Below are 108365 nucleotides of genomic sequence, written 5' to 3'. Positions count from 1 at the left end.
GAACAATAAATTAGATATAATATATTTACTATTTACTATCAATTCAAAGTGTTCTTTTCACAGCGGCACGTCATGTAATATATAAAAATTTTATTGATGGTGTTAAAAAATAATCCTGTCCCCAAATACAAATTAAATGCACCCATGTTAATCAATATACGGAAATAGTGAAATTCGAAGCAAGACGAAATATCAAACATTTGTGTTGCCTATACGTTTTCACTTAGGACAGATCAGTCAGCTGAAACACGCGATAAGTGATTTTAAGGTGTTTTTTTTCTTCAAAATACTGTTGCCGTGGAGAGATATATGCAAGTTAATAACTGAAAAAATATGGTTTATGCATCTTCAAGATCTAAATGTACTTTCAAAAAAGAACCAAATACCGAATGAAAGTCCCAACTATGTATTGGCTTCCGAAGCTACACAAAACACCTTACAAACATACAAATATAGATTTATTTCGTCTTCAAGCCATTGTTCCACAACTAAATTGTCTATTCTTCTAACCAGTTCACTTGGTACAATCAAAAACCTGATAATAAATTGTTCAAATAAGGCCTTCGAAAATAGTGGAATTAATTACTCTTGGAGTGTCAAGAACTCGTTGGAAGTACTTGATAAAGTGCATGCTTATATTGGTGATTTTGAATCTGTTCAAAGTTTTGATTCCCCAGTCTACCCTTTATACCACATTGCCTCACATTCACATTAGGAAAAAATTCAACACCTAATTAAATGGGCATTTAAAAAGTCAGAATGTGAATATATATGTTCAAACTCTTTTAGGTCATTGTTTAGTAGCAATAAACAAAAAAAACTATGTCAATTGGACATGCTTTGATCTATATATGCCCTTGAATTTTTACTAGATAACATTTTTGTTCGGTTGCGAGATTCCGTATATCGTCAGGTTATCGGAATTCCAATGGAGAACTTAATTAATTTTGAATGTCAAGAACTCGTTGGAAGTACTTGATAAATTGCATGCTTATATTGGTGATTTTGAAAAAATTCACACACCCAAGTAAATGGGCATTTAAAAAGTCAGAATGTGAATATATATGTTCAAACTCTTTCAGGTCATTTTTTAGTAGCAATAAACAAAAAAACTATGTCAATTGGACATGCTTTGATACTATATATGCCCTTGAATTTTTACTAGATAAAATTTTTGTTCGCTTGCGAGATTCCGGATATCGTCAGGTTATCGGAATTCCAATGGGGACAACTGTGCACCACTTATTGCTGACCGGTTTTTGTTTTGCTATGGGTTACAATTTATGACAAAAATCAGCAAAGACCCATCGAAACAACATCTGATAGACAAATTTAATAATACTTTTAGATATTTGGATGATATTTTTGCTCTCGATAATGACGACTTCAGTATGTATACTAAAGAAATGTATCCTGTTGAACTTACTTTAAATAAAGCTAATACTAACAATGACCACTGCCCTTTCCTCGATCTTGATATCTATATCATTAACGGAAAGCTTAATACTAAAATTTATAATAAAAGAGATGATTTTTTATTTCCTATCGTTAATTATCCATTCTTAGATGGTGACGTTCCCTTGTCACCTTCTTACGGTGTTTATATATCTCAACTTGTACGATTCGCTCGTGTATGTAACAAGGTTTTAGGCTTTAACGAGAGAGATTTATGTATTACTGAAAAATTATTACACCAGGGTTTTCAATATCACAAACTAGTCAAAACATTTACTAAATTTTATCGGTATAAGACCATCATTCGTAAATATAGCTCAACATGCAGACGTTCAGGTATTTCACATCCAATTTTGTATGGAAATATTCTTTATAAAGCACAAAAATGTCAGTATTCACCTCAGAAGCTAACAAAACCTTTAAATAGACTTATTAAGAAGGGATATAGTTACGATACTGTTGTCAGGTCATTAAAGATTGCATATTTTGGCGTTAATATTGATTCACTTATGTATTCTTTGCATCGGAAATAAACACATTCATTTAAAAACCAGCTGTTGGCATGACACGGGTTATGTTCTTCTCATATATGTTATGATGGTTTAATACTAAACCCCTAACGGGAAGGATTGTACCTGATATTCATATGATGAAGACATAATCTTTCAATTAGTTTAATTGAAGTCTGGAGCTGGCATGTCAGTTAACTGTTAGTAATTTGTTGTTATTTATGTATCATTGTCATTCTGACATCAGACTCGGACTTCTCTTGAACTGAATTTTAATGTGCTTATTGTTATGCGTTTTACTTTTCTACATTGGTTAGAGGTATAGGGGGAGGGTTGAGATCTCATAAACATGTTATTCCCGCCGCATTTTTGCGCCTGTCCCAAGTCAGGAGCCTCTCGCCTTTGTTAGTCTTGTATCATTATTCTTTAATTTCATCATTGTCAGTATCATTATGATGAGGTTCTTTATCAACACTTTCATAGTATACTAGGTCATGATCCGATTCAATGTTGTTCTTGTAGGTTGAAGCTTGTGACTTACTCAAACGGGTTGATACGCTGTAGGTTCATGCAAAAACTTTTGTTTTCTTTCAACACCAATCTCTCTTTTAATTATACTTTCAAGTAAACGTCAACCTTATTTCTTTAGAACCGGTCTACAATTACTTTGGAATCATTCCTTTTGATGATTGCAGTTGCACTTAGTCGAATGAATAAGTAAATTTTATGTAGAAAATAAAGTTGTGATCAATTTCATGATGGGCCATTGCCATTATTTGATTGAGATCATTTGCATGTGAAAAGGCAACCACTGGTTTGGCTTTTGGATGTTTCGTAACTTGTGGCATATTAAGCACTTTAGGCAGATATCTTTAGGAATTGTATTTGTTTCAGAATGAACAGAACCAGCACTTTAATTCCAAAAGGGATAAAAGTTTATCTGATTATGCATTTTCAAACTGCTTGTACAACTTCAATAGAATCTCCTTTTTCTTCTTAAAAGATAATTTGTATCAATGAACAAAATCTCCTCACTCTCATTTTTGTTTTTGTTTGTAAATTTCTAGTCTAAACTGATTTACAAACTTTGATTTTTTTCGAAAAACTAAGGCTTTTCTTATCCCAGGAATATATTACCTTAGCCGTATTTGTCACAATTTTTAAGGAATTTTTAGTCCTCAATGCTCAACTGTTTACTTGTTTGGCTTTATAACTATTTTAATCTGAGCGTCCCTGTCTTATGTAGACGAAACGCGCGTCTGACGTATAAAATTATAAGCCTGGTGGTACCTTTGAAACATCTTTACAGTAATGACCACTTGAAAATATGTTCACCTTTTCACTATACTGACAAAACATGGTAACCTTGCTGAGATCCAGAATAGTGCTTGCTCGCTTAAGAGAGGATTTACTTAATAGTAACGGTATTTCGCAATCGACTTCTTCTGTTTCAGTTAAACCCTGAACTGACCAAATTATTGCTTGGATTTTCATCTTCTGATATGAGCTATAGACAATCTAAACAGTGGCAAATCACCTGATGAGTACGGACTATGTGCAGAACATCTAAAACTTGCTAAAGAAACAGTCACACCGACGCTTACAAAGATATTTAACAACATACTAATTAACAGAACTGTCCCAATCGAATTCAAGTCCGGAATTCTAACTCCAGTACTTAAAAAGGAAAAAAATCAATGCCTAGTCTCCAGCTATAGAGGAATCACTGTAACCCCTGTAATATCTAAACTCCATGAACTCTGTATCCTTGGCAAACTCAGTATTACTCCTAACACTGATCTACAATTTGGATTTACAGAAGGGCTATGTCCTCTAATAGCTAGTCTCATTATATCAGAATGCAAATGTGAACGGAAAAACAACACTCTCTATCTGGCTACTGTTGATGTCCAATCTGCCTTTGATGTAGTCCAGCATCTGATACTCCATGACAAAACGCTAGATAGGAATATACACCCAGATCTATGGTTTGTCATCAAAGATCTATACTATGGCCTTACTTCCAAAGTCAAATGGCAAGGAGAACTTAGTGACAGTTTTAATATACTCCAAGGAGTCAGGCAGGGTGGAATATTGTCAACTCATCTGTATAAAATATTTGTAGAGGATCTCCTTGTAGAATTAGAGAAAAACGCAACAGGATTCAGTCTGGGAGATATATACTGTGGAACGCCTACCTGTGCTGACGACATCGCTCTGATAAGCTCTGATCCAGCAGAACTACAAATAATGCTAAACACCATTGGAAGATATGCAAATCAACATCATTACAATATCCACCCAACAAAATCTAAAGTCATCTGCTACGGATCTGCAAAGAATCTCAGAACAAACACCTGGAACTTATCAGATAATGTAATTGAACTCTCCAATGAAACTACTCATTTAGGCCTAAAAAGATCAAGCAAAAAAGAAAATGAAGTAAATATAGAAGACCGTGTAAAATCTGCTCGAAGAACAAAATATGCCCTTATGAATTCAGGACTGCATGGTACAAATGGATTAAGCCCTAAAATCTCCTACACAATATATAGGACATATGTGCTACCAAGACTTCTATATGGTCTTGAAATCCTTTCTTTAACAAAAACTCAGATTCAGATCCTGGAGAGGTTCCATATTGGGACACTGCGTGCAATACAAGCTCTTGCCACAAGAACAGCAAAACCTGCGGTATACTTACTTCTCGGAGTTCTCCCTGTAGAAGCAGAAATTCACAAGAGAAAATTGACATTTTTACATTCCCTTACAACCTGCTCCAACAATAAAATAAAAGAAATCATCAACAGACAAATTGCAGTGAACTTTGACAACAACAATAGCTTCTTCTTCCAATCTGCCTTATTACTAGCAAAATATAATCTACCGGATATCTTTGACAAAAACATTCCAATTCCATCAAAACTATCCTGGAAGAAATTAGTAAAAACAGAAATCTCATCCTTCTGGACCCTCAGACTTAAAGAGGAAGCTCACCAAATGTCATCTTTAAAATTCTTAAACCTCAACTTTGGCAATGCAAACTCAACTCATCCTGTATGGGACTCAGTAGAGCAGAATCTGATAGAGATTCGAAAAGCCTCGACTAAAGTAAGGATGCTGACAGGGACTTACATGATGCAAGCCGACAAACACAAGTTCAGCCAATACACGATTGACCCCACATGCCTGCTATGCCACAGGGAAATAGAGGATATCTTGCATGTTCTTACACAGTGTCCTGTTCTATGCAATGAGAGAAAAGAATACTTCACACCCATTAAACAACTTGTGACTGAAAACTCTCCTCCTGGAACATGGGAACTGCTATTTAACAATAAACTAGCAGTTACGCAACTTGTATTGGACTGTACAAAATATATGAAACAACTTGGATTCAAAGAAGAGTTAATTCTTAAGCTAGAAACGTTTACCAGACACTTTTGTTTCAAGCTTCATTACAAAAGAATATCTCTACTGAAAAAGTTAGACGGCTGACAGTTATCATTAAGATATGGATGCTGAAACATAGACAATGAAAAAGTGAAACAGTAGTTAAACTTTTATAAATTATCATTAATGTTACTGTACATATAGATCACTATGTTTTGTAGCAAATATTTATTGTTATAAAGCTCTTAAGAAAGCTATTTGCTGGTAATATGATTGACTAATTATCTGAGTTATATGACTTCTGTAGATCGGTTTATCATTTTTATGTACATAATTTTATATTTTATATGCTATGATTCGGTTTTTTCTTTTTCTACAATTCACCGTCTATGTATAGCGCACCACCACTGGATTTTACCTTGATGTAATATATTTTATCCCTGTTTCTTCCCCCTTTTTTTAATATTTTAATATTACCCGTTAAGGGGTGTTCCTTATAATAGGAAGCTTATACGAAGAAAAGAAAGTAGACTGTTTGTCAATCACCAAACTTGAATGGTACATGACTTTCATAGCAAGTTATTTGATCAAGTCCTGAATCAAGTGATTCTACAAATTCATACAACCGTTTTGAACCACACACTGTCTTAGAACATGACGTATCTAGAGCTGTTGCATTCTAGGCATCTACGTCAAACACTCTTAGAGGCATAAATTAATGTGCTGAGGTAAGTTATGTTATATTTAGTTTCATTTACTAGTAATTCATAACTCATATGTTCTGTTAAAGTCGCATTAAACTACTTGGAAAGACAATCCTTGACCCAAATGAAATTTGGAATCGCTTTTCATCTTGAGACATTTCCATTAAAAAGTGGATTCATGTTAGCCGTAAGTCTACTAAAGTTGGTAGATCTATCAGCTCAATTACGCGGATAATTTCTTCTAGAACTGCGACCTCTCTTATAACAGCTGACAAAAGCTGATTCTTCTTTTACAGTTACAAAGAGCCTCGTTCTCCAGGAGCATTTTGAGATCATGATGCATATGTTCTATTCAAAGCGGACTTCAATGTGTAGAATTTAGAAGTCAGGACATGCAGTTAATACCAACTGAAGATTACTTTATCTTAAACCAGAAGTTAAGAGGGACATAATCATGTTTCTCACATTTATTATATCTCTTCTAAAACATTAACAATGATATGATCAGACATGCTTACATCTTCTACTCTGTGTAACTGATCCAATACAGTATAAGAAGCATAAGCCTGAACTAATTTACCCTTCTCAAAAACCACGTCCAACCCAGATATCAGCTTATCTACTCCTTTATCAATATTCAAATCACTGGGATCTACCTCTGGAGCATTTGCCCTTTGTTTCCCTGTAGCGACAAAGCTAAATCTAGACCTCTCTTTTTATTGTCGAGATCATTTTTTCCTCATGTTTCCATTGTTAATAAGTTTTTATCTTTGGTTAACCCTGGTGGGTTCTTGTAACTATGTGCTGTTGCCATCTCTATTAGCTCTGCTACCACTGTTAGTTAACTAAGTATGGTTCCAATATAAAGTCTGTTGCCGAATATAATATCTTTACTGTCTGTAAACAAAACCCACTAAGTAACATGTACATGAAAATAATATAAACAAAATAATAGAAAACAATATGTCTGTTTGAAAATTATCATCTGACCATGACCTCATTTTTATGTTTCATTGGCCAATCTGAAGTTTGTTCCTTAAATACTATATGCAATAGGTGAACTATATTTAAAGCATGTGATGATTGTAGAGTGTACACGTCGATCTGGCAGGGTTCATCTGACCATGACCTCATTTTCATGGTTTATTGATTATTTTTTTTTCTGGTTAGTTTTGTTTCAAAGATACTATGTTCAATAGATCAACTATATTAAATCATATTTGGTGAATGAAATTATTGTTAGGTGTACATTTATTTCCAGTTTGGTTGATCTGACCCTGACCCCATTTTCATGGTTCATTGATGAATGTTAAATTTTTCTGGTTAGGTTTGTTTCAAAGATAATATGTGCAATAGATCAAATATATTAAACGCATATTTGGTGAATGGAATGATTGTTAGGTGTATATGTATTTCCAGTTTGGCTTATCTGACCTTGACCTCATTTTCATGGTTCATTGATCATGCTAAATTTGTCTGGTTAGGTTTGTTTCAAAGATACTATGTACATTTGATCGACTATATTAAAAGCATATTTGGTGAATAAAATGATTGTTAGGTGTACATGTATTTCTTATCTGACCTTGACCTCATTTTCGTGGTTCATTGATCAATGTTAAATTTTTCTGGTTAGGTTTGCTTCAAAGATACTATGTGCAATAGATCAACTATATTAAAAGCACATTTAATGACTGGAATGATTGTTAAGTGTACATGTATTTCCAGTTTGGCTTATCTGACCTTGACTTCATATTCTTGAATCGTTTTAAGTTTATGTGAATGTGGAAGTAAAGCTTTTATATATTTAAAGCTTTTATATATTTAGGACTATCAACTAAAAATCAAAAGTGAGTAAATAATGCAGACATTTCAGCTTGTGCACGCTTGTCTATATTCATAGCAGCTTTCAAGTAAATAGTAAATTTACCCCTTTGACCTATTTTTAGCCATGTCAGCCATGTCTTTTAAACACAATACCCCAATAATGATTATGACCAAGTTGGGTTAAATTTGGCCCATAGACGAAGACTAGTGTGAAAATAAATGAGTACTACACATGCCAAGTCATGAGAAGAGCTCACTTGTCCTTTCAGCCAGGTCATCTAAAAATGTTAAAATTTTCGTCAGGTGACAGAATGCTATAGTGAAACACCATCAAGAAAAAAAGTGTTTTCAGCAAACATACATGATTTAAAATTTAAAATAGGCTGAGATGATTTATTTAGTATTAGCCCTATGATGATTGCAGATTAAACCATAACAGAAAATTAGTGTGGATGACAAATACCAAGTCGCAACGGTTCACACAATGTCAATTTGAGTCAGCTGAGCTAAACATTGGTTGAAATGAGCTCTACTCATAAAATCAGAATCTGACATAATAAAATGTAACATATTAACAAAATAGTTGAAGTGGTGACTAGAGAGTACTTGCACTTACTGAAAACTAGATGTTAATCCACATGCAACTGACAAACAGTTCATGTATTTCAAAGGATGAACAAATGCATTTTTGTGTAGTTTATAATTTCAATAGATCTCAAAATAATTAGTCATCTGCTTTATATCTTTTATGCAATCTATTTTACAACAGTTTTGAAAACAATTGAGTAATTCATAATTTCTCAAAAAAATGTTTAACAGAATACTTTAGGTTTGACATATGAGTTCTATTTCTAGTCACACTATTTCTAACAAATTTCTTGATGGAACAAAACCTAAAATACAATTTTGATCAAAAAAAAAATTAGCACAAAAAATACAGAGAAAAGTTTAAGACTTTTGAATGGCAACCAGAAGACAACAGATAACTGAGATTACATGGTCCAAATGACATTGAAATTCTGTGGTTGTCGAGTTTGATCATATAAATAAGCATAAGTTGATCCTTCTCTTTAAATTCAGAACATAAAATGGAGTTAAGAACAACTGAATAATAAATATATGTAATAATTTTTATTCAACAATTATAAAAATATATAATTTGATTGATAATTCAACAAATAAATAATTTAAGTATCTATAGTATATAATAAGGATGTATTGCATACATGTTTGTACTCTACAAATTTAACCACCTATAAAATAAGAAGATGTGGTATGATTGCCAATAGGACAACTCTCTACCAGAAACCAAATGACATAGAAGTTAACAACTAATGGTCACTGTACTGCCTTTGACAATGAGCAAAACTCTTACACTAGTCTTGTTACATACAATACAAAATTAAAACACCATACAATACACAAATAATACTAAAAATTTAATACTTATCAATAATGATACTTAAATATTAAGCAACAACAAGGAATGTTAAATGGTCCGAGTACACAGTTATTTCGTAGTGCATTTCTTTTAGACAATAAATGGAAATAAAAAAAATCCAACCTGCACTTTCTAAATAATATTTGTACAGTGTTATGTATTACTTTAGGGACAAATTATATCAAAATTATAGAAAACTTCATCAGCTCTAACTCTAAATATGGACAATTTAATGTTCAGGGGGTCTTTAAATCTTTTGACAACTTCCGAAATACTTATTTTTAAACCTTTTTCAGCTGGACCAAATCACTGCTTTATCTTAAAATTCATGAATCAAATTTTTTCACAGTGTAGTTTTATCCCCCTACTTGCTATTTGAAGCATAAAACATGAAGAAATAAATTGGAAGGGATGTAAAAAAGATTGTTAAGTAACACACTATCCACACTAGCAACTATATTCGTGGACAACGAAAATCAAGGGATGATAACTGTACTCGGACCAAATGTAGAACATAAACTCTTTTGCTTTTTTACAAAATTTTTACGCAACTATTTAATTTGACAAAGGATTAAAAAAACTAGAGGCTCTTAAGAGCCTGTGTCACTCACCTTGGTCTATGTGCATATTAAACAAAGGACACAGATGGATTCATGACAAAATTGTGTTTTGGTGATGTGATGTGTTTGTAGATCTTACTTTACTGAACATTCTTGCTTCTTACAATTATCTCAGTTTATAATGAACTTGCCCCATTAGTTACAGAGGAAAATATTTTGTTAAAATTTACAAAAATTTACAAAATTTACAAAAATTTACAAAATTTACAAAATTATTAAAAATTGTCTATAAAGGGCAATAACTCCTTAAGGGGTCAACTGACCTTTTTGGTCATGTTGACTTATTTGTGGATCTTACTTTGCTGAACATTATTGCTGTTTACGGTTTATCTCCATCTATAATAATATTCAAGATAATAACCAAAAACAGCAAAATTTCCTTAAAAATTTCCAATTTAGGGGCAGCAACCCAACAACCAGTTGTCGGATTCATCTGAAAATTTCAGGGCAGATAGATCTTGACTTGCAAAATAATTTAACCCCCATGTCTGATTTGCTCTTAATGCTTTGGTTTCAGAGTTATAAGACAAAATCTACATTTTACCCCTATGTTCTATTTTTAGCCATGGTGGCCATCTTGGTTGGTTGGCAGGGTCACCGCACACATTTGTTAAACTACGGTTTAAGCAATGATGATTACGGCCAAGTATGGTTAAATTTGGACCAGTAGTTTTAGAAGAGAAGATTTTTGTAAAGGACTAGAAAAAATTATGAAAAATTGGTAAATAAATGACTATAAAGGGCAATAACACCTTAAGAGGGTCAACTGACCATTTTAGTCATATATATACTTATTTGTAGATCTTACTTAAAAATGTCTTTTCTGAACATTATTGCTGTTTACAGTTTATCTCTATCTATAATAATATTCAAGATAATAGCCAAAAAACGGTCTAATTTCCTTAAAATTGCCAATTCAGGGGCAGCAACCAAACAACCAGTTGTCCGATTCGTCTGAAAATTTCAGGACAGATAGATCTTTACCTGATAAACAATTTTAGCCTGTCAGATTTTCTCTAAATGCTTTGGTTTCAGAGTTATAAGCCAAAATCTACATTTTACCCCTATGTTCTATTTTTAGCCATGGCGGCCATCTTTGTTGGTTGGCCTGGTCATGCCAGACATTTTTTAGACTAGATACCCCAATGATGATTTTGGCCAAGTTTGGTTTAATTTAGCCCAATAGTTTCGGAGGAGAAGATTTTTGTAAAAGCTAAGGACGAATGAAAACGACGACGACGACAGACGACGACGGACGACGATTGACGATGGACACAAAGTGATGAGAAAACCTGACTTGGCCCTTTGGCCATGTGAGCTAAAAAGTGCAAAACACTACAGTATTTTTCCTTCAAAATCCATAACTTATGGGAATGTTTTATCTACTTTACTGTTACCACCTAAACTACTTTTTATCCCTAATATGGTATGTGTATTATGAAACCATTCATGGTGCTTTAAAGTATGAGCTGACTTTTAACCACTTGATCAGTATGAAAAGATGAAAAGATGAATTTGAGCTGCAAATTGAAACAGCATTTTGACCCTTTGCCATGGTGAAAGGTCTGGTCTTAAGGATCCTGTACTGGAAACCATCATTAACTATATAAAGAATGTAAACATCTTAAAGACTAGGTAATAAAATAATCACAAATCTTGTTTCAGAATTAAAAAATATTAGTTATAAACTTGGAATATTAATTTACATTCATATATTTTTTTTAATTATCAAAATAAATATTTACCCTACTGATTTTCAAACAACAATACAATGTACACTGTTACCCTGCTACATTCTTTATGTGCCTGCATATCACAAGTCAATTATGAATATGTGAATAATTTGTTGATTTCAATGCATAAACTTAACATGCAGGATTTAAATTTCCACATCAAACAATAGGTGTTCTATTCATAACAAAAAAACAACAATTTCCACATTGAATTTGTTCCTTTAAAGAGACCTTTTTTCACACTTTACCAGCAAAGCATGTATAACTGTACAGAATTGAAAAACAAATGAATTTACTGTATAATTTCTATTTAAAATTAAGTCTGGATTTGATATAGAATTTTCACATCATGATCATTAGTTTATCATTCAAACTGAATACTGTAAACCAACTTATTTTCGCGAGCAATTTTTTTTTTTGCAATTTTCGTGTTTAGAAAAATAACACGAATATATATCGTCGCGAATATTTTTTATTTGTATCTTTCCTTATTAAAATACATCAAGTAAATTAGAAAATCGCGAAAATAAATAGCAGCAAAGAAGACTAGAGAGAATAAAACCCGAAATAAAATATTTGCGAAAATAAGTTGGTTTGCAGTACTTTATACTGTAACAATAAAATAATCAAAAGTAAATATCCATTAATGATTTGACATTCAAGATGGCCTTTAGGTTAGCAGCACTTATGTCATTCCAGGCATAGAATGTTACTACTTTCTGGGTCTGTACCATTAAGAATCCATTATCACTAAATCTTCCCATTGTTTTGTAGGCATCCAACCATACAAATGGGGCTACAGCTTTACTGTGTAGTGTGATGTTAAATTCTTTCATAGGAACTGTTTCTTTTACATCAATTATCTGAAAAAATTTGTTAACAGCAGTTTTTCGGTAAATATGTGTTTCTTGAATATTTATCAATAATAAAAAGCAAACAATTATGGTGATTATCATATTACAGATTTCTTTACAAAAAAATAAATTCTGAATTTTCTTACTTTGGTCAATTTTTGAGTTTGGATTTTTGTATGATACGTGTCTATTGTTGATTACCTCATGCTGACATCTGATTGTCTCCTGGTGTTTTGTGTTGTTAAGTTGCTGTCTCATTGAAGGAAATCTTGAAGTCCTTATACTCATAATTTTATAAATGAAAATATCTACTGTGGATTCGTTAATATTCGTTGAAAACAATTTTCAGGTACAGGGGAACCACTAATTTAAAAGTTCAACGAATAACAAATTTTCTTAAGGAACACATGAGAAATGTATGCAGACTTTGCCAAATCAACAAAATTAAATATCCACAAATATGCAATTTTTCCTAAATCCACGAAAATTGGTATCCACAAAAAATAAATGAATCCACAGTATTTAGAACTTAAAACTATATGTCATATATGAATAGAATATTTCAAACTAATGGGGAATGTATCCATGGGACCATATGGTGCCCCCATTTGCTTATAGTTATAAAAAGACATAACTGGAGACCGATAAAAGTGCACTTCCAAAATTTGTACTTGATCTGAGGTAATAAGCATTGTATATGCAGTATGGGCTTTGCTCATTGTTGAAGGCCGTACGGTGACCTATAGTTGTTAATTTATGTGTCATTTGGTCTCTTGTGGAGAGTTGTCTCATTGGCAATCATACCACATCTTCTTTTTTATATTGTGTATAAGTTTGATAACAGTTGGTTGAGGCAATCTTAGTTTAAAAACAGAAACAAAAACAAAAGGGTAAATTTTCCAGTTGTAAAGGAATGGTAAAAATGATTCAACCAAAATTCTAACTTAATTTTGGTTTTGTGTTAATAAGCATTGTATATAAAATAATAACATTTGGTTGAGGCAATTTTTTGCTTAAACTGGGTCATTGACTCACAATCTTTACATCAAAGTACTCTGAAGTTTTTCAAGTTTCTGAGTTAATGGCCCCATGACCAGTTTACACATCAATAAACTCTATGAAAATGTGTTTAATCCTCTATGAATCCCTCAACCATAAACATAGTCAGAGGACCCCTACACATGAACGTAGAATCAAATCACCCATTTTAAAAAGACATTTACTTCTGAATGTAGAACTTTCTCAAATGACACGTTGACAATCACAAATCTGACTCAGAAATAATTTTTATACACATTAATGAAGATTCATTCATTTTCAGTGGGTACCAATTTTCATTGCCTGTTGATTTTACTGTTCTATCAAATTCAGTGTTTATAGTAAATTTGCAATCAGTTAAACATTTAAAATAGTGCTTTACACAAGAAATTGACATAATTTAGTAACTCATGAATAATAATGAACGCACAGTATATATATATATATATATATATATATCATCACATTTAACAAACCTGTATTGATGCATTTTGTAAACCAATTGCATCTTTAAAAGTTGAAAGTGAAAACCAGTTGGTTGGACCATTAACTGGATCCCCTAAGTGGAAATAAAGAAAACAATTTTTTGTTCTGATACATCCAGCTGTAGACATCATGGCATCAACATCAGCTTGAAATACCATGTCAGTTGTCTTCTGTAACTGTAAATAAAGAAAACAACAATACACTAACACACCCACTGATTATTCAAATAAATTGATGAAATAGATTTGAAAGCAAAGATCACTGTAAAGTCATTGAAACAGACATGATTGTGAGTTTAAGACAGGTTAACGTGCAATAATATGTATGAGAAATCATACTCATTGTAAGCTTTAAACTTATTAATATGTTGTAGAAGTCTCAAAATGATCTTTTACAATTATCAAAATTTGATGAAATACATAACTATTAAGGTGGTACCTAACACTATAGGGAGATAACTCTTTAAAATCAGCTAAATGTTTTAATAATGTTGTATGGTTAAGGAAATATTGAGCTTTTCAATGATCAAAACTGGTGTTAGTCAAACTGCTATTTTTCCAACCAATTTTTTCCCATAATGTGTCTGGTTCAAATCTTTTGAAATTTTCATATTTATGTCAAAGGGTCAAAGAAAATGTTTTGTCAAAATTTTATGAAAATTAAACGAGTCAAATTAATTTTAGTCAAGGTGTTAGCAAGGAGGTTATATGAGAAGGAGAGAGGACGAAAGACGATAATTACACATAAAATGTTACTGACTTTTCTGTAAGTGGGTGTTAATTAGTCGAGATAGATTCTGTCACAGAGGCCAACTTTGTCCTAATTACATACCCGAGTAAGAATGGAAACACCCGAGGTGTCATAAACTGACTGGATATACAATTATTAACATGTTAAAAAGATTTCTTGGGATATTTATTATTAAATACTTGACATCGCCCTCTGATGTACCGGGCTATTACCGCGAACAGTTCGGACTTATAAATAAATCGCATATGTCATGTGATTGTTATCAGTGACCGGGTCATTAAAGTTCAGGTGTATTTTTGTTACAATGCAGTGTATAGGTGTTAATGATATGGATAAAAAATTTGACACGCAATTTCAAAATCTGGACCTTAATTACTTATTAAGTAATTAAAAATTAAAATCTTATGTTATAAGTAAACTTATTATCAGTAGAAATGAAATGAATATCCATCTCATTGCTGTCAATGTTAATATCAACAGAAAGTCACTTTTACCTTGTTCCTGATAAATTTCTTTATGTTTCAATTGCAAATATTCTTTCCAGTCGTTACCGGTCACCGTAACTAAAGTACTTTGCATATAGGTATATTTTCTATGATTATTACCTGCCAATTCTCATAAACAGAAATTGAAAGGCGTAGCACATTTCTTTGTTTAAAGCAATGTAGTGCTAAATAAAATTCACACACTAACTTTACTTTAAACCCTCATAACTTTGTCATTTCTTTATCTTTTTTCACCTTAGACAGACAATTAATTTTGAAATTGTGTGTCAAATCTTTTATCCATATCATTAACATCTATACACTGCATTGTAACAAAAATACACCTGAACTTTAATGACCCAGTCACTGATAACAATCACGTGACATATGCGATTTATCTATAAGTCCGAACTGTTCGCTGTAATAGCCCGGTACATCAGAGGGCGATGTCAAGTGGGTGATAAACTTGTCCGTTTCTTTATATTTTTATCCTTTTTCTCTGATCGAACTGCTATTCTGGGGATGCTAATTTTGTATCAAGCAGAGTGTTCACTCTCTTCATATAACCTTCTTGGTGTTAGGTACCACCTTAAACATAGAATTCTATTCCAGTTCTTTACCAAAACAAAATATTGAACAAATTTAGAAGAAACCAGACATCAAGGGATGGGAGCCAGCTCTGTGGGCCCAGTTGTGAATAGCATGTGGTAAAAAAATTGCATCTTTACCATAGGACATGGGGTAATAAACTGAAACCAGTTTTTGATCTGGACCTTTGACCTAGGCCATTGTACATACATTATGAGACACCCTCTGGTGTTGTTTAACATACAAGTCAAGCATTAACTTTGAAATCATAACAGTTCTCTAGATATTGAGCAGATACAATTTGTAATGGACGGACAGGTGAACGGACTTTCAGACTGATCACAATAAGGCAACCCACCATTTGGCGGTAATAATAATGATCATTAATATATTAAGTAGCATTAAACTTACATTATAATTTTGTGTCCAAGTATGAAGTGGTGTTAAACTATCCCATGAGTACATCTGTATGTACAAGGTACCAGATGTCACATTTGACTGTTGTTTATTATGTGACTGAGGATGTGGATTCCATGGTGCAAATAAGTTAGTGATTGGTTGGAAGTGAACCTGGCCTGTCTGTGGATGTCTGTGTACAGAAGATGGGATCTGGTCTACTATGATGTAAACCTCTATATTGTTCCCTTCTTGTGTTGGTGAAATTAAAAGCGGAGCAAAAAAGTTTTTGGCAAAGTAATGCAGCATCTTCCATTTTCCTGAGTACTCTGAAAAAAAAATATAGCAGGATTTACATATAGGCAAACTCATCACTGAAGTTTTTGTGCTAAGTTGTTAGTCAACATGGATTTTGAAGAAATTGCCTTTTTAATATTGAAATCTTGAGGATAAAAATTGTCCCCCTCAAATTTTAAAAAATTTTTATATAAATTTTGCTTTCAGGGGAAACGTGGAAAATTTGGGGTAAAGTTTTAGTTTTACTAAAATGCTAAAATAATCACACCAAAGTCATTTAAATACTTTCCACTTTTTTCATATGAAATATATTTAATATATAAACTATATTATAAGTAATGTATTCACCACCAACTAAGAATGTAAAAATTTTATTTTTCATGTTAAAGATTTCCCATACAATACAGTATCTGAGGGTGCTCCAGATCTGTAAAAACACAAAATTTAGAAAATTGTGACCATGGGAAATTACAACTACAATCATGATTGTTAAATATAGTGATTTTCCTATACTTTGCAATAAATATTAGCTTTGTGTTATCCAATAACTTAAATTCATCACTGAGCACCCTACTATTTAGCATCCACAACATTCGAACTGAATGTAAACTTACCAAGTGAAGACCATGTGGGAGCTTGCCAAATATCATTAAGCATCCAGTACATAGCTCCCATGGTAAGGCCTCTGCCTTTATCATCAAGTTTATTCTGCCATCTTCTATAGTGTTCAGTTTCTGTCTTCATACCTATTGCCTGGTCAATCTGAAAAAATATTTCAGTTTTTTTCTGTCAATGCTATGAAACTGCAACTGTTTATCAAAATCACTTAATTAAGAGGTTCTCATTGGGGGGTTCTGATCCTTGATCCTGCTTACTGTTTTATCAGATTCCTGTATCTTGCTTACACTATGTATATAAACAATTCTCATTTTTTTGGTAATTTCCTGTGTCCTGCTAGACTTCATTTCCTGTTTTCACGGTACAATAATTTGACTTTCATGTGTCATGCTTACAAAAAAATCGACAATCCCTCGTCACACTTAGACCCCAATGAGACCCACAATTAACTTACCTGTGTCACATAAATCTGGTCCATAAATAACTTCTGTTTATCAGGGTTGTTTGGTAAACGTAAGTACATGATAACTTCTGCCATCATCTCAACCATACCTAATAATAGAAACAAAATCAAAAGTATTTTGTTGATGTACTGTGGATTCATTAATATTCGTTGGATAACAATTTTCGTGGATTTCGTGGGTACAGGTTCACCACAAATTCAAATACTTAACAAACTGTAAATTTTTCACTGGCTTGTATGCAGACTTTAGCAAAACCCCGAAAAGAAATATCCACAAAAGTGTCAGTTTTCCTCATTAAATGATCATTGGTACTCACGAAAAATATATGAATCCACAGTGTTAGTATTTCTGCAGAAGGCTTATCATACACTTCATCTCTGATGCATTTGACCCTATCAACTGACTCAACATGGCTAGCCTACCCCTGTCCGATCAACGTTAAGCTGAGATTTTGCAAACAAAATATTAAATACAAGAACTTCTTTCATTTTTCAAAGAAATTGACCAAGTCTTAATGGAAATGACATGCATAATTCATACAATAAAAGTACACAATGTAACCAAAGTTTCATTTAGATATACTGTAGTTTCATTATTATTTGTTGGATACCAATTTTCGTAGATTTCATGGATACAGATTTTAACCGAATAACAAATTTTCTATAGGCTTGTATGCAGACTTCAGAATAACCAAGAAATCAAATATCCATGAATATGTAAGTTTAATTTTCGAAAATTGCTATCCACGAAAAATAGACGGATCCACAAATCTGTCTTCTTTAGTTCAAACATTACACCACACAATTTGCACTGACATGAGCAAAACTAAGTTTTCTATGTTGTGTTTTGTAGATTGTGGTCTTTTCATTGCTTTATATTTTTTTTGCCATGGTATTTTTCAGTTTGTCTTCAAGTTATGAGATGGGATGTGCCTTTGGTATCTTTTTCCCTTCTATCGCAACTCTCTCAGGCAAAGTTGACATCAGATGAATTTAACTTTTTATTTTAGAACTTTTGGTCATATGGCACTTCTTATGTTTAGGTCTTTTATAACATCCTTGATTTTCAAATTTTTGGATATATGCATAATCTTTAGTCCATTGTTCAAGTGAAAGTTGTTAGAATGAAGCAAGGACTCTTTACAGTCACTTCCTGTTAATTACTGGAACATTGGATCATCAGGATCACTGGTTTAAATAAATTTGATTTGGATTTGAAAAGTTCCATTATTATGACAGTTATTGAGTTATTTGTTCTAAACAAGGTTTCAAATCAAAAGTTATTCAATTATTGTTAGGGCTATTAAAGAAAAAAATGTAGGGGGAGTTGGAAGGCACATTATATTGATAATACATGGGTAATGGGTATCAGAGCAACTTTTCACACTATAATGCACTATAATTCTCAATTACAATTGTCTGGGTGGCGGGTGCTGACAAAAACTGCCTTCCAACCCCCCCATACATTTTTTTTTCTGGAATAGCCCTTATGTTTTTTGAAAAGAAAGCTGAAGATTAAATGTAAGATGAGTAAAAATTAAGTAAAATGTTGGAAAAGAGAAATAATCTTCGTTAAGCTAAAAATCACAATTACATATTATTGATTTGGCTGTAAAACTATCTCTTTTTGATATTAGTAATACAGTAATTAATAGAGTTTTTTTTCAAATTACATATAAAATCATTCAGCCCTCATAGTGTATCTTAAATAGTTCCACTATGAAGATCTAAAGATTTTTAACAATTAAAAAAAAGTGATGCTGCTATATAATACTCAAGGAAAACTAACATGTTCATTTACTGAAAGAAACGAGGTATAATTTGATGTCATATAAAAAAGAAGATGTGGTATGATTGCCAATGAGACAACTATCCACAAAAGTCCAAAATAACACAGAAATTAACAACTATAGGTCACCGTACCGCCTTCAACAATGAGCAAAGCCCATAACGCATAGTCAGCTATAAAAGGCCCCAATAAGACAATGTAAACAATGCATGCTTTATATCCACAAAATTTTTAGTTGAATTGTTGTACAATAGATGAGAGTATTGTTCATCAATTATGCATCAGTTATTCTTTTTCAGTCATCAATAATCACTAAAAATAAATATATACTATTGGTTGCTTTATGAAAAATATGGGAATACGCTTATAATTAGATATTGTATGGAAATTAAAAAACAAATGTAATACCAAAAGGATGATGTTGCCTGTGTTCTAGCATATCAGACCAGTAATACATATCTGAATCTTTTAGGACAGCATTCAGAGACTCATATGATGGTAGTGACTGCAGACCATATTCTGACGAAAACCGTGGTATTCTATACGAGGACGGCATGAAGAATGGATCCATGTATTTGTATTCATGTACTACAATAGAAAAGTAAACATGTTAAAGTTAATGTTTTTTAAAGGAAAATTACTACTAGCATATTTTTTTTTTTATTGTGTTTTGTATACCATGTATTGTTATTTGTCATTTTAAGTTTTCATGGTGTTGCCAGTATGTTTTGACTCATAAATTTGAATAAGATTAAAAACGAAAATAGGGAATATGTCAAAGAAACAACAACCTGACCAATGAGCAGACACCAGCTGAAAACCACCAATGGGTCTCTTTGGTGTCTTCCTTCTTTCTTTCAGTGTGATATACTTATATTAAATAATGCATATTCAGAATAACATACTTATCTGTTGACACTTATGGAGCAGGATGTTTACCCTTCAAGATCACTTGAGACCAGCCCCAGATTTTGATGGGGTTCTTGTTGCTCAGTCTTAAGTTTTCTATGTTGTGTCATGTTTACTGTTGTTTGCCTGTCTGTTTGCTCTTTTTCCTTTTTTAACCATGGGATTGTAAGTTTATTTTTGACTTACAAGTTTCAATGTCCCTTTGGTATCTTTAACTTTTCTTAAACATATCAATACAATGTAGCACTACTAATCAGCTACTAATTTTTCAAAGGCTTATGATAAATCTATATGTTCGTTATTTGATTCTTGAAACATTGTTGCGTAGCTATCTTATAAATATTGATCTCAAATCTATTTTCAAATAAAATAACTTACTATCTCCATAATGTTCATCCCAAGGCATTTTGGCAACCCATCCTTCAGCCATACTCTCCTTGCCATTAGCTGGACTAGAGGCTATAAATGGACGATTTGGGTCTTCCTTTTGTACAACTTTATAAATCACATCTTTATATAACTTGATGTAGTCATTATAGTATAGTGTAAAATTCACATCAGTGTTATACCTAAAAAAAAAACACTCAAAATATATAATTATATGTAGTTATAAAATTGCAACTACTGTCCTTTATTTAACCTCTTTAGTGGAATGACTTTGTTTTAAAAAATACCTTAACTGATTTAATTCAAATACCATTTGGATATTATAACAAATCGGTCATACTCAAATAAAGACATTACTTAAATTTATTGATTCCTGTTTTTTTCCTGAATTCAAAACAGTTCAATGCTAGAGGGAGATAGCTCTTTCATCAACTTAACACTTATATTTATGATTCACCTATAAATGCCAAAACTGGCAACTTGCTTAGAATAATGAAGCCACAACATTCAAAAAGAGAGACAAAAGATACCAAAGGGACATTCAAACTCATAAATCGAAAATAAACTGACAACACCATGGATAAAAAAGAAAAAGACCAACAGACAAACAATTGTACACAAAACACAAGATGGAAAACTAAAGACTGAGCAACTTGAACCCCACCATAAGCTGGAGGTAATATCAGGTGCACCATGCCCCAGAACCTGATGTCTGAAGTCTTGAAATAAAGCATAATATATGTTATACATGAGGAATTGCAAAATATTTATATCTTATCAGGCAGTTCCAGATGACTGAGGAACTGACAAAAAGCACAGTGGCAAAACTCCATTACATAAGATGAGGTTTTAAGATAGAAGACAGTTCAATCTCGATTTAATTGTAGAGTATTGAAATAAATAGGTCTGAGGGGGAACAACAATCTTCTAGGGACTTTACCTTAGTTTATATGAGTTCCACCTGAGACATGGAGGTTTCATGTAAACACTGTTCTTGAAAATAATTCAAAAAAGAACTGACATCTTGCAGGAATATTGGTTAACATGTACCAATAAATAAACTACAGGCTTTTTTCTTTGTCTTTGTCCCTGCTTGTTATACTCAGGTGCGCTTTATGTATGTATGTTTTCTGTGTTTTAAGGCAAGCATCAAAAAAATATATAACTGATTTTTTATTGATGTCAAATGCTTGCAGTAACTTGATATATTATTTGTTGCATATTTTGTTAAGAATAAAAATATTTACTTGATCATCTATTATTTGTTTCACTGTTGGTTGTTGTTTAATGGTTTCAGTTGTAAAAGCTGACTTAATCTGCTTTCTTTTTATTCATTGAACGATCCTCAAGATAATGTTAATTGTATATGAACTATTAGAGAGATGAACAAGATATATTTTTTTGTACTACCAAGAGCCAGAAGGGTTCACCTTGTAAATATATTTGCCATTTTGATATTAGTTATGTTTGCTTAATTGAAGATGTTATTTACTGGGGTAGGAGCTTTTTTGTAGGTCTTGTATTCATGATAATTTTTGCTGTTTACAGTTTATATCTATCTCTTAAAAGTTTTTGAGATTAATAAAAATCATTTAATTGCAATAAAGCTATGTTGACTTACTTGCCAATCTTATTATGCTTTTTAAAGTTTCTCTCTATAACTCATGTAGTTTTTGACAAAAAGGCAAACAAATACATGTAGTTAAAAATCATCATTCTGAAGAAATAATAAGGAGTTGGTTGAAAAATTTTGTCCATAATGACTGATTTTAAGATTGTATCCTGAATATTTTAAACCTTTTGACTTTATCCTTCTATCTATTATAGATACTATAGAAACTGCAAAAATGGAAAACAAAAATCATCTTTCAAGGGTAATAGTTCATCTTTGTGTTCAATTAATGATATCAGCAGTGTAACATATTTGAACATCCTATTTTGATAAACCCTGTTGCTTTTTACAATTTCTCACTATTTATAATAGTTTCTGCAAAAAATGTGACAACTGAGTAAAATTAATCTTTCAGTCAGGCAACAACTCCTAGAAGGGGAAAATTAACGATTCATTCATTTTGACTTATTTGTAGATTATATTTTGTTTCAAATTTATATTATTGAAAGATTCTCTCTATCAACCATGAAAAAAGGGGGGATATGGTAAATATCATCATTTAGAGCCAAAATAGCTCATATACGGTGTCATTTGATGTATATGCCAAGCTGACTCATTAGCAGATCTTATGGTTTTATTTATTTCTACTGTTAAAATTTCTCTCTATCTGTTATAGTTTGCAAGATAATAACTATAACTGTGAAATTTGTAAAACAAAATAATAAAGGGGTTTAACTCCAAAATAGGTTGTCCCTCTTTTCTGAAAAAATTAAAAGGAGATAGACTTTGACCTAATCATATGTTGTAGCTTATATCAGATTTGCTCTAACTGGTTTAGTTTTTGAGATATAAGCCAAAAAACTGCATTTTACTCCTATGTTCTATTCTCAGCAACAGTGGCCATGTTTATTGATGGATCATATATAGAAATAAGCAGATATGGTATGAGTTCCAATGAGACAACTCTCCATCCAAGTCACAATTTGTAAAAGTAAACCATTATAGGTCAAAGTACGGCCTTCAACACAGAACTTTGAATCACACCAAAAACAGCAAGCTATAAAGGGCCCCAAAAATGACTAGTGTAAAACCATTCAAACAAGAAAACCAACGGTCATATCCCTGGATACAGTTTTTAACTAGTAATTCTAATAATCATTCAGGTATAGTATGGTAACATTTTACCCAGTAGTTTCAGAAGAGAAGATTGTTTTAAATGTTTACAATTACTGAATAACCGATTGACTTAAAAAATCAAAAGACAATTTTGAGATTACAATCACATCATGAACTTAAACCATCTGACTGCATGTAAATATAAACATACCAGCTTTGTCTTAGCGCTTTTTCATTTTCATTATTACCACTCCAAATAACTATGGATGGTCTGTGCTTCAGCCTTCTAACCTTAAGAAAAGATCAAAGTACATAAAATACAAATGATAATCTAAGGAACGAAGCTACAGATTAAAGTACATAAAATACAAATGATAAGCTAAGGAACGAAGCTACAAAGTTAAGTATCACACAGATCATTACTAGGATCAACTTACAAGACTTTGCTTATGATTAACTCTGCTTATGGACATAATTTAGTAGTTTATCTAGAGAATAGCAAAGAGGTGTATGTTTTATATTTTTATATATATTATTAATAATGAATAAGTATAACATCAAATGCATTTTTTGAGTATAAAACATGTATTTTTGTTTATGTATAAGATTTGTTTTTACTCAGGTAAATTAATCAATGAGTGATAGATTTCTCTTAGAAGAAATTTAAGGTCCCAATAAATAAACTACAGACAGAACAATAGATATAGTATTTATTCAATGGGACAAAAGAATTTACAAAAGTTTAAATAGATTGACAAAGAGGAGATGACTCTGTGGAAAACTTTCATTTGGTTTGCAATAACATATTTTTATTTGAACCAACGGAAGATTAATAAGACCATCTATATTATACCTGATGAGTGACTTCTTCAGTCACGCTATTGAGAAATGTTGGATCAGTAGGATACATGGAACATCCAAACATAAAGTCTTGCCATATCATTATTCCTAATCTGTCTGCAATGTCATAAAACTCTTCCATTTCATATATCTGAAGTATGAAAAGGAATTCTGATTTTATGAACTATAAAATAATTTGTAGAAGTTGTATTTTCTTTCATCAAATTTTGATTTTTATCAAGTGTAAATGGGTTCAAGGAAGTATTTTTAAAATATCAGACAAATATCCATACAATTATCAAACACACTATTAGAGAAATTAGTGAAGTCAGGAATATTTTTTTATTTTCTTAAGTAAACAAGTATAAGTTAAAATAATGTAAACTGCAACTATATAATATAGCTAGTTGTGTGTATTTCCTAAATATAGTATCACAGCTATATTTATAGCAATGTCAATTTCATCATGAAACACTTTCTTCACAATCAGGGGTTCATTAAAAGATGAAAATAAGTTTGACATACGATTACGATTTAAAAAGCTATAAATGAATTAATTAAAGTTGCAGTATAAAAACAATATTAGGTCAATGTCATATAAATATAAACTTTTTAGTATTAGACACAAATCTGAGAAAGGGCTCAGTATAACTTTGCCCTCCCCCAGTTTCTCAGCCTCATACAAAAAAGTTTATATTTTTCTCACATTGACTTAATATTGTACATATATATATATATATGTATATCAGAATCACTAAGGGAGATAACAAATAAAAATATTTCTGATCCAGTAAAAAAATAATTTGTGTAGGTTAAAAATGTTCACTCCTTGTGTTGAAATAGAGGAAGCACGTAAAACAATAAAAATTAAAAGATTTTCACTCACGCCTCCTCCCCAGACCCTCAAAACATTCATGTTAGCATCTTTAGCAGACTGTAATAAATTCTCTATCCTAGACTTTGAGACTCTATCCAAGAAACTATCAGCAGGAATCCAATTTGAACCTTTGAAGAATACTGGCTGATCATTTATCTTGAAGTAAAAGGTTGTACCTAAAAATAATTAAGTACAAGTTATTATGAATAAAATTTGGTTATTGAAATTATAAGTTGTTTATCAATTTTGAATTACTGCTCTTAATCATGAATTAAAAGTCTGATAAACATTTTCAGTCAATGAGTTTAATATGCTAAAATCTAAAAGCCATTATGATATTGTTACCATTTCAACTTCAGATCTAATATAAGTACTAAATACATTGGATGAAATTCAACTAGTGACAATAGACTATTTTCATATCACCAACTTTTAACTCTGGATTATATAATTTTTCGACAGGTTAAATATTCTGTGGTAGGACATCCTGGTACTAGGTTAAGTAAGAGCTACAAAAAGAAGTAAAATCAAACATATAACTGGTGCAACTTGGTGGGAAAGTTTACTGTTTTCCGATGATTTTGTCGTGAATAAAAAACATAAAACAGTTAGTTTTCACCACAAATTGTACTGATTGTAAGCCTGATTTTACTTCTTTAAGCTGCTCTTTCTTGACAAGAGTACCAGAATATCCTACCACAGAGTCGGTAATATGTTGAAAAAAATATAAACTACCTTTTCAAAAGTAGGTAATATGAAAATAGTCTATTCAAAACAAAAAATTATGTATCATCCCTTTATCAAATGTTATAGGTTGAGACAACGGTTTTATTCTTATAAACTTATAAACCTTAAATATTAACAATTCCTTTATGGCAAATTTTATCCTCTGAACTTATTTGCTAATTCAAATTTACTTTGAAATTTAGGTAATAGTTTCAACCTGGAGATGTGTCAATGCTATAACAACTGTATACCAAATATCATTGGCCTACCACTATTTGGTCCCTATAAAACTGACCTAATCACAAACTATTACATTGTTGACAGATCATTGCCTATGCATATCTATGTTTTGCTTTTGACTCTGTCAAGGCGAAACAAAAACGATTAAGTTTGAAATTGCAAATTGAGAAGCATAAGAAAAACAGGAAAAACAGGGGAAAAATATTTTTAGTTACACTACATCAAATAATTTAATAAGTTATAAGATATAAAAAAATTATTCCAATCTTATGACTGCTGTAAAACACATATACAATATATGTACATTGTTGGAAAATATAAAATTTATGTATGAGGTTTAAAAACAGCGAGTACAAATAAATTTTATATTTTCCGACAATGTACATATATTGTTTTTATCCTGAAATTTTCTTCAAACACTTGAAACTTTAATTATCAAAATCTAAATCATTGTCTCTAATTTTTCAAAGAATTAGAAATCAACATGGTTTAAACGCAAACCGCGAAGAGGACCCTAAAATGAACTGGTACAGAAAAAGAAATATCCACATTACCACTTGCTCAACATGGAAGCGGGGTAACAGGAGACTTTATTTGTACAACAAGTACAAATAAAGCAAAAATTTATTTGTGTACCTGTTATTTGTACAATAGTTTGCTGAATGCAGGATAGAGAGATTTATTCAGTTAAGCAACCATGTCAACTTGGGTACTGTACATTTATTTTTATTTGGGGGTACCAATTTACGTGGATTTAGGATATTGAACAATTGTATTTTCATGAATATTTTGTTTTGTGGTTTTTCCAAGGTTAGTTTACAATTAACATTAAGAAAATTAATATTTTTTTGACTTTTTTCATTTGTGGTTTAAAAATGAAAACAAGTATTTCACAAAAAGTAATGATTTCCCAATAATCAGACTCAATAACAAGATTTGCAGGACTTGAATCTTAGCCACCCAAGGCTTATTTTTAGTATTTCAGCAATCATCACAAACTTATATTAATAAATTTGTTTATATAAAAATAAAGGGATGTGGTATGATTGTCAATGAGACAACTTTCTACCAGAGAACAAATGGCATAGTTGTTTACAACTATAGGTCACCATACAGCCTTCAACAATGAGCAAAACCCATACCGCATAGTCAGCTATAAAAGGCCCGGAAATGACAAATGTAAAGCAATTTAAAAGAGAAACCCTGTTATACTGTTATCTTACCTTGAGAGTGGTCATTGGACACAAAATCTTCTACCACTTCAACAGTCCTGAAGCCTATATTTATACTTTTACCAACCATTTCTTGACCATCACTACCAGTAAAGAATGTGTATAATTTATACAGTGTCTGGTTTCCATAACCATTTGGCCACCATTCTTTAATATTGACGTTCTGTATTTAAAAAAGGGTCACAGACTCAAATGGCTTAGCTTGTACAGAATGTTAATTAAACAATGGAAAACTTTCTTAGATTTTTCAATGTGAAAAAATGTAAGAGTTTATAATTAAACAATATTGGTACTGTAGTCTGTGAATTTGCTAAAATGACCCAGTTCCATATTAGTCTTTAAAATTCCTTGAACTATTCCATAATAACAGGTGAACAACTTCAATATGCATGTTATCTTTCTGTGAAGTTTAAGGGTACAGGCTTTCATTATCTGTCCACACACCAATCAGCTGGACATCATCATACCCTAAGCCGATTTTGCACCTTGTGCAACCAAGCAAAAAATGTATGGAACTAAAACAGTAGACTAATTCTCAAGAGACCATAACTTCAGTAGAAGAAATGTGGAATTTTTCAGTGGAGGATCCAGACATTTTGATATTGGTGGCCCACTGATTGCCTAAGAGGGGGTCCGCTCTGGTCAGTGATTCCCTTTATGATCAACCAAATTTTTCCCAGAAAAGGGGGGCCCGATCCCCCTGCCCCCCCCCCCCCCCCAAATCCGCCTCTGTTTTTATAAAAGTTGAAAATTTATGACAGAAAAACAGCTCCCATATGTGAACAGAAATTTGTCTCAAAAAAAGGAAAAACATGTATAAAGAAGAAGCGTTTAAAATAGAATGATTGTATCTTGTAATAGTATGAAAACATTTTGTCAGTATATTAATACAGTGTAGAATTTATAGTATTTGAAATCAGCCAGCATCTAGAACTTGTTAAAGTAATGTCAACAAACAACATGGAAATATTTCCCAGCTTTATGCAACCTCAGGATGTATAAATTATGTCTAAGTGTATCCACGGTAGATCGATAGAAAAGGATTGTAGCCATTATCTGGTCATTGGAATTGCAAAGTAAGTGATTTTTTTCAATCATTTCTGAACTGTAATGGAACAAAAATAATAATGTATCAATTCAATTCTTAGCTTTATATATCCTTAATGCAACTTTAAATACTTGGCAGAGAAGCAGCAAATACCAATTAGAATATCTTTGGTTTGACCCAGCCAGGGATCAAACACACAGCATCTATCGTGCAAGGCAAGCACAGTACTAGATGGATATTTAGGACAAGAACATGATGTAGTATGAACTTAAACCCTGCTTCTTTCTAGATAAATTTATTAGCATGCTAGTTCACAAGGTAACAGTTTGCACGAAGAAATTTTACCTTCCCAGATAATTTGTTCTTACTCCGGGTGGACGAGTCTTTGCTATTACTATTAAATGCTGCATCCTTAGAAGAGAAACAGCAACTGCCAATTTTAATGTCTATGGTTTAACCGGGCTGGGTATTGAACATACAATGCCAGTACAGTACCATTGGATGCATATTGAGGATGAGAACATAATAATGTAATATAAACATACAACTAGCTACCGGTACTTTGTACTTGACAGACATGCTGAACTGGACTTTTTTAACATGCTTGTTCACAATTTATTAGTTACCAGGAGGACAGGCCAGCACTTAAGGTGAGCAGGCTATCATGAGGCCATTCAAAGATTTAGACAACCAAGATGAACATCAAAAGATATTCTAGATAATTTTGCAAAATGTATGATTTTGGAAAAATATTGTTGGTGGACTGTATAATAATTTTGACTGAAAGACAGACAAGGAAAAAATTGAAAACATATTCATGATTTTACTTTTTATACTGCTTTTTTTTATAATTGAAAAAACTTCTGTCTATGTTTCATTTAATTCCATGAAGTAATTTGTGTTTAACAAATGTATAAAGACTGTATGTAGCTAAATGCTGATGACACTGCTGCCTTAAGTATCAAACAATTGTCTTTCCATGTACAGATCCTTCCAGCATGTATCAGAAATTACTAACCTTAGGAATATTAATTTGCATAACAGCACTCTTATTTTTTTCATTAAATGTTACTGGAACTGTTAAAGATACTGGAGTTGAGTCTAATTTAGCTTCCAATTTACCATTAACTGTAGCATTATGAGGTATTTCCACAAAAACTTCTATACTTAATTGCCATGTTCCGTCTTTACCTATAAAAACAAGATAAATATTTTTCACTGTGATCTATACTACATCAATGCCATGAGCTAAGTCTAAATTTGCCACTTATTTTTTGAGAATAAACAGATGTAACAAATGTGATACTTGAGCAGTTAGAACACCATAAATACGTCATAATGCATTTAATAATTCACTAGCCCAGTAGTAATATTACTTAACAACTCATATATTCAAATGAACTACTGGCATCCTAGTTTATACAAACCAAAATGTATGCATACAACCTTTAAGTTTACCCATAGTTGGAGATGGCTTGCACATATTCAGTTTTTGAAAAGGAATGTTAAATTGAAAAGTGAAACAATGAGTCACTATAAAGAACCATTTCTTTTATTGATTCAAACTGCGAACATAATTCTTAAACAGGTAAAACAATGACTTATTCATTTTTTTTTAATAAAAATTAATAATACATTTGGTTCATAATTCAAATACCTAGTTAAAACACTGAATTTAGACAGGAATATGTCAGATTACAAAGGACTAAAAACTAGGTACTTTTTAATGAATTTAATTTTAAATGATTCATATCTTGTACAGTAGTGGATCCAGGGGGGAGGGGGTCCCAGGGGTTAGAACCCCCCTTTTTTTAAACGATCAATGCATTTGAAAGGGTACATGTAGTTGGAACCAACATTTTGTCCTAGGTAAGGAACCCCCCTTTTTAAAATGGCTGGATCCGCCCCTGTTGTAAAGCTGAATAATTCTTTTTTTAAATAAGTCTTAACAAGAGTGCACACACTGAAATGTCTCGCCTTCTTTACTAATCATTGATATTATGTTGATACTCCTAAATATAAAGCTTTATTACGACTGTCACATAAACTTAACATGAACCATGAAAATGAGGTCAAGGTCAGTTGAACCATATGCCAGGCAGACATGTACAGCTAACAATGCTTCCATACAACAAATATAGTTGACCTATTGCTTATAGTTTACGAAAATAGACCAAAACACAAAAACTTAACACTGAGCAATGAACCATAAAAACCAGGTCAAGGTCAAATAAAACCTGCACGACTGACATATAGATCATAAAATATTTCCCTACACCAAATATAGTTGACCTATGACATATAGTATTAGATAAAAAGACCAAAACTCAAAAACTTAACTTTGACCACTGAACCATGAAACTGAGGTCAAGGTCAGATGACATCTGCCCGCTAGACATGTACACCTTACAATGATTCCATACAACAAATATAGTAAACCTATTGCATAAAGTATGAGAAAAACAGACCAAAACACAAAAACTTAACTATAACCACTGAACCATGAAAATGAGGCCAAGGTCAGATGACATCTGCCCGCTAGACATGTACACCTTACAATCATTCCATTCAACAAATATAGTAAACCTATTACATAAAGTATGAGAAAAACAGACCAAAACACAAAAACTTAACTATAACCACTGAACCATGAAAATGAGGTCAAGGTCAGATGACACCTGCCAGTTGGACATGTACACCTTACTGTCCTTCCATACACTGAATATACAAGACCTTTTGCTTATAGTATCTGAGATATGGACTTGACCACCAAAACTTAACCTTGTTCACTGATCCATGAAATGAGGTCGAGGTCAAGTGAAAACTGTCTGACGGGCATGAGGACCTTGCAAGGTACGCACATACTAAATATAGTTATCCTATTACTTACAGTAAGAGAGAATTTAACATTACAAAAAATCTGAACTTTTTTTTCAAGTAGTCACTGAACCATGAAAATGAGGTCAAGGACAATGGACATGTGACTGACGGAAACTTCGTAACATGAGGCATCTATATACAAAATATGAAGAATCCAGGTCTTCCACCTTCTAAAATATATAGCTTTTAAGAAGTGAGCTAACACCGCCGCCGCTGCCGTAGCCGCCGCCGGATCACTATCCCTATGTCGAGCTTTCTGCAACAAAAGTTGCAGGCTCGACAAAAAGGAGATAAATTTTTTTGAACTATGTGCAACCACTCAACCACTTAGCAATGTTTGAATAAAGTTGAAATAGGACTCTGTTAAAATTGGTGTAAATGCCCAAGTACCTTTTAAAGTTTCAGCTGTAACATCTCTAATAACTGCATTGTTATAACCCTGAATATAAATATCTCTCCTGTAAAAGAAAACAAATGTTTAAGATTAATTCAAGAATTCATGTCAGATGGAAAATATATATTTATGAATCCAACATGGACAATTCTCCACCAGAAATAGAACCTTCAATATAAAATTAAGGAATGGATGACCTTAATTCAACAGGAAATAAAAACAAATTAATTATTCTTCAAAAAAAGGACACATTCATATTACACAAAATATATTTAAACTTATCTTATGGCATTTGAGCAACTATGTAAAACTTAACATTGACACATGAACCTTGAACATGCATTAAGGTCAAGGTCATATGAACCCTGCCAGATACACAATTTCACATGACTAATGGGTCAGCAACTGCATGAAAAAAATTTAAAATATTTGGTCATGTGAAATACTCACTTATTACAAGCAATAGGCAGATAGGATAACAATATTTGGTATATGAGATCATTGCAAGGTCTTCATGTCCATCAGACAGAGTTCATCTGACCTTGACATCATTTCATGGATAACTGATAAAGGTTAAATTTTCTTGGTCAAGTCCACATCAAAGATACTATAAGAAATTGGTCAACTATATTTAGTGTTTGAAATGATAATAAGATGTACATGTATCTATGGCAGGTTTCATTTGACCTTAATCTTTTGTCATTGGACAATGTTAAGTTTTGTGTTTTGGTCAATTTCATAGAAAGGTTAAGCAATAAATCAGCTTCTATTTGGTGAATGGCATGATTTAAGATGTACATGTTTGTATTACAGGTTTTATCTGACCTTTTTTTCATGGTTCATTGGACAATGTTAAGTTTATGTGGTTTGGTCTATTTTGCAGAAACTTAAAGCCTCCATATTTGCTGTTTGCAATGATTGTAAAGTGTACATGTCTGTCTGGCCAGTTTCATTTGACCTTGACCTTATTTCCATTGTTCATTAGTCAAAATTTAAAGTTTTCCTTGTTTTGTTAGTTTATCAGACACTTTAAGCAATAGGTCAACCATATTTGTTGTCATAATGGAATGTTTTCTTTTTGTGTTCAGAATGATATTTTAGAACTCAAAACATGGATCTTCGGCAATACTGTAACACTTTAGTACTAACTGTCATCCATATTCTTAAATCATTTTATCAAACTTTCAATGCATAATAAAGAAATACCTGATTTTTTTTCAAACTTTAGCTTAATGTGATTTTTTTTTAATATGTGTCACGTGACCATCGAGCAAATCAGATTTAAAATATAAGCTGAAACTATGCTCACCATATACCCATTGCAGGATATGATGGTCCCCAGTCCCAGCTGAATGAACACTGACATTTACGTATAAACTGCACATGATTTTCTCCATGGTATTCTGGTACCAGGGCGACTGGTGGTACTGCATAAGGATATAACTTGGATTCACTTTCTGCATACTTCACAGGTGATGAAAAAACTATTGTTAAATTATTTGTCCCAACCTAAAATAATTAAAAATATATCTGTATCAAGGACCATAACTCTGCACAAAATCATCAGACCCAAACAAAATTCTAACTTGATCTGTAACTTGTCATAATAAAACTATATACCAATCATTAAATCAAAATCATCAAGCATGACGAAAACAATTGTGGAAAACTGATTATTTGAGTGAATTGTCTAAGTCCAAAGACCATAACTCGGCACAAAATCATCAGAACAAAATTTGAACTTTTTCTGTTAACTTGTCATGATATAACTACCTTGACCAAAAACTTAAACCTGAAGTAGGACAGACAAATAAAGGGATGCAAAGATAGAAAAACATAATGGCCCTCAACTATCGTAGGTTGAACATTAAAACAAAAAAAATGCCCCTCTGCTAAGGTGGGGGCATAAACACCTCAAACTGATAAAGGACAAGGTACGATAAGGCCCATTTTTGGCCTCCCTATTTTCTCATTTTCTAAATTTTGTTTTGGAAAGCTACATTTCACGTTAAAATATTCCCTAAAGTTTGAAGTTTGTTTGAATTCAAAACCAACATTTTCAGAAAATGGGTGAGATTAGGGGGTTAAAGGGCATCAAAAACGTCAAAAGAAGGGAAAATAACGATTTTTGGCCATTGTTTCTTAAAATTTAATAGCATGCGCCTACGTGACCCAGAAAAAATTACGATGATTTAGACAGCAAAAACAGTTCTCATGACATTGGAATAAAATTATTCCTTGGTCACGTTGGCGCAGGCACTAAAAAAATAAAAATTTGCTGTAAAATCACCTGCAAAATGAATGATAATTACAATATTTGTAACAAAAAGTATACCCCCTCACCTCACCCAGTTGCAAAAATTAGTGGTTTTGAAGTTCATCCAAACAAACTTCAAACATCAGGGAATGTTTTAACATAAGAAGTAGCTTTCCATAACAGAATTTGAAAAATGAGAACATAGGGGGGCCAAAAACAGGCCTTATCGTACCTTGTCCTTACCTAATAGACTAAAGGCAGTTGAAGGACTAAAAGTCTGTCACATAAACATTGAAGATACTTTATTAAATCATTAGATCTTATCAAAACCAAATAAAACAGATAATAAGCTTGATGTAGTATCATATAAAAGTAATTTTGTAGTAATTGATATATATATATGATTACTTTTATGAACTGATGAACACAATTTAATCATACCCTAGCAGCTTTCTTTATATCAAACACATATCTAACAAACATGTTATCTGATGTTCCCACTGTGACTCCATTGATAAAAACATGGGATACTGTATCCAGGCCTTCACAAACCAGTACAAGTGACTGCGATGAAAATATGGAAGATGTCACTGAAATGAAAAAAAAATGCTTTTATAAAAGTATAGTGGTGTAGTTTTTATCCTTTTTCCTTATTATTTTATATGTGCAATTAAAAATTATAAAATATAAGGAGATGTGGTATGATGAGACAACTATCGTTCAGATCTCTAAACGAAGTGGATGAAATACATTTGATCTGAGAATTTATCAATGAAAACTTTTACCTTCAAGAGATTTTAAATAAATGTAGAGTATTTTAAATTAATTAAGGAATGACTGTAATACTTTTTCTGTCTATGAAGAAATAACATAAAAAATTTGGTGCACACTGAATAACACGCGTAGCGGGTTATTTAACAGTGTGCTCCACATTTTTTATGTTATTTCGAATAGACAGAAAAAATATTACAGTCATTTCTTATAATTTAATTCTAAATTCCATTTTAAACCGTAGAAAACCATGAAAAAACGTTGATTACGTCACGGTCACATGATTAAATTATGTCTATGGGCTCATAACAAAATAACGTCAGCCAATCAGAAGACGCGTTACATCCAAAATTAAATTATCAAATGATGTGACTAACAATATACAATTTAGTTTGATAATATTGCCAAATGATATCAGAACACAAGTATGCACACCTTATCCACTACCTGAATTAAGTCAAATCCAGGAAAAACAGTTTCTTAGACAACTTCCTGTTAAGGTCAAGCATAGCAAAAACAAAGGTCATCAGCAATGAGCTCATGGAGAAAAAGTTTGGATGAAGCAATTTTTAAAAGACAAATTGGATTAATTAAATATGCTTTGTTTGATGCATTGACGAAAGTTTAAAACTGTCTCTCTGAAAAGTTTTATGCACAATACATTTTTTGAACAGGGCAATATATAGCTTCAACTGGTTTGGAAAAGTTGTGTTATTATAGAACTTATCCAGATTGGAATAAATAGCAATAAGGTGTCTTGAAGAGAATTGTTGTAACAAAAGATTCTGGGAAAATTGCCACACAACTTATTTGCATGTTAATTGTGATAAATGATTCAAGAATTTTCAAGTAATATCGAAACAATATAGCCATAGTAGTAGTACCTCAAGGCCCATATTTCAATAAGGGTTGTCTGCCACTGAAATTTAAATGGCGAGGGCCATGAAGCAGTTGAACCTACCACATGTATATTAGACACACAAAAATCAGGTCTCAGTTGCTGTCTTTGATAGTCAGGATTCTACTTTGTAAAAATCATCTCCCAATTACAGCACCTCATTTTTTCATTCGTGAAAATGAAATCCATTGATGAGATGACATGCTGTCAATCAAGTTGAAAACCAGTAAATTTATCTACAGGGCATAATTACAATCCTTACATGACAGTTGTATTTTAAAACACTACAAAGTATCATTTAATGTACTATAAGGCCTTTTTCAACTTAAAACTATTGTATGATTGACAACTGGTTGTTTGGGGTAGTTTTTACAATTGTTTAACAAACACTACAAAGATATTTTAATAGTGATAACAAGGTTGAAAACTTATTACCTTCATGACCTTCGTGACCTTTGTGACCTTAGATAATACACACAAAAAAAGATCTACGGTTTTGAGATTTTTTTTTATTTAATTTCAAAATATCTTGAACATGATGAAAGTCCATATACTGTGGATTCATTATAATTCGTTGAATACCAATTTTCATGGATTTCATGGGAACAGGTAAACCACATATTCAACTGTTCAACAATTAACATATTTTCAAAAGGGTTTTGTATACAGATATTAGCAAAGCCACGAAATCAAATATCCACAAATATGCAAGTTTTCAGCAATCAACGAAAATTGATACCCATGAAAATAAATGAATCCACAGTATACTTTAATTTGAGTATAAACGTGTTTATATATATATATATTGCGAAAGCAAATTTACAGATCTAACATTGTTGGGTTGATGTTTAGACGAGTTGTATATATATATATATATATATATATATATATATATAAAAGATGGAAAACAAATACTTAATTACTTAATTATGCACCTACATATTCATAAACCTTTTAAACTAAATAAAAGCCAAAGAAACAGATGTAAATAATTCAAATATACATGTAGTATGATGTACCAACTTGGCCCTTTTTTCCTTTTCTAATAAATAGTTTTATTTGCTTTGTAAACATGGTATAATTCAACTGGATAACAGATGTTGTTGTATTTGTTCTGTTCCTTTTGTATATTTTGAAGAAAAAAAAAACAAAGGCAGAATTAGCTACTTACCTTGAAAACTTTTGGTATAAGACCAGTTATCTTTGGCAATCCATCTATATCTGTCATCGTTGTCTCTGTAGTATGGGTCATCAATTTGGTTATTGTTTATGAGTGAAGTATAGACATTCCCTGGTACTGTACCAAGAACTGTTGAAAGATTATCTGTTTTATAGAAACAAAATCACATTTAATTTATTTGAGCCTCACCAAGATAAACAAGAGTTGTGACCCTTGGTCTGTCAAACTTCTGGTATTAGTTTGAGTTGAACTAAGGGTATCTTGAAATAATACTTGGGTTTGGCTGACTTTGAAATTACAAGAGTCAACTATATATATACATAAAAAACACTATTCTTAATTAAAAACCAATTGTTGTCTGACCAATTGAATGTCTTTCCACATCAATTTTCAAAGTTGTTGAGAAGCAGCTAGTTATTGTTTACTCAAAGTCGAAATTTGCATCAAATCATAAGTTTCTTTATACTGAAGCAATTAATAAGTGTTTTCTATATACATGTACGTAGAGAGAAATAAGGGAGATAGTGTACTACTTTTTGTGTAGTAAATGTTACTTCCGGTCTCATATGATAGCTTCTTTCACTCTGATTCCAAAAATATATAGTTTCTAAATATATATACATTTGTAAACCAGGAGATAAGTGGCCACTTCCGGTTGACCAAAGGTCAATTCTAGTCTTTAATGATCAGTCAATGTATTTAAATTACAAAATATATGGATTCTGAGTACTTTTTCTTGAAAGTGCAAAAATTATTACTTCCAGTCTTCTTAAGGTCACTTCCGGTTGTCATTTTTCAAGGTCATATGTCACCCAACCGTTTTAAAAAGGTCAAATGGCTTCATAATGAAACTGGTTGAAATAATAATCAATTAACCTTATAATTAGACATTTCAGGGGCACTAACTCCTAAAAGATGCCATCAGATTGTTATAAACCATTTGTAAACCATTTGTAACATATCTTCATAACAATCAAGCAAACATTTTGCACTTGTTCTTTTATACCTATCTTTTAAAGAATTGGAAAAAATGCAAAAACAAGGAAAAGTCAAAATTGAGGACTCAACCTTGACCTTTAACCTTGACCTTATTTTCTTTTTTTGGATAAAGATCCTCAAATCAGGTCTCTATCACTTATAGTTTACAAGATAGGAATACATATCACTTAAATCACAAGCATAAGTGGAAATAACTCTCATATGAAGTGTTCATATGGCTTCGGTCAAGAATAAATCATGTGAAGGATATAACGAGCAATTTTATAAAATAAATTTGTCGCTTTTTTTTTATGGTTACGGAGGAGATGTAGTCACAAGGAAAACAGTGTTTGGGGAGATAACTCTTACAAAGAAAATTGTTCGTCTTAGCAGGGTGAAATTTAAAAGCACTTGAACTATACGATACAATATGAAAAATATCTAAGCGACATACTGTGAAACAAATGTTTATCGCAAGAACAAAATTAGGCAGAAGAAAAAAAAAAATAATCAGAACAAATACAATAGATCTTTCCACTTCAATAGGTCTTTCCACAGTTAAGTGGAAAGACCTAATTAAAATGAGGGGTCTGATCCTAGATCCCGCGAATTGTTTTGTCTGAATCGTGTATCCTGCTTATGGTTGCCATAATAGCGCATGCAATTTCTAGTGTCCTGTCAGACATTTTTTTACTGTTTTTACTCTAAAGTATTTGACTTTCAGGTGTAAGTTTTAGAAAAATAAAGGGATTTTGAGCAACCAATTTATATAAGAACCACGACAATTTCAACTCACTTGTTTGTAATAATTATGGCCAAAAAAACATATAACAGTCACGTTTTGAAGATTCTTTGTCTGACAGGTAGAAAATACGGCTATGCTTCTGTTATATATCTGTATGTTGAATCCGTACTTTCCGGAAACGTTGTATTGTCTTAACCATGATTGTTGTGATGATTACATGTATCAGCCTCTTTTGGCGTTTGAATCCAAAGTAAAGGATCATAATATGAAAGTTCTTCTTTTTATTTGCAATATATATACTTCGTCTTTAGTCCCCCAAACCTAAGTCAGGTATATCACATGGTGGAGGAACCTAAAATCGAACAATTGGTACCTAATATTACAAAATGAACATATGAAACATTAAAATGAAGATAATTGTCAACAGTGCAAAACACGTGGTATGACTCGCAACGTTACAAAAGGGCAGAAAATGGCTGTATATTTGAATAAAACTGTTTATTTATGTATGTGAGATTTATCTCGTTACATTTGAATTTTCTATGACAAGAAGCGTCACCCATGAACCGATATGATAGTGAAGACGATCTAGCTCTTTTTCATGACACTTATTTGCCACGAAATTACGAATCTGAGGATGCCGAATTCAACGAATTACTTTCTTTAGTTCCTAAAATAAACACTCCCAATAATTCTGTGTCATTGGCAAATCAATCAGGAAGTTTCATTCGAGATTCAGATACAATAATGGAAAAATTGGCTGCTTGTCGCAAATTTGGGGGGTATCCTCACGAAAATGCGTCAGTGTTTATGAAAGAATTTACTTCATTTGCAACTCTTCACAAAATTGACCATATCGATGATCAGAGAATGATTGCCGCTTTCCACCTTAATTTAACAGGGCCTGCATTAACATGGTTTAATTCACTAGATTCGGGAAGCAAACGTACATGGAGACATTTTCTTACAATTTTTGAAGAAAAGTATATTGAGTTAGATTGGCAAAGTCCGACTGTGTTCCTTGAGAGCGAAAATTTTCAAAATATGAAATTAAGTAGGGGTCAAATTTTGGAAGATTTTTATGGACAGATAGTTGAGAAAGCTCAGATTTTGAAAAAGAAGGACCATGAAATTCTCTCTCAATTTATCAAGGGTTTACCGGAACAGCTTGCGTTTTTTGTTAGGGCTGGTACACATAAAGACAGTGTTAGTGCGTTGGCCGCAGCTAAAATGGGCGAAGCCTATGGGTATAGGAAGAATGATGAAGTTTAAAGGTGCCTGTTATTTTGTATGTTGTATTGTTCTATATGAAATTTTGAATCTTTTTCTTCTTGGAGTACGAATTCAACATTTTCGAAAAATATGGGAATTTTTCATTTTTGGGCGGGGATGTTATATATCTGTATGTTGAATCCGTACTTTCCGGAAACGTTGTATTGTCTTAACCATGATTGTTGTGATGATTACATGTATCAGCCTCTTTTGGCGTTTGAATCCAAAGTAAAGGATCATAATATGAAAGTTCTTCTTTTTATTTGCAATATATATACTTCGTCTTTAGTCCCCCAAACCTAAGTCAGGTATATCACACTTCTTGTTACCGCTCAGAATTTGTCACAACTATTCTAGTGATGCGTATTTTGGCATTAAATAAAAATGGCTGAACAAGTAAGTTTAATTTAATAACTTCTTACATCCTTAAAAGCAACTTTGAATCTTGCATACATGTACATGTGTCAAGTTGTAGTGTTGTTGTTGTACATATAGAAACAGAAAAAACACGCCACAATGTAACGTTTGTGCAGTCGAAACTGACGAAATGTGGTTGATACGAAAACATATGACATACGAAAAAAAACATATGACACAATGATAATAATAACATTTACAAATGTAATGTGTAATTCAATGCATAACTTTGCAAAAGTAATTGTAATATAATGCATTACTTTGATAAATGTAAGTTATTGTAACTGTAATTCAATGCATGGTTTTGTCAAAGTAATTGTGATATAATGCACTACATTGCAATAATATTGTAATATAATGCTCAACATTGCAATATAATTGCAATATAATTGTAATACAATGCATAACATTGCAATGTAATTCGCCCCATGCCTGTTAGATATGGAGCCAATTTTGAGGTTTCAGACAATATTATTTAACTCTTAAATTTGATCACGTTTTTGTTCCAAATTTCAAAGACTATATGAAAAGTACCTTTTCCTGGTGAACTGTCATTCCGTCTACTTTCATCAGCTATAACCCATTGTCCGTTTAGATCGATAGTCTGCAACGTTGTATAAGCTTTGTCGATTAAAAGTACAGAATAGAGAAGTAATGCCCTCACCAAGGTAGACATGTCCTTCTATAAAATTTGTTTTTGTATCTGAAGGATATCTTTTTATCTAATAGGATAATCAAGACGAAAATTCGGCGGGCATCTTGAAATCATGTGACACCAATACGAAAACGAAAATGAAAGTAGCTTGCTAAATTATGTCTTACAATTATATTTTAAATGATCACTTCTTTTCAAAATCTATGTAGTCAGTACCAATTCCATTTATTTTTTAAATTTCTTATTTAAATATTTGCTATGTGTTATCTATATTTTTTCTTAAATATAATTTTATTGCGAAATATTAACCAATAAAACAGACTGATATTGTCAGGGCTGAGGTACTAAAATTATACAGTTTAAATCGGGCAGTTCCGTCTAAACAAGCCAACGTGTGTGCTTGACAGGTAAACATCTGGTAGTCAATTATAAACCTCTTCTGATTTTTTCCCTGTGTTTATGAGCTTCTATCCGATACATACATTTTTTTTGTCCACATTTTAGTATACTGAAAATAATACGAGGAACTTGTTTCCTGAGATAGAGGAACAAAAATTGTAAGTATCAGCATTTTTTTTCCTTATAAGTTATAGTGAATTAACTTATACACTCATAAAATGCCATTATATTTTACAAAATAATGTATGTGTGTGTTATATGAGGCAGGCATAACCTGTGAATGGGGATGAAGTCTGTATGATTTTTTTTATAAATCAAACATGTTAAAAAGAGAAACAGAAATACCATAACGTTTCCGATTTCGGTTCTGTTGTTAGGGATTTAGTTGTTACGTTATGACGTCATATTCAATGTAAACAAAGAACGTAACGTTTCCGCAGGGGTTTCATTATCTTTCATGTAGTCCGAGATTACTCTGACGTCCAACGGCTGTTTTGCCAGACAAGCTGGGGCCGTGGGACGTCAGAGCTCGTCCCATATCAAAAAGTGGATATTTGCCCACCCAAAATAGATGCGCTGCTTCGTCGCTTCTGGTGCCAACTGACGGCCTTGGAATTATATAAATCGGGCATCAATCTGTTCATTTTTCATTTATCTCTTCATTTATGTAAGTTTCACCTACATGTACCTGCCAACCTTTATTTTCTCATCATTAGACAGTTTTCACAGTGACCCATCGATTTCGGCATTTTGCCTTTCATTTTCAAACATTATCACATGACCACGTGAAAACAGTGATGATTCATGCAAATGACCATAATGTAACACCTCGTTCATTTACGATGCAAGTTATCTAAATGTCCGAGAGCTTCCGATTGTAACGTGGTCGGAACTAAATGCTTCATACCGATCTCCTGTAAAGGAGGTGAAAAATCATGGTTTGCTACTAAATGTTAATCATCGATCTCCTATAAAGGAGGTGAAAAAATATAAATATTTGCATATTTTGAGTCTCGAGACCTCGAACTCTCTCGTAACTTGACGTCCATTTGAAAGTGAAAGTCAAAATGCCGAAATCGATGGGTCACTGTGAAAACTGTCTAATAATGAGAAAATAAAGGTTGGCAGGTAAGTGAAACTTACATAAATGAAGAGATAAATGAAAAATGAACAGATTGATGCCCGATTTATATGATTCCAAGGCCGTCAGTCGGCACCAGAAGCAACGAAGCAGCTCATCTATTTTGGGTGGGCAAATATCCACTTTTTGATATGGGACGAGCTCTGACGTCCCACGGCCCCAGCTTGTCTGGCAAAACAGCCGTTGGACGTCAGAGTAATCTCGGACTACTTTCATGTTGACTGGTACTTTCCACGTTTCTAGGTGGTACTTTTCAATTTATTCCATGAATATCTTATATAAAAATTCCTACATTTAGGCGGTACTTGTCAATAGCATAGGAGGGTAAAAGTACCGGGTACCGCCTCCTAATGAATGGCCTGTTTCCAATTTTGGTTCTGTTGTTAGGGATTTTAGTTGTGACGTTATTTAAGTTATGACGTAATATTCAATGTAAACAAACAAACGCTGTCATCAGGTAACTTTTTTTTTTTTTATAACAAACAATTTTTAAAAATGAATTAGTATTGAGTTCCTTTCTTAGACTGATAAATATACATTTTATTCAAAGTCTCATGCAAACAAGACCAGAAAGGGAAGAAGATTTCTGCGCAGATCCGGAAATTCAAAAACGTGACCAAAAAAAATTGTACGATTTTGAGTTCATTAGTACAATGAAAATATCGGGAAAATTTTCCCGATTTTTTTTTTTTTTTTTTTTTTATTGAATTTTCTACTGTTATATTATTTGTCTTATGTTTTACACATTGTGTATTGTAAAACTCATATGCTTGATATTTTATTGAATGAAATATATTTAATTATCATTATTCACGGTGTAGAATGGTAAGGGACTCATCTGGTTTGTTCTGCCTTTCTGCACGAATCAGGTTCAGCAATGGACTTATCATGTTTTGTTTCAAGACAGCATGAAACACAATGAGCCACATAGACGATAAGAAGTCGCAAGTGTTTGTGTTAATATGATTACGGAATGCACATACCTGCCAACCTATAAAACCTTCAAAGAGGGAGATCTCCCCTCAGCCATGACAGCTTAGGGGGAGATTTTGCGCGAACAACATTTTCAAGTGAAATATATGACCTGTTTATCTATTCATCTACAAAACACATATAAGAGTTACTGAATATACTTTATTTCTTTAAATATACTTATAACCTGTACAGAGTGTGTTGGTTGTTTATTAAGTCTCCCAAACAAAGTTTGGAGACTTATTGTTTTTGGTCAGTTCTTATTATTTTTATTATTCTTCTTCCTCTTCCTCTTCCTCTTCCGCCACTTTAAAAAATGAACTTGTCCGCAGCGTTTCTCCAAAACCGCTTGTCAGATTGACTTAGGATTTCGTAAAATGGTAGACTAATATGTCTAGGTGAGCCATCAATCTTTCGTTTGTGCATTGGGGTCTATTAAGGGCTATTTTGGGGGGTAGAAAGAAGGGAGGGTTTTACTATAGAACCCTATGGGATTTTATTTTCTAAAAATTTCAAATGAATATAACTTGAAAACTGTAAGTGGTAGATACATGCAGTCTTCAGAAATGATTATAGGACAATAAAACAAATCACATGAAATATAGGGGGAGTCCCTGGGAGTTCATCCCCACCCCCTTCAATTTGAGAATATGCTTATATCTTGTAACCGATCCAGATCCCCACCCCTAAACCATATATATTCCTGATTGGGACAATAAAACAAATCAAATGCAATTAAAGGGAGGTCCCCGGGGGTCATCCCCACCCCGTTCAATTTCATAATGTGCTATTATCTTGTAAATGGTCCAGATCCCCACCCCTAAACCATATATATTCTTGTAGGGGACAATAAAACAAATGAAATGAAGTTAAAGGGAAGTCCCTGGGGGGTCACCCCACCCCCTCTTGTTTGAAAACTTGTAAACGGTCAACATCCCCACCCCTAAACCATATATATTCTTGTAGGGGACAATAAAACAAATGAAATGAAATAAGAGGGAAGTCCCTAGGGGGTCACCCCACCCCCTCTTGTTTGAAAACTTGTAAACGGTCAACATCCCCACCCCTAAACCATACATATTCTTGTATGGGACAATAAAACAAATCACATGAAATTAAATGGAAGTTCCTGGGGGTCACCCCCACCCCGTTCAATTTGAGAATGTACTATTATCTTTTAAGCGGTCCAGATCCCCACCCCTAAACCATATATATTCTTGTAGGGGACAATAAAACAAATGAAATGAAATAAAAGGGAAGTCTGGAGGGGGTCACCCCACCCCCTCTTGTTTGAAAACTTGTGAACGGTCAACATCCCCACCCCTAAACCATATATATTCTTGTAGGGGACAATAAAACAAATGAAATTAAATTAAAGAGAAGTTCCTGGGGGTCGCCCCACCCTGTTCAATTTGAGAATGTGCTATTATCTTGTAAACGTTCCAGATTCCCACCCTAAAACCATATATATTCTTGTAGGGGACAATAAAACAAATCAAATGAAATGTAGGTAACTTCCCTGGGGGATCACCACCACCCCCTCCTGTTTGAATACTTGTAAATGGTGGAGATCCCTACTCGTAAGCCATATATATTCTTGGGACAAAAAATCAAATCAAATGAACATATGAATGGCGAGTTATGGGAGCTTTGTTTGGGAGACTTCGTAACAGCATCCTGTTACAATTACTTCTTGTTCTTTCTCATCTTTGTCATTTGCATCCCATCAGGACAACTTTATTGTATTTGTATTCCATGTGTTCAACCATAATGGTTACATTGTACATGGTGCAGGTTGTGTATGCACATTTTCATTAAGTTTAACAACAAATGGAAGTTTTTAACGACCTTGACTGGCTATACAGCCCTTGCAGGTCGGTTTTAAGATAAATCTAACAAATGGAAGTTTTTAACGATCTTGAATGGCTATACAGCCCTTGCACGGTCTGTAAGTTAAATTAGGTTCCATACATAACTTATAAATTTCAATTCAAACATTGAATAGAGGTATAGATCTTTTAAGTGATTTTTAAAATAAAGTTATTTTTTTGTCCCAAGGCATCCAAAAATCTCTTAATAGCCATCCTTTTATGATTCTTTGTTCAATTTGTATTTAATTTATATGGTTTTGTCAATTCACATTATTTTAAGAAGGGAAACTTTTAAAAAAAACAGGACTAAACAGGGGATGTAACCCGAAATTTCTTTGAAGTGTTTTGAAAGCTTGAAGCAAAAGTCGATAACAATCCTTAATTAATACTATGTTTGACACCCAAGCTGCCAAGTGAAGCCATTTAATTACCAGCTATTACACATGGTCTGTGATTTACAGGTAACAACAACCCTCATCAGTGACACTAAAACGTACTTAATGTTGACTTGTCATTCAAGGTTAAAATATCCCAAAGCAGGAGATTCTGTACTCCCTCGTGGGAGGGTACCGGCAAGCGGGAGATTTCCCAAATTTCGGCTTTCAAGTGGGAGTCTCCTACTCAAAATGGGAGGGTTGGCAGGTATGAATGCACCAATGATCAACTTCACACACAACAGGACAACGAGCTGAACACAGTCTGTTTTGTCTATTTATTATTAGCCATGGCGTTGTCAGTTTATTTTCTATCTATGAGTTTGACTCTGACCCTCTGGTATCTTTCGTCCCTCTTTCAAAGAGAGAGAACACTTTTCGCTATGATTCTAAAGTTGTGTGAGCCCTTGACCACAGTTCACCTTGATAAAAGATTAAAGGCTTTTATAAACCATTGGTACTAGAACAACATTAAGAGTGATATGTGATATTAGTGACAACACATTTTTCTTGTTTCTTTTAGATAACTAAACCAATTCAACATGGCATCAAATTCACAACAGACAGTACAGGCATTACCTATTGATATTCATTACAACAAATTACTTGGTAAGAATTACAATCATTTTTGTCTAGCTTGCAACATTTTGTTGCAGAGGCTAGACATAGTGATCCTATACATTTTATAAGTGTCATCACACATGTCAACATTTAGATTCAATCTTGGTTTAAGTGTTATTTATACAGCAATTACTAAGTCAAACCTTCATGGGATGGTATGAAACTTGGACAAATCTTTTTTTTATGTTATATAAAAAACAGTATCTAAAGCAAAATTATGAATACATTTTTATTTTTTTTCTATTTTCCTGTATTTTACAGAGTTCAACATTTTATTCAACACTTCGGTGTTGACATGAATATCAATTATAATCCCAGGAATAGATAACCTTAGCCGTATTTGTCACATCTTTTTAGAATTTTTGGTCCTCAATGCTCTTCCACTTTGTATATGTACTTGTTTGGCTTTATAAATATTTAGATCTGAGCATCACTGGTGAGTCTTATGTAGACGAAACACACTTCTGGCGTATTAAATTGTAATCCTGGTACCTTTGATAACTATTTACTGGTGTAAACTAAAGGTTGGCAAAAAAGCGGTCAATATGGTCAATACTAGTATTGACCATGCCAGTGGTGATTACCGGTAAATACCGGGAAATACTGGCAAATACCGGGAAATACTGGTCGATTGAAATTTTGAGTGGTCATTACTATAGAAACCACTCTCTACCTGGTCAATTACTATTAATTAAGTGTTCAAATCATTTTAAACATGTTTAATGGCTTTCATTTCTATTTCTCATGTAAATTCTTTGAAGAAACAGTGATCTACATTGATTGTATGAGTATAAATAATATTATAGTAAAAGATAAAAACTGTTTTGTCCCCCAGCAGCTTCAAACTTTCCATTTTCAGCATGAAGAAGGATTTTGTCTCACAGTTAAATAGACAGGAACTATTTTATTGTTTAAGGGAGTCTTCAAATATCACTTTTATTACTTTCAACCCATGTATTGTCAACATTTATTGGGGGCTGTTGTTTTAGTAATTAATTTTTCACACCTAGAAATGCCAGGTAAAAGGTAAAAAGATGCATGTAACTTCATTTACCTGTACTTTAATTTACCTTTACTTTTAATTACCTGTAAAATCATATTTTTTGAATTAAAAATTATATATTGATTTATAAATGTTGAAATAATATGTAAATTTTTATATATCTAAAGTATGTTATATCATAATTCATTATAACTAAATTTTAAATTAGTAGGAATTAGTGTTATAAATGAATAAAACATATCAAATTCATTAATTTATATAAGCTGACATTTGCATAAAGATTAAAGTTTAAATGGGCGCACTACGTTTGCGCGCATTTGAGGATTAAAATATTTTACGTTTGCGCGCAGCTTTTGATTATATTTGCGCGCATTCATTTTACAGGTAATCTCAGGTAAAAATTATAATTCATATATATTAAATTATAAATGACTGTACTTTATTGGTATTTTCATAATCGATATGACTATTAATTATTAATTTTGAAAATAGTTTGTTAATTCAAATTATATAATTGTTCATATTGAATTCTAAAATCAATTTAAAACCCCGTTATATCTTAAGTTCAAGTTATGATAAATGGGCTATGTCACAGATTTTTTAAACTTTTGTCTACACCTTTGACTTGTTGAATTGTATCTGAAAATCGAAAAAAATGCGGCTTTATCTCCTTTTTTCCCTGCCTAAAAAGAGACTTAGACTAACGGAAGGGGTACTGATAATTGTAAATGATTGAACAAATTGATAAATAAATAAGTATTATGACCTGTATTTTCCCTAAAATATTATTGATTGAATTCTTTCAAAATAGGTACCTTAGGAGACTTAGACTAACGGAAAGGGTACTGATACTTGTAAATAATTGAACAAATTAATAATAATAAAGTATTATGACCTGTATTTTACCTGAGTTTACCTGTCAAAAAAAAATGCGCGCAAATGTAAGCAAAAGCTGCGCGCAAACGTTATGATTTTTGCGCGCAAATGTAATGGTAATGCGCGCAAACGTAATGCATCGGTTTAAATTTATTTGACTTTTTATTATGTTTTTACTTCAATTAATAGTAAAAACAACCATGAAAATTTCAATCGACCAGTATTTGCCAGTATTGACCACTTGGGGAGTATTATTCGGGGCGGTAAATACCAGTAAATACCACTGGTAAATACCGGGGGCGGTATTTACCGCCCAACCTTGGTGTAAACTGTAAAGAATGTAATAAATTTTGTAGTGTTTTGTTTGAAGGCAACTTCTGGTGTAAAAAATACCTCTGAAATGAAAGCTTAAAATTATTACAATTATTAAAAAAATATATGGTTACTACATTTTTGTACCATTGACTACATACTTAAGATGTAATAAGTAAAGGGAGATCATTTGCTTCTATTGGTTTTCCAAATATCAGTGAAAAATTTCATATGATATGTTTTTTCAAACTGATTCTGAAAATATATTGGTTTTAGGCATCTTTACATTCATGATAAAAATGCAAAAATGGCTTCTTCCCTTTTAAACATGATTAATACCTGTTGACCTTTTGGAAGGTCAGATAACAATGTATGTCTTCTAACCTAGTGCATAGATGTTTTTCAACCAGAGCATCAAATTGACCTTTTACCTTGACTTCATTTTTCAAAGTCTCAATTTAAAATACCATAGGTCTAAAATGTGTATGCGTTAGAAATGGATCCTACCAAATAGCTTTTTTTTTTAGAAGGCCATGTTTTATATTTTATTAAATAATCTGTTTGAACTATTCCTATATTCACAGATTGGCTGATAAACAGAAGACACTGTGACCAACAATGGCAAAAGACAGCAGCTCAAATCAGAGAGAAAATAAACACAGCAATACAGGATATGCCTCCTGTTACAGAAATCACACAACTATTACAGGGGTCTTGTAAGTAAATCACACAGCTATTACAGGGGTCTTGTAAGTAAATCACACAGCTGTTACAGGGGTCTTGTAAGTAAATCACATAGCTATTACAGGGGTCTTGTAAGTAAATCACACAGATATTACAGGGGTCTTGTAAGTTAATCACACAGCTATTACAGGGGTCTTGTAAATAAATCACACAGCAATTTCAGGGTTCTTGTAAGTAAATCACACAGCTATTACAGGGGTCTTGTAAGTAAATCACACAGCTATTACAGGAGTCTTGTAAATTAATTACACAGCTATTACAGGGGTCTTGTTAGTAAATCACACAGCTATTACAGGGGTCTTGTAAGTTAATTACATAGGTATTACAGGGGTCTTGTTAGTAAATCACACAGCTATTACAGGGGTCTTGTTAGTAAATCACACAGCTATTACAGGGGTCTTGTAAGTAGTTTTCATGACCTGTTTTATGTATTCTTCTGACTTTTCAGTCTCGTTCAGTCTCGTTGAAATCTCGTTCTTGAAATATTTCCAAAACATGTGATACAAGTGGAAAATATCAATGAATTTTAAAAATATTATAATCAAACATATTTCTGTGAAAAATTGTGTATTTACAATGAATGGTTTTTGAGTAATCCAGTTTTCAAATTTTATCACCAATCAAGTCTGTATTTTTAGCCAAAATCTTGAGAAAATGGGTGAGAGGTACAAAAAATGATTTTACAAGAACCATGTACATCCCATATCATTTTTATACGACCGCAAAAATTTTAATTTTTCGTCGTATATTGCTATCACGTTGGCGTCGTCGTCGTCTTGCGTTGTCGTCGTCGTCCGAATACTTTTAGTTTTCGCACTCTAACTTTAGTAAAAGTGAATAGAAATCAATGAAATTTTAACACAAGGTTTATGACCACAAAAGGAAGGTTGGGATTGATTTTGGGAGTTTTGGTCCCAACATTTTAGGAATTAGGGGCCAAAAAGGGCCCAAATAAGCATTTTCTTGGTTTTCGCACTATAACTTTAGTTTAAGTGAATAGAAATCTATGAAATTTTGACACAAGGTTTATGACTACAAAAGAAAGGTTGGGATTGATTTTGGGAGTTATGGTTCCTACAGTTTAGGAATTAGGGGCCAAAAAAGGGCCTAAATAAGCATTATTCTTGGTTTTCCCACAATAACTTTAGTATAAGTAAATAGAAATCTATGAAATTTAAACACAAGGTTTATGACCATAAAAGGAAGGTTGGGTTTGATTTTGGGAGTTTTGGTCCCAACAGTTTAGGAATAAGGGGCCCAAAGGGTCCAAAATTGAACTTTGTTTGATTTCATCAAAAATTGAATAATTGGGGTTCTTTGATATGCCGAATCTAACTGTGTATGTAGATTCTTAATTTTTGGTCCCGTTTTCAAATTGGTCTACATTAAGGTCCAAAGGGTCCAAAATTAAACTTAGTTTGATTTTAACAAAAATTGAATCCTTGGGGTTCTTTGATATGCTGAATCTAAAAATGTACTCAGATTTTTTATTATTGGCCCAGTTTTCAAGTTGGTCCAAATCGGGGTCCAAAATTAAACTTTGTTTGATTTCATCAAAAATTGAATAATTGGGGTTCTTTGATATGCCAAATCTAACTGTGTAAGTAGATTCTTAATTTTTGGTCCCGTTATCAAATTGGTCTACATTAAAGTCCAAAGGGTCCAAAATTAAACTAAGTTTGATTTTAACAAAAATTGAATTCTTGGGCTTTTTATACGACCGCAAAATTTGAAAAATTTTTCGTCGTATATTGCTATCACGTTGGCGGCGTCGTCGTCGTCCGAATACTTTTAGTTTTCGCACTCTAACTTTAGTAAAAGTGAATGGAAATCTATGAAATTTTAACACAAGGTTTATGACCACAAAAGGAAGGTTGGTATTGATTTTGGGAGTTTTGGTCCCAACATTTTAGGAATTAGGGGCCAAAAAGGGCCCAAATAAGCATTTTCTTGGTTTTCGCACTATAACTTTAGTTTAAGTTAATAGAAATCTATGAAATTTTGACACAAGGTTTATGACCACAAAAGAACGGTTGGGATTGATTTTGGGAGTTTTGGTTTCAACAGTTTAGGAATTAGGGGCCAAAAAAGGGCCCAAATAAGCATTATTCTTGGTTTTCGCACAATAACTTTAGTTTAAGTAAATAGAAATCAATGAAATTTAAACACAATGTTAATGACTACAAAAGGAAGGTTGGTATTGATTTTGGGAGTTTAGGTCCCAACAGTTTAGGAATTAGGGGCCAAAAAGGGACCCAAATAAGCATTTTTCTTGGTTTTCGCACCATAACGTTAGTATAAGTAAATAGAAATCTATGAAATTTAAACACAAGGTTTATGACCATAAAAGGAAGGTTGGTATTGATTTTGGGAGTTTTGGTCCCAACAGAATAAGGGGCCCAAAGGGTCCAAAATTAAACTTTGTTTGATTTCATCAAAATTGAATAATTGGGGTTCTTTGATATGCCGAATCTAACTGTCATGACTGTGTATGTAGATTCTTAACTTTTGGTCCCGTTTTCAAATTGGTCTACATTAAGGTCCAAAGGGTCCAAAATTAAACTTAGTTTGATTTTGACAAAAAATGAATCAGTTAGGTTCTTTGATATGCTGAATCTAAAAATGTACTTAGATTCTTGATTATTGGCCCAGTTTTCAAGTTGGTCCAAATCGGGGTCCAAAATTAAACTTTGTTTGATTTCATCAAAAATTGAATAAATGGGGTTCTTTGATATACCAAATCTAACTGTGTATGAAGATTCTTCATTTTTGGTCCTGTTTTCAAATTGGTTTACACTAAAGTCCAAAGGGTCCAAAATTAAACTAAGTTTGATTTTAACAAAAATTAAATTCTTGGGCTTATTTGATATGCTTTATCTAAATATGTACTTTGATTTTTGATTATGGGCCCAGTTTTCAAGTTGGTCCAAATCAGGATTCCATATCAAGTATTGTGCAATAGCAAGAAATTTTCAATTGCACAGTATTGCACAATAGCAAGAAATATCTAATTGCACAATATTGTGCAATAGCAATTAATTTTCAATTGGAGTTATCTTTCTTTGTATAGAATAGTAGTTGATAATATATGTTGGAAATTTGCCAGACATGACTATGATGTCATTTTCTATTTTTATTTGCCAATAACTTTATGTAAATAACTTCATTGGAAATTTGCCAATATAAAATGTTGCTGATGAAGTTTTTTTTATTGTTTTATACAATAAACAATGTATATTCACTTTTACTACCAACCAATCTTTACCATTCAGTGATAACAAGCACTTTATTTTACATTTTAATATTTTATGATGTATTTAAAAGAGTAGTTATTGTTGCAAACTCCATTAGAAATTTGAATTGATATCAGTTTTGGAAAAAGGGAAACGGGGATGTGAAAAAAGGGGGGGGGGGTTAAATTTTTCTCATTTCAGATTTCATAAATAAAAAGAAAATTTCTTCAAACATTTTTTTGAGAGGATTAATATTCAACAGCATAGTGAATTGCTCAAAGGCAAAAAAAAACTTTTAAGTTCATTAGACCACATTCATTCTGTGTCAGAAACCTATGCTGTGTCAACTATTTAATTTTAGATTTAAATAAGAAGAAATCTTTAATTGATTTGTAAAATCTTGACATTTGTTTTGTGTAAAAAAAACCATGTAATGTCAAAAATTTGATCACAATCCAAATTCAGAGCTGTATCACGCTTGAATGTTTTGTCCATACTTGCCCCAACTGTTCAGGGTTCGACCTCTGCGGTCGTATAAAGCTGCGCCCTGCGGAGCACCTGGTTTTTAATTGGAGTTATCTTTCTTTGTCCAGAATCAACTTAAATCTTTGTTATATACAATATACAATGTATATTCACTTTTTACTACCAACTGATAAATTAAAATAATCTTTACCATTCAGTGATAACAAGCAGTTTTTTTTACATCTTAATATTTTATGATGTATTTAAATGAGTAGTTATTGTTGCAAACTCCATTAGAAATTTTAATTGAGATTAGTTTTGGAATAAGGGAAAGGGGAATGTGATTAAAAAAATTGGGTTCAATTTTTCTCATTTGAAATTTCATAAATAAAAAAGAAAATTTCTTCAAACATTTTTTTGAGAGGATTAATATTCAACAGCATAGTGAATTGCTCTAAGAGAAAACAAAAATTTTAAGTTCATTAGAACACATTCATTCTGTGTCAGAAACCTATGCTGTGTCAACTATTTAATCACAATCCAAATTTAGAGCTGAATCCAGCTTGAATGTTGTGTCCATACTTGCCCCAACCGTTCAGGGTTCAACCTCTGCGGTCGTATAAAGCTACGCCCTGCGGAGCATCTGGTTTGATATGCTGAATCTAAACGTGTACTTAGATTTTTGATTATGGGCCCAGTTTTCAAGTTGCTTCAAATCAGGATCCAAAATTATTATATTAAGTATTGTGCAATAGCAAGAAATTTTCAATTGCACAGTATTCAGCAATAGCAAGAAATCTTCAATTGCACAGTATTGTGCAATAGCAAGAAATTTTCAATTGCACAGTATTGCGCAATAGCAAGAAATCTTCAATTGCACAGTATTGTGCATTAGCAAATATTTTCAATTACTCAGTATTGCGCAATAGCAAGAAATATCTAATTGCAATTTCAATTGGAGTTATCTTTCTTTGTCAAGAATAGTAGTTGAATCAACTTAAATCTTTGTTTTATACAATATATATAATTAATATTTCAATTGGAGTTATCTTTCTTTGTCCAGAATAGTAGTTGAATCAACTTACATCATTGTTTTATACAATATACAATGTATATTCACTTTTTCTACCAACTGATAAATTAAAACAATCTTTACCATTCAGTGATAACAAGCACTTTATTTTACATTTTAATATTTTATGATGTATTTAAATGAGTAGTTATTGTTGCAAACTCCATTAGAAATTTGAATTGAGATCAGTTTTGGAAAAAGGGAAAGGGGGATGTGAAAACAAATGGGGGTGGGGGGTTAAATTTTTCTCATTTCAGATTTCATAAATAAAAAGAAAATTTCTTCAAACATTTTTTTGAGAGGATTAATATTCAACAGCATAGTGAATTGCTCAAAGGCAAAAAAAATATTTTAAGTGCATTAGACCACATTCATTCTGTGTCAGAAACCTATGCTGTGTCAACTATTTAATCACAATCCAAATTTAGAGCTGAATCCAGCTTGAATGTTGTGTCCATACTTGCCCCAACCGTTCAGGGTTCAACCTCTGCGGTCGTATAAAGCTGCGCCCTGCAGAGCATCTGGTTGTCTTTTCAAATTTCTTAGATATGTATTTTTTCAATCATTTATAACAAAAAAACTTAAATAATATGCATTTTGTTCTTAAAATTGAGAAAAATCACAAAAATACAAAATTGACAGCATAGTAAATTTTACACAAAAAAGCCTCAAAATATGATAAAACTTTCTTATATTAACAACTACCTATAGTTTTTTTAAGTATAATTTATTCATTTTGGTCCACTTCATCTTTATAGAAACTATGAAAAAAAGTTTAATTGTGGAACTGTGATTTTTTTCACGAGAATAGCCCCAAAATAGGTAAAAATCGATGAAAAATGGGAAAATCATCAAATTTGTGCATTTTCAAAGGGCTGTAGCAAAAAAAAAGAAGTGCACCACCATATGATTTTTTGTTCACTAATTATTTTGTTACAGTCTTATAAACCCAAAAATCAAGTTCAGAAAAAAAGTTTAATTCTAGAAAGTTTTGGCTCCTCAGAGGTGTACATCCTTAATTTTTTTTCGCAGATACTTTATTTCACATTTTTCATTTTAACCCCATTTAGCAGCAATTTAATTTCGTGATTTTCAAATTTATTTTATGTATTTAAATAAGGATTGATTTGAAGTGTTACATATTTCCGCCATTTTTTTTTCTACTCAGGAAAGTCATGAAAATTAGTTGATTTACAGTATTTTTCCTGGTTTTTGATCTATATACATATTCCAGTTATTTATAAGACTGGTATTAGCAGTCTTGTGTGATCCCACTATAAATTTGAAAGATAGATTTGAGTCAATTTCTGAAGTTATGAATGAAAAGTTGCACTGAAAACAAATTCTGAATAATGTTTATTTATAAAATAATAATTTTGAACTTATAAATGCTTTTTGGATAATTTTACAACTGATAAGTTAGGAAGTAAGCTGTACACAAACTGTTTACTATGATATTTTGTGATATTAATCTTACCACCAGAGACCAAATGATGTAAAAGCTAGCAACCAAAGGTCATCATATGGCCTTCAACAATAAACAACCCACACTGTATAATAAGCTGGTTATTTCTAATTATATAAACCAATTTTAATTCTGTTAATTGTTGAAAAAAAAAGAATTTCCCTTCTATTTTACCATTTTATGCCCCACCTACGATAGAAGAGGGGAATTTTGTTTTTTCAGTCTGAGCATACATTTTTTTGTCTTGTCTGTTTGTCTGTTTGTTTACCTGGCCAACTTCGGGTTAAAGTTTTTGGTAATGTTAGTTTTTGAACTTAAAACTGAGTACACATGTTCCCTATAACATGATATTAAAATTGAAAAGCCAAATTAAGGGATTTTACCCCAATTTCGTGGTCCACTGAACATAGAAAATGAAAGTGAAAGTGGGTCATCCATATACTATGGACACATTCTTGTTATTTTATACATTATTTTCTTAAATTCTGATTTTAAATTAAAAGCAAGAGATAATTCAAACAGTTTTGATCCTTTATTATGTTCAATACATTAGGTTTAGTTTTTAGAAAAATTAGTTTAGTTTACAAAATCTTGACTAAAAATTAAATGAGATTTTTAATAGAAAAAAGCATTAAAAATGATTTTTTTTTCTAGATATAAACTATTTTCACTGTCAACAAATTGTGGAGTTAATGAAGGACACAGACTTTGGAAAAAAGAATATGATTGGACAGTACTCCTCACAGAAAATGAAGGTGATTTAAACCAATAAATTAAAGTTCTGATTTAGAATCTATGATGACCAATCTTGAAAATGAGCATAGGAAAACCAACTAAGACCTGTAAAACTCAGTTATGGCCAACACATTTTTTAGTGATTTTATTTTTAAAAAAGCAGTTTATTGAACAATAACACAATTAAAGAACAAACCTTATTTAGATCACTTTATGAAATTAAAGGAATCATGTGATTTGGGTTGTATCTTGCTTTCCAAAATTGATATACTTATATCTAACTTTTAATGGTTTGAATGGAACTTCAAGTTATTGTGAGTATGGATTTGGATAAGACAATTTTTTATTGTCTTGCCTTGACGGAGTCAAAAAGCGAGACATAGGTATGCTGTTACAGGTGTCGACGAAGGCGTCAACAATGTAATAGTTTGTGATTAGGTCTAGTTTATGGTGAACCAGAAGTGGTAGCTCAATCATATTTGGTATGAAGTTGTATAAGCATTGGCACATTTCATTTCGATGGAGATTATTTGGCCCTGCCCCTTCAGTCATGGTCTATTGACTTCGAAACTTTTGCTTAATTTACATGTATTAGTTTGTAATTAGGTCAGTTTATGTGGAACCACAAGTGGTAGGTCAATGATATTTAATATGCAGTTGTATAAGCATTGGCATATCTCATTTCCATGGAGATTATTTGGCCCTGCCCCTTCAGTCATGGTCTATTGACTTTGAAACTTTTGCTTAATTTACATGTATTAGTTTGTAATTAGGTCAGTTTATGTGGAACCACAAGTGGTAGGTCAATGTTATTTAATATGCAGTTGTATAAGCATTGGCACATCTCATTTCCATGGAGATTATTTGGCCCTGCCCCTTCAGTCATGGTCTATTGACTTCGAAACTTTTGCTTAATTTACATGTATTAGTTTGTAATTAGGTCAGTTTATGTGGAACCACAAGTGGTAGGTCAATGATATTTAATATGCAGTTGTATAAGCATTGGCATATCTCATTTCCATGGAGATTATTTGGCCCTGCCCCTTTAGTCATGGTCTATTGACTTCAAAACTTTTCCTTATTTCACATGTATTAGTTAGTGATTAGGTCAGTTTATGTGAAACCACAAGTGGTAGGTCAATGATATTTGTTTTGCAGTTGTATACGCATTGGCATATCTCATTTCCATGGTGATAATTTGGCTCCACGCCCTTAGTCATGGTCTATTGACGTTGAAAATTTTCAAAGTTATCATGTCTTAGTTTGTGATTAGGTCAGTTCAAGGGCAACCATTAGTGGAAGGCCAATGTTAATTTGAAACTTATCTTAGTTTACATGTATATTAGTTTGTGATTAGATCAGTTTAAGATGAACTTCTAATGTTAAGTCAATGATGGTTGGTATGCATATTCATTGGCATCTGCAACTATCGTTTCCATGGAGAAAATATAGCCCCACCCCTCTTCATGGTTGATTGACTTTGAAACTTTTTCATAGTTTACAAGTTAATGTTTGTATTTAGGTTTGGGAACGACTTATAATAAGTCAATGGTATTTGGTATACAGTTGTATTAGCATTGGCACATCTCATTTACATGGAGATTGTTGAGCCATGTAACTCAGTCATGGTTCATTGACTTTGAATATTTGCATAACTTGTGTAATTATAAGATGTTAAAGTATTGTTATTTTGATTTCAACATTTGCATAATCAAAATTACAAAAAGGCGAGACATATCTCTGTGATAACAGTTTATGAAATGACAAAACCAAATCAGCCCTTATATGGTTAGATCAGCATGTATGATACTGATAGTGTTGTGCTGTAGAAAGCAATACAGCTGTTTGGCCCTTCTGCTACTACAGGAAAGAGCTGTAATAGTCAATGAACTAATTCAAGATATATCATGTCAAATTATGCATACCTCTTCAAAATAATAGGAATTCCATTATACTTTTATAAGAGGCACATTTCTTAGTTGATACCTCTCTAATAAGGATGTACATAATATGAAATATACATTGTATTCTTGCATTTCAAATGTTGCAAACACTGTTGAAAGAGATTTACATTTAATGCATAGATGAAACTTTAATATAAGTTGCTAAAGCAGGGAAATTACTGATAAACAGTGTTCAGTGCAAATTAATATACAAACTAAAAAAATGTACTTCTCATAATAATTGTGCATCTTTGATCAATATCTCAAAAAGTCTTATTTCAAACCAAATGAAACTTTTCCACATGTCATCTGGCATTAGTTACAAGACCAACACACTTGGGAACAGACTATCACACTTGAGCATCCCCATCTCACCTGTAATTCATACTTGAGCATCCCCATCACACCTGTAAGTCCTAAATATATATGAAGAAGTTAAGTTAGAACTAAAAATGATTGAGTATTTTTATTTTTCACAGGATTGGATGGAAATAATCAAGATGTATGAAACAGATGGTGTTTATTTAGGTTTGTATCATGCTATTATAGATTCACAAATGATTTCTGAATTTAGACCCTTTGTAATGAATACTCTACCCTTTGTGATAAATACCGTACCGTTTGAGATAAATACCGTACCCTTTCTGATAAATCCTTACCCTTTGTGATAAATACCGTACCCTTTGTGATAAATACCTTACCCTTTGTGATAAATACCGTACCCTTTGTGATAAATACCTTACCCTTTGTGATAAATACCGTACCCTTTGAATGTTCAGATTTATAATTGTTGTTAAAAGTTCAGCACTTAGATTTTCAGATTGTATCAGAGAAAGCATGAATGCAGTAAAGTGCATTTGATTTTAAAACACACAAATCCATCTATTACTATATTTAAAAATTCCAAACGGAAGCTGAAATTGTACAACGTGACATGTTTTGCATTCAGCACCTAGACTGTTGTCCCTCCTCTAGATTGTTGTTCTGTGGTCTTGTTGGATGGCTGTTTTATTAACTCATTACATTATACTGTAAATTCAGAAATTATTGCAGTGTTCTAATTATTGCAATATATGCAACAGGGTCATAATCGCAAAAATTTAAATTCACATTTTGAAATTTGGTAAACAGGATTTTTCTCAATATCGCAAAATAAAAAAAACTTATTTGAGTCTTAAATGACAAAATCTCAATAATAAATGTAAGCAATAGTTTCTCAATTTATAGTATATACAAATTTTTAAAGCTGCCTCAAGTTGTACATGTGTATTAAGATTTATTACATTTCAGCTGAAACAGCACAGATGTTAGCCAGAAATGTGAACTATGAAATACCTGCTATGAAAAAGCAGATTTCAAAATGTCAACAATTACAAAAGGTATTTGTTTTTAAAGGAAAATTGCCCTCATCCAATTAATATGTAGATTCTCGATCACCTGTTATAAGAAGAAAATTGCAAGGATTTTATTTTCATTTTTTTTCTAGAACTTGTAATAGGTTCTTAGTATAATTCTCAATTTTATCTTAGTATAAACTAAGATGAAAAAAATATACCGGTAATCCATTCTTTTGTTGTCTGAAAAAAAAGATGAATATATAAAGGGTGCAAAAATCTGAAGTTGAATAAAGACGGACAAAGCCAAGGCCAAAAAAAAAAGACAGAAATTGATCCACAAAATATTATGCAGAAAACAAAAGATTCATCTACACAAACTCCAAAAAAACTGGATATGGAACTTCCATGCTTGGGTTTTTTTTCTGCGTCTCTTTAAACAATGTTGTGTGTATTTAACCTTTTAAAAGTCTTTGAATGGATGCTTAATATCCAGAATTCAAGTTTCACAAAGATTTATGACTGATATTGATCTTAAGTCATGAACAAAAAAACTTACGGCTCAGATTGATTGTAGTCATGAACAAAAAAACTTACAACTAAAATTGATTGTAAGTCATGAACTATTCAGTATATGGCAGGAGATACACACCAAACATGATGTGTAAATTATTATAAGAAGTATTTTGCAATAGCAGGAAATCTTCAATTGCATAGTCATACATGTAGTATTGCGCTCTAGCACAGAAATGCACAATAGCAAGAAATCTTCAATCACATACATGTAGTATTGGGCTAAATCACAGTATTGCGCAATAGCAAGAAATCTTCCAATGCTGTGCTGGCTCGACCAGTCAGTTTAAACTGTGATTGGGTTTAAAAAGAGATAAAGAATCAGGTGCTGACTTTTATTCTAGTACCAATCCAAAGGTGGTAAATAACTGAAAATACAAAATTAAGTACAAATTTACAATGTGTCAAAAAATTATTAAAGTTATTGATTCATACGGTATGGAGTAGCGGTGTAGTCCAGGATGTAGCAAGTCCAAACTTGCACCAACTGTTCAGGGTTCGACCTCTGCAGTGGTATTAGTCTGCACTCGGCAAAGCATTTTATTTTATATTATCTCCAACAATCAGTTTTGATACTTCCCATGAGTGACTGCTTAATACAGGTTTGACTGTAACTATGTCAGCTGGCCAGTAGTTGTTTGAATCAACAGGTTTTACCTCATACTTACATTGAAAATTCTCAGTGCCTGAAATTTACACTGAAAAATATTGAAAAAAAAAAGTATGCTTATGTTGTGAAAAAGATTGAACTCTTAGCGAGACAAATAAAGAAATAAGCAACATTAATTTTAACCCTATGTTTTGAATATAGATAATCTACTAATCCCAAAGCCATTGTGTATGCAATTTACCATTATTTTTTTCAGGAGTGTGACAGAAAAGAAGCAGATTATGCATCCAAATGCACTGACCTGAAAAAGAAGTATGATTCTAAATGCAAGGAGCTTGGAATACAGGTAAAACAGCATATCAGATGTGTATTTTTGTTATCCGCCATAGCAATGTATTGAGCCATATTATAGCAATAATTTCAATTGAAAACTAATTGTTCTCTGAACAAGAAAGGTCTTTCCACACAAATCAACTTTACTTTTGAAGACAAAAAAAAAAATGAAAATCAGTAGCCCTGTAATCAGAACAAAGCTTACCGTAGAAAGGCGTGTATAGTCCGCGGTTTTTTACCCTGGGAATGAAATTGATGGAAGGGGTGCGGACTATGCAGTACTATAGGATTTCATGACATTTTTTTCCAGAGTTGGGATACGATGTTGAACGAGGTTTGGCCAAGTAAACAGAAACATCAAAGTGTTGTCAATGTTATAATGTATTCTTGACAACTCTTTGTATTATTTAGAAATAAAATAAACAATCTAACTGTATTCTTGACTACTCTTTGTTATTTTTTTTAAATAAAATAAACAATCCAACAGTGTTGACTTAGTAATTTGCATAAAAATCAGCCTTTGATCGAATGTCCGCTTTGTTTCGGATTTGGTCAAATTTGTGTCATTGCATCTTAACAGTGTACCTGAATCCTGAATATCAATGAAAGATGAACCCTTCAATGGTAAAACCATAATAGACAAGTTGAAACCTAGTGAAATCTTCCCAAGATCGATTTTGTTTAATGTTATTCGCGTGTGTACAGTACAAGTAAACCACGATCCGCCATTTTGAAAATGTGTGATTAAAGTATCAAAAATTTTCGTATTCCGACTATTTGTGTTTAACTCTTAAGTTATCGACGTAAATAAATCAAGACCTAACATTTTTTAATTGTAAATCGTTACCATTAATACTGAAAGTGTAAACCTGAAAGAAGTGGAATTTTGTATACGAAACTATATTTCCAGGTGAAAGTTCACATTGTGCAGGTGTATCGTCTTACATGAATGAGTTTACGGGTTTGTGTGTAAAGCAATTAATTAACCATGTCAACTTTTGACAAGTGATGAATGTAATTCAATAACCTGAGGCAGTTCTTCAAATCAATAAAAGAAATGATAAGATTAAAGAGTTGTAACATTTTAATGAGTTCTAATCAAGTTTTAAACATCGAACATCTTTTGTTTAATAGCATACCAAATATTTATTTTTAGAATTTTAAACAGTTTATTGGCTTGGGCAAGCTACCACTTTCAATGAGATCAAAAGTTTTAAGCCGATAGTTAAATGTACATGATTGAATTAATTAACATTTATTACATGAATACAGTTCTTACTTTCATTGTTTGGGACTTTAAATTAATATTTAAAGAATGATAGTCTGAAAGACGATTTAATTAAGCAATTAAACAGAATCTTTTGAAAACTTTTAAAATAGATTAAATACATATCTTTTAAGTCTTCTTTTACAAACTGATCATAACTTTATATTGATCATCGATCTTTTAACAGCAATAATTACTGTGTTGCCGGTCTTTAACAAAGATTGAAAACATATCTTTAAAGATACCATTAAAAAACTTATCATAAGTTTTAACTGACTATCTATCTTTTCAACAACAATACTTACTATATTGCCGATCTCGGCAAAAAAAAAAAAAAAAAATACCGCAAATTCGACATTTTCCGTCATTGTTCGCGGACCCGATCTTGTCAAAAGTTGCCGCGGACTATACAAGCGAACTAGACTTTTTCCTCGATATTTGGGGATGAAGAGGGGGTGCGGACTATACACAAATGCGGACAATACACGGCCGTATACGGTATATTGCACTGATTCAAAAATGCATGTTTAAATGAAAAGAGATCATGAAATAAGGGAGATAATAAGCCACTCTAGAATTATGCAACATCATTTCTGATGTAAATTAATAGTTAATTCTACAGTGATGCCAAAAATCTACAGTTTTGATGTGTTATTTTTTTGCGACATCTTGCAAAAATAAAAAAAAACAGCCCAAAAAAAATATGAGTAATTGGAACAAAATCAAAAGGTCTTTTATGGAATGGTAAAAAATCTTATTAAACCAAAAAAGCAAATGAAACTAATGAAAAGATAATTATACTAAATCTCCATATTTTTATACGACTGCAAAAATTGAAAATTTTTTGGTCGTATATTGGTATGATGTTGGCGTCGCCGTCTGCGATGTCGTCGTCGTCTTAGTCGTCCGAATACTTTTAGTTTTCGCACTCTAACTTTAGTAAATGTGAATAGAAATCTATGAAATTTTAACACAAGGTTTATTACCACAAAAGGAAGGTTGAGAATGATTTTGGGAGTTTTGGTCCCAACATTTTAGGAATTAGGGGCCAAAAAGGGCCCAAATAAGCATTTTCTTGGTTTTCGCACTATAACTTTAGTTTAAGTAAATAGAAATCTATGAAATTTTGACACAAGGTTTATGACCACAAAAGGAAGGTTGGGATTGATTTTGGGAGTTTTGGTTTCAACAGTTTAGGAATTAGGGGCCAAAAAAGGGCCCAAATAAGCATTATTCTTGGTTTTCGCACAATAACTTTAGTATAAGTAAATAGAAATCAATGAAATTTAAACACAAGGTTTATGACCACAAAAGGAAGGTTGGGATAGATTTTGGGAGTTGAGGTCCAAACAGTTTAGGAATTAGGGGCCAAAAAGGGGTCCAAATAAGCATTTTTCTTGGTTTTCGCACCATAACTTTAGTATAAGTAAATAGAAATCTATGAAATTTAAACACAAGGTTTATGACCATAAAAGGAAGGTTGGGATTGATTTTGGGAGTTTTGGTCCCAACAGTTTAGGAGTAAGGGGCCCAAAGGGTCCAAAATTAAACTTTGTTCGATTTCATCAAAAATTGAATAATTGGGGTTCCTTGATATGCCGAATTTAACTGTGTATGTAGATTCTTAATTTTTGGTCCCGTTTTAAAATTGGTCTACATAAAGGTCCAAAGGGTCCAAAATTAAACTTAGTTTGATTTTAACGAAAATTGAATCCTTGGGGTTCTTTGATATGCTGAATCTAAAAATGTAATTAGATTTTTGATTATTGGCCCAGTTTTCAAGTTGGTCCAAATCGGGGTCCAAAATTATTATATTAAGTATTGTGCAATAGCAAGAAATTTTCAATTGGACAGTATTCAGCAATAGCAAGAAATCTTCAATTGCACAGTATTGTGCAATAGCAAGACATTTTCAATTGCACAGTATTGCGCAATAGCAAGAAATATCTAATTGTACAATATTGTGCAATAGCAAGAAATTTTCATATTTTCAATTGGAGTTATCTTTCTTTGTCCAGAATAGTAGTTGAATCAACTTAAATCATTGCTTTATACAATATACAATGTATATTCACTTTTACTACCAACTGATAAATTAAAACAATCTTTACCATTCAGTGATAACAAGCACTTTTTTTACATTTTAATATGTATTTAAATGAGTAGTTATTGTTGCAAACTCCATTAGAAATTTGAATTGAGATCAGTTTTGGAATAAGGGAAAGGGGGATGTGAAAAAAAAATTGGGGGGGGGGGGTTCAATTTTTTTCATTCCAGATTTCATAAATAAAAAGAAAATTTCTTCAAACATTTTTTTGAGAGGATTAATATTCAACAGCATAGTGAATTGCTCAAAGGCAAAAAAACATTTAAGTTCATTAGACCACATTCATTATGTGTCAGAAACCTATGCTGTGTCAACTGTTTAATCACAATCCAAATTTAGAGCTGAATCCAGCTTGAATGTTGTGTCCATACTTACCCCAACCGTTCAGGGTTCAACCTCTGCGGTCGTATAAAGCTGCGCCCTGCGGAGCATCTGGTTTAATTTAAGATGACATCATATGACTGATTATGTAATAAAATTATCAATTAAGAAACAAACATCTGTTGTTAAATGTTTCTTTGATGTTTTTCAGGGAAAGAAAATCAAATCAGAGCTAGCTGCTCTTGTTGAAGATCTACCAAAAACATTTGATAAAATTTGTGATTCCACGAGTGGATTGACGCTAGCAACAGATTTCTACAAAGATTTTGTTCAATTTTTAACAAATGAGTATGCAGTTTTTGTCACATAATGTACTTATGCACCTTTTTTCCCTGCTTGAAGCTTTGTAGGGGACACAGAATTACCAGGTGTCCATCCATCTGGTCTTGTTAGAGCACTCACATGTTCAATTCTTGGCAGATTTTTATCAAATTTATATCAAAGGTTTATATCAGATATGACTATGCCTTCTTTGATAATGAGTGCCTGATAAAAAAAAAGTTATCTCCTTGAAAATATTAATTATATTGACAATTGCATTGAAAGTGCTGTCACTTGTACAATTCTTGCCTGAATTTTATCAAAGGTTTATATCAGCAATGTCCTGGGACAATTTCAAAATTCAGCGATTATCAATTATTTTTGACAGATATATTTATAAAAAAAAAAAAAAATTATAAAAAAAATTGATCATATTCAGATATTCAGTCAAGCATTAAAATATGAGAAAAGGGGCCACTTGTTTTTGTCTTATTTTTACATAGTATTTGTACTTTTTACTTGTTTCTTGAAAATTAATACAGTATTGTATGGATGGTAAACCTATTTACAAATAATATGTAAGAGTCATTTTACTACTCATACTTTGTAGGGATCTTGGAGAAAATAATTTACCGATGTTAAAACATATTATCAAAAATGGCAATACTACAACATATGAATGGCGGACAGGAACAAAACCTGAGAAAATTGACTGTACAAAACTGTTCATAGACACCACAGATGAACAGGATCTTCTAACAGACTCGGCAGATGTAAGAATCATTTTTCTCTAATTTTTGTGCTATTTTCACATTTCTTGAACAGTGTGAGAAAAATACTTCTTGTCACTAGTGAAAAATCTGTTCTGCACAAATGATTGGGCAAAATTTAATTATGACATTAGATTTTCTTTATTTCTTCTGAATTTCTTATTGTGTCATCCTGAAAAAAAAGGTGACTTTGCCTGATCATGTCACATAAAAGAAAACAACCTTTTGCAAATCTTTGAAAAGGAAGGATAAAAATCATTAGAGAAGCAGATTCCACCACTATGAAATCATGTATTGGATAGATGTCATATATCTTCACTCTCAACAGTTAAATTTTAATTATTTAAAAACAATGTATAAGTTGATAATTAAGTCAGTTTATTGAGAAATACTAGATGTAGGTCTATATTTGGTTTTCAGTTAGATATGTATTATGCTCATCTGATTTCAATGAAGATTGTTTGGCCACACCCCTAGTACAGTACTAGTGGTGTGTCACTGATATTTGGTATGCAGGTGTATTGGCATTTGCACATCTCATTTCCATGGAGTTTATTTGGTCCTGCCAATTATGATATGTTAGTGGTATTTAATTTCAACATTTGCATTATACTATCAAAATTACATGAACATGTGACATCTCTGTGTCAACAGATTATTAAGAGAGAGCCATATCTCTTGCACGTTAAAGACACCCTTGTAGATTTAAAAAAAGAGCAAGCTAATGCGGCTACAAGGCAGCACTCGCACCCACAATGTGGAAAGGGATTAATATAAGTTGCTAAACTTGTTTCCCAATCCAGTATAATAAAATATGTTTAAAACTAACAGATTATTATATTGTTGTCAATGTTTGAAGGCTTCATCTTGTGCAATCTGTTGTAGTGTGTTGGATAATTTGTTTATATAATACGAACTGCAAATTTAAAAAAAATTGTGCATTATTTCCATTGTTAAACAACTGACCAAAATGTGAGACCAATTCAAGAAACCAAAGCATACACATAATGCTTTTAAATTTTAAAAGGGCGTTTCTATTTTTGAGTGACATATTCTGTCATAGTTTTCACAATTATCAAAATTCAGTACTATCCAAAATAATAAGTTAGGTAGTGGTCTCCATTGATGATGCATATGAAATGGAAGTTCAGAAATTCATTTCAACATATTAGTTTAGTAATATTGAAGCAACCAAGTTTGGCACATTTAAAACAAGTTTTTCTGTGGTTGGCACATGAGTTACAGATCATCCTGTTTAAGTGAGTGTTACTGCAGTGTACAAGAATTCTGGATGTAGGATAGTATATTTACCTATGGAAGGCAGTGCTGCACAAACTAAGATTTGATAAGGGCTGCCACATGTAGAAAATGGATATGAATGAAATATATGATGTAGAAAACAAACTTTTAAAAAATATTTGAAAACAGTTATCAATAAAAATTCCTCATTTTCATTTGGTAAACTTTGAAAGGTCATATAATTTTTGAAAATGAGCTAATCTCTGAGTATATAACCAATGTTTTTATGATGTACTGTAGATTGACTGGGGTGCTGGTGATGGTAATATTGCTGACATTGATTTTGTTGATGACATAAACTTAGACTTGTCTGAAATTACGTTAGAAACAGGAGGAAATGAAGAGGGAACAGACAATCAGGTAGGACTGTAAATATCTATCATTTTCATGGCTATTCCTAAGAAAAAACATATGAGGTGAAGTTAGGACAACACTTTGTTTATACCCAAACATCCATAACTCTTATGACATATGTAACAGAAATGATTTTCTGCCACCTTAATTACATAAAAGAAACAAATATCATATATTGTTCAACACTACTATACATTTCCCCTGCATTAGCCCTTATTCAAAGTATAACTCTATTTTGTTTTATTAAACATTAAACAAGTAATTCATTGGACATATTTATGAAATTCCAAATTCTGTTTTCATAACTTTCCAAATTATTTCCAAAATTATAGATGCACTGTCCAGGTTGGTTATTGTGTGTTTTACTTTTGACATGGTGTAAATAGACAAAAGGGGGAGGTTTGAACACACAAATAAAACTGGTTTAGCTAAACCATCTATTGTGTCAGTACCAAAGAAGGACCATGTTTTGTTCATTGGTGTTCGTCTTTCTTAGTATGTTCATTTTCTTGAAATTGAGTAGGATTTTATGGTGGTGTGGTCTGTTGAACTGTCTTACATATTTTGTAATGCCAGTTGTTTGTGGGCATTGAATAAGGGTATTATTAAAATGACACAATAAGTTGTTTGTTGGCAGTTTATGAGGGTATTGATAATAATTGACATATCTTGTTGTTTGGAGTTACTGAGTTAGGGTATTTAAGTCATACCTACACATATAATTCTCTGTAGGCAGTAAGAGAGTGCATTTATATCAAATTGACATATATGGGCCTTGTAGGCAATGAGTGAAGTTATTTATATGAAATTGACATATATATGGGGTTTGTAGGAAGTAAGTGAGGGCATTGACACATCTAGATGTTTGTAGTATTTGTAGGGAAAAAGTGGGGTATTTATATCAAACTGATGCAACTACTTCTTTGTAGGATGCCATAGATTTCAGTGTAGTAGAATCAGACAAAGACAGTAATGGAATAGACTATAGTGACCTGGTTATTGTGGAGCATGCAGGTATGTAACACACACACAGTGATCATATATATACTGTATAGCAGTTTATTTTAGCAGGGTGAAAATTTTCGCTAATTTTCGCAGATAGAACAAAATTGCCAAAATAAATTCCGCTAATTTAAAAGTGAACATGCAAAGGTATTGATAAAATTTTTGCATCCGCCAAAATAATAACCACCAAAATATTTTGTTTACCTTATTAAATGAAAAATTTAAAGCCGCAAAAATAACCCGCTATACGGCTTAATAATTTACTCACTAATTCAAATACCTAACTTATTAAGCTTTGATCACTTCTCTTTAGAATGAATTGGAAGCTGAAAATGATGACTGAAGATTTGGTTAGATTCTATTAATAATTTTTTGCTATTACAAATTTCAATAGGAAAATCTGCCAAATATCTTACAATGTCCTTATAAAAACTATATCTGTGTAATGTATAAGGCAAAATTACATAGTCATGCAAAATTGAAAATTATAGCTAAATGAAAGACAGCATAAAATTGGGAATGGAAATAGGGAATACATCAAAGAGACAACAACCAGACCAAATATACAACAGCCAAAGGCCACCTACGGGTCTTCAACGCAGCCGAAAGATAGAAGATAAAATTAAAAAACATACAAGTCCCATTCTCAATTTTAAGACTAACAAAGGCAAGAGGCTATTGACTTTGGACAACATACTGATTACTTGCACAAATGAGTTGCATTCATTTGCAACTTTTACACAACATACTGTCACGTATATAAGATGTACTTTCTTTTATTTTACAGAAGATGGAGTGGCTAAAGGAGAAGATGCTACATCATTATTAGATAATCCTAAAACAAGAGCTATGTTCTTAGATGATCTGTTAGAGGTAAAACAACCAACATAAGTCCATCATTGTCCATATTCGCAAAATATTTTAAGGATGTTCTAATAACTTCAGAGGTGGTTATAAGTGGATGTTTGAACATATCAAGCATTTGATGGTCACAGCTGTCTGTCAGTAGAAAAAAATCATAAAGAATAACAATAATTAAGCGTCACACTTTATGTGACAAATATTTACAACTGAGCAAATTACTATTATCACTGTAAACCAACTTTTTTTTGTAAATTCTTTTTTTAGCATTTGAACCTTTCTGGATGACTTCGCAACTACTGTATTTATTTTGCGAACTTTCTTATTGTGAGGGGTCTCGGGGCTGAGTGGTCTAAGTAGTTACTACTATAATCACTATCCAGTCAACACTGAGGTTGTAAGTTTGAATCCCGCTCTTGCGGGTGCATTCGACTCCAGTCTTAATTGACTAGGATTGTCCGTTTTCCTATTAAGGGTCGGTGGTTTTCTCCTGGCACTCCCTCTTCCTCCTCCATTAAAAACTTGCCACCGAGAAACAGCCTAAATGCCGTGCTTAGAAGTGGCGTTAAAACACCTAAAAATCAATCATGATTATATATGTTTACGCTTTACATTTGTGTTACTTCTCTACTTGCAAATGTCGCAAAATAAATTGTGATAATAAATTTCTTTATGGTTAACGTCAGTGATAATCTTATTCTTGAATAATTATACTTTTAAAAAGGAGTTTATACATATTGTAGGTAGAAGCATTTTTGGTTCAGAGGCTAGAAGAAATGAAGGAAGAAGGAAACTTTTTATCCAGCAGTCAATTTCAGTCAGCTCCATCGTCACTTCAAGTAACCAGGGAAACAGTAGAAGGCATGCTTATAAAGGTCAAGGACATTCATAGTCAATTGACAACTGTGAAGATGCATCATTTAATGTTGATAAGAAACTCACCAAGGTAAAATTAAGTTTCTGCGTCTCTATACTTGGATAATAAGATGAATATTTTATTTTACTTCTATAACCGATATCTATTAAAGGGATAATGTGGGAAATGTATATTTTAAGTTACCATTTTTTACCCCCGCTGCAGGGGACGTGGCATTTAGTTTTAACTTTAGTTTGCCTCAACCAATTGTTATGAAACTTATACACAATGCTTATTATCACATATAATGCAGACCAAGTTTGTAATTGGGTGACATCACTCTTGAGTTATGCCCCTTTATAAACAAATAAAAATCTAATTGTTTTGTTTCCATTCTCCAACTTTAGTTTTCATCAACCAAATGGCAACAACAATTGGAATATATCAATGATCACCTGTGATACAGATATACCATAACATTCAATCAAATCAAGATGGTTTTGGTAAACTTTTATCACGAGATGGCTTAAGCCAAAGAAATAAATGACACTTGGTTCAATATCTTCCTCATAAGCTGCATTCTTGTATCAAAGAAATCATGATAGGGAAATGCAAGCTCTGGAATATCAAATACACTGGGAGATATATCTTATGATGCTGGATTGTTCCTACAAAGAAATGGAAAGTACGCAATAGGAATGCTGTCATTATTTTTATGTGGTTATGCTTAATGCTCATCCTTTAATTTTTCAACAACAAAAAATCATTAATATGATGTCAATATCCAATTGTGTTAATACACACCAACAAGGGTCCGGAAACGGTCATATATGCCAGACATGACCGATTCGGAAACTCAAAAGTCCTAAATCATTTATTGGGATTTAGGTCAAATTTTATTTTTCAACAGAAATAATTTCGGTCATTTCCTTGAGATCGAGTTTCAAAATCGCCATATTGAACATGTTTTGTTTTCTTATCGATTTTATGTAATTAAACTGCCACTCCAGTAAAGTGTTATAATCCTGAGGGCCCTCCTAATAACTATATTAATGCCTCGGGGAGCTATTGGCTAATGATCGCTAATCTCTTTACCTGTGTTTTTAATTCACACCGGACTATTAATCACAAGCTCCAAATTATAAAGAAATTAAAATTATACCAACTGTCTTCATTATTTAATTACTTTTCAGCTAAGACAATTATCAATTATGATTAAAATTTAATTAAAACTTGATTTAATTTACATAGAAAAAAGATTTTTTTCACTACTAACACACGTGCTTTGTTTAGGGAGCTACCATTTGATTTTTATGGGGGGGGGCTAGGATGAAATTTGAAAAAAATAGGCAGGACAGGAGTTTTGAGTAAAAAAAAAAGGCAGGATGAGACACTTTGCAAAAAAAAAAGGCAGGATGACAATTTAGGTAAAAAAAGTCAGGATAAACTAATAAAAAAAAAAGGCAGGACCGAATAGAGTGAAAAATAAAAAGGCAGGACAGAGATTACAACTAAAAAAAAATGCAGGACAAAATTTTTCATCCTAGCCCCCCCATAAAAATCAAATGGTAGCTCCCTTACTATATAATACGCATGCCTGAAATTCTCTTCCGCAGATTTGACACTAAATCGTAAATTTAAAATTGCTTCATGCTAAATAAAGCAAGTGCAACTATTTTCATTAATATTCTTACATTATTAAAGGTAAAACATCAAAAAGCGGATGTTTTCCTGTGAATTTGAACAACAAAACTAATCCCGGAAATGAGTCCGTAATTGTTCGTTTTAGTATTATCGCAGTACATCCGGTTTTAATTTCGACTTCAGAATCAAAAGAAACGTAAGCTATGACTGAGAAAATTATCATTTTGAGTCATTAAAATCATTTTATTTTTAAACTGTTGCCTTCCCTTAATTGCTCTTGATCGATTTTAGGAAAATGGTAGGATAAATCATGAAGTAAATGCGATGCAACAGTGAAACAAGTTCGTTGATGCTACGAGTATGAGCATACTCATGCAGTAATGAGATTTTGACAATGTTTTTGAAAAGGGGCACCAACTTTTAAGTTATATGAAAATGACTGAAATTAGGTGAAAAAATTTCCGGATCCTTGCACACCAAACCTATAATTGACATAATCTGACAGATTAAAAATTGTGATTTTTTAAAACTGTTTCATACATCTTTTAAAATTTGTAGTTAATATGCAGGGTCAAATAAGTCCAGAAGAAAACATAACATATAATTTATAGTAGTGAAGGTTCTATTTTTTTTATAGAAACAGTAAAATGTCAATGTTTTAATTATTGATTATCTCTTCATTTGTTTGGTATTTTTGCAGATATGTAGACAGACTGAGAGATGATTTGAAACAGATATTAACTTTAGCAGATAAAATGACTTTTCATGAAAAGGAAATGGTAGTGAAGCGAGATGAAGCAATACAAGAACAGACAGAAATACAACCTAAATTAGACCTGATTATAAAGAAAACAAGAGAAGTGCAGAAACAGGTAAAATACTGCATTTCTTTTGGCAATCAAAAAAAGTTCAAAGACCTTTAAAAAGAAGGAATATTTAGAAAAGCAGAAGAAAAAATGGCAATAGCAAACATTGGCTAATATATTTATAAATGAGCATACCAAATATTTTCTACTGTAGATTTAGAAATTATTGGTGCATTTGATATTGTGATTTTGTCATTATAGACTAAAACATGATTTTGATTTTTGCTTAGTTCAGGAAAAATCCTGTTTGATTCATATAAAAGATTTCAAAATGTGAATTTTTATTATTATTGCTATTATTACCCTGTCGCATTTTTTGCAATAATAAAAACATCGCAATAATTTCTGAATTTACAGTAATCATTTGAAAGAAAATCCATTCTGATCCTTTCACTGTATTATACAATAGTTGTACTCTCAAATGAAGTCGTAACATAAATACTCTTTTATTTTACAATGTACCAATATTTTAAATATCTATCAAATTCAGATGTTTTTTATCATTAAAAAAATACTATTGGATAAGTATTGCATAATAGTTAGAACTTGCATTTTTAAAAACTCCTTTAAAATATCTTTATTTGTATTGAGCATTTCATAAAACCATACTATTTCAAATGACAATTGCCATGACAAAAGCACACAATAAATACTAAATTTACCTTATTTATTGCTCTCTTTACAGATGGAAATAGAAATATCAAAGAAATACAAAGACAGGAATGTGAACATTATGGGAGAAATTAATACTGTATGATACATGACCATGACAGAATTGTGATAATTATGAGATAAATCAATACCATACAATACACAACCATACAGAAATGGTAGGGTGTACATGTGCAGTACAGAAATCAATACAATATTGTACATGACATCATTGGAACAACCTTGTCTTGTCTAGTATAGTAATATTATTCTGTATGGTGAAACTTGGTGCAATAATTCTGTTACATATTAAATGAAATTAAACGGTAGCAGATTGAATATTGAGAACTTTTTCATGATGAACTGATGATAAAAATATTTTAATTAAAAACTGTATTGATGCGATGTTGGCACTTCTAACAGACAAAACTGTAAAGAATTTTGTAATATGTAAAAGTGAATTTATACAGATGACTGTAGTGTCAGAAGTGATATATGAATATTCAAGAAACAAAATTGACTTAAATTTTTCTTGATATTTTATTTTTATTTCAATTTTGTAAGGGTAGTTATTTCTGCTTTATCACTTCAATAACTCATTTATTTTCACATTTCTTATGATAATTAACCACAAAAGTTAAAATTTTGAGGGAAGAATAAGGGACCAAAAAAAGGATATTCAAATGAAGACAAAGAGGTGAATAAGAGATGTTTATTTTATCAGTCTTTAGCTGTGTCCTTTTCAATTGTTTTATGCAGATGAAATGAATTTTTGACCTTTTAATGGTCTATACCGTATTTTATCCTGATGTGGTGTTATATGAATTTTTGAAGAAATTCTACTCAAATATCTGTATGTGTCCGTCTTACATTATACTGTACTAAATTTCTCTTGAACAATTGAACTGATTGTTACAAAACTTGACAGTAATGCTTGAAATAATCATTATTTGAAAAGAAAAAAATCCCTTATAGTTTATTTGACATTATCATCTTCCTACAAATAGACAGCCTTAATTTGGCTGTTTTCTACTCTTTCATCTGTTGTTGTCTCTTTGACACATTCCCCATTTCTATTTTCAATTTCATGTACTGAAAATTTATCTATTTAGTTTTAAAGCAAGAAAATAAGATCTGACATTATCATTTGGTATTTTTTGTGTTATTTCTCAAAGGAGTAAAGGTCCGGTAAGGGCTGATTTTGGCCTCAAATTTCCGGTTCATTTGACGAAAGATTTTGGACATTTTTAAACACTTTAAGTGTCTATTTAAATTGATTCAATTAGTTTATGCGAAAGATTTTAACTGATTTAGTCATGAAAAACGCTCCAATTCAAGCTTAAATATGAAATAATCTATCAAATATGCAAAAAAATGTCACTTTTCAGATGGTTTTTGTCAAAATTGAAAGTTGTCGCATCCGTGTTCATCCTCAACCTTTATATGTGTTATGTAATATCATCAAATACAGCTTTCATTTCAATATTATGAATAAACACGTATGCAGCCACTTTCATTTACGACGGAAACAGTCTAAAATTTAACTAAAATGCTAAAATTGTGAAGATTTCAGTAATTTAGCATGACTTTATGATGCTAGTACCCGATATTTGTGCATTGTATTGTCAAAAACAGCCCATATTCATGTAGCAGAAGCATTCTACATTTCTACTTAATAGCTAAAAGATTACATTTTTGACAATTTTGTAAAACTGCTATATTTTGGGGCCAAAAAGGGGTCTTACTGAACCAACTCCTTTCCTTTTATCTTTCCATCTCAGGCTTCTTGACTGATATGTTTTACACTCAAGTACAGTGATCATCATCTTAATATCACTTCATGGTCAAAGGAAATAGCACTAACAAGAATACCTTTGGTTATACAAACAAGAGTATGTTTATTGTTTATATCTCATCTGAGCCCTTTCGATTAGTTTAACGCAGATAAAAATACCTTCTTGTTTTAAACCCTACAAAAATCTATAAATACAAACTGAATTATCTTTTGTGTGACATCATATTTCTGTCAATCAGTTTTTTTTTCTAGTCACTTGATAGTGTTTATTCACTTAATTATCCTAATGATATAATATGATTTTGCATAACCTGTAGCTTAAAGAAGAGCTCAGTGATATATTCTTTGTATTGTCTTTATTTAAAAGCTCACTCTGTATATTTAATATATTTTGGTATACCGTGGATTCATTTATTTTTTGTGGGTTCTGATTTTCGTGGATTTCGGAAACCTTGCATTTTCCTGGATATGTGATTTTGTTGTTCTGCCAAAGTCTGGATACAACTTTATAGAAATTTGTAGTTCATTGGCCTGTACCAAGGAAACTAACAAAAATGTGTAGCCAACGAATAATAATGAAGCCACATTATGCCAGAAAAATATCTTTTATACTATCCACCATAATTAGAGTTTTTAGATTGGGAAAAATATTAGGGAAAATATTTAAAAATGCACTTATGGACCTGGAAACAGATTAATTTATTATTTATTTTTGTTATTTGTTCTTTTCAGGTATGAACGTTTTACATGTAACACGTAAATAAAAAAAAAAAGATAAAAAGATAAGATCCTCAATCGGAGGATACTCTTAGAATTGGAAGTTTTTTGAATATGTTATAAATATGTAGTTATTTATATATTTTTAAACAAATTTTGGTGCAAAATATTTATTTATTATTTTTATAAATTATTAGGTATAGGATGAGGTATTACATAACAGTTCTATTGTTTGAAAAAATGCTTAAGCTCATTTCAACTACCTATTGAGGTGTTATTGGACTATTATATTTCTTTATATTATACTCTTTTTACATGTTAGACAGAAAATAAAACAATGTAAAATTATAAATCTTGTTAGAAAATATTAAAGAGAAATAAATTAATTTATTTGAAAAAAGGTCCAGACTTATTTGGTTCAAATTTGTATTGCATGTACCTGTGTCAAAAATTGTTATTGGTGTGACATACTGGTATTATTTCTGGCAATGATAACATAATACAACACAACAGGTTCATATTAGTCTACAACTATGCAGAGTAAATTCCAAACTTCAAATTATTCACTTTTGTCTTAAATGTGACAAAAGACTAGCAAGGAAAGACTTGGCCATTACTATTCGACATTTACCCTTAAAACTAATTTTATATCTTGTCACCTTTTCACATTTTAACCAAACTTTTAAGGTTGTTTTAATGTAGAAAAGTTATCATGAATTTAATTTTCATACTACTCTTTACATTTTACTTTGAAACATGCTCCAGGAAAATGAGGTCAAGGTTATATAAACCAAACAAGAAATACATTGCTTATAGTTTCTAAGTAACAGACTAAACCAAGAAAACTAAGCATTGACTAATGAACCATGAAAATGAGGTCAAGGTCAGATGAACCATGCCTGCAGGCAGACATGTTCAGCTTACAATTCTTCAATACAACAAATATAGTTGACCTATTGCTTGTAGTTTAAGAAAAACAGAGCAAAACACAAAAACTTAACACTGAACAATGAACAGTAAAAATGAGGTCAATGTCAAATGAAACCTGTAAGATTGACATGTACATCACCAAATATAGTTGACCTATTGCATATAATATTAGAAAAAAGACCAAAACTCAAAAACTTAACTGACCACTGAACCATGAAAATGAGGTCAAGGTCAGATGACACCTGCCAGCTAGACATGTACACCCTACAATCATTTCATACACCAAATAAAGTAGACCTATTGCATACAGTATATATTAGAAAAACAGACCAAAACACAAAAACTTAACTATAACCACTGAACCATGAAAATTAAGTCAAGGTCAGATGACACCTGCCAGCTGGACATGTACACTTTACAGTTCCTCCATATATCAAATATGCTAGACCTTGTGCTTATAGTAATTAAGATATGGACTTGACCACTAAAACTAAACCTTGTTCTCTGAATCATTTAAGATCAAGGTCATTTGAAAATTGTCTGACAGGCATGAGGACCTTGCAAGGTAGGCACATACCAACTATAGTTATCCTATTTCTCATAATAAGAGAGAAATTAACATTATAAAAAATCTTTTTCAAGTGGTCACTGAACCATTAAAAATGAGTTCAAGGACAATGGACATGGGAAAGACAAACTTTATAACATAAGGCATCTATATACAGAGTATAAAACATCCAGGTATTCCACCTTTTAAAATATAAAGCTTTTAAAAAGTTAACGAACACAGCTGTTACCGCAAGATCACGGTCACAAAAGTTGCAGGCTCAACAAAAATCAGTAATTTTTCGATTTGTAAAGTGGCATAACCTTAGATCAATAAAAGGGACACACTTCATCTTGATGTGTATATTGTGATAATTAGCATTGTGTACTACAGGAATTCATAGCATTTGGTAGAGGCAAACTTAAGTTCAGAGAACGGAAACAATAATGCAGCAATTTATTAATTTGTCAAGGGGCATAACTCGAGAACAGTTCAAATTCAAACTTGATCTGTACAGATGTACAGACGAACAGTAAAACTTATTGCCCCCTTTGAGACGGCAGGGGCATAAATATAGTTAACCTTTTAGTAACTGTATTTATCTGTGAACATTCAACTTTGATCAATAAAACCATGAAAATGAGGTCATGGTATTCTTCAATCTGATTTTCTATCAAATGTCAGTGGTTCTCTCCTGACATCTCAATTTCTTCACCAATAAAAACTGACAGCCACAATATAACACATAGTACTGAAAGTAGATTATAGCACCAACCAACCAATCAAACAATCGTTTATCTGAAGTACAAAGCTTCTACCTGTAACCACAACTATTTCCTATACTTCAATATTGACATAACTGATTATGTTGTTTTTTTTTTACTTGCCATTTTAAGTGAAGAGTGCCACTTGTGTAGCAGAAACTCCTTTAACTCTTCTTGAGCTGATAATAGAAAATCATTACTTTTGATTTGATTCTTTTTGCTTAATTTTTTAGTTTTCTGTGTAATGTTTTGTGGACTTTTGTTTGTCTTTTCAATGTTTTTCTATTGGTTTTGTCATTTCTTTGACTTATGGTTTCTGATTGCCACCATAGTATTTTCTAACCTCATAAAGCAAACAAAGTAAATGGATAGTCTCAATGTGGAACAGATTAAAAATTCTTAACCATGAATAAGACTAGCAAAAGGACTTACTCAATTATAATATTTTGTGTGTTTTTTATGCAGTTCTTGAACTGGTTATGTGATTTAAATTTTTATTCAGTTTTTTGCTTTTGTGCAATACACTTTGCTGTTGCAAATTGACCCCTCCCACAAAAAAGATGTTAACCCTCCCACCCCTTTGTTTTTGCATATTTGAATAAATATTCTTTTCAATATCTGAAATCTTGAGAACAGCATTTTAAAAATAGTAACTTCTTAAAATAAAATTGACAGTTAATCACCTCAAAACAATACAACATGTCTTTATACATAATTTAAAGGCAGTGTGAGGGAGGTAATTCAAAATTTTGTTTGAATTACCTCCCTTCTACTGCTTTTAAATTATGTTTTGTACTTCAGTAATTGTCCATTAACCAGGACATCCTTGTTTTTCTCCCTTTTTGCCCCTAATTCCTTAATGGTTTGAGCCATAAATCCAAAAGCCAATTATTACCATCATTTTGTGTTATGGAAACTTGTGGTATAATTTCAGAGAGCTCTATACACCATTCCACAAGTTACTTTCTGGAAACTAGAAAAAGTCTAATTTGGCCACTAATTCCTTAACTATTGGGACAATAACCCCAAAAATCAATCAAAACCTTCCTTTTGTGGTCATAAACCTTGTGTTTAAATTTCATAAATTTCTATTAACTTATACTAAATTTATTGTGTGAATACCAAAGGACAACGTGATACCAATATTTGATCCCAAAATTTTCTATGGTTGCTTAATAAGGATTTATGTGTCTGGCATTATTTGGTATTTGAATAATTTCATATTCAGGAAAAAAATAATTGAAATCAAAACATTGGAACAAGAAGAAAGAGTGCAATGCTATAAATGCCAATGAAAGAAGACACTCCTGTACATTTTGAGGTCTCGGTGGTCAAGTGGTCTAAGAAGTTCTACTAGTGATGGTGCACTTGGACTTCAATCTTAATTGACTAGGATTGTCAGTTTTCCTATCGAAGGTCAATGGTTTTCTGTTGGGAATCCACCAATAACCAGGTGCTCCACAGGGCGCAGCTTTATACGACCCCAGTGGTTGAACCCTGAACAGTTGGGGCAAATTTGGTCACAATATTCAAGCTTGATTCTGTTTGAATTTAGATTGTGATCAAATTTTTGACATAATATCAGTTTTTGTCACAACATTAATGTGGTCAAAGATCTAACAAATCTACTGCACAATACTGTGCAATTGAAGATTTCTTCTGAAACTTCAAAATTCAAAATTTGAAAAATTTTGAAAAAAAGGAAGCCCTTTAAAAAATGGTAAACAAAAAATCCCCCCTCCCCTTTTTGAAACCCCCTTGGAGCAATAACCCTGAAACTCAATTCCATGCTTTCCATTGCAGTATTGAACCTTGTAGTACAATTTCAGAGAGATCCATACACTTAAACACAAGTTAGTGTCATGTATCATTATGTTTGGAAACTAGAAACATGATTCTTTTTGGCCCTTTTTTGGCCCCTTATTCCTACATATTTTGGGCAATTAACCCAAAACATAATCCCAGCCTCCCCTTTGTTATATGGTACAATTTCAGAGAGATCCATACAAATACACATAAGTTATTGTCTTGAAACTAGAAAAATGCTTGTTTTGACCCCTTTTTGGCCCTTAATTCCTAAACTTTGGCCCCATAACCCCTAAAATGAATTCAAACCTTCAACTTGTGGTTTTAAACATTGTGGTAAGATTTCAGAGCAATTGAAATACTTCTACACAAGTCATTATCCTGAAACTAGAAAAATGCTTGTTTTAGGCCCCTTTTGGGGCCCTAATTCCTAATCAGTTGGGACCATCCCACTACAAAATAGTCCAAAATAAATGGTTAAAAGGGTTGTTAAAACACCAACAATCAATCCACCTATCCTCTTCATTTCTAGGCATTGTGTGATTTCAGGGTTATAAAAGACATTCAATTGTTTTATATGTTCATAAATATGCAGCAATATCTTATCATGCATGTTAAAATAAAGAAAAAGTAATTACAAGAACATGTAATTTATTTATATATATCATATTCAACAAAAACATAATAAATAGTATCACATTCCAGGTGAAAATCAGTTTGGAAATATAAAAAACTTATAACACTGAATCTTATACTAAAGTAAAAAAAAAAACTATTTGTTGAAATCTGAAAAAATCATTTTTGATGTAGAAAAAATTACCATCCATACCTCAATATCACATTACCTCACAGTTGACGATAAAAAAGTAAAGTCATCTCGTTTGGTTTAATCATCTTTTTGGCATGTAAATTAAAGAATTTAGATGATTGCTTGTAAAAAAATTTAATCAAGCCTTGACGCCTGCAGAGTGAGGGTCTCAACCTACAAATTTGGAACAGACATCTTGCTGGGGTTTGAAACCCACCACCCCATATATTGATTTATGTAAAAGTCCCCCTTACCCATTCATAAATTCATAAAATAATAGATGTCAAGCACATGGGATTTATATTAGGAGATAAAAAGATGAAAAATGATGGATGGACTTCAAAATCAAGAGAGATGTTGAAAAACAGGTGCTCCAGTACTAGTCTTGATTATGTTTTGGTGTGTCCAGTAAGTTAGTACTACAGGAATTCATACCACATTTGACAACAATATTGATTAAAACTCAAGGGTGCAAGTTCAAATCTATGGCCAGACTATTAAATTTCTGATTTTTTTCAACTAGGAGTAATGCAATTCAGTAGTGGAACTCAGTTTAAAAAAAACATCTGACTTGCTTTTACACCATTCTATTAATATTCTAATACAACCTTAATTTAAAGAATTGTGGAAATAACTCAATTATTGTCCTTTGTTATATTGATTACCCCTTGAATATACAAAATTTGTAGGATCCTTTACTATAGATAATTTAGCTGATCTGTAACAATAACATCTTCATGCCTTATATATCATGTACTGTAGTACGCCGCTAGATTAAAACTGACGAGGAAAGGTAACACACGGCCAGCGAAAGCTCTTTAATATGAGAGCCCAGGTGGTCGTGTGGTCTAGCGGGACGGCTGCAGTGCAGGCGATTTGGTGTCACGATATCACAGTAGCATGGGTTCGAATCCCGGCGAGGGAAGAACCAAAAATTTGCGAAAGCAAATTTACAGATCTAACATTGTTGGGTTGATGTTTAGACGAGTTGTACAAACTGTTTTAGATATATATCTCATCAGTCGGATAGTTGGAGAGTGTACAAGGTTTTGGATATATTGTACATTCAAAAATTATTGCATGCATTTATTATTGCAATTTTTGCAGAATGGACAAAAATGTGAGATTGCAATTTGTGGAAAGGCTGCACACAGATATTTGAGTACAAGTTCTTATCATTGCGTTCTCACCCAGTAGTATTATTTGCAATATTTAAAACCTCACAATTATTTCTGAATTTACAGTAATGTTTATCTTACTTAAAGTATTTAAATATAACCTCAATTAGCGGAACAAGCTAGAAAAGTTATAAGGTATATGCATAAAAAACCTATTGGTTTTTTTTTTAAATTCTGCATATAAAAGAACAATTTGAACTTTAATTGAAAATCTAAAAATAATAACCAGGGGCAGATCCAGCCATTTTTAAAAAGGAGGTACCCAACACATGATAAAGAGGTGGGTCCAACCATATTTCCCCATTCAAAGGCATTGATTGTCCAAAAAATGGGGGTTCCAACTCACTAACACCCCCCCCCCCTTCTTGACACGCCACTGATATATTGCAAAAAGAATTACAAATGCAAATAATGCAATTATTAGCACACAAAATAAAGTGTTGGAATTTTTCAAACCACCATGTCTGGAATATATATATATATGTGGCGAAAAACAATTTGTTATTTTCATAAGTTTATTTAGGTATTGTGCAATATATACTTTTACATAGTCTGGGAAAAAAAGTGTAAAAATGTTACAACAGTCATCATTTTTTGTCAGCATCATTAGTTAGGTAAGGGAATTTTTCACTTGAATGATTTGTACAACCAAAAAAAAAAGTATTCTAGGCTTTTTTCTGCTCTTTTTGTCAGTACGAATGAAATTGATGTATTCTTATAATGAATGACACTGTTATGCTTGTTTGACTCAACTCAATTACCCCTAGCCTGTAGTGTCTACCTGCCCTTTCCCAATCTATCTAGCGGCGTTTTGCATTTCATTTGCGCTGATTTTTTACAGGTAAATTACAGGTTAATTACAGGTGAATAGATATAAGAAGATGTGGTATGAGTGCAAATGAGACAACTCTCCATCCAAGTCATGTTATTTTTTATTTATCATTATAGACCTCTTCCGTCTTCAAGTTGTACACTATATTCACATACTTTAAAATCAAGAAGTAAAAACCTTAGATAAGCACTCTGGTTTATACTAAAATGACGAATTGAAAATCTATTTACAGCATTTAAAACCATAATTACGGAATACATTAAAATCATAAATCTGTTATTGCTGAGTATTTATAGGCAACATATCTAATATATTCCTTTCTTGTGATTTCGTCTCTTCTATATTTGTTGTAATTGTCAATAACGAAATCCATCTTTTCTTTGTCTTGCTATTAACGTACTTATGTGTATGGCCGTCGATGGTTATAAAAATTGACTCCTAGGATAGTTGCAGTGTGCAATATGTCCATCAATTACAGCAAAGTTCAGAACAATATGAATCAAAATTAACTAAAACCTTTGTTTATAAACAGATTTTACCAATATACCTGCACGGTATAGTATATGTACAAGTATTAACTTACCTGTAAATCCAATTAGGAGCAAATATAAAATCGGCGCAAATGAAAGAATCAATTTTTTTTAAATCGGCGCAAATGTCATACGCCCCTATCTAGGTCGTTGAAAGGACCATAACTTCTAAACAACAAAAGCCCAACAAATAATCTATGTCAAATTTGACCTCCATGTCTTCATTAGTAACAACTAATGAAAATTTGAAAAGAATTGGTTAAAGAGTTCATAAGAAACGGCAAAGAAAATAATTGAGTGCATATTTCCAATTTAAAAGACAATTGAACAGCTGAACGATAAAAGTAAAAGTAGACAATATGGAATTTGACCTCTATTTTCAAAATCAGTAACAACATATTCACATTTGAAAAGCATGGGTTGAACAGTGCATAATATATTCCATGAAAACGACAAGAAGTGCCTTTCTACCATTCCAAGGACCATGACTCCTGCATGAACAGAAAAATTAATAATCTTAAATATTAAATTTGGACTCTGTTTTGTCATTAGTAACAACATATTAAAACTTGTAAAGCATTGTTTAAAACAGTTTATAAGTTATTCCATGAAAATTGCTGGCATCTGTCCACTGCCCACCATTCATACTTCTACATTCTAATAACTGCATGCATTTAAAAATTGGTGAGCCTTAATATATTTTGTATAGATAAAACCAAAAGTTTCTGTTACATTAACATAACATACAATTATTTCATGAATTTGACAGACAATTTTACCAGAAATCTTGCTAAAATATGGAATTTTGAATTCTGAAACTTTCCAGATTGTTTAAAAATTAAAAGCAGGGTTCTCAAACGTATATGATGAAAACAGCTTTATTGTAAAAACAAGGTGACACTTAAGCAATTTTTTTTTCTCCAGGAATAAGACTACATTTTTGTAAGTAGATGGTGAAGTTGCCAGTAACCAGCACAAGTTTGAGAACCCTGAATAGAAATATACTGTAATTTCAGAAATTATATCATGCACTTATTATTGAGATTTTGTCATTTTAGACTGTATGAATGCAATTTTCATTTTTTTGCGATATTGAGAAAAATACTGTTTAATTTAAATAAAAAAGATTCAAAATGCGAGTTTAGATTAGAGCAATTATAACACTGTTGCATATTTCCAATAATAAAAAAACATTACAATAATTTCTGAATTTAAAGTAGATAGAATCCTATAAAGTTTAATCCACATGGGCATGATGATGTCCCCTTCTTCTATTCTCCATCATTGCCAACAAAGCTGCTATATAAAGCAAAGACATGCCTATCAAGCATACAGTTGATGTCCCCGAAAAAAATTGACGATATTCAAATCTTAGGTACCACATAAAGCATAAAATGATTCCAAAACACGGAAGCATTAGCATGCCAACATCAAATCCTTCATCTTCATTCTGTACACCAGACGTAGTATTTTGGCGATTAACTTGAGTTATAAGACAATGTATTACACTATTGTCAACAATATTGTAGGCTTGTAGTGTGTTAGCATCATTCCTTAGATCCTGACCATTGAAAATGAATCGAACAAGTTTATCTGCTTCAAGCTCCTCTGCAAAATGTGCCCTGAAATGAATAAAATGAAAAGATTATGAAATACAGAATGTTCATAACAGGAATGCATGATTTCTTATATTTATCACATTTCTAATTTTTCTTTAATTCAAAACTTCATTAACTTGAAGAAATTGGCCTTCCATTTATTCTCACTGGTAGTTTTTTTTTGTTTCCTGTCTTCTATATATGTATTTTAGAATTGAATGCTTCTTTTTGTAACTTCACTTGGGTGTAAAAGCGTTGACTGAAGTACATTTTGTATGAAGCGTGGAAGTGCTTCATCCTAAAAATGTGTGCACGGTCAACGATTTTACAACCCTATGAATACAACCCTATGAAGTTAAGCATTCAATACTTATAATTACATTTTTTAGCTAGGATGATGAAAACATGATTTTTATCAAGATTTTATTTAATTTACCTGTGCATTTTATTGTGGGACCACCTTGTGTCATCATGAATAATAAATTTTATTGTGAAATGTAGTTGGTTAAGGAATAACGCGAGCTTATAGTGTAGCCAATCAGAATAACACATAATAATGAAACATACATCTAATTATATACATGTAACCATGATTATAGTCAAATTTGATTCATATTTTGTAACCCATTTTAGTTCAATTTTTTTTTTCTTCGATCAGCGCAATGACTTTCTATTTTTGGTTCCCCAGGGCTTTGTAAAGCTTAGCTTACATTTTCTAATATATATATGATATATCAATTTTACTCATTTTGAAGGCTGTGCCATGACAAATATTATGTCTATGTTGTTTTAAATACATCTTTGACCTTAGAGCTATGGTGGTTACATGTTTTGTAGTTGTCTCATTGAGATTGTGTACAGCATTTTTTTATTTTTATACCAACCAAGATATTGTTGCAACAGCTCTATTCCATGTGTCATTGGCGGATCCACTTTTTATTTGAATGGGAGCATACAGTTGGAACCCCCCTTTACTCTGGGTTGGGAACCTCCCCCCCCCCTTTTAAAATGGCTGGATCTGCCCCTGTGTGTACATTGTTGTACATGTAAACAAAGTTTAATTTTGGACCCTGATTTGGACCAACTTGAAAACTGGGTTCATAAACAAAAATCTAAGTACATGTTTAGATTCAGCATATCAAAGAACCCCATGAATTCAATTTTTGTTAAAATCAAACTAAGTTTAATTTTGGACCCTTTGGACCTTAATGTAGACCCTTTGAGCCCCTAATTCCTAAACTGTTGGGACTAAAACTCCCAAAACCAATCTCAACCTTCCTTTTACGGTCATAAAACTTATGTTTAAATTTCATTCATTTCTATTTTCTTATACTATAAAGTTATGGTGCGAAAATCAAGAAAAATGCTTATTTGGGCCCCTTTTTGGCCCCTTATTCATAAACTGTTGGGAGCAAAACTCCCAAAATCAATCCCAACCTTCCTTTTGTGTTCATTAACCTTGTGTTTAAATTTGATAGATTTCTTTTCTTATACTAAAGTTATTGAGCGAAAACCAAGAAAAATGCTTATTTGGGCTCTTTTTTGGCCCCTAATTCCTAAACTGATGGGACCAAAACTCCCCAAATCAATCCCAACCTTCCTTTTGTGGTCATCAACCTTGCAGTCTTCACGATGAACTTTAAAATCTACAGGCCCCGATCTCCAATTTTGGATTTTTTTTATTATATATTCTGTTGGCCTGCAGAGACAATTTTTACAGGCCCGAGAGCAATTTTACAAGCCTGGGCTGCTGGGCCTGTGGCAGAGCATGAAGACTGACCTTGTTTTTAAATTTCATAGATTTCTATTTACTTAAACTAAAGTTATAGTGCGAAAACCAATGTGTTTTCGGACGACGACGACGACGACAACGACATACCAATATACATGTATGACCGCATTTTTTGCGGTTGTATAAAAAATGATGTCTTAATTTGGAAAACAAACATTTTCACATTTTGACTTCATTTTACACACTTTAATATTAGTCTGATATTTTGTATATTGGAATGTAAGTGCAACAGAACCAAACAAGTTATAAAATTAATACAAAGTAATATATATATACAAAGGTAAGTTCATACAATTGAAAAATAATTTGTAAATGTCATGACCTACGCATTGAAAAAATTTGATAGTATGAACTTTCATTGTATTGCTATGCTAGTTGTGATAGTATGAACTTTCATTGTATTGCTATGATAGTTTTAACATGGGTACTAACTATATTTATCAATACCTACAAGGAACATCTATGAGTGAGGTTTTATATGTTGCTGTGTTACATGTTTGTACATGAATAAAAATTAGGCTGTTAGTATTCTCTTTTCATTTTTTTTACATTTGTCATTTGAGAACCTTTACAAATGTGATAGCTGACTGTGGAATGAGTTTTACTCATTGTCGAAGGCCATATAGTGACCTATATTTGTTAATTGATGAGTCATTTGGTCTATTGATGAGAGTGCTCTCATTTGCAATCATAATGATTATGCTAAAAGTCTTATATAGAACTACAATTCAGCTGGAGTTTAAATTGTTCAATAAATTAGAAATACAAACTGATCTACAGTGACATGTACATTATTTTGGATAATTTTCAGTTCTTCAAAGTTGATTACAGTACTATATAAAGTATGTATTGAAAATTATAAACAGAGTAAGCAACAAGGGTGTTAACATATTTGCACTTTTGATATTAAGCTGAATTTTATCTACAAATAACCTTAGATCTGCTCTAAATAACCTTTTGATGTCAAGTAACAGTGAGTCACTTTTTAATTATGATCTAAATTGGTTAAAAAACTTGTGATGTCATATTTTACAACAACTTGTGTGATTTAAAGTAATGGCAGACAAATATGCATACAAGTGTAAATATGTGTATTATATATATATGTCATACCTTCTAAACTGTTCAATTGTATCCTCTAAAGATGCTTCTACATTTCTCTGAGTGTCATTTAGGTATTTCAGTCGTATCCGAACTTTATCACTCTGACTAGAATTAGTTTCCGATTCAGAGGAAACATTTATTTCAGCACTGTTCAAATTTTCAGTTTCATTTTTAACGGACTCAGATGTTTTATTGGATTCATTGTTTTGTAAATTTGATGGAAGTTCATTGTTTGATGAATTTGATGGGTTTCTGTCATTTATAACAATGGTCTCCGATTCATGATTTCTATTTTCTTTTTTTGTCTCAATAACTTGATTTTTATCAGAAAAGAATGCAACCCTTCTACGTCTCAGTTCAGTTTCTGTTGTAGGCAAGTTATCACTATCTTCATTTCTGTCCTCTAACACCCTATCTTCCCCTGATTCTTCTGTAATCACATTTTCGTTAGATGATTCTTTTTTGTCTTTTGTCTTTGATACATCATCTGTTTGAACTGGAATTTGACTTTCTGCTCCTGTCACTTGTTCGTTTACACTATCAACAGAGGAGGACCTACTGGCATTGTCAGTCTCCTCCTGAATGGACGTGTCCCCTGTTGATTCCTCACTAGAGGTAGAACTTACAGCAGAACTATCACTTGCTTCAACACTGTTAGTCTGTTGCGCATTTCTATTCTGTCTTCTTGTGAAGTCTATTACAATGATACTAAAGAAAGGTAGTTCTTGAATATTTGTTGAAAACCATGCAATACAGAGAAGTAGAAATATTAGAAAAATGGTAAAAACAACAGTAACTTCATCTCCGACCCCTTCAATAAGTGGCATATCTGTGTACAGGTGGTACATACACTTTGAGTACCTGAAAATAAATCAGAAATTTAAATTAATAACACCAATGATTATCTTTGGTTAAATATCTCATTTCACTATCATCTTTTATTTATAAAAACATTAACGGTACAAATTTTCCTGCACCAGATGCTCATTTCGACAATGTAACTTTCATAGACTTGGGACAATTTAGAGCTTGACATATACATTTGTAATGTGGACATCTGTATGATTTGGTTGTGAGAAGCGATCAAGATGTAGATTGTATACGTACATTTATGGAACGCCGTAACTGCCTTATGTTAAAAACTTACATTATACGATGGTACTTTGACATTATATGATGGTACTTTAACATTATACGATGGTACTTTGACATTATATGATGGTACTTTGACATTATACGATGATACTTTGACATTATATGATGGTTCTTTGACATTATACGATGGTACTTTGACATTATATGATGGTACTTTGACATTATACGATGGTACTTTGCCATTATATGATGGTACTTTGACATTATATGATGGTACTTTGTCATTTTGTAAAGACAAAAGGAATCATGCGAAATTAGAAAAAAACAAAATGGAGGAATCACTCATATTGAGTGTACTGAAGAAGGTTGATTTGAAGCATGCGTTTGTACATTTTGAAAGAGAAAAGATACCACCAAACATTGTGGGTATGCTTTCGAGACATGAATTAGAAGCTCTATGAGTTTCAAATACAGCAGACATGATTAAGCTTCGAATTGAGTGTATTACATTTTAGGCTATCAAACTGAACTTGATGTTGTATTGGGAGAAACTATTCAAGAGATTTCTCTGTGTGGTGAAAATATGCATGAAAACTTTGGAATAAATGACTATTTAAAGTGTTTGGGAATTATTACAAGAAATTAAATTTTTTGATAAATTAACACAAGTTGATCTTTAAAATTTCAGCATCTTAGAATTTGTAATAGCCTGTGTTGGCTAGGATGCACTTGGTCAGAACCTTGCTATGAACATTATGAACATTTCTTTAGCATTTGATTTTATTGTTAAAGATATTTTCCACAAGATCGCTAACATAGATTGTTTTGACCTCGATTATGACTGACAAAATCAGAGTACAGATCCACTCTATGTACACACTCGTGCTCATTTATGAACATGAAAACATACAAATACATGTACAACACTGTGTTCAGTCTTCTACGATGACAGCACCCATATTACAAAGTGAACTACACCATTGTACACAAAGTCTCATACATTATTTCATGGTTCATATCAATCAACTCAAAAGTTGTTTGTTTGCATTTCCATTAAACGAAATCATCCCCTGCCACTATCTATGATGGAAGAAATGCGTCAAAGTTACAACAATTATTTTACACCATATGTGTAAAAGTCAAATATATGAAGCCTAGGTAAAAAGATATAAACAAGCTTGAGACGTCAAGTTAACACTAAAACGGTTATTTGACCTGACGGTCACGACACACATTCTGGCAATACACTCATGTGCCATACATCTAAAGTCTAGGACAAAAGACAAACAAGGTGTGTCCTGGACAAGCGTCACTAAAAAGAAAGAGAGAGACTAAAACAACATGTCTCTCTTTATCAAATAAAAGACATAAGGCAGCAACCATTTGATTTTCTGGGGGGGGGACTATGGTTTTTTTTTTCTGGACAAACTTTTTTTTCCAAAAAAAACCATAGCCCCCCCCCCCGAAAATCAAATGGTTGCTGCCTAATGGAAGTCAAGTTCATTGGAGCAATTGTTTGAGGTTAGGATAAGTGCTGATATAAACTTACCCCACCTTTGCTTGTGATCTAAAAGCATACTCAAACATTCAAATAATCTCTTTATTCAAGTAACTTTTTAACAACTTCAACTAAAGCTAATTAATACAAACAATCAAATATAAAATTGAGAATGGAAATGGGGAATGTGCCAAAGAGACAACAACCCGACCATAGAAAAAATACAACAGCAGAAGGTAACCAACAGGTCTTTAATGTAGCGAAAAATTCCCGCACCCGGAGGCGTCCTTCAGCTGGCCCCTAAACAAATATATACTAGTTCAGTGATAATGAACGCCATACTAATTTCCAAATTGTACACAAGAAACTAAAATTAAAATAATACAAGACTAACAAAGGCCAGAGGCTCCTGACTTGGGACAGGCGCAAAATGCGGTGGGGTTAAACATGTTTGTGAGATCTCAACCCTCCCCCTATACCTCTAGCCAATGTAGAAAAGTAAACGCATAACAATACGCACATTAAAATTCAGTTCAAGAGAAGTCCGAGTCTGATGTCAGAAGATGTAACCAAAGAAAATAAACAAAATGACAATAATACATAAATAACAACAGACAGTTAACTGACATGCCAGCTCCAGACTTCAATTAAACTGACTGAAAGATTATGATTTCATCATATGAACATCAGGCACAATCTATCCCGTTAGGGGTTTAGTATCATACCATCATAACATATATGAGAAGAACATAACCCGTGTCATGCCAACAACTGGTTTTTGAATAAATGTGTTTAGTTCCGATGCAAAGACCCTATAAGTGAATCAATATTAACGCCAAAATATGCAATCTTTAATGACCTGACAACAGTATCGTAACTATATCCCTTCTTAATAAGTCTATTCAAAGGTTTTGTTAGTTTTTGCGGTGAATACTGACACCTTTGTGCTTTATAAAGAATATTTCCATAAAAAATTGGATGTGAAATACCTGAACGTATAAGAAGTCTGCATGTTGAGCTATATTTACGAATGATGTCCTTATACCGATGATAAAATTTGGTAAATGTTTTGACTAGTTTTTGATATCGAAAACCCTGGTGTAATAATTTTTCAGAAATACATAAATTTCTCTCGTTAAAATCTAAAACATTGTTACATACACGAGCGAATCGTACACGTTGAGATATATAAACACCGTAAGATGGTGACAAGGGAACGTCACCATCTAAAAATGGATAATTAACGATAGGAAATGAAAAATCATCTCTTTTATCATAAATTTTAGTATTCAGCTTTCCGTTTGTGATATAGATATCAAGATCGAGGAAAGGGCAGTGGTCATTGTTAGTATTAGCTTTATTTAATGTAAGTTATATAGTCTATGTACAAATAATGTGCTCCCCAACAAGTATGGGCACTTCCATGAGGGGACTCTATATGTGCCTGTACCAAGTCAGGAGCCTGTAATTCAGTGGTTGTTGTTTGTTTATGTGTTACATATTTGTTTTTCGTTCATTTTTTTTTTTATATAAATAAGGCCGTTAGTTTTCTCGTTTGAATCGTTTTACGTTGTCATTTCGGGGCCTTTTATAGCTGACTGTGCGATATGGGCTTTCCTCATTGTTGAAGGCCGTACGATGACCTATGTTTGTTAATTTCTGTGTCATTCTGGTCTCTTGTGGACTGTTGTCTCATTGGCAATCATACCACATCTTCTTTTTTATATCTTATACGTTCAGGTATTTCACATCCAATCTTTTATGGTAATATTCTTTAAAATTTACGGAGGAATGATTTCATTATTTGTGTATGTGCCTGTCCCAAGTCAGGAGCCTGTAATTCAGTGGTTGTTGTTTGTTTATGTGTTACATATTTGTTTTTCGTCTTCTTTTTTTTATATAAATAAGGCCGTTAGTTTTCTCGTTTGAATCGTTTTACGTTGTCATTTCGGGGCCTTTTATAGCTGACTGTGCGATATGGGCTTTGCTCATTGTTGAAGGCCGTACGGTGACCTATAGTTGTTAATGTCTGTGTCATTTTGGTCTCTTGTGGACAGTTGTCTCATTGGCAATCATACCACATCTTCTTTTTTATATCTTATACGTTCAGGTATTTCACATCCAATCTTTTATGGTAATATTCTTTACAAAGCACAAAAATGTCAGTATTCACCTCAAAAGCTTACAAAACCTTTAAACAGATTTCTTAAGAAGGGATATAGTTACGATACTGTTTATATAATAACACATTTATTTAAAAAACAGTTGTTGGCATGACACGGGTTATGTTCTCATATATTTTATGATAGTATGATACTAAACCCCTAACGGGAGGGATTGTGCCTGATATTCATATGATGAAGACATAATATTTCAATCAGTTTAATTGAGGTATGGAGCTTGTATGTCAGTAAACTGCTAATAGTCTGTTGTTATTTATGTATTATTGTCATTTTATTTATTTTCTTTTGTTACATCTTCTGACATCGGACTCGGACTTCTCTTGAACTGAATTTTAATGTGCGTATTGTTGTATGCGTTTACTTTTCTACATTGGCTAGAGGTATAGGGGGAGGGGTTGATATATAATAAACATGATTAACCCCGCCGCAATTTTGCGCCTGTCGCAAGTCAGGAGCCTCTGGCCTTTGTTAGTCTTGTATGACTTTTAATTTTAGTTTCTTGTGTACAAATCGGAGTTTAGTATGACGTCAATTATCACTGTACTAGTATACATATTTTAAGGGGCCAGCTGAGGACGCCTACGGTTGCGGGAGTTTCTCGCTACATTGAATACCCATTGGTGGCCTTCGGCTGTTGTCTGCTCTATGGTCGGGTTGTTGTCGCTTTGACACATTCCCCATTTCCTTTCTCAATTTTTATTGATAACAAATATTTCTGACTAGAAGTTAGAACATTCAATTGATAACAAATATTTCTGACCAGAAGCTAGAACATTCAATTGATAACAAATTATTACTAAATCATTCAATTGATAACAAAGGTTGTCTAGGGAATAAAAATTGTCACGAATATGTTACCAGGGTGAATAAGTAGAAACATATAAAATTAAACAGTTTTGCAATGAGTAAATGCTACTCCAAACCCCAATATTATTCTATGTATTTCCACTTAAAGGAAAAATGCACATTACTAAAGAATATAGTCCAATAACTTTGGAAAGATATCAATCTGTTTAATCTGCTTCTAATTGCTCTCATTTGTTGCTGCATGAAGATCAAGGGAAACCCCATTCTACTTTCTGTTCTAGTGACCTTTGTCATTGACCAACGAAATTGCAGTTTCCATGATTTGGGAAAAGGATAAAACCAGAGACGTCCAAAAAGATCATTAACACATATCACTAGATCTTCATGCAACCACAGATAGGAGCAATTAGAAGACCTAGTTTTAACTAGATTGGAAAGACATGTTCATTTAGCTTAAAATACCACAGAAACAGTAATACTAAATCATTGTCTGCAAATATAAAAATAACAAACTGAAAAACATGTCCATGGGACACGGATGACCCCGCCTGGAATCAAATCCATCCAATTTCTATGATCATCTCAAAGTGAAACCATGCTTTTCTCCCCCATTTCTGTGAACGTCATATAGTCGTCGGCCAAGTTCAACATTAAATTTGATTTCAAAATGTAGTAGGTAGAACAGAATTTGATTTCAAACTGCCATTTTTACATCATTAAGGGCCATAACTCTTAGAACAGTAATTGACTCACTGTCCAAATTCGAATTCTGCCTGCGAGTTGTGGTTCTTAGCATTGTGTATGAGTTTCATAAAATTTGGATGAGGTAAACTTAAATATCATCCATTCTTTTTGTAAAATAATTAAAATGTTTTTCAATATATTATGATTTATGTTGCTTTTAATAATAAACATTACCAAATGATATAAAAATGTAAAATAAAAATTGCAGAAGACACCTGAGCTACTCGAAATTGACAAAGCAAAGTATAATGTTAAAGTACCATCATATAATGTCAAAGTACCATCGTATAATGTCAAAGTACCATCGTATAATGTCAAAGTACCATCGTATAATGTCAAAGTACCATCATATAATGTCAAAGTACCATCGTATAATGTCATAGTACCATCGTATAATGTCAAAGTACCATCGTATAATGTCAAAGTACCATCGTATAATGTCAAAGTACCATCGTATAATGTCAAAGTACCATCATATAATGAAAGTTTTTAACATAAGGCAGTTACGGCGTTCCATATACATTGGTTGATTTTGTCGTTGGGTAGATGTCTCATTGATGAATACTGGTATTCACCAACTACAGGAGATCCAAATCGTATTATGAATGTCAAAACAATTTGTATATCAGCCTATCCCTGTTGGAAATTTTCATCATTGAAGTCAAGATCATCAGATATGAAATTATAACTTTTTAACAAGTGTAAATTAATGAGGGCCAAGAGGGACTGTTTCTTTTTTAGAAGATATTGGAACAAGTGTACAAACTACTTTGTGGATTGACCTATTTCTTTAAAAATATTCGCTACCAGTTTGTTTACTGTTTTCGTAAATATTGACCAACAAATCGCTTCGTCTTCATCGACACCTGTCAAACACAACGCCACCTATATTTTATCAATCTGGCTTAAATTATTTTTTCCTATGAGCAAAGGCAATAAAGAAACAAAAAGGAAACCAGATGGCAACAATAAATTCATTGTCGGTATACGGAGAAAGACCCAAATTTTACGGAAACCGTGCATCCGCAAAATTAATGAAATATTTTATGTATAATTTTACTAAAAAATGCAATACATCATTTTGACCTTACAACAAAGCCTATACTATTATATGGGTGTGAAATTTGGGGATATTTTAATCCCTTTACTGCACATTTATAAAAAAGAAAACTTATCGGTGGATAATCTACTCTAGGATACTTTGTGAAAAACTTCATAATAAATTCTGCAAATATATTTTAGGTATAGAAAAAGTACAAACTTTGCAGTTTTGTCTTAATTTTGACGTTTTCCTCTGCATTATGACATAGTCAAACATGTTTTAAGATATTTGCATCGTTTTTAAAATATTTGCATCATTTCCCTTAATTGTTAAAGGGCGCATATGATTGTTCTAAACTTGCTATTTGTAACAAAAAAAAAAACCCTCTTGGTATGGATCAATTAATATTTTAAGGGAAAATATGTCAGGCATGTAAAACCACATACCAGAAAAATATTCAACGTTTAAGATCATTTAAATTACACTGGGGTCTGATTGTTAAGGGATACTATACTGAATTTTTGAAAAACAGCTAGATATACATATACCTTCTTGATTTGATTGATATAAAAATTAACAAGTATGATTTAAGATCACAGGAAACAGCAGTACTCCCAAGAGTTCGAACTACTAAGTATGGCTTAAGATCGTTTCGCTATAATGCTACACAAATCTGGAATGAGCTACCGAACCATTGTCGAATGGAAACATCTTTGGACCAATTCAAAAAATTGGTACAAACATGGGATCCAAGTAACAGCTCATGCCAGTGCAGTGCATGCATATAGTGTTTATGCCTGTTTTATTTTTACTTTTATTTTTTGTGTGATTATATGATTTGTGCAATCTTATTATTAACTTGTGCTATGTTTTAAGTGTACTATATGCTTTTAACTTATATATGTCATTTATGGTATTTTACTATGCATTATATGTTTAAAATTGTTTTGTTTTCATGACTTTTGTATGTGTGTATTGTATTGTGTGTGTGTGTAACAGTAAATTTGGTCCGGTAGTAAAATTTGTCCTCCAGACTTTTTTCCCTAGTTAATCAAGTCCATGTCCATGATTTTACTAGGAATATAAGTCCTAGGACAAATGTTTCTAGGAAAATAAGTCCATAGCTAGTAAATTATGTCTGGCACTTGTTTTCCTATAGGAATTTCCAAAAATTGTCCCGAGACTTTTTTTTCTTATAGTTTTATTATATCATAAAATATATTTAAAATAGATGAAAAAAATGTTAGATTAGATTGCAAAAATTTCCTTATTTTTTTCCAATTAAAATGAAGGACATTGCCTTTATAACCTAATCAAAACATGAATATTGAGTTCCCATTGCTTATAACATTTTCCTTTTATTATAAAAGACATGGTCATTTTTACCTAGGAATACTAATGACATAGACATGATTTCTTAGGAAAATTAGTCTGGGGACATAAATTTTATTTAAAAAATTGATACATAACTCTTTAACAATATTAAAACATATTACATTTATATTCACCTTTTAAAATTAAGGGCATGGACATTTTAACCTAGAAATATTAATGACATGGACATGATTTCCTAGGAAAATTAGTCTGGAGACAAATTTTATTTAACAGATTGATACACAACTTTTTTGTTTTGTCTTTAGCAATATTATACAAATATAGCCTTTGCATGAGGTCGATACAAGGATATATTGACCTAAAAGAGGTATATTGACTGAGGACGAAGTCCGAGGTCGATATACTTCTTTGGGTCGATATATATCCTGTATTGACCTCATACAAAGGCTATATTTGTTATATTATTAATTTCCGACCATGTTTGTATGAAAATCGTCATTTAGGTTTGTTGGAATTTTATAGATATAGCATTGTCTCCTTGACAATAACAACATATTAGTTGTTATTTCATTTACTTTTTTTTGGACATCTTATGCATTTGAAGATTTTTTTTCGTCAAATAATCGACCACAGATATCATTTGTTTCAAAACGTTAAACAATATCCTGCAATTCATTACATGACGTCACAAAGTATATCGGTTTTTAGATATTCTAAAAATAACCGTGCAATATGATTTTTGCCGGTTAATATGCTTTTTGCTATCCGCCGTTTTCTCTCTACCTTCGAAAATATAGTTTAACATGTGACTATCCCTAAACGAATCAAATTTGTTAAAATATACGAATTAATAATATTATACAAATATAGCCTTTGTATGAGGTCGATACAAGGATATATTGACCTGAAAGAAGTATATTGACTGAGGACGAAGCTCGGGGGGGCCACTTCAAACTTTTTTTGGTAGGGGTGAGCAGCTGAGACATCAAGTACCCCACCCTTTTCATATATTTTGTTAATCAAAAATATATACCTTGTCATATATTAATTAACAAAAAAACAGACCTATAGATATATTTCAATATTTTTACCGCCGTTATCATCTTGTTAAAAAGCAAAATAGTCGCAATAATATCACCTTCTTTTCCAATAAATTTGTCACATCTTAAACACTTTTTTCTTATTGCCCATTTTACATCTTTCATTTTGAAGATATTTCAATTCCAAAATACATTTACATATAAAAGACGTTTTGTCAGATCATAGATGGTATTACATCTATGGTCAGATAAATGTAATATCACCCCAGAGTGTAACACCTTCACTGATTTTAACATGTTTAAATATTAATTAAAAACTGATAAAAAGTTTCATTGCCGTTCCTTCTTAAAGGACGCTGTCACAATGGAATTTCTTTAAATAATTGTTATCATGTTTTATGTATACAAACCCTTGAATGTTAATTTGGTGCAAATGTCAAAATAGTTGGATTTATTGCATCTATCACTGGCATCAGTGGGAATACCACATCAGAATAAACAGAGTTTAATTGGTTTGACAAATAACTGATGCATTTACGACTGTGGTTTAGTCGCATCAAGAATAAATACGGACATCTGATTAGTTTCAGATACTTATGATATAATCAAGCAAGTGATAATATATACCTATTGATATATTTAATCTGAATTTCTCACCCTTTTCATATATCATAGAGCATGAAAAAGTGACCTATTCCAGCGGCTCATCCCTACCACTAATTATATAGCAAGTGGCCCCCCCGAGGGACGAAGTCCGAGGTCGATATACTTCTTTGGGTCGATATATCCTGTATTGACTTCATACAAAGGCTATATTTGTTATATTATTAATTTCCGACCATGTTTGTATCAAAATCGTCATTTAGGTTTGTTGGAACTTTATAGATATTACATTGTCTCCCTGACAATAACAACATATTAGTTGTTATTTCATTTACTTTTTATATTGGACATCTTATGTATTTGAAGATTTTTTTTCGTCAAATAATCGATCACAGATATCATTTGTTTCAAAACGTTAAACAATATCCTGAAATTCATTACATGACGTCACAAAGTATATCGGTTTTTAAATATTCTAAAAATAACCGTGCACTATGCTTTTTGCCGGGAAGGTGTAAAAGGCAATACAGAGATACGAGATACAGCGATACAAGATACGAGATACGAGATACGAGATACAAAATAACTGAAAATTATATAATAATTAATTAAAGCTAAAAAAATGTATATTATGGAAATACATGAAACTTGTTAATGCATTAATCATTGATATTAATGTTTTTACAAATTTCAGTTATTCTAATACAATGGCATAAAGAGGACAGTCTTATGCAAAAAAAAATAATTTTAAATTCTCTATGGTTCATTTGAAAAAAATTATATAAAATTGCTTATTTGGTGACAGATCTTGCAAGATAAAAACTTGCATTGATGAATATCTATCAATTATTTCAGTTATTTTGAATTGAAGAATCATATTTATCTTAATGACATAATATGTATACATTTAATTGTTGTTATCAGAATTAAAAAAAAAATGTTTTATGTTTTTCAATATTTAAGACACAACCTTGTAACACTCATGAAATGTAGCATATCAAATTAACAAACCATAGGTCCCTTTCAAAAATAAAAAAATATACTGACAATTTGTTGAAAGTGTATGTGGAAAAGGTAATAAAATTGCATTTTTATCAGTAAACTTTTTATCACAATGTCAGCAATTAAACAATTTTGAAACAGTACAGAGGTTAATAGTGTCACTTTACATCTTAAAAATATAATAAACTGAGGTTATGGGAATGGTTCCAATGTTGGACAATAAATAAGCCACTGCTAGATACTGGTTCAGCAAAGCAACATGTCGAAGAATTTTTTTTTAAAGAAAACTTATGCAGAAGCCCTTAGGGGTTTACCAGAACGAGAAATGAAAGGTAAGTTTTTTTCTTATTATTAGACTTTTACACTGTGAGCTATTGTCATCACTTGAAGTCTGTCGTCTGTGTCATTCCTTAAGTTTTCATGATTTGATATTTGTTTTGAGAACCACTAAATATAATTTCACCAAACTTTGCAGATATGTTCCTGTCAATGTCCTTTTTAAGTGTTGTTAATTTGTTCCTGAAAGGTGAATAAACATGTGAGCCCTGGGGGGTCATCTTGACCCCTCCTGTTTGATAATTTGAAAACAGTTGAGATCCCCACCCCTTAACTATATATTTTCTTGTATGGGACAATTAAACAAATCAAAAGTAATATAGGTGGAGCCCTGGGGGGTCATCTTGACCCCCTCCTGTTTGATAATTTGAAAACAGTTGAGATCCCCACCCCTTAACTATATATATTCTTGTATGGGACAATTAAACAAATCAAAAGCAATATAGGGGGAGTTCCCGGGGTCACCCCCACCCCCATTGTATTTGATAACTTGTAAACGGTCCAGATCCCCACCCCTAAACCATATATATTCTTGTATGAGACAATAAAACAAATGAAAAGAAATATAGGGGAGTCCCCAGGGATTACCCCACCCCCTCCAGTTTGATAACTTGTAAATGGTCGAGATCCCCACCCCAAAATCATAAATATTCTCGTATGGGTCAATAAAACAAATCAAATGAAATATAGGGGAAGTCCCCGGGGGTAACCCTTACCCCCTCCTGTTTGAGAACTTGTAAATGGTAGAGATCCCCACCCCTAAACCATATATATATATTCTTGTATAGGACAATAAAACAAATCAAATGAAATATAAGGAGACTCTGAGGTCACCCCCCCCTTTTTTTAAAGTCAAGATCCCCACAAAACTTTCATTAGAAAACATAATCATTTCAAATTTTCATTGTCATCAAATCCTTTATAAGCAAGTGTGATCGGACAGTTTTAATGGGGAAAAATATAGGGGTAGTACCACAGGGTTTATAATTACAGGGGCTTTGTTTGGGAGACTTTGTAACAGCATCCTGTTACAATTGTGTATTTTTATTTTTTTAATTTTAAACTTTTTTCCATTTTTTGGCTAATTCTTGGTATATTATATAGTCTGAAAACAGATTTACTAAGTATTGTGCAACAGAAAAAATCTTCAATTAAAAATAAATTCAAATATTTTAACCAATTTCAAGTTTGTTGACTACTTTTACTCTATGTCAGAAACCTAAAATGTGTCAAATATTTAATTAGGGACGGACCATTTAACTTGCAGGGGGGGCATGGTTTTTTTTTCTGGTCAGAATTTTTTTTTGCGCGTTTCGCACACAAATTATTTATTTTTGGGAAGTAGCGCAACAAATCATTTTTTTGCAAATTTGACATTATTTTTTATGCTAAATATCCTCTGTCAGAATATTTTTTTGTCCCCTTGCTGGCCAAATTATTTATTTTCTCAAAATTCAGAATCAAAATATTTATTTACGAAAAAACCATGCCCCCCCCCCCCCGCAAGTTAAATGGTCAGTCCCTTACAATTCAAATTCAGACCTGTATCAAGCTTGAATATTGTGTCCATTCTTGCCCAAACTGTTCAGGGTTCAACCCCTGCGGGCGTATTAAGCTGTGCACGGCAAAGCACATTTTCAGATCATGTTAATTAGCAACAATTTTAACACAAATCTGAAGAAATATTTTATGATTGTATCATATTAATTCCATTCCTCTCTCTTTCAGATGAACCTTCATCACCACCTGACAATACACCTGAGAATACACCTGACACAGAAATTGATGAAATAATAACTATATGGTCATCTCCTGAAAAGTCTCCATTTAAGGATGCCATAACCATAGAGAGCGATTCCAGTGACTCTATTTACAGACCACCATATAGAAAACGTGTAAAAAGACAACTACCAATGTTGTCAAGCAGTGACGAGTCATTACCCAGGCTTGAAGAGATATTAACAGAAGACAATGTTTGTAAATTAGTTGAAACCACCAAAACCAAAAAGGTTCAAGATTTCACAAGCTATCCAGGTGAATTGTTTAATGATCTGTTTGAGTCTTTTACAACTGTAAATAGAGGTTTGAACGTTGAGGAAATATTTGAGGTTATTATTAATGCTGAAAAATATCCACACAGTGTATCTGTTCCCCAGTATGTACAAAAACCAGCTGCTTTCATCATCAACAGAGAGAACTTAAAAGACCCACGCGACATTCGAGCGGATGGAAATGGTGTCTGGCGTATAAGAAACAAGGCAAAACGCAGATACAGAGTAGACCATACAGGCAAATTACAACTAATGAAAACAACCGAGGTAACAAACAGATCTTCTTATGAGCTTTGGAGAACATATTCCTTTCATAAAGAAACACCAAATTTCCGCCGGCTTATAATAGAGATTCATGGATATCCACATGCCATTCTGCAGTTCTATTTTTCTGGAGATATAGAACCAGTTGTACTCAAACCTCATGGGAATGCTAAGTCAAAGCATGCAGCACCTTACCGTAGAGTGGCTCCAAGCACACTGAATAGAATGATTGAACTTAGTAAGTCAAAAACATCAGCCAAATCAATCATGAAAGGCGTCATTAATGAAAACGGTGGTATAGAATCTTGTGGACCTAGTTCCTATCCTAGGAATGAACAACAGGTCAAAAACATAAGAAGGACAAATAAAGAGGAGATGGATGAGGCTACAGAAGTTCTTCACATGTATGACAATCAAGAACAGCCTTTCATACGAAAATTTGATGTCAGGCCAGACTTCATAGTTGTGTTAGCTTCTAACCAGCAATTACATGATTTAAAAAGATTTTGCACAACACATCCATGTAGTATAGTAGGTATTGACCCTACATTTCATTTCGGCAATTTTGATGTAACAATAACAACATACAAACATCCACTTTTGCAAGACATTACCCCAGGTAAACATATGATTAACAGAAGTCCAGTATTTGTAGGACCAATATGTGTTCATAAGAAGAAGGAAACTACTACATACTTTAATTTCTTCTCCACCCTGATTTCTGCAGAGAAAGAACTGAAATGCATCAAAGCGATTGGTAGTGATGGAGAAATAGCACTGACAAATGCCGCATTAATGGCGTTTGAAGGACATACACAGTTAAGGTGTTTCAACCACATGAGGAAAAATATTCAGAACAAATTAATCAACATGGGTGTATCTCTGCACAACAGGTCACTGATACTGGCAGACATATTTGGGAAAAGTGAAAGTGCATCAATTAAAATTCTGGGGTTGGTAGATAGTCTGACACATGCTGAGTTTGATATCAAAGTTAATTCTTTGAAGGACAAATGGGAAAATATGAGTCCAGGTTTCTTGAAATGGTTTAAGACATACCAGGAAGAAACCTTTAAACAAACAATGATACAAACTATTAGATCTGAGGCTGACCTTTCATCCTTGGAGTGGTATACAACCAATGACAATGAAAGCATCAACAATGCTATGCAAAAAGTCTGTGGGAAGAACCTTACACTGCCTAAATTTATCACAGAGGCTAAAGATTATGTTGAATCACAGGAAAATCAACTAAAAATGGCAATTGTACAGGAAGGAAATTACCGATTCAAAGGGGAATATCAGCATCTGGAAGTTCCAATGCAGACATGGGCAACCTGGACATCTGAGCAGAGGAAAAGACATATTGCAAAGGTTAACAGATGTAAAGTACAGCAGAAAGAAATTGTAAATGTTGTAGCAGAAAAAAATCAGAACATTTGTATTAGTCAGCCAGCTGAGTCCTGTACATTTTCTGATGTTCCAGCATCAGTTTTAACAGATATGTGGTCAAAGGCAGGTGACATACTATTAATTGAGCATGCAGTTTGTAAGGTTCCTGGACAGCAAGACTCACGACGTGTGACCAGTATGTCTAATAGTAAAACAAGCCACTATGTTGAATACACAAGAAAATCAGGTCGAGTTTCATGCGATTGTTACATGTACAAACTGTACAAAATATGCCAACATGCAGTTGCTGGGGCTGAAGACATTGGAGTGTTAAACTTGTTTATAACCTGGCGCAACAGGAACAAAAATAACTTCACATTGACAGCAGCAGTCAACAGCACACTACCGTCTACTGCTGGGAAAAAGCCCACTGACAAGTCTACATGGAAAAGACACAAAACATCTAATGCAACAGCAACAGTGACAACAGTGGATGGTATTGTATTAGATCAAAGTGCAGAAAGCAATTACATTTTTCGCTTTCTAAGGAACACACGCATAATGGTGTGTTATGGTTGCGGTAAGAAATTCAGACAAAACATAATGGAGGTACCGGAAGAACCGCAAGATATAGTTATTGCTAGGAAGGAATTCAGACAGTATGTAAATGAAGCAGGGTTGTTAAAAATGTCATTCAAGAAAGAATTTGTTCATTACCATACTAAGAAAAGGTGTGTACTACACAAAGATCCATCTTTTGAGCCTCAAAGTATTGTTATTTCAACTGATATCAGGAGCTTACTACAAGAAAGCCACAAAACTCTAATCAAACATGAGCTAGGAATTTCATTATAAACATGTTTATTAACTAAATTGTTAATTACACAGTGCATAGAAAAAGAAGGCAATATTACATCACTTCCTAAACAACAAAAGCAGTACTGAGATTATGACCAATGTATATGATAATGATGCAAACATGTTATTTTATTGACCAGATAATGGTACTGATGTGACTGAACATGTCAAGTACATTCTGTTTTTACAAATTTCAAATATCCTTCACTTTGTATCAGATTTATACATTAAACAAAATGTTTTTTCCAAACTTTTATTAGTCATATAGTCAAAGGTTACAGGGGCATCAAATTTTTCTCTTGTCCTTCGTATTCTTCTTCCCGAATTCCTATGACGATAACTTGTCATTGATGGAATCTCAATGTACATTATAATGGTAAGAAGATGTGGTAGTGCAAATGAGACCAATTTCCTTGGCAGACGGAATGTAGTTAAAGTATCGTTCGTTTTTATAATTTATTGTCTTATGGAAGAGTTATTGGACTTTGGTTATCTTGTTCTTATGATTTACTTTTATTCAAGCTCTTATAGTTTTCGTGATATGCAAAACTGAGAAATGAACTAAAATGTTATATTTCAGGGTCAATAGTTCAAAAAGACCTGGTTTGTCAGATTTTTCTAAAATTGTCAGTCTTGTTCTGCTGATCCCGCAACCAGCAATGTTCAATCATTAAAGGGCTAAACACTCCTACAAGTTTTCATCACACAGGTTGGGACCAATGAAATTATTAGTAGAAATTAAAAAATGATGATTTAACATAATTTATAATATTTTATGAGAAATTATCCCCAAAAAATTGGAGCTTTCTGTAATAGAATAAAAGAATGGAAGCAGGGAATGTGTCAAAGAGACAACAACCTGACCACAATATTCAACACAGCGGGAACTCATGTACTCATAGGCGAGTTTGACCAAGCTCCAAATGTACACAAAAACATTACAGATGAACTAAACTAAAAAAAAACATGCAAGACTTGCAAAGGCTAGAGGTTCCGGACTTAGGACAGGTTAAAAAAAGGCTGGGTTTAACATGTTTATACCCATGTTAGCCAAGTTTTATCATTGTGCATCTAGATAGCTGTAATATATGGATGGGGTTAAATGAATAAAGAATAATGCTCTTCAAAAAATGAAGATTAGAGAATAACGGCAAACAAAATGAAGATTAGAGAAATGTGTGGTATAAAAATATAATGAATATTGAATAATTAATAATTAATAAAAGAAAACGCTAAACGTTAAATGTTTACAGAATTTCCCCTTCTTAAAATTTAAAGAAAAATATCAAAATTATCATTGTAAATTATATGTTTAATAGCATGTGTTATTTATCGTCATGTAGTCAAATTCACTGGAAAGAACTGGTGAAAACTTGGACATGTTACTTCAAGAAACTTTAACATTTAAATCATGCAGAATACACATCAACACAAAATCAAAAGAAAACCTTGCTGTTCTCATTCATTTTAAAGAATGTTTTTACTATTTTTTAAAGATTAAAAAAAACATGGGAAAAAATAAGAGAATAATGCGTAAAAAATCACTTTCAAAAAATAGATTATTTTTTTTCGCCGAGCGCAGCTAGATACGACTGCAGAAGTCCAATCCTCTGTTTTTAGACTATAGACAAAGAAATAGCAAAATAAATTGTGAATAATCCTTAAATTTAAAAAAAAAAAAAAATTGCCCCCCCACCCCTAAAAATATTTTACCCCCAATTTTTTTTCCAAAAAAACTGGTAATTTCGTAAATCTGGAAGAAAAAAGTTTGGCCCCCCATTTTTTTTACCCCCCCCCCCCCAAATTTGTTAAGAAATTTTATATTTGTAAAATGTGGTACAATTTAAGAGATATCCATACACTTTAACACATGTTATAGTCTGAAAACTAGAAAAATGCTTGTTTTGGGCCCCTTTTTGGCCCCTCATTCCTGAACGGTTTTGGCAATTACCCCCAAAATCGATCTCAACCTTCTACTTGTGGTATTGAACCTTGTGGTATTGAACCTTGTGGTACAATTTCATAGCAATCAAAAATTTTATTCACAAGTCATTGTCCAGAAATTAGAAAAATGCTTGTTTTGGCCCCTTTTTGGCCCCTAATTCCTGAACGGTTGAGACCATTACCCCCCAAAACAATCCAAACCTTCCTTTTGTGGTATTGAACCTTTTGTTTCATAGAGATCCATTCACTTAAACTAAAGTTATTGTCCGGAAACCAATCTGTCTACGGACGACGACGACGTGATATATATAGCAATATACGAACGCAAATTTTTTGCGGTCGTATAAAAAGGGGTGAAAATTAAATGTTTACAGAATAACAGACCCCCACCCCCACACTCCAGACCCTTATAAATAAGTTTTAACCCAATTGTTACATGGTAATTTTTATGATTGTGAAAAAAAATATAGTTAACAGATAACTCATTAAAGCATAATTTCACAAAGATGAATGAGATAAAATTCCACAGAAGTATTTGTGTGTGTCATTTTAACTCCAGTAGAAAACAGAAAGTCTTTTACAAATTATAAGGTACACAAAAACATAATTGTTATAGTGAATATTAATATGACTTTATTATTTTTAAATAAGATGACAATAAACAAATGATTAAGAAATCAATTTAAAAATCTATGTTGAAATAGTCTACATTTATATAATTAACAAGATGTTTATCTGTTTTAAATAAATAAATCACTAAAGAATTTTTATATTTGACCATGGTAGTATCAAATTATGGCACAGGCCAATAACCTCAAATAAAATTAAAGTGTATAATCTTCAGAAGCTTTTATTTATTGTAATGCTTGTGTTTTAAATTGATGTTGACAAATTTATCTATTAGTTCCCAGAGTTTACAATTTTAACAGTTTGTCTAAATGAAATTAGTGTAGTTCAACACACTTGACTTATTTTTTTCATATTACTTATAATTGTTTCTCATATCTCGTATCTCGTTTCTCGTATCGCTGTATCTCGTATCTCGTATCTTGTATCTCTGTATTGCCTTTTACACCTTCCCGCTTTTTGCCGGTCAATATATGCTTTTTGCTATCCGCCGTTTTCTCTTTACCTTCGAAAATATAGTTTAACATGTGACTTTCCCTAAACGAATCAAATTTGTTAAAATATACGAATTAATAATATTAAAACATATTACATTCATATTCACCTTTTAAAATTAAGGGCATGGACATTTTAACTTAGGACTATTAATGACATGGACATGATTTCCTACGAAAATTAGTCTGGGGACATGAATTTTATCAAAAATATAACTATGCAACTCTTAAACATTACTAAAACATAACATTTAAATTTCCATGGTTTAAATGTAATTGAATTTATTATATGATTTTAAAGGACATGATTACATAGGAAAATTAGTCTGGGGACATATATTACTAACATCGGACTAAATATACTAGTAAATTCTGTAACCATGGACTTTTTATACTAGTAATGTTTGTCCGCCCAGACATATTTTACAAGGACAGATTTATCACTTACATGTGTGTATTGTATTTTGTTATTAAGTCTATTTGAAATGCTCACTAGAGCTTGTGTTATGTAGTTTATTGAATATCGACTCTAAATAAAAATTTGGAAAAAAACGATGGTAAACTACGAACTTTATGTAACATTCAAGTGCAACTTTGGTTTTGAAAATTATTTGTTAATAATGCGACTTTTTGAGCAAAGGAAATGTATTACTAGATTAAGAATATCTGCTCACAAAGTTGCAAATTGAATCTGGCAGATACCAGGATTCTCTTCGACAAAATCGAATTTGTCTCAGGTGCACCTCGAGTGAGGTTGAGGTTCAATTTTTTATTTAAATGTGACATCCATTTATTAAAAGAGAGGAATTGATGCACGATATATTAAAATCATGCCCAAACTTTCAATATTTACTACATACTTATAACAAATCAATTTGGATAATGAATAATGAGGATTCCAATGTACTATTTGCATTTTATAAATATAAGTTATAAAAATTGAAGAATCGAAGGAAAACATAATCTGCAATAACTAATTTCAATTTAACTCTTGACTTTGATATGATTGGGTACCCCGTTAACGGCCCGCAGAGACCCATAAGAGTAATTTCAAATTCCGAGTCTGGCACCGTCCCTTGCTGAGCCTTGCTGGCTGGACACAGAATCTATAATATTAAAAAATAAGTTTTTTAAAATATATTTTAAATAATTTAGGAGTTTGACTCATCTGCACTAAGTACAAGTAGGGGAGTCCCTTTTAATAAGCATCTTGGTGCTTACTACAGATTAGTCACATTTTAAAATAGCCTTTATTAAATATGCTTGTTATTTACAGTATACCTCATAGACTATGTATTATATGTCTCTGATAGA

The 108365-nt window shown here is 32.2% G+C and overlaps 3 protein-coding genes across 8 annotated transcripts; 1 reads left to right on the top strand and 2 right to left on the bottom strand.

Moving 5' to 3' along the window:
• Positions 1–9001: 9001 nt before the first annotated feature.
• Positions 9002–41002, bottom strand: LOC143063975 (beta-mannosidase-like). Of its 2 annotated transcripts, none has more exons than XM_076236454.1 (17): positions 40757–41002; positions 36802–36939; positions 34403–34551; positions 33014–33213; positions 31701–31768; positions 29449–29621; positions 27374–27545; positions 25194–25360; positions 24321–24458; positions 23679–23758; positions 20731–20921; positions 19852–20031; positions 17646–17743; positions 17188–17335; positions 16292–16605; positions 14048–14233; positions 9002–12542 (listed from the first exon to the last, which is right to left on the bottom strand). In XM_076236454.1, exons 1-17 carry the CDS (start codon positions 40896–40898, stop codon positions 12306–12308), a joined length of 2781 nt encoding a protein of 926 aa, XP_076092569.1. In that variant the 5' UTR covers positions 40899–41002; the 3' UTR covers positions 9002–12305. The 2 variants fall into 2 exon arrangements, with proteins under 2 accessions (XP_076092569.1, XP_076092568.1); XM_076236453.1 differs by having other exon boundaries at positions 36802–36954; positions 40757–41001.
• A 171-nt stretch (positions 41003–41173) lies between these two features.
• Positions 41174–76247, top strand: LOC143063974 (CDK5 regulatory subunit-associated protein 3-like). 4 transcript variants are annotated; one of them, XM_076236447.1, is made up of 15 exons: positions 41174–41284; positions 46218–46303; positions 49091–49222; positions 56140–56240; positions 58643–58691; positions 59454–59542; positions 60937–61026; positions 64920–65056; positions 65640–65802; positions 67339–67458; positions 68382–68466; positions 69245–69330; positions 70062–70264; positions 72519–72690; positions 73370–76247. In XM_076236447.1, exons 2-15 carry the CDS (start codon positions 46237–46239, stop codon positions 73439–73441), a joined length of 1566 nt encoding a protein of 521 aa, XP_076092562.1. In that variant the 5' UTR covers positions 41174–41284; positions 46218–46236; the 3' UTR covers positions 73442–76247. The 4 variants fall into 4 exon arrangements, with proteins under 4 accessions (XP_076092562.1, XP_076092564.1, XP_076092563.1 ...); XM_076236449.1 differs by having other exon boundaries at positions 41275–41295; XM_076236448.1 differs by lacking the exon at positions 41174–41284 and adding an exon at positions 41306–41434.
• Positions 76248–80528: 4281 nt separating this feature from the next.
• On the bottom strand, positions 80529–95002 carry LOC143063972 (uncharacterized). Of its 2 annotated transcripts, none has more exons than XM_076236445.1 (3): positions 94871–95002; positions 87746–88597; positions 80529–84864 (listed from the first exon to the last, which is right to left on the bottom strand). In XM_076236445.1, the coding sequence occupies exons 2-3, from the start codon at positions 88582–88584 to the stop codon at positions 84480–84482; spliced, it is 1224 nt and encodes a 407-aa protein (XP_076092560.1). In that variant the 5' UTR covers positions 88585–88597; positions 94871–95002; the 3' UTR covers positions 80529–84479. The 2 variants fall into 2 exon arrangements, with proteins under 2 accessions (XP_076092560.1, XP_076092561.1); XM_076236446.1 differs by having other exon boundaries at positions 94846–94930.
• Between the last annotated feature and the right edge of the window lie 13363 nt (positions 95003–108365).

This window comes from Mytilus galloprovincialis, chromosome 2 (assembly GCF_965363235.1).
Source record: "Mytilus galloprovincialis chromosome 2, xbMytGall1.hap1.1, whole genome shotgun sequence".
Lineage (NCBI taxonomy): Eukaryota > Metazoa > Mollusca > Bivalvia > Mytilida > Mytilidae > Mytilus > Mytilus galloprovincialis.
This window is presented reverse-complemented; position numbering and strand designations above follow the sequence as displayed.

What these genes read in the sequence shown, in the direction of transcription:
- LOC143063975 (XM_076236453.1), bottom strand. Translation starts at nt 40,898, where the DNA reads ATGTCTACCTTGGTGAGGGCATTACTTCTCTATTCTGTACTTTTAATC. An exon ending in GGATGAACATTATGGAGATA is followed by an intron (nt 20,032 to 20,730) that starts GTAAGTTATTTT and finishes TTTCTATTGTAG; the next exon opens with TACATGAATACAAATACATG. An exon ending in CAGGCAACATCATCCTTTTG is followed by an intron (nt 17,744 to 19,851) that starts GTATTACATTTG and finishes TTCTATTATTAG; the next exon opens with GTATGGTTGAGATGATGGCA.
- LOC143063974 (XM_076236447.1), top strand. Translation starts at nt 46,237, where the DNA reads ATGGCATCAAATTCACAACAGACAGTACAGGCATTACCTATTGATATT. An exon ending in TCATTACAACAAATTACTTG is followed by an intron (nt 46,304 to 49,090) that starts GTAAGAATTACA and finishes CTATATTCACAG; the next exon opens with ATTGGCTGATAAACAGAAGA. An exon ending in GCAAGGAGCTTGGAATACAG is followed by an intron (nt 61,027 to 64,919) that starts GTAAAACAGCAT and finishes GATGTTTTTCAG; the next exon opens with GGAAAGAAAATCAAATCAGA.
- LOC143063972 (XM_076236445.1), bottom strand. Translation starts at nt 88,584, where the DNA reads ATGTACCACCTGTACACAGATATGCCACTTATTGAAGGGGTCGGAGAT. An exon ending in ACAATTGAACAGTTTAGAAG is followed by an intron (nt 84,865 to 87,745) that starts GTATGACATATA and finishes TATTCATTTCAG; the next exon opens with GGCACATTTTGCAGAGGAGC.